Raw genomic sequence first — 110,413 nt, forward strand, 5'->3', positions numbered from 1 at the left:
ATATAGTGTATGTAAATTAACCGTATAATTTGCAATTAGCAGCTAATTAATCTAACAATATCCAAAATGACAACCTGCACTTTAAACTAAATAGTATGCAAATATAAGGACAAACGAGTTGAACAAAAAATAGACATATCATAGAAATTCAAAGGGCAATCTTAGCGCGCAACTGTTTTGCATATTAGATAAAAAACAATTTTTGTATTTTCAGCCAAGTTAATAATTGTAGTGGACATGGATTTTGTTCTAAACCAAATACATGTACATGTGCAGCAAGATATACCGGAAGTGATTGTAGTTTCTGTAAACCTAATTTTGGGGGACCATCTTGTCAGCCGTGTCCAGAGTGCAAACACGGGACTTGCAGTTCTCAAACGGGTATGCATTTATTTGTCAAAATGTTCCTAGATAATATTAATTTTAAACATTTATGTTAATGTATTATTTTTACCAACCGTTATCACTATGTTAAACTTATTTCATTTATAGTTTGCATAATATGTCCGTCATGACTGAGTTTGATTATGGAATCTGAACACAGTGTTTTGTTTTGTCTCGTCATCGGTTACAGATTAACCTAAGGTCAATTCCACAATATCAGAAAGACACACAGTGTTGGAGTTGCATCCAACGAGTGTTCGAATAAAAGTATCTAATGTTTATATACAGTTAAACTGTCTTTGAACCGTCGTCGTATTCAAAATGATAATGGTCTGACAGTCGACGTTGGTAAACTTCCGGATGTTGTAAAATCTATATTGACTGTTAAAATGATAATTCCAGCCATGACGTAGAGGGGCTAAGTACCGCGGCGGCCATTCTTACCTGAAAATAGAGAAAAAAATAACAGTAAGGCAAATGGGAAGGGCGGGTAGGCATATTTCCGTGTTGATTCAGGGCAGCTTCAGGGGCTCTGAGACTGGACCGAAAAGGAATTTGCAGAAGCGTGCTCGATTAATATACCTAGTCTACTAAGCATGCGCGAACCAGATTGAATGACTTAATAGGAGGAGGCGGAGCCCGATAATATTACAAAGGTCATTGCAAAATCACTGTGACGAATTGCGTAAAGATAAATAGTTTAAAAGCTCAAGCGCTTAAACTAAATATTATACGATAATCAGCATTGTATACATTTGTAAGGATGATCATATCAAATATTGTATCTATTACTTGTTTCTATGTATACAACTTTTCAGGACTATGTGAATGTGAAAACAGTAACTGGGCTGGTTACCTCTGTGATCGATGTAATGATACTTTCTATGGACCAGAGTGTTTACCTTTAATGAAAATTTTGGAAATAGTTCCTAGCAGAGGACAAGAAAAGGGTGGAACTGATGTTCACGTATGGGGGCATAACTTCCCTGGAACAGTGAACGGCTCTTACAACTGTCGTTTTGGAAAAACACAGAGCGTTGGGAAATGGTTAGCAAGAAATCACGTTGTGTGTATTGCTCCGAGGCTTCCAGAAGGGGAGGTTACTCTTGAAATATCTCCAAACGGGACTGAATTTACAAATGACCATGTGAGTGTTGTGTATTTATACTTTTTTGTTTTTATTGGAATCCATTTTAAAACTTGTATGTATTTGCTCACAAAAACTATTTCAAAAAATCTCAACATTGTTTTAATCCATTAGGAAAATAGTTTTGGCGAACAATCGTGGTTTTACATTAGCAATTTTTAGTTCAAATCACAAAGTGAATCGTAATACCGTTAAAATATAATCGGGTGATGATCGTTGTAAAGTCAACTTTGTTGAAAAGTCCGATATCAATATTCAAATTCCAGCTGACATATTTTTATTACTCGACTTGTCCTCCTGCGTTCTGTGGGCGAGACATAAACCCACCGCGTGGGCAGTGTGTATTTGGGTCTTGCTCATGCTACCTACCTTGGAAGGGAGACAACTGCACAGTCAAGATACTACCGTTGCTTATAAAAGACGTACCACATCTACAAACTGTCAACGAATCGCAACTTTACAGCCTGCAACTCGAAGTGGAACAGGTATAAAATACAATTATGTTGTCGAGTCATGTCTATATGTCTATTTTAATTTTTGTCAATATCAAGTCGTCCATTATCAGTTGCAGTCTAATCAATAACTTTTATGTTAGCGGAAGTAAGTAGCAGTTTTAACTTTAAAAAGTTAATTATCTTATTTAATTTCTTGCTATCTGCAATAACTTATTTTACAGTTTTAATCAATGATGTTATATTTTCGATCCTTGAAGATCGTTCAGCACGACATTATTGTTGCGTATACATGTTATGTGGTACTACTCGTATTAGTTTCTTCTATTTGGCCATTTTCAAATTGGGTGGTTCCAGTATTCCTACTTGATTACTGTACAGTCACCCCAAGGATATGTTGCCTGCTTTTTAAATTTGTCTTTTGACGTCTGATCTGTGATATGCAGGCTTCATAACCTCAGATCCCCTTTCAAAATTACATTTTATTTAGTTCCGCCCATTGTTTTCTGTTTCTAAAGGGCAAAAGCATTCTTTTACTTAGGGACAATACGCCGCTTTCCATGGAATGGCACTACTGTGTCACATTGAAGATTCCATGATAACCGCAGTATGAACACATCTGCGGATGTTTCTAAATTCAAAATGTCACCATTTTCGTGTTTAATGTTGAATACTGCTTAACCCTTTCCCCCATGAGAATATTGTGAAAAATGGCCGTTTTCACTGAAAAGCCTCCTCTTACAAGTTCAAACTGCTATGAAACTATGAAAAATAATTCAATACTAATCAAACTTGGCACGAATGTTGACTGGACCATTGATTGCCTTTGTAACGACATGCTCAGTCTTAAATTTCCTGTTACCATGGCAACGAGGGGACATCTCAAAATTGCCAAAAATCACTATTTTGCCTCGATTTTTCCATCAAAATGTATTTCAAAGTGCTGCAACTTCTAAAGGGATTGAGATAGAGTCAAAGGCTTTTCAGCGTTGGTTACACGTTACCTTATGATCGACCTTGGGTCATTTAAAGCCTCTCACAAGTCCAAAATTTTCTTGGCGATGAGGGGGACTCCGCCCCCCTTCAAACACCCCAAACAGAAGGGGGCACATCCCCCTTCTGGCAACACCCTGATGTATCTTTTGGATGGGGGCGGCGCCGAAAAAGTGCTGTGTTTGGGGCCCAAATAGGACAATTTTTCACTATTTCAGGCCTAAAAAAGGGGGGGGTCGAAAGTGCATTGTTTCGCGTATATATGAGGTAAAAGGTTAAGCCGGTGCTAGGGGGCGTGGACGGTAACTTGCACTTTCCAATACCGTCCATGAACAGGCTCAATCAAACCGATCCTGCAACATTTTCAATTGTGTTGTGTTGGACTTTCTTTAGGGATTTTGTTCTTCTCTATTTTAAGTGCTCAATACTACTTAAGCTAGTTCAGGATGTAGTATGTTGCACTATAAGTTATTCCAATGATCAGACTAATTAAAACAGAGTATACAAGTTTGACTGTTTATCTTTTTAATAATCTCTTTCCTGTTATGTTTTATTCATGATAGAAATACTGATAAAGTACCAAAGAAGTAAACGCCAGAAGTATGTGTGTGTGCTTACAACCTTTAAAGAAGAGAAACAAACTTGAATGTTAATATTGAAACATTAACATTTTAGGGAGACATTCCAGTGCGATGGTTTCTTTCCAAAGGTCCTCTCGGAATAAAAATAGACGAAAAGACAGGACTGCTACTATGGCCTGACACAAAAGCAAATATTCGCCCATATCACATTGAAGTCAAAGCCTCAAATATCATAAGTGAAGTTACTGTGGCATGGTCTCTTACGGTTCTTTTATCATACACTGTGACCGTTGAGTACATAGAGCCCAGTGCCGCAATCTTTCCAGTTCCTCGGACAGTCAGCATTGTTGGTAAAGTGGAATTTGTCCAGAAAAACTCTTCACGTACTGTTCCTGTTAAAGTAATGTAAGTTTTACTGATTTTGATACCTTGTGCTATGTTAAAGTAGAATAAGTGATTTTAGCGTATTGTATTTTGTATGAATAAGCGATATTTTCAATTAAAGATATGCTTTCTTTGTCTTCAAGTGTGTTCAGTCAGAAAACAAAACGTGAAACTGTGATTAATGTAGAATCCAGCAGTATCTCGCCAGACACATTTACAGCCATGTATTATCCTAGACCAGACGATGCAGGACTTTTTTCAGTGGTAACTAAACAAATCTCTCATATTTCTTTCAAAAATAACTTTTGACAAGTTTTTAAATCGTGCCATTAAACGTCAAATAATGATACATGTACTACATACATTTATGTTTTAAACATTTGTAATTGTAAATAAAGCTTTTTAGCACCACCACTGAACTCCTTCCTTGATCTAACTAGTACAACTGTCATCTAAGGAAACATGATCGTAGCCTAAGAAGGGCTCAGACCCACGATCTTCGTTTTGATATAAACATACATAAACACCGGAAACCCGCTCACCTCTGTGATAATTACAAATAACACCTTATTTTATAGAATCATTACATAGTTACTTGACAAGTTTGATTTAAAATATGCTGCAATTTATATTTGTTGTTCGTAAGATATTTTATCGTTTTCTATTGTACCGGAAAATGTAATTTTGAAATTTTCAGATTGCTAAACATCCCGGAAACACGTTAATGTCAATGATTCCTAATATCACGTGGTCTGTCCTCGGCATGAAGTGTGAACCGTCTTCGGTCGTTATTGATAAAATACTATCACCTGATGAAAATACAGTATCAATAATGAATATATCTTCACTGATAAATGTTGGCAACTCATACATTACTGATATAGCAGGGGAGGTAATGATATTTTACTCACTTCGTGTCCAGTATTTCGTAATAAATTCAGTCGCGCAAATAAATCACAGAATATAACTATGTCTGATCTGGATTGTGGATATTAATGCGTTCCCTTATAACTGTTGAAACTATGTAATGTAAATTACAGTGGATAAGCTAGCATCTTGTGATATTTCTATATAACTTCGTCAAAACATATTTATGTTAAAGAATGTCATGTATATATCTGAACAAATAGTACTACAGTAGTATGTCATCATAATATGTCATACACGTATTGCTAATTAGTTTTATTTTTGGTGTGATGCTGATTTTAACTGCTTCTTCATTACAGGTTGATGGGCTACCTGGAGCAATTTTAACGAAATCTGGTGACTTAAATAATACTAACAAATCCAAGTTCTTTATACGGAACTTTGGTGTAGATGAAAAGGTTTTGTTTGATTTGGTAATAACTAATGTGCAACCGCTTTATGGGTACATCTATATCTATTTCACTTCAAATGAGGGTACATATACTGGCATGAATGTACACATCAAACTATCTGTCCAAAAACCTATTCTATTATTAAAACCTAGTTTTCTTCGCGAGAGCATCGTGCGTGGTTCGTTAAAAATCATAGACATAAACATCACAAATATTGGAGATATTTCAGCAAAAAACGTATTTGTCAGTCTTCCTGGTGATTCTAGGATGTCGTTGGTATCATTTACAGGGGATAACTATTTGCTTACTAACTCGACACATACAAATGTAGATATATTACCAACAGGAAGTGCTCGGTTATCAATTTCTGTTATAATTGAAGAAAATGAAGCACTTGGTGAAATGAGAGGAACCATTTACATCAATTCTGCATCTGCTTCATATGATTTACCCTATACAATAGTCATAACATCCTCAAAGACAATGAATGTTACTTTTGTTGTAAAAGATGAATATACGTATTTCGCAGATGGATCTCCACTGGTTACAAACGCACGTATAAAACTTAAAAATCCTAGAAGGGCGTTTTCAGAGGAGAAGCTTACAGACAATGAAACAGGTGAATGAAATTATTTCCAGTTAAATGTAGATAGATAAGACATCAAATGAAATCGGTATTAAAGACATTCATTTGATAGTACATGTAAAATAAACACACAAAAAAAGATTATTTTTGTCATACGGTATGCCTTTTTATTCGAAATATAGTCTTCGGTTAGAATTTCTAAAGTAGAACTTCAACAGTTTAAATGATATCAATGTATCACAAATATTTTTCGTCGATTTTTTTATGTAACTTTGAGAAAAATCAGATATTTTGACTGGTAAATAAAATGTCACAAAATGACGGAAATATACCAGAGGACTAGAACCTTACTCCTGTGATGAACTGGATGTTTCTTAAAAACATTGAGCAATGTTTAAAAAAAAGCTGCGGCGAAAAAATGCCTGATAATACATAAAGATGACAAGTTTTAAGTACTTCTCATGTTCAGTACAATATATATACATGTATAAACATTTATACGTCGGTTATTATCTGAATTTGTCATTGGTGACAGTTCGCTCTAATTCGAAGCATGCATTTGGTGAATTGATATCAAGACTATATTTCAGGTGTCGTGGTATTTGAAGAAATATATGAAGACCGATATACGATACATGTCGAGGCGGAGAGTCACTCGTCATATGCGAATGTAATACTTATCTCCCCTGAAAAAGTTAAATACGATATATTCCTGCCACGCATAGCCGTTAAATACACCTGGACAGTTGAAACAACGACTATCAAAGACGTTTACATCATTGATTTGGAATCCACGTTTGAAACATACGTAAAATATTGTTCCAATAATCTAAAATATCGATTTACCTATCATTTAAAGAAATACCATTCATGCCAGACACAAGCATTTAGAGTTCATTTAGATTTACATTTTCAGTTTGATTATATTTCTTTTTACATCAAATACTTGAGTTAACGAATTTTGAGAGTTTACACATTTTACTACATAGGCGAATTATTTCTTACTTTTCATAAGTATACTAGATACAAAGAATAAACTCTCTTAAGATAACTTTGAACAAATAACGTTATTTATGTCAAATATATATTTTCTGTTTTTATAGGTTCCGATGCCAGTGGTGACAGTTAAACCATCATATATCGACACACAACCTTTAGTTATGTTAGAGACGAGCACAATTGAATTTACGTTAACAAATCACGGTTTGATTCGTGCTGATAATGTTAGATTTTCATTACCAACTTCCCATCCGTATCTTTCATTTACATCGGTATGTAACACAATTCACTAATAAATTAATTAATTTATCAATTAATTATATAATTAAAAATTTGTTAAAATGTCTGGTCATTTACTAATGATATATGCAATGTTATCACAACAGGCAAATTGATCAAAATAAATTATATTTTTATTATTTGTTCATATGTGTATCTTAAGCATATACTTATATCAAAATGTACTCACGCATAATATTGAAAATCATATGGTTGATTGTGTTTATACGACTTGATATTTTCTGTAACAAAACAATTGTATAACCAAGCTGATAGAAACTTTTATTAAACTGAAAGGTTAATATATCTTTAAAATTACATCACTAAATTTATGACTGTCAACTTTAACATTTCAGATGATTGATGTAATTGGAAGTATAGCTGCTAATTCATCAATTGTTGTTCCTGTGCAAACAATGCTTAAGCATAGAGAAAAACGTTCTTCGGGCTCATCTTGTGTCGATATATTGCTACTGTACAGTTTTCAATGCTCTGGAACTCAGACACGATCTGCTCTTGTAAGACTTTCACACGGAAATGCACCGCGATCGTGTTTGGGTCTGTTTTATTCTCATGGTCGTTTGAGTGGTCGTCATGGAAGCGGATTTGCGGTAGGATATGTTTCCGGAACGGCACTAACATGTGATTGCCTTACCACATTCTTCAAAAGTTGTGTTTTGGCGTTTATTCCTGGATATGGATGCTCGTTAGCAGTATTCAACTTTGCCACAGCAGATCATGTATGTGATTTTACTTTCTTTAATATATTGTTTATAATTCTGTGGAAGGTAAAAAAAACAGTTTAGGGCATTTCTTGTGAATTATAAAGAAAACTAAGATACATCTGTATTACTACTTTATAACATCACTTTTGTGTGGTAAACTATGTATATAAAATGAGCAAATATAATAGGTCAAATGTTTGTAAAGATTCCTGTAAATTATAATGTCAGCTGTTATTCTCTTTTTTTCATATTCAATATGTCTTCCAGCCAGGAACCGAACTACTTCAATATAACTGATTTATATGGGAAACGCACTTGTTATGATCAAATATAATAAAATTGTAAAATATTGTTAGGCTGAAGTGGTAGTGGTACTCCAAACGCTGTTATGTTACCTATGTTATTTCGTTATTAGACAAATACTTAAACAATTAACGAAAACAATTGTGTCATTATTATATACATGCCAATCATAATTATGTAGCCATAACATAAAAATAAAAATGTGAACCAAGATGTTGTTATAAAGCTACTTTCGGACTGCAAAAATCTTTCTGTACTCAAGTTAATGTTTTAAACTTTGTTTTAAACATACAACATGTTAATCTACATATGTTAATCTACATAGGACAAAATGAGATTTTGAAACTTAAGGTTTCTAATACCAAGAGGGGAACACAACCAATGTGCTTTAACACCGATAATTATTGACTTGTTTTTTAATTTCCTTTTGTGTAATAGTCTAGTTCCAGCTTTAAGGATGAGGTACTGGGTGTTATGGACATGGTGGTTGGATGTTTGCTTGAAGACGTTGTGGATGATATTAAAAAGGCATACCCGAAGAAGATACTTGCCGAGCTAGCAAAGAGGAATCTACCAGTTATTGAATATTTGTATACTGCAGTAAGGTAAAGAGCATTTTATATTATCATAACATAACATCAAAATCGAAAGGCAATGAGATAAAACAGTAGATAACACATGACATTTAATATCTAATGTAATACGTGAATACAATTAACTATAGACATTTTATATTTGGAACATTATTTATGCTCTTCGAATATGCCTCTATTTTTCCCAACTTTGAAATAGGCGGATATGAAAAGTGAAGTAATATACATTTCATACCGTTATTGATACACAAATAAATAAATTAAATAATATTTCATATGATGATATACATATTAGGATAGTGTTAGAGTTTTGGATAATTAAAGTCAGATCTCTATAATCAAAGTTTATGAATTTATGATAAGGGTAATAAAAATATTTTCATTACTATAAAGATGTGTTCAAGACGTGGAATCCAAATGTTCTGGTGGCCGCAAACGCCGGGAGATCAGTTCCGATATTTTGGCGGCTTTAACGAAGGTGTGTGGTCCTATCCTGAACTTCATCCACATGGGAAAAGAGATAATTGGGAACCAATCAATGTGGGTATATTTTCATTTATAGTTAGTATAGCCGGTAAAGTTATTTTACCCACGCATTATGTCTATCGTGCGTGTTATGCGTTGGCATTGAAAGTGTTTCAACTAAAAAAACATCAATATTTATATCTTAAAATCAAAGTATTCACTTCCTTAATAAGCATTGTTTTAACAGTGAAAATCTTGAACGTTTCTGAAGAAATTAACTAAAATATGTGCGTAAAAATTAATATAATTATCTAGATGATAAATTCAATGTATCAAGAACACACATAACCCCCATTTTACGATTAATGTATATATGTTTACCCACATTCGCATGTCCGTCATTTCGTCCATCGGAAGAAATCATGATTCTGTGATAACTCAAAATGTAGAATAGGAGGTCATATGGTAATTTGGCACGTCATGTTTTCATTACGGTTGCTATAGTACGAAATTGATGAAAACTGAACAAGTTTCTATTTTACAATACTCCTAAAAATGTACAAAATGGATATTATACACTTTGTTTTATTTTTTCATGGGGGTAAAAATGTGAACAAAAAACACAAAAGAATCTAAACACAAGTGCGATACTGAAATAGTTCGGTCTGGTTGTATTTGTACAGACTGTACAAACCTGAGCTGAGACACATTATTAAAAGTCAATTTTCACATTCTTATGGGTTGAATGTGAACAATAAGACACTGTTACACTTTTGGGGCTGCATAGTCTGTAACAAGCATTTGATGTTTATACATATATTTTTAGCATATCAATAAACAAAACATGTAAAATTGAAACTTTATTTTTAACCCTTTTATATTTCATAATAAAGTGCGCTAACAGAAACTTGGTATAGAGAATTTAAGAGAAGTGTCGGCGAAGAAACACAGCTTGGTGTTATGATATCTGAAAAAGAATCATCCGCAATCTTAGATACGCTAATGGCGGAAGAATATAAAAAGAACCTTAGCACGTTCATTGGACGCTACAACGATACAGGTATATAAACGAATATTTATACAGCTCATGTTTCAAGTACACGAAGCATTAATTTCACAATTAACGACAAAAATATTACTCTTAATGTAAATTTGTAATGAACTTTGTACATCAACCCATACAATGCTAATTATCTTCACGGCATTTAATCTGAACAGAACCATGCAGCATTTAAAGGGGAAATTTGAAAATTAGTTTTGACTGTGTAGCGCGGACAGTGCGTGCAGACCATGATCAGATGGCGTTGGTCATATGGGTAGGTTCAGTTGCCATCAAGCTTGAGTTTAAAGGAAAGGATGGATATTCTTAAACTTTATCATTCCCAAACGAAATTAATGGAAACATCAATGGGCATGGAGCATGCAAAAATGAAAATGTTGCGGTAACAGTATAACTCGGTAGGGGGTCTTGATTAATCAAAGTTCGAATTTATCTTTATGAACCCTGTTTCGAGTTTTTAGTCTATAACTCTGTGCACCCTCTAAACATCAGCGAGTTTTTCCAATTTTCGTCACATTATTTCTAAAAGGCATGCTTTCCTGCTTTTCTACAACTTACTTGACTCACATGACAAATAACGGTATTTTTAAACAAATATATACATTTAGCACATGTCCTTTCTAAATCATCCAACCGCTTATTATCAGTTGTTTGTAGTCAATGTGGTCTAAAAGTGTGTAGGGCACAACTTGTGGAAAAAGTGTTATACTATGTATGGAATACATTAACACGTTTGCTGCTATAAAAGGGGTGTTAACACGTCCTGAAGCATAAACAAAGACAGTTACACTCATATATTATTTGTTAATAGCAAAACATGCTTTTTGATTTGGTCTAGAACGTTTTATGGACATATATGTACTCAGTACCAGGCTGGTTTTAGAACTTTAGACAAACAGGAAGATATGCTGGTGTATTGATATTAAGAGTACTCGCCTTTGCCTTCCATAAGGAACTACATGTACACAGTATCTCACACTTAAGGTTTATAACCCCTATTTGACTTCGTAGTAGTGACATGCTGTTATTTACTGGCTGAAGCTGTAACAACTATATTACAGTTTTAATTGACTTAATTAATTATAATCTGACAGACTTATCACGTCTTTCAATCCTATAGCGCCTATCACATTTAGGAACGAGGACTATGAGAAATTTTACATGATGAAATCGGCGTTGGTCTAGGGATACTGTGTAGTCAAATGCAAACAGCCACTTTTTGTAGATGTTTCTTAATTAAACAAAAAAATCACCATTTTCATATTGAATGTTAAATGCTGCTGAAGCAGGTGTAAGGCGCGAGAACGTTAGCCTGCACTTACCACTTTTGTCCATAAACATGATCCAAGCCAAGCCTGCAACGTTTTCATTTTGCCGTTTTTGGGCGTTCTTTAATATTTCCGTTTTTCTTTATTTAACAAGAACTTTTAAAAGAAATTAAATCTTTAGTCATTATCATAATTCTACACTGACATTAACTATGTTCTAAATATATCGGGCATTTTAACGTGAATTGTTTTTTTTTAATTATATTACTTGTTGAAATTATAACATAGATTTAATGCATTTATGTACATAGATACTGTATTTCGATAGCGTATTTAATTGCAATTAATTTTATTGAAATCATTTTTAGCTATTCACAGTATACATGTATACGTACCAAAATATGTAAACTGCATACGTGACTGTTATATGTAGTGTTTTTTTCTTCTTTATGTGCTCATACAGCTGCCGCAATGGAAAATGGTACTCTTTCACAACTTGAGGCAAACGGTAATGTGATAAGTTTGAAACGTTTATACCACCATGTAAACATGTTCCTGAGTGATAATGAACAGTCAAAGGGGAGGGGATATAATTCGGTCTTTGGCGAATTTGAATACTTGGTGAAAGCCTACTACGATTCTGAAGAGAAAGAGGTAGCAGTTTCCTGTAACTTTTTGTCATTTGTATAGTTACATGTTAATTACATGATTTTAAGTCGGCAATTTTGAGGATATTTGTTCCGATGAAAGACCAAAACATAAATTGCTGAAAAACACTAGATGTGATATTTAAATGAGTGACGTACCTATGAGTGAAACATTGCGAAGAAAGAATTATAACTTGATCTTAATGATTATGAACTGTAAACAATTATGTTTTCTATCTATTACATTTTGTTTTCAATCATTTATTTGTTCATTGATTTTTCCGGCGTAACGTCATGCACTCTCATTCGTGAGGTTATATAACATCATCGTGGTAAAGATAACTGCACTGCAATGAAAATATGACGTTTGGTATTCTTTCGGTTTCAAATATATCGGTTGCCATAAAATTATATGAATGCAAGTGCAATTTTGAAATAACTAAATTTTATCATTTTTAACTGAAGAAATACATACGCTCGAGTTTTCTGTATCCCACAATTTCTATTGCTCGACTTGTTAGGTCACATTTTTTTTAATTTGCATTATAAAATATATATGCGTTTTCAAGGAAAATATATATCAGATATTTAGTATTTAAGAGAATATAATATACGGATACTTACATGAGTATTCTATTTTAGTGGTTTATATCGTTCCAAAATGATAGGAACGATAAAAACTGATTTGACACTGAATTCCTTATTTGCATGTTATTCTATAGAGCACTTTTAAAGTCAGGTTCTCATTATGTTATACAGTGCAGCAGTTTGAGTAGAAGAAAAGATGGTGTCTGTGCCAGAGTACGGATAAAGATTGAACAAGAACTTGTACTGACAAGAGACGCATTTAAAGCTAAACTAGAGATAGAAAATGGTGAAAACTCCGATCTTGAAAATATAAAAGTAGAAGTACAAATCAAACCAACATTTGGATCCGATGACATTGAGAACGATAAGTTTTCAATCGGTAATTTATATATATATTAAATACGTTGTATGTAAGAGATATAGCATAACACCGCTTATGTCTTCATCATCATGGTACATAACAACACACAAAAAAAATCTAAAATGACTGTGTTAACCCATAAAACTCATTACAATATCTGTCTCATATTATTTTTTCTGAAACATTTTCACGAACATAAATTCCTTTACTGGTTGGGGACCACCAAAACCGGACAACCATCAAACCCGGACGGCCCGTTAAATGTTTAATTTAGTATTTTCTTTGTTCATTGGTTGTCAGTCACTTTTTTATCAACAATAAATGCATGTTTCTTCTCAAATTAAGTAAATAATTACATTTTAACCTCCATAAATGGTAATATTTTAATGTCTATTTCAAGAATGTTGACGTTGAAATTTGGGGGTCAATAAAGCAATACCTGACCTCATATACCAGCTATAATCATTTGCAGAGTAAACAATAGAATATCCAAAACTTCAGCATTTGTTGCTGAAATATTGGACATATTTTGTTAAAAATCAAAAATCAAAACACGCAAGCTTTTATCTGAATTAAATCACGTCATGTACATATCTGTCCGGACACATGGTACTGTAGTGTAGACAATTTAGGTAATTTTGATACCCTCCTTGTCAAGCCTCAGATATAAGTGTCAATACATTCAGAAATAAACAACCTAGTTTGTTAGTTAGGAGAAGAACCTAGCTGAACTGTGTTAAATTTTTTTATCTCTAGGTTAAAAATTATGAAATCTGTACGGAAAAATGTACAAAAAGTGTCCGGTTGATGGTCCCCGACCAGTATAGGTATTAATTTTCAGTACAAGTTGTAGATTTATTTAACTTACTTCAAACGTTAATGTAATAATAGTAAATATTTTTTGTTGAATTGATTTCGAAACAAGCTTGATATAGCTGAAAACTGCATGATAAGATTTGTTAAAAAGTAAAAGGATGCAAACAGGTTTCTCTTTTGATTTATCATGCATTATTCCGTTTATTTATATTTATTTTTATTGTTTATTTTGGTTTGGCATTAAATGGCACCAATACAGTATAGGTTATATGGCGACCTTCCAGCTTTACTGGTAGAGAAAGACCCCGGGTATATCATGATATGCATTATGTCAGTCAAAAAGTGGCACCTGAGTAGAACCCCAGACGCTAGCTAGATCTCATTCTCACGTGAAAGAATCCTAAGAAGCTTGCGGGACTCGAACCTACAGCGATGAATTGCAAATGGTTTAAAGTCAAAAACCTTTGTGTGTATAAAGATATGTAAATCATATGACTTACAATTTAAACATAGGACGTACATATATGAACATAGGACACGAAACCTGATGGAGTGCCGCCTTGGAAAGAACAGTTGTCAGTTCACTTATATGGAGATGTTTAAGTAGATCTAATCTCTCTCTATCTAACGACGTACTCAAAATTAACGTTTACAATACTATCAAGCATATTTTAGGCAAAATAACAATCGGCAAAGTATAGAAATAAAAACCTATAATGAATATTTGTGAAAAAGTTATGATTTTTTTGTTAACAAATTAACGCGTAGAACATAAATTTTGCTTTAAAGGAAATGAAAACAGTTTGAAAAGCTGAGTATGTAAATATTACAATATATCTCTTATTCAGTTCTATATTTATAGGTAAACTGACATTGATAGGAATAAGCAGTGTAGACGGAAAAGGGTCTCTTGGGCGCGACTTATCCGGCTCTGCAGAATGGTTGATTATACCGTACAGTAACGCAGCTCCAAAGGACGACACTCAGTACGATGTTGGTGGACAGTTATCGTATAGTGTTGATGGAACTGAATTTTCTGTGCCTCTTCTACCTGACACAATAGTTGTCTCACCAAATCCAAGTCTTATTGTCCATTATTTTCATGAGAAATATGTACAAGGTGATGACGCACTTACACCAGAAATTGAGCCGGTTGTTCCTTTCACACTCGCTGTAATGGTTATGAATTCGGGATACGGTGTAGCTAGAGCTTTAAAGATTACTTCCGGTCAGCCAGAGATAATTGAGAACAAGAAAGGCCTTCTTGTTTCATTTAAGATAATTGGAGCTACACTTGGGAATAAAAACATAGCACCATCACTGACAGTCGACTTTGGAGATATCCCTTCATTTGAGACAAAAACGGCAAAATGGTTCTTGACGTCGACACTAATGGGGACATTCTTCAACTACAGTGCAACCTTTGAAAATATCAATCCTCTCGGAGATCCTCAGTTATCATTGATTGATAAATTAGAATACCATGAACTAATACATCTGGTAAGAATAGAATTACCGGGTATTAATGATGGCTTAGATGATTTTCTTGTGGATAGCTATCCGGACCAAGAGAGTTTTCCGGATAAAGTGTATGACAGTTCAAATGGTTCTTCTGTGTCACCCGTGTTCAAAGCAAACGTGACTGATATTCAATGGAAAACCTTTACAAGTTCTTCTATGAAAACTTATAAACAAGTTAATGTATCGTTAATTGCCAAAGTAAAGATGTGGTTTTATACACGGATAGAGAATACATTCACTAGGTCCATGAACTCGGAGGAAGAACATTTGGTTAATGTAGTTTCAAAGTCTGGGAAAGTTATATTACTTGACAAAAATGCCTGGCAGACAACTCATATATCTGACAAATTCTTTGTTCATCTGTTTGATTTTATGGAGTCGGGACATTCAGAAGTTGATAACGATGAAGTAGACGATATGTATATTCTAACATATGGTCCCAAAAATAAGTATTCTCCGACAATAATAGCATCCCTAAATTCCGAAAACGTGACAAAAGAAACAAAGGTAGGGTTTATCGTGGCAAATGTTACAGCCAAGGATAGTGATAAAGATAATGTTGTTTTTCAGTTAAGAAATGATAGCCAAAACCATTTTGATATTAAACAGATTAATCAGTCTACAGTTGCCGTAGTACTTAGAGCAAAGATTACCACTGCTGTAACATATGACATGGAGTTGGTCGTGTACGATGATGGTATACCATCTAAGTCATCATCTTTGTTAATACGTGTTGAAATTTCTGGCGGAAACACCGACATTGATACGGCTAATAACACCTCAACTACAACCAATCGTCCAAGATCTACAACTTCATATGATCCAAATATGTCAACAGATACACAAAAAATAAACACAACAAAGTCCAATGAAGATAACAATGACTCTGATAATAATCTATTATGGATCATACCGTTAACAATTGGATGTATTATCCTGCTTGTGCTGATAACTGTTTCAACTATGTATATCCTTAGAAATCGTGGGTGTATATTTAGAAGTGGCACTGATAATGCAATTGAACTTAAATAATATACATTTCTATCAGTCAAAATATGTATAATTACATTAGTTTTGTTTAAAGTGCTTGTACGCATCCATTTTATGTGGTAGAAGTATAAAATATTGCTGTAAATTGTTATTTATTAAGATAATTCATTGCACAATAATATGTTTCAATGTAAACTGAAGTGATATAAGTTTATAATGCAGATAGCCTGCAATTTTTATTCCATTGCTGACAAGGGATCTCTCCTAGTCAGAATTGTAATTCAAACTTGAGATATTCTACCTTGTATTAGCTTTCAAACTGATCATTTTTATTTAAGTGTTATTTCCTTAATAATATACATTTGTATCAGTCAAAATATGTATAATTACATTAGTTTTGTTTAAAGTGCTTGTACGCATCCATTTTATGTGGTAGAAGTATAAAATATTGCTGTAAATTGTTATTTATTAAGATAATTCATTGCACAATAATATGTTTCAATGTAAACTGAAGTGATATAAGTTTATAATGCAGATAGCCTGCAATTTTTATTCCATTGCTGACAAGGGATCTCTCCTAGTCAGAATTGTAATTTAAACTTGAGATATTCTACCTTGTATTAGCTTTCAAACTGATCATTTTTATTTAAGTGTTATTTCCTTTTCCATATTTCTTTATTTACCTACGACAGCATGGTTCAGTGGTGCGTAGCAATGGTAAAAACTCTTGCTCATCTTAAGGTCGTCTTTCCAATATTTTGTGTTGATGATTGAATAATGTGTAAGCCTGTTCTATGAGCGCGGGGCGTAAAAACACTGGTACCCATGACAAATCAAATGTTGAGGATTGAATAATTTATAAAATAGAGAAAAACAGAATCCCAAATGAAAGTCCAACACGACAAAATTGAAAATGGTGCAGGCTCGGTTTGATTGAGCCTGTTCATGGACGGTACTGGAAAGTGCAAGTTATCGTCCACGCCCGCTAGCACCGGCTTAAGCAGAATTCAACATTTAACACGAAAATGGTGAAATTTTGAATTTAGAAACACCCGCAGATGTGTTCATCCGTTCAGATGTAAGCCGGTTCTATGGGCGCGGGGCGTAAAAACACAGGTTCCCATGAGAAATCAAATGTTGAGGACTTAATAATGCGTAAGCCGGTTCTGCGGGCTCGGGAAGTAAAAACACTGGTTCCCATGACAAATCAAATGTTGAGGATTGAATAATGCGTAAGCCAGTTCTGTCGACGCGGGGCGTAAAACACTGGTTCCCATGACAAATCAAATGTTGAAGATCGAATAATGTGTTAGCCGGTTCTATGAGTGCGGGGCGTAAAAACACTGGTTCCCATGACAAATCAAATGTTGAGGATTGAATAATGTGTTAGCCGGTTTTGTGGGCGCGGGGCGTAAAAACACTGGTTCCAATGACAAATCAAATGTTGTGGATTGAATAATGTGTGCGACCATAGAACCGGCTTATTACTTATACTTATTAACTTGAATATAATTTCATATAAAGATCTGAAACAAAGTGATCCCTCGGAAGCGTTAATCACAACAAAATTACAAGAGAATTGCAGACTCGGTTTGATTGAGTCTGTACATCATGTACATGAGGGATAATGAAAATGTGCAACATCCCTCACGCCCCCTAGCACCGGCTTGAGCGGTACTCAATTCTCAACACTTTATAGTGCTGGCATCAATGATCCCGAAGGACCAGAAAAATATAACAACACTGAAGTGAAGTACGGGGCAACTTTTTTACAGCTGCCACCCAGCACTTGACACCTGCTGTTGTGAAGTAACAAAAAGATGCTGACATAACTGAACAGAACATGAATTTTCATCTTTTTCATCATATTGTCCTGTTTCAACCCTCAGGCAATGTGTGGATATCCTTAATCTGGTAATGAAAGATTTTACATGTGAAATCGCATAGTTACCTCCCGTAAATAATGTAAAATTAAGACCGTATCTAAATGCAAGTTAAATTGTCTTGGGTGTCTTGGGGTAGTCTTGGGATGTCTTTGCCAAGTCTTGGGGTAGTCATGGGATGTCTTAGGGTAGTCTTTGGGTATCTTGGGTAAATAGACCGACCGCGTGAACACTGAGCACTTGTTCTGTGTTGTGTTGTATATGTTTCTATGTGAGACTGGTTCTGGTGCATATTCTGTTCCGCTTTCTCTATACTTTCATCTCTTACGAGCCATACGTTTAGTTTACTAATTATTATTCTAATTTAAATCTACTACATTGATTTGCAAGTTTACTTTATTTCAATTTATATTGAAATTTTTTCGTACAGACGCTGTGGTAAAATGGCCATATTAAGATTAAGTAATTTATTGCATTATATTATTTCTGCGTCGATTGTGTACATATTATTGTTTATTTGTATTTTATTTTTGAATTGTAATTATATGATACATAATTATTTTATCTTTCTAGACTATTTTTATTTGGCTTTAATTAAAATATCATCGAACCTACGTCCAGATTTGGTTTCACTACGTCCCGAGTAACAGAAAAACTCGTGACAAAACTATAACAACACACCCGTAGAATTTATTTGTATATAAAATGTGTCATTTGCCAGCCCGCATGGCTCAATCAGTTAGAGCGCGAGACCTACCATCTCGACATTGTGGGTTCAATTCCCGGGATGGCCAAATAAATTTACTAAACAGACTTTCAGATGAGACTTTAAATCGAGGTCGAGGTCCTGTGAATAAGAGTTTACACACTTGTCATGATAGAAAGCCAGGAAGCTTCTGGGAGTAAGGAATTTTTAGGTGGCGAGTATATATAAATTCAAATACATACATTCGTCCTTTGTATGCAAATCATTTGATCTGGGTATGAACCTAGATTTACTTGAAAAAATGCTATTCCTAAATAACATGGCGAGTGTCACAGGGTGAAACTTGAACCCGGCGCCCTCGGAATACCGTACCGCGGCTCTATCGACTTATCTATCCGGAGCTTACACTTACACCAGATTAGTGAACAGTTAAATACCGTGACATATAATCCCAATATATTGAAATCCGTTCTCTGATTTATAATAGGTAAAGAAAACAAAGTGAAATTGAACTCATCACCGCACCAATGGCACTGGGTGAGAAAAATGTGCAGCCTGACCGGGAACCCGGCACCCTTAAAATACCGTACTGCGGCTCTACCGACTGAGCTTATACACACCATCTACCCTAATTAGTGGACAGTTTAACACCGTGACACGAGCTTAGATGGCACTTGATATACTATTAAATTATATTCTTATTGAAAGTCAATTTATAAGTAAAAGTATAGCACTCTTCAAATTTGGCATATCTTATGTAACAAAATGGTCATAATTTCAAAAGGCAATGTTGACTTAACAGCATTTGATGGCCATCATTGTAATAATGTGATATACACACATGATATTATGAGGAAACTTTTAACAAAGAGAAGACTGTTAGTCGATAGCAATTGAGCGGAATTTGGTGTAATTTTGTAACTCTGATTTACTTGTTCCCGAAGAGGACCAATCAGATCATGGATATGGATATTCAGTACACTTTTTGTTGTTTTCTTTTCTTAACGGAACCGAAAGTGATAAGCTTCTGTCATCAGTACAGAGCCAGACTAGACAGCATTACCATGTAGTCTAACTAGGCTGTATATCGTTGGTGGCTACATTTTTGTATTTGTGATATTGAAATCCCTTAGATTTTAAAAGGATTATTCCAGATATAAACCAGGGTAAGTTCATGTAAGAAATCCCACACTTTAAGGGTTTAACAGGGGGACATGGCCAAATTTATTGGTCAGACAGCCAGTTAGACGGATAACTTCTTTTAACATATTTTGATGTCATTAGCCGGTAGAGGTAAGAACTGAAATACAATATAGATTTGCTTCATACATCATTGTAATGTTTTAAACAAAACTTAATCGGCTTGACTTATGATAAATCCATGCCATTTGGTGTTTGGACACCTTTCGCGCGTTAATATCACTAGAACACCAGACAAGAGTATTGCTTTAAAATATTGGCATGGGTTAGAATGGTATAGGACACATCAGGGACGTGCTAGCGTAAATCGAACTTGATATGCTATACAGGTAATCATAATAATATGATGTTACTCAGTGATTACACTTTAATTCTGTAATAACAAGCATGAAACATGTTTCCTGTTATCAATAATAAAATAATTATCATATATATTTCTATAATGTATGTTATATCAATGGAATTTAATAATGTGTATTTATTTTTATTTATTGTGACACTCATTTATCTTCTCCTACACTTGACAAACTTTTTTGTAATATGTGGTACGAAATATATCGAAATATATGTTCATTTCCTCACACAGCCATTTATAATGGAAGTTTAACTGAAGCTCTAAGTGTAAGGCAATTTTAAAGAAATAAAAACAATCTATAACTTTGAATTAAACTATGTAAAATCAACATGTAACTTTTTCGAAATAGTTATTTTATCTTTTGTACGTAAAAACGTAGGCATTCACTTGTACTTTTGTACAACATTTCAACTACATTTTACAGTAGTAGATGTAAAAATATATTTGAATATGGTGTAGACCGTCCCAAATTGAAATCTAGGATGTGTGCAATTTCTAGCAGGTATCAAACTGTTTGTCCAATAACGATAATCTGAAATGGAAAAAAAAGAAATAACAGATTCTATTATATACAGGGATACCATAAGACTGTAAATAAGTGCCATATAAAATATACATGTGTAATGTTTTGGGTTTTTAGGAATTTTTTTTCAAAATAAGGAAATTGATTTTGTACTTTTATTCAATGAAGAAAATAGTATTTTTGAAACACGTGACTGTAATTGTTTATATAAAATTACCAGAACATATTTGAAGTTTTTAAGGCCACTTTTTAGTTATGATTTCTTCCTCATCCCCTTCTGAACCAGGTATAAACTGTTTATAAGGTGTAGGATAAAATCGAGGTAAGATCATCGACGGACTTGTAATCGCTGTACTTCCCTGAAACACCAATAAATGTTATCATTTTATACTGCTCTATGTATGGACCATGTTAAAAATGATACAATATTTGAGTAAGAATATACGTATCAACAACAACATTCCGCTAACAGTTAATTCATATTTAGCTCTATAACGTATTAAGTATATTTGTATTTATGATAATTTTCATCCTGGCATTATTACACTTTTATGAAATGAATGATTTATTACTTTGAAATACAATTTCACACATTAACTTTATACTTTGTGTAACTTACATTGCTTTGTGAAGATGATTCCCAAACGCTTCCTCCACCTTCCCGGGTGAAAGGGCGTAAATCGTCCCGGACGTAGCGTACGTTTTCACTAGTCCTAGGTACACGTACTTGTAAATAATGGGCATTATAATTCCCAGGAATATCTTCCGTCATGAATCTACCATTTTCGTAAGTTGTAGGCATTTCTTCTAATACATAGTGTGCACCTTGGTTCAATACTACATTTTCCTGCACGAATCCTGCATTTTCGTGGGCTGCATCTTCTAGCACATAGCGGGCACGTTCCTGGACAACTGGTACATCATGTACGACAGGAACAACAACTTCTTGTACCACGGGTACGATAGCCTCACGTACTACTGGTACAACGGCCTCCTCAACAACCTGCTTAACTGCGCGTTCTTTGACAATAGTTCTCTCTACGATAACAGGTTGTATCACCGGTCTGTCTACAACTAAATGTCTTACTTCTTCCGCCTCTGCACCTGCTATGAACTGCTTAAAGACAAACGGGTAATACCTTGGTAAAATAAGCGGTGGAGACTCTACCAATGATCTGAAAAATGTGAAAGTATTTTGAAATCAGTGTAGATAATATTGATACATATAATAAGTAATACAAATATTAATAGGTAATGTAATTTGAAATAATAGTAATGTTAGTAGTGGTCTGGTAAATCTTAATGTAAAATTGCACATTATACAACTGATTGCCTCTAATAACACAATCAAACATTGTCTGTAATATTCAGCTGTTAACTCTTGTTTTTATTTCAGTACAAGGATCATTTTCCAGAAATAAAACAGTATTAACTTAATTTATTCATCCAATAATATCTCATATATACTCTAATTTGCTTTTTATTTAATGACATTGTACTATCTTGTATGACCTGACTATAATGCTCAATAATTATTAATGTGTATCGGGACTACGACTGAAGCTTTATGTTTGTATTTTGAATTTGATGGGTTTTGTTTATAATCACACAAGAAGATCTTTTATTATATATTATATATGTTCAAATTTACTCAGTATATGACGAGGCCTCATCTTCTCCCTTATAGCACCTTCTACAGCATAAGAAGCAGCACGAGCACAATGCCGCCGCAACAGCTACGCCGGCCAATATCGGTACTAACACCGGTAAGATCTTTTCTTCCTCGCTCTCTGCTGCATAACGAACTTCCTCTTCACAAAATTCGCCGATATACTGCGTTGTACATCTATGAGAAACATCAAAACGTTAATTTGTAATATCAATTTGACATATTTTTAAAATAATGTTCACAGTCAGATATGTTTTTAAAAATATCTGAAATATTAATAGCTGATTTAATCACAATTAATAGCAGGTGTTTACTACCTGCCTTAAAGCACTAACAGTGACATGTTGTTTTTAATCTTCAATTGAATCAAGCAATGCAGTATCTTGGCGCAACATTCATTAAACAATGTGCAAAACTCAAATCATCATTTATTGAAGGAACTTTTAAACAAACCAGTTTTCACCAAATTTGCCATTTAATTATACTTATCCAATTATGCTGAGAACTATAACTTTAAAGAAATTCTTACTCGCACATTGGATTTCCGTTAATGACAACACATTTCCCTCTGTTTTCACCGTGGTCACAGGCTTGAAGTTGATTATATATATAACATGTGTTTTCCTTGTTCTCCGATCCCAGAGGAACTGAAACAGACATATACGTCCGTGTTAGTATTGAAGTAGAGACAACGCTAGTATATGAGCCGTGCCATGACAAAACCAACATAATGGGTTTGCGACCAGCATGGATCCAAACGCATCCGTTCAGTCTGGTCAGGATCCATGCTGTTCGCTTACCAACTCTATTACAAGTAGATAAACTGATAGCGAACAGCATGGATCCTGATCAGACTGCGCGGATGCGCAGGCTGGTCTGGATCCATTCTGGTCGCAAACCCACTATGTTAATTTTGTCGTGACATGGCTCAATTACTTGCTTTAAAATAGACATGCTACATTAATGAAGCTTTTCTACTTTTGTCTTCATATTTTCATCTTACTATATATTTGTTTAAACGTAACATCTTAAGTGCACACGTCATGTTCTGTGTCGTATAATCCATAATTAAACAGTTCTAGATAAACATGTTTCTGTTTTACCTTCTATGATATAACAAATCAACAAAGCTTAGAGATCCTAATCAAATATTGCTATATACAGAATCCTGTTTTAATTGCATGAGGAAGTTTCTAAAATATGATTTAAATTTATGAGATTGATCTAAGATACTGCATACACGTGCTAACAATTTGTTGACGACTTTGTGAAAGGTTTTTTTGTAAGTGCGATGAGCACATGAAATATTTTGTGACTCAGAAAGTGCCCTGAATGAGCACCATTCCCCAAACCATTATATGTTAGATACATTAGTTTGAAGCTCAGAAAGGGCATTCAAGAAACATATTAAATTTATGATATCAATATAATAAAATAATATTAACGGTATATTAAAATAACTTGTGACCTAATCATTGACCCAGTAAGCTGCAGGGGCGTCCAAATGAGCCCGTCAATTCTTTAACTGACTTTCTGTGGAGTTGACATATTGAATTATTAACTGTTTCTGCGCTTTTGAAAAAAAAAAGATAATTATTTATCCCGCTCGTGATATTTGGTAAGGAGATAAAAGGAGTGCTTCAATATTTAACCTTCATAAGTAGTTGATCAATATTGAAGAAGAAAGCCTGACATCGATACTTGTACCATTACTTATTTTTAACCAGAAATAATATGGAGACAAGACAATAAAAAAAACATACAAATACGTACTCGTTTCGACTTGTGAGTCTATTGTTGGTCGAATAAGGAATGAATCATTCTCCCCGAAAGTTACAGGCTGGTTGTCTATCAAGATTGGAAGTACACTTCCGACAATGTCATAAGTTTTGCTGGCCGACCTAGCGGCATCCTCAGCGTCCGTCGTGTCGTCGAAAAAAATAATGAACCTAAGTGATGTCTTATTTGTTTCAGGGTCATAACTGCAAGCATGAATGTACAGATCTTTATTACAATCTTCTCTATTAGTCAGGTCAATTTGTAACAAAATATGCCAAAATACTTCAGAAAATGGGAAAAGCATGAAACTTTGCACAGATGTTTATTAAGACAAAAGAAACATTTTGGGCATGGGACCCATTTGATATATGCCAAGATGGCATATGATAAAGGAAATAATATCAATGATAATTTATACCAGAGGCACAAAACATAAATCTGTTGAAATGTATATAAACATTAAAACCCAGTTTTATCATATATTGTTTATTGTTTTTTTGAAACAGCCATCTCTTCATACTTATCATTACCATAGGCCAATCATTGAAGTAAGTTTTAAAAAGGCAAGGGAAATTATCTCTAAGTTATGAAAAATGTGTAATAGACTCTATTTAAACATTGCATTATACAAGAAACATTTGAGCCGTGCCATGACAAAACCAACATCACGGGTTTGCGACCAGCATGGATCCAGACCAGCCTGCGCATCCGCGCAGTCTGATCAGGATCCATGCTGTTCGCTTACAAACTCTATAACAAGTAGAGAAACTGATAGCGAACAGCATGGATCCTGATCAGACTGCGCGGATGCGCAGGCTGGTCTGGATTTATGCTGGTCGCAAACCCATTATGTTGGTTTTGTCATGACACGGCTCAGATATTGTTTATTTCAAGGACAGAATTATGTATAAATTAACTGCTCTTTAAATAAGCAAACTTTTAAATTCAAACACAAGCTCTGTGATCCCCCTGTCCCAAATTTTGTCTTGTGCTTAAAATGTTTCTGTTATCATATTTTAAGATAATGCAAAGTTTAAATAAATTATATTATGCCGTTTACATTCTGCCTGCATGTATAATACTATAAAACTCGCCTTTAATGAACATCTTAATATCAGTATATATATATTTGAATAGTGTAAGTAATAGAAACGTATCACGTACATCATTGGTAACACAAAAACACGCTCAAAACCTTCTAATGTAGAGTAATGTTGCTCTAACTGAAAGAAAACAAATCACGTATGATGGTTATGCAACAAAATTGAATTATACTTACAAATCAGTTCACTATGTGCTGATAATAACATGTTTTAATCTCAATTAAACAATAAAACCTAACTTTTTTAAATGATAACAAATTGTAATGTTATATTATTCAATCAGAGGGGAAATAGCGTAGATTAAATTAAGAAATAACTTTTAGTCCAGTTCTACTGAATAATAACTTTAATTCATGTTCTAAAAAGTACATTTTAACACTACTAAGCTGATTATAACAAATGTGACTTTATTTAAGATAACAATACCAATAAGTTCAGAAGATACGTGCATTTTGTTATTAAATATGCTTTACTATAAACACATTTTTTTCTATGAAAATAGAAAGGAGGTTATAATTGCCAGAGTATTTCGAAAAAGAAAATCTGATTGCAAATGATGCATATATTTTTGGCAGTAGTGTGTATAGTAAATTACTTGTTCTTGAAAATGTTTTCTTTGTGTGTTATCAAATTCACCATCAGCCTGTGTATTGAACTGTAAAGATGCCGCAAGTCTGCTAGCCCTCTCCTCTTCTGTTAGCTCTATTGTGGTGAATGTAAAAATAGAACGGATAACGACAGTTTAGGTTTTTTTTCACTATTGTAATTGCAACTTACTGACTTAAATAAGTGACTTTATTTTTTTTTCTTGTAAGGATATTGTCAGCAAAATATCAAGTTATATCATAGATTACTTATTTTGATTTTTCGCCATTGTAATAATGCTTATGGAACACGTCAATATTTTTATTGTCAATTTTGTTATTCGGGTGTTTATTATCATAACAAACAGTGTCGTTCGGATAATTATTAGGGCAACAGTGTTATTCGGGTGTTTATTATTGTCATACACGTCGACTTGGTGTACCGTCAAGAGTGTCAATCAGATGATTATAATCGTCAACCTTGTCGATCAGTTTTTAATCTAGTCAAAAGTGTCAATCCGTTGTTAAATATCGTCAGTAATGTCGATCTTCTTTTCATAATCTTCAACTGTGTCGATCGGGTGTTTAATATCCTTATCAGTGTCCATCGTTTGTTTATTATAGTCAACAATGCCAAACATGTGTTTAATATCGTTAGCAGGGTCGATCCGATGTTAATTATCTTCATCATTGTCGATCGATTGTTAATTATTTTCATCATAGTCAACCGAATATTTATAGTCGTCAACATTCAAAATCAGGTGTTTATAATCATCAACAGTCAATTGATGGAAATTTACCTTCAGAACAAAATGGTCCTGTCATATTATAACCACATTCACAATCACCAGTTGGCCCGGTATAGTAGTCTTCCGAATCATCCGTGTAATTATCATAGCCTCCACATTTCGCTGTAAGGTAAACACTTGCAGTTACTGTAGTGTAATTAACATATTAGCAAGTTCCAGGTCTATCTTTATTCAATATGTTTATATCAAAGGACACCTGAATATAAATTGTAACTGTAAATTGTCAATCTGTCAAAATAATTAAGTTAACATATTAAAGGATTTTTTTATTATATACGTGATTTTATTTTAAAAATGTAATATTTTCTGTCACTTACGTGGTTTTACGGAAGTTGTTAGAGGATCAGGGGATGTCGGTGTGACTGTGGGGAAAGATGATAAATATTTATATAAATAATTATTCATAACATACAATGCTTTTTGTCTTATACACCTGTGTATTCTCAACGCATGGAAATATCTTATAATAAATAAACAAATAATTAAAATAAGATTTTTTACCGGTAGTATCTATTGTTTAGAACCTAAAATATTTTTTATTTAATTCCTCTTTCTCTCATTATAAATGTTTTGTTTTCGTTATTAAAGAATTGTATCATAGAAATATTTGAATATCTAGAAAAAAACGAAAATTACTTACAGCCAACTCCACGCCTGTGACGTATCAGCATTAAGGTTTCTGAAATAAGAGAACAATTAAATAACGAGGATAATACAGATAAATATTATATTTATAAAGTTATAATTATATAAGATTGGCGGGGATTCATGAAAATCAACTTTTTAGAAATAATCAACTAACACACGTAGCATGAAAATAACTGACATATACAACTAGTTACTTCATGTTAATATGGTAATTTTAATATGAAACGGTAATGTAATTCATGAATCTTGATAACGTGTTTATTTAAGAAATAGCTAGTACACAGAACTGAGGGCCTCCCAGTCAGCTCCAAACACGGTCCAAACACATTTTAATGTTTGCTGGCTGACTGCTAGAGGTCACTATAATACGATGAAGTTTGAAAAAATGTGTACTAGTTCTTATGTTATACCACATTATAAGAAAACGGATAAAAGTAAAAGAAAAAGAAAAAAACACAATATTTCAAGAAATTGTACTGAAAAAAGTTTGCAGTCTGCTTGTACAGTGCGCATTTTGGAAAAAAAACCACTTAATATTAGCTGTTCGATGGCGTCATGGTGAATATTATACTATTTTAAGATTTAAAGGCGCGCTTACAATTGCATGCTTAAAGAAGAAGCATATTTATGTAAGGTGTAATATTTTGTTACCATTTGGGTCAGCATCAGGGTCTGCCTCTGTTGTAACTTCTACTTCACCTGGTTCAGTGACACCTGGTGTGGTTATTGATTCTGTTGTTATAGGTGATGTTGGACTTTCAGTATACAGGGGGGTTGTTTCTGACTGTGTTGTTATTGGAGTGGTTGGGGCATCTGTAACCGAGGGTGTCGTGTCGTATGAAACAAATGAGGATTTAAAATCTATATCATAGTTGTCAGAGGAAGAATTCCATTTAACATCGTCATCTGATGTTTCATCCTCGTCGTTTGATTCACGGGAACTTTCACTCTGATCGTCAATATCGAAATGGCGAATGTTTTCTGTAGACTTCCATTGGTTCGGTATGTTAGGTTTCACAGTCCACATAGCATCTGCAAGTTTCTTTTTTCGGACATAATGGTTGAGCAAAGTGCGACGGGAGTCACGGATTTTAATATGTTGATATGAGTATATACTTGTATTCGTGTATCGGGTAATATCAGTAATTGTGTGTCTTTTCTTCCCTCGTAGATATATAAATGTTGTAACAATAACTGCAAAATAATACAAAACATTGTGGTAAGATGTTGGAGTTCTGAATTAAGTTAATATCTACTTAACTGCAGCGTTAATTATTAACAGTTAAATTTAATATGAATTACATTGATGACAGTAAACTGTTAATACATGCGTTATTTTATTTGTTTACATATAAAATAAGTTAGGTCAGAATGACACAAGTATGTATTTGATGTGTATAATCTATTCGTACCAACATTGATCATTCATGAATCTATCTTAATTTAAGATGCATAAATAAGACCATTCAATTTGAGAGTATATATAGATAACGCCCAACATAATATGGATATTTGGTGTGTAAATTACATTCGCCTTGCCCTTCCTTTTGACAGAACTCAGCATGTTCCAGTTGAATTAAACAACTTGTCCTCACTATGTAATTTACAAGTTTAAGGTAATCCTTATACGTCAACTATCATGATTTGTTTTGTTAACAATGTTTTATTAACTCAGTTTTATAATTCCTAGTTAAATCTGGGAACTAAGTACTAATAAATGCACAAAGTATACAGTATGTCTGACGGTAACTTGGTGGATATGGTGTCGTCATTCAACCCAGGGATAATATGTTCGAGCTATACTCGAACAATAATGTTTCTTCATATGGCTTGTTGAAGGAAGTCGACTCGGAAGTTGAAAAGCTTGTTTTTCAAACTAATTTGCCTAAATATGTTTAAATTTAACGACTTATTTAATAGCTTTGTTTCCGCGTTATTGATTATTATCATACTTTAATTCTCAGGAAGATTATTTCGACTAACACGTTTCTATCAAAGATGTTGTAATATTCTTACCTAAAGTTGTAACAAAAATAAGAATGCTCATCGCAGGAGAATGTTTCTTTTTTTTCCTCGCCATAGCACTCCATATGTGATACTTCTAATGTCTTCAAAATAATTTAAAAAAACAATCACATTATCAACATGAAAAAAATTCTTGAAAGGAATACCCTTTAAGAGCACTGGAAATAGAAACAAATACATCTTGTAGTAAACCAAGGTTTTATGCTGTTTGTTCATTGGTTTGGTTATTATATCAAGTGCGACATATCTCATGCCATTGAGCAGTGTTCTACTAATTCATTGTATAGTGTATGTTATTTGTATACCTTTCTGTCAGTGTATTATATGATAATTTAGTGTAGATTCTGTTACATGTTTACCTTTCTGTCACTATATAAAACGGGATAATTCATTGCATATTGTATGTTATTTGATTACCTTTCTGTCGCAGTAAAATGTCATTATTTATTTAATTGTAAGTTATTATACCTCTCTGTCATTGAATTTTGCGTGTATTACGTGTTATTTGTATATCTTTTTGTCACTGTATTATGTGATTATTAGTGCAGATTATATGCAATTTATAGGTTTTTCTTTCACTGTATTATTTGATATTTTATTGTATAAGGTATGCTAGCTATGTATACCGTTCTGTCGCTACAGTTATTTACTGTACTATTCGTATACCTTTCCTTCATATGTGACAATCTATAGTGTAGATTCTATAGATGTTATTTGTTAACATCGTTGTCGTTGCTTTATATGATAATTCAGTATACATTCTTTATGTTTGCCTTGCATCTGTATTTAGATTTAATCTGTCATATTTAAATGTAAATTGTAAGACATTTTTTGTCCATATCTCTGTCGAAGTTTCATGCGATTCTCGTTAAGAAGCAATATTGGAAACGTAGAATTATACACACGGTTCCAATATGGCTGCCACACTAGAAACTGCAGTTTTGATGAGATTATGTACCTGGGTTTGGGTTCATCCGACCTTTTACTAACGTATTGTTGTTGTTGATTCTTTTTCCTCCTCGTATATAAGACGACATGTTATTGGTTAATAAAGGAATGAAGACTGACAAAACGGAAGTAAGAATATATATTTGATGAAAAGTTTTTTTTATGTTAAACCATTCATTTACTAGGTATAGAAAACTCATATAGAGACATTTTCACTGCAGTATAATTATTTATTATAATAAATGCATATGGTATCGAAGTTACTATATACATTATTTCGTTTAATTTCTTTTTTTTTATTAGAAAAATTCCACTCCTCTAAAAACCGCACTAAGCGGCAGATTTAAGTCATTTTGTGTTCCGACAACTCCCTGTTCCATTTACTTTTCTTTACCTGAGTTGTATCTCCTGATGTTTTGATTTTTCATACGATTCCAAAGATCCGAACAGCTCTATGTACAACAGAATACATATTTGTGAATCTTACATGATGGTTATAGCTCTCATGTCACATTCATCTCCAACAAATGTGTAGCTCAATGTTGTTTATGTGTTTTAAAACACACATTTTCTCATTGGAAATCTGCTCTCTTACAAAATGGCCGGTCCATGTCCTTTAACCCATTACTGCAAGAGCATTTTGTGAAAATTGGCTGTTTTCATTGAAAAGTTCAAATTACTATGAAACTATAAAAAAGGCTTCAATACTGTTCAAACTTGGCACAAATATTGACTGGACCATAGCCTTTGTAACGGCATATTCAATTCTAAATTTCCTGTCAACATGGCTACGAGCGGACATCTCAAAATTGCCAAATATCACTATTTTGCGTTGATTTTGTCCATCAAAACGGATTTCAAAGTACTGCAACTTCTCAATGCATTGACTTAAAGCGGCACACCTCCAGATTCATGCTAATTTTCATGAAAATTTTGAAAATGTGTTTAAAAGTATTATTCAGTGAAATAACCAAAAGGAAGCAATTTACACAATATCAATGGCACTTACAACCCACGTAAATTACTAAAAAGAGGACAAAATATGCAAAAATAGCCCTTACTGCGTTAGTAACGCAGTAGAAATATAGTTATAAATACTGAAAAATCGGTCATTAATCGCACATAACATGTAAATTATTACTAGAACTTTGAATCTTTACACTTTTCTTAAAATCTTAGTACATTTTTCTCAGGTTTGATTTTATTGAAATATTTTCGCTCATCTGGAGACGTGCAGCTTTAAAGTCAAAGGCTTTTCAGTGTTGGTTACATGTTACAGTAAGGTCGACTTAAGGGAGGCAATTTTTAGCCTCGCACAAGTCCAAAGTTTTCTTGGAGATGAGGGGGTCTGCTGTCCCCTTCAAAGCCCCAAAGCATGGTTAATGATGTTTGATGTATACAGCCGTGTGATGACTTCAATGTTTTACATTTAGCACCATCATCCTTTTGTATGGGTATTTATAGTGAAATACAATGAATTTCCATTGTTGGATGTGTTTCCCTCTCAAGCTTTATAATATCACGGCTCATTTTATTGATATCAAGAATGATTCTCCTTGTTAATATGCTCTATATTTTTAAATAATACTCTTCAACGGTCTCCATGCCAAAGGAACAAACCAAATGTTGATTGTCAGTATCGACTTCATAGATATCTCACTCGCACTGGTTACAATATCATGCTCATCACAATCAGTTACTTTTATAGGCAGGAAGGACTTCAGGTAAAACGCACTTGCAGTTGTATGAACCATCTTTGCATCAAACGAAGATAAAAATGTCAAATCTAGGATGAGGCCATTTACATCTGTTTTGTAGAAAGCTGTTCCATCGGTTGTCGTCAAATATTTTAATATTAGTAGAATACCAATCTGACAAAAGATCAGATGTTCTTATTTTTTACATGTAATGAGAGGAATTATTTAGGAGCGCTTTTTAGTCAGATTGTGTTTAAGCAAGTTTAAATTATATGCATTAAATCCATGGTCCGGTTGAAAAAGGATTAAAAAAATAAATAATTAAAATTGTACTTAAAAATAATGAAGATGTCTTTTTGAGTTCTTTGAGATGTTTCGAAAATAAGACAAATCCATTGAAAATAAAAATAATTGTTTTTAATTTTTGTATGAAGAAAAAAATCTTAAGTAAGAAGGTTTTTGATGCAATTTAGGGTAAAACACATTAGTAAGTCAGTAATACTGGCAACGTCAGAGAGATTTATTTTTGCATTTTTTGGTGCATCCATGTATGTCATTTCAAATAGGCATGTTTTGTTAAATGTTCTTTAATATTTCAATTTACTTCTTGGCTTTAGCTTTGGTAATTGTAAAGTATAAAATGTTCATTTAGCAATCTGTAGAAATACTTTTATTTTTTTATATTTGAGTTGTGTTGACAGTGTACAAGAAGTCATAGATATGTTTACTCAAATAAATACGTTAACAGCTTACATAAAGAGGACTTCTGAAAAAATAATTGAGAGGATTACAAAGACCTAAATAGGTAGTGAATCTGTTCCTTGGTTTATTGCAGAAGAAGTCTCCTTCTGAGTTGCCATTTGTATGTTTTATACAAAATGTTTTACACATGAAAGTTGCAATCGATGACATTACTATGTAAAACAAACTTTTTTTTGAAATAGTCCAGCTTCTTAATATTTATCAACCTTATATTATGACTTGTTGTTTATGATCGAATGAGTCTATCATGATTTTACATACTGTCTGTATTACGACGGTTGATAACAATTTTACTTAATAATTCACCATATTTTTTTCATTAAATCTCTTGCCTTTTTATGAATTGCAACAAAACGTGGGAAAAAAGTGAATAAGACGGGAGGTAGACGCTATTGAAATCCGTGAAATCATTATATGCGAGCTTATAGTAAATACTCCCGATATATTTTTACCGGTAGATATATTTTGCGCGATTGATAAACCAGACATGTTCAGACTATTTCCAAAGTAGCCTCTCATACAATTCGATACGATTTTTTTTTGTCTTTTTTATCTTTTTTGTGTTGTTAAAGCAAAAAATCTGCTACTTAAAATCATAAACATGAAGAAGATGCAGCCTTCAAATGCATTGATTATTGATTCGTGAATTACGTTCTGCTTACTTTAAAAATAAGTGGAAGGGTTTATTGCTTTGTACAAACCAAAAAGTCAACAATTAAATTTAAAATTGAATGATATACATATATGTTTGTAAAAGATAAAAAGAAAATGCTGAGAACTTTTCAATAAGTGAATAAATATGTCAAACAACATTTACTTTTTTAATGTTTAAGATAATAAACATAAATGTTTTAATGTAGAAAGACATTCCACATAAATCAGCATTAAACAGATAATGAATGTATTTATTTAATATATTGTAAATATACATACCACGGTTTATGATATTTTATCTTTATAATCCATTTTTTAACATTCTGTTTATCAAATAATATAAACGAAACACTGAAACAAAAACTCGTTCTTAATCTATATCTTTGATAATAGTAAAGTACAAGTATATCTCTTCGTGTGAAAATTTAAAAATTTAAGAACTGGGCGTTACCCTAAAATTTACAAAAGCTCGCACTCCTTATGACATAGCTGAATATATCGAGCATTATATTCATTCACACCAATCACTGCATGAACGGCATTTATGCGTTAAAATCTTATTGAAAACTTAATTCAATATGAAATTTATTCAAGCACTGATGACTTACTGCTGTGACCAACCCAGATATAGATAAGTTAAAAATCATTTCATTTTAAATCCGTAAACTGTTTTCATAAAGCTTAAAATTGATTCACTTACATGATAAATTGTAATAAATCTCATTCTGAAATTATTTAGCTACTGTATAGTATTTTTTTAAATGTTTTAAAATAAGATTATTTTTATTATAATATACAAATATACAACTTTCATCTTGGTAAAATAAAAATCATAAAATTGATATTTTAACGTATTTGATAAGTCTGCCTCTCAAACCCAGGGATCATGGGTGGGTCACGACCATGTTTCTTCATATGACACCAATACTGGTTGGTTCCATGAATCTGACTCGAAAGTGATTAATATAAGTTGCAAGAACTTGTTTAGTAATCGAGCTTAAATTAATATGTTTAAACCAACGTATTTGTCAGTTTTTTATCTCTTTGAAATAAAGGCGTAACGAATTAGAAGATAAAATGACGTGATATTTTATGAGTACGTGAAAATGGGCGATATAAAAACGCTCCTTGTTTTTGTTGTCATAAAACTTTTACCTTCAATATTTCTCAATGTACAAAATTCATTTCAATCTAAATGAACTGGTATGTGTAAGAGACAATATTTAAATAAAACTGAATACATTGTATGCAGCGCTTTTGGAGATCGTGTTTTTAGCAAGAGCACATCACTGCGTTATAATGCTGATAAATTTCAAAAGTTACATTATATAATTAATGTAATATCACAATGTATGTAAGTCTGCAATAAATCTAAACATTACCGCATAATTATATGAATCATATTGAGATGACAAGATATCAATTATTATAACAAGAACAATTTTCAGTTAATAGATAATGCGGAATGTTTCGGATGTTTCAGATAGTTAATGCGATTATTATATGGTTAACTGTTGGCAGAAATATGTCATCATAGTATCTGATACTAGTAATATATTATTGAAACTTACTTTAAGCAAGTTCGCCAAGTAAACAGCTTTGCTTTCCTTAGACGTCTGTCTTGGTCTATTGTTGATCTATCAAACCATTATAACTAAACTTAACTTAAAATATTTGTATATGTAATATATCGTTCTAGTATACATAAAACTCATTAATGCTAAACACCATCTAAATAAGTCTACCAGCAAGTCACCAAAAGTTCTCTATTGTTTTGACTTACTTTGCTTTTTTGTATACAATTTATAAAAAAAACAACAACAGTAACTGCCGCCATCATGAAGGTGACTAGGTTCATTAACCCCTTGTAAAAGGTGATTTATCCAAGTTTAGGGTGGAGTAATATTTCTACATGTTATTTCAATACAACATCATTGATGCGCAAACGGTTATACTCTGTTGCTATTTCAATCACAAATACTCACAAGAAACGGATATTAAATATGGTGACATGGTAAATTATTGGTAATCTTTCAAAAGAGGTAAATGACCAGTGAGTTAATGCGGGCAGAGGAGGGAGCGATGGGGAATTTTAATTTAAAAGGGAAACGATCAAGTATACATAAATATTTACTCCGACTACTTAATTTTTTTGTAGTTCAGTGGCATACTTTTTAAATAATTAAAAAAAAACTTTTCATAAAAAACTTAAAGTCCTCGTAAATACATAACAACCTACGCTACGTATTCTTTGTCAACCATTATCATTCTGATGAGTGAAAGTGAACTTTAACAATAAAATAACACCATTAATTTTGCTCATGTATTTCTTTGATTTGTACATATATAGTACATAATCATATACAAAGCACATTTTTAGGAATAAGTGCATTTCAATGCAATCAGTCAATATGATAATATAAAAGGAAAAATAACTACACTGGCCTTTTTTTGCTTTATCTATCATGACTCTAAAACTGTTAATACAAGGAGATCAGTTGCTATCAAGCATTTGAGCCGCGTCACGACAAAACCAACATAGTGGGTTTGCGACCAGCATGGATCCAGACCAGCCTGCGCATCCGCGCAGTCTGATCAGGATCTATGCTGTTCGCTTACAAACCCTATAACAAGTATAGAGAAACTGATAGCGAACAGCATGGATCCTGATCAGACTGCGCGGATGCGCAGGCTGGTCTGGATCCATGCTGGTCGCAAACCAATTATGTTGGTTTTGTCATGACGCGGCTCATATATTTTATATGTTCACGTTTATGAACTTGTTATTTCATTGTTTTTTTTTTATAATTGAAAATAAATAGACCACACTTCTGAATGAACATTCCCAGTTTTTATTGGAACACCTTAAAACATTTTGATTTATCTTGTCTTCCATTAATTATGACTTAGTCTTGATGGCCAAATTATATGTTTGTGTAAGAATAATATTAATGTAAAATGGCCGTTGGTGCTTAAAATATTACAGTAAGGCCCATGTGTCTTTGTTGTTGGTGGTGGTTCATTTCCTTATTTATATTAGCTAAGATGGGTTATGTTGCGATCTGTCTTGTTTTAATATGTTTTGCATTTATTTTATAGATAAACTTTGTTTAATTACATCGTTTAAGAATTATTATCTAAAATTACAAAATGTCAATATACAATACAATACAATACAATACAATACAATACAATACAATACAATATCTTTATTGCTTCATAGGCCACCAGCCCAAAACAAAACATAGTTTACAAGTTTTTGTTTACATATGTACAAAACAGTGTTAAAGTATTATGGTAATAGTCAAATACAGTAATACATGTATATCATCAAAATTCACTGCTATTTTAATAGAAAAAAAAAATCTTGCTATAAAGTTTGTCTGAAATAGAAATTGTAATTGAGAATTAATTTTATACATTTTCAACAGTTTAACCTTATCCGAAACAAAATGTAAGGCAAAACATGCTAAAACGTAGTTTATCGCAAACTCAAATGTATACATTGAAAAATTTTGAATCAACAATAATAGACTTAATGTAGAATTAATCATAATGGCATTAATGATTTGCACACGTTTGCTAACAATGTATAAATAAAGCATAAATGTTCCTTCAAATGAAGAAACCGACACTTTAATTTGTATCTATTTTAGTATGTGTTATGTGAGTTTAACTTCATTACATTTAAAAGTAAAATGTCATATAAATATTGGTAGAAATTAATTTAACCAATATGTTCAGATCTATATTGTAGACCATAAAATATGAATTTAGCTAAATTTAACAACAGCGATTCTGAGTCAGTATTCATGAGTATGTTAAACTTGTTAATTGATGGTGAAACCCAATATTTTCTAGGAATATATAGCTTCCTTAGAGAGCTATATGAATTGCAAACAAGAACAAAGTGATATTCTGTTTCAATACATTGGTCTTCTTGACAAAGTTCGCACACTCTTTCTTCTCTATTAATGTTTCTATATCTTCCTTTTTCTATATTTAAGGCATGATTTGAAATTCTTACTTTGGCTAAGGCACTTCTAAATTTTCTTATTTTAACAATTTCCAAATATTTTTCGTGTCCAAAGTTTGTTTTAAAGTTAGCATAACACTGTAGTTTTGAACTAATGTGTATATTTGACGACCATTCTTGGAGAAATTGGTCTTTTAATCTTTGTGTGAACGTATGTATAAAAAAAATTTCATTTGAAACACACTGATTTTGCCATATGTATCCAAAGCCGTTTCTTAAAAGTAAGTTTTTAATTTCGGTGGCCCAGTTGTTTTGACCTTTTTCATCCAAATTCATAAGCATAAGATAACACTTTTTAACTAGCCGATTTTCTTTCATTTTAACAATCTTTAACCAGTACTTTATACATTTTTTAGCTGCTGCTATGTACAGAGGGTGCCTTCCACAATCACCTAGGACAGCCATATTGCTTGCTCTCTGTTTCACACACATATATCTTTTGCAGGCATAATTGTGCACAGTTTCAATTGATTCTTGGCGACGTGTTCCCCATATTTCTGCACCGTACAAAAGTACAGGGGTTATTTTGGTATCAAAAATATTGAAATAGACATGTCGTGTTAATTGACCATACTTATATAGTTTGTTTAGTATTGAAATTAAGATTCTTTTGGCTTTTAAAGATTGTTCCTTTGCCATATTACACATTGAGTTTCGTTGCGTAAAATTTAAACCGACGTATGAAAAGCAATTTACAACTTCGATTGGCTTACTATTGTACGTCCACTTTTCATGTTTAGTTAATTTTCCACCATTTTTGAATACTAGTATTTTAGTTTTTTTGGTATTACATTTTAAATCCTTTTCAGCACAAAATACTTCTAATAAGTTTAAAAGTTTTTGAAGTCCTAATACAGTGTCTGCTGTCAATGCCAGGTCATCTGCAAATAGTAATGATAATATTTGTGTCTGATCTGGGAAAAGTTGTATACCGGTATACCCTGAAGTGTTAATTCTGTCAATAAGCTCGTTGATGTAGAGGATGAATAGAGTTGTGCTGGCCAAGCACCCTTGCTTTAATCCATTCGGGCAATTGAAGTCTGTTGTTTGACCAGTATTTGTTATGACAGATGCTTTGACATTTTTGTAGATACTTTGTAGTGCATAAAAAAGTTTGCCACGTATACCATTCTTTCTAAGGACCGACCATAACTTTTGACTATTAATAGTGTCAAACGCCTTTTCAAAATCAACGAAAGCCACATAAAGTTTTCCTCCCTTTTTTGATAATTGTTTTTGTATAAGAGCATTTAATATGAAGCGTTGTCAATGGTGCTATATCCTTCTCGAAATCCTACTTGTTCTTCTGCAATTTTATCGTATACATTTATATAAAAATTTAGTCTTCTAGTAAGTAAACCTGTATATATCTTTCCAAGTATATCTAACAATGAGATTCCACGAAAATTATTCGGATCGTTTATATCTCCCTTTTTGTGAATCACTACAATGTTTGCTTTATTCCAGTTTGCTGGAAATTCACCGTTTTCGAACAGTCTATTATATAAACATGTTAACAATGGTAGAATTTTATCAATACTACTAATGAAAAATTCTGGTATGAGTTTGTCTTCACCACCGCTTTTCCCAGCTTTTAGCTTTTTAACAGATCGTAATACCTCTTCATCTGATATCTCGGAATTGAAAATGTATTGATCTAAGTCATCAAAGTTTTCATAAAGCTGGTTGTCTTGTAGGATAACATTTTCATCTGTGATTGTGCTTTCAAATAATCGTTCAAAGTGTGTCATTTCATTTCCGTATATTACACTGCAAAACAAAGACACAACAGTGTTTCTGAGTTGCTTCACGCCTGGGTCAACATTTTAGCAAGCAAAAGAGCTGTTTCAAACTGCAAAAATAAAGAAAAAGATAAGCGATGGCAACAATAGGCTCGAACCACAGACCTCTCTTATATTCAGCAATCACTTAACCGACTGTGCAGTTGCGGATGTAATGTCAACCTAAACATTAGTTAGGTAGTGTGAGTTTTCAAACTATTAGTAATATAATAATTCCTTATTAATTTTCGTAAGTTTTACTGGCAGAACCGAAGTGGGGTGAGTGCTAGAATGTATTCATAATTGACAGGCCAATAATATCAGACTATCTACAGAAAGCAACACCCGTGCTAGATAGTTTTCTTGTCTTTCCTTGAAAGCGAGATGATGCACTTATTAAATTATCTTATTAACATAATCAACCTAGTCTACAACTTTCATGTATTATGTTTTATTTGCTTCCGATGGATCACCTGTTTTCTAGATTTTGTTTTTTGGTTTAAGTAGTTTTTTATTTTATTTTATAGTGTGCTCATATATAGACTACCAACAAGGTATATTGAAAAAGTGAACACAATAATAATAATGACTATGATATCAGCTGTATATAAGATATTAAATATATCAAAACATATGTAATAATCTATCTACCCTACCTACCTACATTTCTCTGAATAATGCCAACCCATCTCACGATTGTTATAGGCATGAAATAAGTGCATGTTGTATTATTAGTGAAAGGTGAGAGAAAAATAAGTCCAGGCATTGTAAACATGTAAGGAAAGGGAAGAGTGGAAAACTATTCTAGTCATTGTTAAAAGAGAATATGTCAAATGATGAAATATCTAAAACCTTGGAAACAGGCCTCAAACACGCAACCCTACTACTGCCCGCTTGAACTGAACTAAATCGGACAGGGTGGCAATGTTGCCAGAAAGTTTTTACCATATATAGAACAATATGCCATTGTAATGAAGGACTATTAATGGAAGTCGGAAGAAAACCTGTACAGTTGACGTACATGTAGAGATACTGTTCCAAAAGGTCTTCAACACAAAGAGATTTGACTTTTTGAAATATTTCTAATCTTGGCATTTTAATGATTTTTTAAGCACAGTTCAGTTGGCAATCTTATACAAGGTGCAAATACGGGGCTTTTGTTTTCAGAGTACTTAACCATAACCCTAGACCTGTAGGGGATATTTCTGGGGAGATGATGGCATATGTAGTCTAATATCTCAGGTATGATTTAGACATTGTTAACATGTCTAGAGTGTGGTTTGAAATAAGAAATAAATCAAGGCTATTGTCATTTCGAGAACTTTTATTAATTAACCATTTGGACAAGGCCATGCTAGGATTTGGTTGTTTTATTAATAAATAATGTACAGTATGGTGTTTGGTAAGATAAGAAAAAATGTGATTATCAGTTACAATAAACATAATAACACTAGCTATAAAAGCTACTTATTACATATTAAGCAAAATTTTAACAAAATCAAAATCATAAAAACATATAGCAGGATGGTCACTTATCAGGTATAGTGTGGTTCTCACAACTGTTTCATATTATGCGCCGTGTAACCGGAAAAAGAATTTGTAAACACGCTAAAATAAATAAGAATTTTATTTTCTTTTTCATTCTTATTCACCATGACCTAAAAAAAAGTCTCCTGAAGTAACTATGCCAGCAAAACAAAGGAAAATAGCTCTTATGGGCTTCAGATCTGTTGGTAAGTTTGACGGGTTTGTCCGAAACGAAAATTTATATGTAAATTGAAGTGGGTGGGGTACACAAATATATTTAATAAGAATAAGGCAAAGCAAAGCCATCAAGCGAGGTGTTTGACAGATTATATAGAGAGCTCGAAAAGCTGGCCCGAAGGGCCTGCTCGCAAAGCCAGCTTTACGTTAACGCAGGGCTCACACTGGCTCAAATAAAATAATAGCCAATATTTTTAACTTAAAATAATAATAGCCAAAAGTTCAGCGGACTATTCACGATTTAGCGATTAACAACATAAGCAGTTGATTAAATAAACATTACATATAAACCTTTTTCAGTTTTATAAGGATTCTCAAATAAACTGATACATTTGTGTATATATTGATAACTACCTTTTTTTTAAATAGACCCACAACTTAAATTGTTATTATAGAACAGAATAAAAATGTTATATAGTATAATTACTGTATATCAATAATATTCAAGATTCATTATGAATTTACATAATGCTATTATCAGACAATTTCTTTTGTTTGTTCTAATCAAATTTTGTCAGCTATAACCCCTGTCAATTTCCACATTTCACACAGAACTGGAGTAGATCTAGGTCATATTAGCCTATAAAAATAACACTTGCAAACTCATTCACAGAATGCAGCCTTTTTTCTGAATAACTTACAGAAAAATGTCATCATCACCAATGTAATACAAATTTTCTGCCATAATAGTAAAGATTTTTAAACAGAACATAGCTTATTTTCACCTTTAAATAAATATCAAAATTATCGGTGTCGCGAAAACATGTGACAATCGGATTCTTTCCTGTTTTCTGAAGAAATACTCACAATTTTGGTTGTTGTGCAAATAGTTGTTGGGAAGTTAATACTTTTTAAATATTTTATCATTGTTTTCCACTGGCGATTTAGTCAAGTAGCTTAAAACAAAAAAAAATCAAAATTTGTCATTACTGCAATTTACGGTAAATTTCCCGTAAATTTTGGGTTGGTCAATATCCAGTTTATCAATTTTAAGACGATCTTTTTGGCTAATTGACAGATACTTAATGTCTATTATAATGCTGGACAATATCTTTAAAGTACTTATACAATTTTACATCTCGCATGTATTTTTATCACCTCGGGCAATATGGTAAGCAGCACGTGACCGATAAAAAGTTGACACTCAATTAAATCCACCCCGCTGGTGTTAATTGGGTCTACTGCATTCTTTATCGATTTTTACACCTTATATAAATACTGTTGGAAGTAAAAAATAATCGCCAGATTTTGTAGCCAAAATGCAAAAATAATCGCCAATCTTATAAAATAATCGCAAATGGCGACTATGGCGACCGACAGCGTGAGCCCTGGTTAACGTGAGTACCTGCTAGGTAATGATGGTTTTGAAAACTTTCATCCAAAGCACAGAACACAGACACTTGGGGTTTGGAGCTCAAAACGCCTTTAAAATCCAAATAAAATGCATATTTGTCAATCCCAGCACATGTACTGATCATATATATCAAAAAAACTTAATATAAGCCGTTTTGAAAAAAAATCATATTTCAACATCTATAATAAAACACAAGATAAAAATGTTCGCCGGAAAAAATCCGCACCCCTACCGTCATAATCACCATGTATTTTAATCCATTTCCAATATTTTCACATAATCCTTTGGTCCATCGACACAGAAGATATAATTCTTCACGATGATGGTCAATTTTAAACTTCAACGGTAATATAAACAACGCAACAGCCGAAATAAACATCAATATTCTCGCCGTTTTTTTTCAACGACAAAAACTTTCGATAAATTCAATGGACCAGATGGCTATGAACGAAGCTATCCGATTATGTGGCCCCAGCTTTGCCGTGTGCAAAATGCGCAGCGCTTTTAAGTTTGGGAACCACATAATAGGATAGCTTCGTTCATAGCCGTCTGGTCCATTGAATTTATCGAAAGTTTTTGTCGTTGAAAAAAAACGGCGAGAATATTGATGTTTATTTCGGCTGTTGCGTTGTTTATATTACCGTTGAAGTTTAAAATTGACCATCATCGTGAATAATTATATCTTCTGTGTCGATGGACCAAAGGATTATGTGAAAATATTGGAAATGGATTAAAATACATGGTGATTATGACGGTAGGGGTGCGGATTTTTTCCGGCGAACATTTTTATCTTGTGTATTATTATAGATGTTGAAATATGATTTTTTTTCAAAACGGCATATATTAAGATTTTTTGATATATATGATCAGTACATGTCCTGGGATTGACAAATATGCATTTTATTTGGATTTTAAAGGCGTTTTGAGCTCCAAACCCCAAGCGTCTGTGGTACAGAACTGACACATCTCAACTTTTCGAATTTCAAGATAATGATAATTACAGATAAAAACGGAGGTATTCTGATTGAAAACAGAAGTGTAGACTGGTGTCCTGCACTCTTATAATGGAACCATAAGAGGATAGGGAACCACAATAAATGGAAGCAGTGTATAAAATACTGAATTACAATTTTAAAAGGAAGTGGATAGCCGTACGTGCCCGTACGGCTAGCCAAATAGTTGCGATGTGTCAATTCAGTACTTCGGACAAAAGTTTTCAAAATCATCACTATCTAGCAGGTACTCTCGTTACCATAAAGCTGGCTTTGCTAGCAGGCCCTTAGGGCCAGCTCTTCGAGCTCGCTATTAAACCCTTAGTCGGACTCTACACATATTATATGAAATGTGCAACGGAAAGTGGTTCTATGTGACAAATCAGGGTCAGCTTGGCACAAAAACTTACTCAGCCACTGAGTCACTGTTCAACTCGGCCAACTTTTCAATTGTATATATTAGGCCTAGTATATATTAATATATTGGTTTGTTTTATCAGAGGCATAGATAACTTTTTATCTATGTCTCCGGTTTTATCACTCAATATTGTCGAATAATTAATATATGGACTTGTTCACAAACGTGGAAAGATGTTTTCTTAAATTATTAACATACGCTATTATAACCAATCAACCCATGTGTATGTTCAGGGAAGGGTACTGATTAATCAGGTGATAATTATGTTTGATGCAATCATTGAAATTTGATAAATAACCACCTGCAACAAATTAGAAGCTTATGATAATAAGTAAACACGTTTTTTATTTAATGTTTTATTGAATATAACTTAACAATCAAAAAGCATCAAAGGAAACACATAAGTATTAAATCAATTTTTAACGAATCTGCAAGAAAAACATTACGAATTTCTTCTAAATACACTTTAATTCTGCAGAAGTACAATGTACAATTATATAATAATAAACCAGATATCTCTTATTTTGACATTGATAACATTTTTTGGCCTTGACAACATGCAAGTAATCGGAAAAAAGTTACTATGTTTAATGTTTTTTAAAGAGGACCGAGTTGATCCATGCCGAGTTGACCCGTGCCGAGTTGACCTGTGCCGAGTTGGTTTAGAGCAGAGTTGACTATTTACCCTATGTGCCAATGTCACAATTAGAACCACTTTCGGTTGCATATTTCACTCAAAACAACAACACACTAATATTTACATTCGAAATAGATCTATAATTTGTCCATAAATTTTCATCCCTTTCAATGCTTTATATGTTACCTAAATTAAATCCACCCATCAAAAATTCACTTTAACTCAAATTTTAGTATTAATAATTCATTTTTATATGCCCGAAAGAATTTCGGACATATTATGTTATACCCCCTGGCGTCCGTCCGTCTGTCCGTCCGTCCGTCTGTCCGTCCGTCCGTTAGCAATTTGGTTTCCGGAGCATAACTTAAGTTCCATTTGGCCCACAATATTCAAACTTCATAGGATGATTGTCCATATTGGGTAGAAGACCCCTATTGATTTTGGGGTCATAAGGTCAAAGGTCAAGGTCACTATGACCTTAAAACTGAAAACGTTAGCAATTTGGTTTCCGGAGCATAACTTAAGTTCCATTTGGCCCACAATATTCAAACTTCATAGGATGATTGTCCATATTGGGTAGAAGACCCCTATTGATTTTGGGGTCATAAGGTCAAAGGTCAAGGTTATATGACCTTAAAACTGAAAACAGTTTCCGGAGCATAACTTAAGTTCCATTTGGCCCACAGTGTTCAAACTTCATAGGATGATTGTCCGTATTTGGTAGAAGACCCCTATTGATTTTGGGGTCACAAGGTCAAAGGTCAAGGTCACTATGACCTTAAAACTGAAAACAGTTTCCAGAGCATAACTTAAGTTCCATTTGTCCTACAGTGTTCAAACTTCATAGTATGATTGTCCATATTGGGTAGAAGACCCCTTTAGATTTTGGGGTCACAGGTCAAAGGTCAAGGTCACTATGACCTTAAAACTGAAAACAGTTTCCGGAGCATAACTTAAGTTCCATTTGGCACACAGTGTTCAAACTTCATAGGATGATTGACGATATTGGGTAGAAGACCCCTATTGATTTTGAGGTCAAAGGTCAAGGTCACTATTACCTTAGAACTGAAAACAGTTTCCGGAGAATAACTTAAGTTCTATTTGGCCCACAGTGTTCAAACTTCATAGGATGATTGTCCATATTGGGTAGAAGACCCCTATTGATTTTGGGGTCACAAGGTGAAAGGTCAAGGTCACTATTACTTAGAAATTGAAAACAGTTTCTTGAGCATAACTTTAGTTCCATTTAGCCCACAATATTCAAACTTCATAGGATGATTGTCCATATTGCGTAGAAGACCCCTATTGATTTTGGGGTCACAAGGTCAAGGTCACTATTACCTTAAAACTGAAAAGAGTTTTCGGAATATAACTTTAGTATCATTTGGCCTACTGTGTTTAAACTTCATAGTATGATTGTCCATATTGGGTAAAAGACCCCTAATGATTTTGGGGTCACAAGGTCAAAGGTCAAGGTCACTTTTACCTTAGAATTGAAAACAGTTTCTGGGACATAACTTAAAGTTCCATTTGGACCACAATATTGAAACTTCAAAGGAGGATTGTTATTTGAAGGAGGTAATACTTTATTTTAGTCCCATGTCTTACAAATGCTTCATCTTTACTAAAAAAAAAAAAAAACACTTTCGGGCATATAATGCTCCGCCTAGCGGTGCTCTTGTTGTGAAATGGATTACAGTATCTTTATCATGAATTGGGAAGCTACCAAAAGTTGATATTGACTTGACGTCATTTAGGACTAAGGTCACTGGTTTGCTAGGGTCTTGAGCTGCAATACTTGTAGTTATTTATGTCATTAAGATAATGCATTATTGTAATATCAATTAGGCAAAGTCTATGAATGGGGAAGTCGGTAAATAATCATTCATTTTTCCGTTTTAAAGACCTGTGTCAATCGGTATTTCATGTATCACTTCCATTTTCACTCAGAATACATGATGAGAATTATTAATTAGAAAAATTATTTAATTGGAACTGAAATGCTGAGGTCCCTTTTTAAGTCAACTTAATATATTTTATTGTCATTTATCTATCAAAATACCATTAAACTTTGTGTTAAGAAATTTTATGTAATCAAAAGTAATCAATTATTTTTTTTTAATAAGGTAGGGAGTGAACTGTCTTCAGGGTGTCTTTGTGTGAACCGTCTACTCTAGGGATTGAAACCTCTGTCTACCATAACTAATCATGTTTTTTAATGTTTACAGGTAAATCAAGTCTCACTATACAGTTTGTAGAAAATCAATTTGTTGATTCCTATGATCCAACTATTGAGAACAGTAAGTGTTTTATTACTGACTTATTAAAATTTCATGCTACAATATTGAACATATGTTTGAGGTAAGAACATAAGTGAAATATTTGAAATATGGACAGAAAATGTTATATTTGAGAAATGGACATAAGTGTTCTATTTGAGGTATGAACACAATCTTCAAAATAACCCACTTGCCTGCAGCCCGGGATGTGTTAAATGACTGACAGGCAAGTTAAAATTACAACCAGTCTGCCCGATCGGGCAAGTTAATTCATTTTTTGATAATTTTAATGAAACATGAAATAAAAAACCTGAGCATAAACTGTCTTTGCATATTTTGCAGTAGGTAGCTCTGCTATGGTCAAAGCTACTATGTAATTGACACATGATGGTTTACACAAAGTCAAGTCACTCTGACAAAGATTTATGGTAGGCAAATTCATGTAGATGGATCATTTTAACTGATAATTGCCATAAAGTGTTGTTCCTTGGTAATTAATCAATGGATTGTCTTCATACTTGGATAAAAAAAAACTTTTTGACAAGACCTGGCTTCTAAAATGTTGAAATAACATTGACCTTGAGATAATTGAATTTTGTTTAAGTTGTCATAATTTTGCTATTTATGTACTGATTTGATTTATATGTGGATAAAACTACAGACATGTGGAATAATTTAGATATGACTTTTACCTTTAAATAACCTTGACCTTGAAGGTTTTATGACTGAATTTTCTTAACTTTGTCATTTTTTTATGGAAATGATTCAAACTTAGACAAGTGTGACTAGATTTAAATAAAAAGGGAAACCGCAACTTGTTTTTCTTTCTTTTACTTTTTAAAGATTTGTTAAAACTGTTTATTTTTATATTTGCGGTTGCTTTTATTATTCATTTGCTTTTCCAAGAAAATTTTATTTAATTCTACAAAAGTGGATTTTATATCAGTGGTACACAATGTAAATAACCTGCAATTATTTCAAATGTTTCTTTCAATAGTTTTATCATAGCACCTTATTTCCAGTTAGATCTAAAACTAGATAAAAACTAAAATTATGTTAGGCTAGAGGCTTTTATGTCCAGTCAGTTGTAGATAGATTATGACCCATTTACTGTATGTTGCTTCACTTCTTGAAGTTCTTCCTAAACTCTTTGGGATTGTCATTAACTTCAAAGTCTATTTTGCTATTATCACTGTCTAAATTACCATTGCAGTTCAGTAGTGTGTAGGTTTTAAGTGCAATGAATAATGTACGTTCAGAAGTTTGTGGTCACTGTTTTTGAATCTGAACAAGACTTTGATATGGTGTTGGTGGTGTTGGTAGTTTTCACTCCAGATCACGGCTGAGTAAGCCACATTAAATTTACCAGAGCACAGTTCAGCCACCGCATCGTTCCTGGACAGGCTGTCAAGCAGTTTACCAGTACTAGTGCCATCACTTTCACAAGGAACTGAGACTTCTGTACATACCAGAGCAGAGGTACAACACAAAGACCGTAGAAAAGATTTCACGATCAATCGCAACAAATGTGACCTGTCGAACCCGGGTTGCCCAATTCACAGTGCAATGCTTTACCTATTGAGCTAACCGGATGACTGACTTTCACATGGTTGTAAATCTGTTGATTTACAGAAAAGAAATGCCTTTGTACTATTTTACAACATGATTTCTGCTTAAACAGTAACTGAGCACTGAATATATAGAGTTATAACTGAGCACGAGCTTTGATTTCTTTTGTTCCACTTGACCTGTTTCAGACATTTCCCCCTTCATATAGAGAATAATAGGTTGGTGCCGTGGATGGAGAAAGTTTATCTGGCGAGGCGGAGGAATTTATTGGGTGAGCCTCAGGCGAACCCAATAAATTCCGGAGCAGAGCCAGATAAACTTTCTCCATCCACGGCACCAATCTATTATTTTATTTATCCTGTCACCGTTTTTTTAAAGAATTTTATTAGGCAAACTACCTTTATTCACAGTATCGGAAATGTTTCTATATAAACAAAAAGGCCCGAAGTGTGCATTATTCTACAACAATGCACTTGCCGTTCTTATTATCTCCCTGCGTATTTTCACATTAAGGGCGCCATTTTGTTTGAAAAATGTGATAAATAAATACAATTTTTGTCGAATTATGTTGTGAAAACTATCTTAGAATGAAAGAAAATGGTCTAACTAAGAAAAATGAATTCAAACACCAATATCTTTTATTCAGTCGTTAACGCTGTACAGACGTTTAAAGTATTGTTTACGTGACGTCACAATGTTGCGCCAAACAGCAGGTGCAAAACAATCAGATCAAGTACGCTATTTTAATGTCGAAAACGAGTTAAGTTTTACATTTATTTCACTTTTAATAATTTTTATTTCGCTTGAAAAATTATAGAGTGAAATAAAATAAACAAACAAAGTTTTATCAACATTTCCAAAATTCGTTATTCTACACACAGAAGATTTAACGACAGTTTTTATATTTTTTCTTGAAAAGTAGTCCGGCAAACATGCATACCACGTGATCAAGTGCCGTAGATCAGTAAAAATATACGGCACCTTGTTATCGGGCCGAAATTGATACAAGTGACAGGATAAAGTATGTTCTGTCCCATTTTGCAGGAAGAAATGCTCATCTTTTTTCCTAGGCAAGGTAAATTGGATTCCAGCAAGTTAAAAGTCCATGTTTTCTTCCCGAAGGGGCAAGTTCTTGAAAAAAATATATTGTGAAGACAGTTAACAAAAGTGGTGTATTTGTTGTATGAACTAGATGGAGGTTTATATAGACTGGATCTAAAGTGAAATATTTTACATGTGATCTTACTAGTATTTGAGATTTGAAATTTATTTTCTTGAAGTATATCTGTTGTATGGTTATATTTTCAGCTTTTCAGAAAACAGTTATGATAAGTGGCCAAGAATATGCCTTACAACTAGTAGATACAGCTGGTCAGGTGAGATATATATTTATTTAGTTACATCCCTGTAATAAAACACAGTTTATCTTGTGAACTGGACAAATCAGGATGAGTACTAGGTTCCACCTGACATATACATAATGTGTTATTGTGTCGCCTTGAAAAGGTGACATATAGGGGTTACTTTTGTCGGCGGCGTCTGTGTCGTTGTCGGCGTCCCCTAAAGCTTGTCCGGAGCATAACTCAGTCACTATAAGTCTGATTGACTTCAAACTTGGTATGCATGCTTCTTTCAATAACCCGAAGTGCAGTGCACAAGGACCGGTACTCTGCAGTTCTTATTTTTTGAGTGATTGCCCTTTGTTTATTTTCATACTTTAATTTTGTCCGGGCCATTTCTCTTCAACTAAAAAAGCTATGGACTTAAAACTTCATAGGATGATAGATCTCATTAAGAAAAAGTGCAGTGCACAAGAACCTGTACTCTGCACTTCCTAATTTTTGAGTTATTGCCCTTTGTTAATTTTCATACTTTAATTTTGTCCGGGCCATTTCTCCTAATGTATAAAAGCCATTGACTTGAAACTTCATAGGATGATAGGTCTCATTAAGAAGAAGTGCAGTGCACAAGAACAGGTACTCTGCATTTCTTATTTTTTGAGTTATTGCCCTTTGTTTATTTTCATACTTTAATTTTGTCCGGGCCATTTTTCTTTAAGTATAAAAGCTATGGACTTGAAACTTCATAGGATGATAGATCTCATTAAGAAGAAGTGCAGTGCACAAGAATCGGTACTCTGCATTTTCTTAATTTATTAGTTATGGCCCTTTGTTTAATTTTCATACTTAGTTTTTTGTCCAGGCCATTTCTCCGAAAGTATAAAAAAGTTATGGACTTGAAACTTCATAGGATAATAGATCTCATTAAGAAAAAAGTGCAGTGCAAAGAACTGATACTGCTGCATTTCTTATTTTTTGAGTTATTGCCCTTTGTTGATTTTCTTACTTTATTTTTGTCCTGGTCATTTCTCCTCAAGTATGAAAGCTATGGACTTGAAACATCATAGAAATGATAGATCTTATTGATAAGAAGTGCAGTGCACAGAAACTGCTGCTCTGCACTTATTATTTTTTTAGTTATTGCCCTTTGTTATTTTTCATATTTCATTTTTGTCCTGGCCATTTCTCCTAAACTACATTGTGCACAAGGCGACACATCCGACTCGCGGAGTTCTAGTGTTTTCAGGACAAGTACTTTATTTACCTGACATTTACATAAAGTGTTATGTTTTCAGGACGAGTGCTTTATTTACCTGACATTTACATAAAGTGTTATGTTTTCAGGACGAGTGCTTTATTTACCTGACATTTACATAAAGTGTTATGTTTTCAGGACGAGTGCTTTATTTACCTGACATTTACATAAAGTGTTATGTTTTTCAGGACGAGTGCCTTTATTTACCTGACATTTACATTAAAGTGTATGTTTTCAGGACGAGTGCTTTTATTTACCTGAACATTTACATAAAGTGTTATGGTTTTCAAGGACGACGTTGCTTTATTTACCTGAACATTTACATAAAGTGTTATGGTTTTTTCAGGACGAGTGCTTTATTTACCTGACATTTTACACATAAAGTGTTATGTTTTCAGGACGAGTGCTTTATTTACCTGACATTTACATAAAGTGTTATGTTTTCAGGACGAGTGCTTTATTTACCTGACATTTACATAAAGTGTTATGTTTTCAGGACGAGTGCTTTATTTACCTGACATTTACATACAATGTTGTGTTTTCAGGACGAGTGCTTTATTTACCTGACATTTACATAAAGTGTTATGTTTTCAGGACGAGTGCTTTATTTACCTGACATTTACATACAATGTTGTGTTTTCAGGACGAGTACTTTATTTACCTGACATTTACATACAATGTTGTGTTTTCAGGACGAGTACTTTATTTTACCTGACATTTACATACAATTTTATGTTTTCAGGACGAGTATTCTATACTACCTCAGTCATATTTCATGAATATAGATGGGTACATTCTAGTTTACTCTGTCAACTCTCAGAAGAGGTGAGATGTTACTTAATATATTTAACCACTAGAATCTTTATATGTTATTATAAACAGAGAGTTTTGAATAGCTGTAAGTATTGGAGTAATGGATGTTAGGTGAATTATCAGAGTGCCCTTTTATCATGTATATACTAGTAATACAAATTACAGTTTTGCCAAAGTTTGTATGCCAATGTCAGAAATTGCTGTTTTTTTTTTAAATTTGCCAAAAATTTACCATACAAAATCTGTAATAAAAACCCGTTATAAAATTTTCTTAGAGGAAAGTTTAAAAAATGGGCTCCCAATGATCGCAATTTGAAGTTTTTAGGAAACAGAGTTAAAAAAAAATAAAATTTTCGTTACCCCTTTTTTTGTTAAAAAATTTTTTTTTAAATTGATAATTTTAATTTTAAAAAGAAAAATTAGACTGGAGTTTTTTAAAAAAATTTCAACATTGATTTGCTGTTGTTGTATTTCAGTTTTGAAGTGATACAGTTTGTGTATGACAAGTTATTAGATATGAAGGGAAATATTGGAAGTATACCTGTAGTGCTGGTAGGGAATAAATGTGATCTGGCTATGGAAAGGTACAAATACAGATTCTTATCTAAGAGTTTCACAAGTTTTTAATAAAGTTTTTGTATTAAATACATTCATACAAGTATGTTAAGCAAGTTTTACAAGCATAAAAGTTTATCACAACACTGTTTTGTTAGAATAATAATATTGTACCATTCTTTGTTTAAAGATCATTAATTAGAGCTCATCTATGAAGAAAGCTTGAAGCTTATTTTGACTACTATCATGTCATCTTTCTGGAACTATGATCAACAGGTCTGAAACCTATAGTACATTGTTTGAGAGGCAGACACCTTAACATGTTGGCCATTGCTCCTTGTTTCTAATCTTTAAACTTGCTGCTTGATGACTGTCAGTATGTGGATACATGAATTAAATACATGTGAATAGATATTGTTCTTTTCAAGAATTTTAAATGAAGTAATTGTCTGTATTTGTGTATTAGGGAAGTAACACAATGAAGTAATTGTCTATTTGTTTATTAGGGAAGTAACACAATGAAGTAATTGTCTATTTGTTTATTAGGGAAGTTTCACAAGAGGCAGGAAGAAGATGTGCTGAGAAATGGAAAATTCCTTTTCTGGAGGCTTCAGCAAAGGAAAATCAGGTAATAATTTTATAACATATACAAGGATGTCTGTGACCACATGTTTGTAAGATTGAGGACTTCAAACCACTTGCCCTTCACAGCTGTAAGTTCCAATACCAGAAGGGAGTTTGGATTCCATAACATGAAAAGCTATGTAGGTTGCTTATGGAATTTCGTAAGTTCTACTTACGTGCCTGTTTGTACCTGAAGTAATGCATTGAGGGGCATCTGAGGCCTTCCTAACTTCGACTGTGTTGGTGCGACATAAAACCCAACAGCAACAACAAAAACAAAAATCCCCCCAAAAAAAACAAACTAAAAATACCATTCACTTGAATTTTCAGTTTAACTCTTGTTTAATTAAGTTGTTTGCACCCTCTGCTTAACCACTGAGGGTTGACCCATATTGGCGGGTCCTCCAGGAGAGTATAAGTCATTTTACATTTTGGAGGATAGTGCTGCCCCAATTCCAGTTCTTTAACAAGCCAAGTGTTTACGCCCTCATACAGACTTCCCGAAAGTTGAAAAAAACTGTCAGACATTCGGTCTGACAAACCATGAAAATCTGACGGACCGAAAAGAAATCTGTCGGACCAAATAAAATTGATCAAAATCAAAGATTAACTTGTGTTTGTATTTCTAAGACACTTTTGTTTTTAATTTTTTCGCTGTAAAAATCGGCACATTCCTTACAGCGCATTTTCATCTCCTCCCTATCATACACCAACGATTCACTGTCTTGCTTCTATTTTTCATTAAATTTTGTCTCAGGTCTATTCTTTTTATCCTTTTACTGCTGTTCTGCGCGTTCCTCTGACGTAGATTTTTGATTTTTCCCAGGTTTGGCACCTTTAGCGACGCCATTTTGTATACATGCGGCTTGGATAAAAGCCGGACAGTCGGACCGATCCGGAATAAAAACTGGTCAGACCTGATCAAAATTTATCGGACATGTCCGTCGGACCGAAGTATTTCGGGAAGTCTGCTCATACACTGGGCCTCAAATAAATGTCTCTAAAAACTTATGGCCAGCCCGGGATTCAAACCCACAATGTTGAGATTACAAGTCTCATGCTCTAACAGATTGAGCTATGCAAGCTGGCAATCACTGAGTATATTCACTTGAAACTTCGTTTATAACTCTAAAATTATAATTGAATGTCATAGGTCATGGTTTTAACATGGATTTGACTTAATTGTGGCTCTTTGTGTACTTATAATATATGTATTATTTGAAATTCTGTTGTAGTTATAAAAAACAATTTCTTGATACTTTCTTGAAAAATAATTACATAACATTTTTTATGGATATTTTGCAGAGCGCCAAAAAAGTTTTTGAACAGATAGTGACTACAATAGAGAAAGCTTCTGGCAATGTGCCAGACCAGAAAGGATGTATATTGTCATAGAAACGTTAAACAAAGTTGACAGTGGAGTATATCAATACAGATTCTGTAATATAATGATGATTTTGAATATAATTTTGTTATGTTAAGCACAATGTTCGTTTATCATTTATGTGAACTTGTATAACTTTATTGCTGTGAATGTTAGCATTATAATTGCCCAGGTAGATTATCATCATTATATCATTAATTAAGTTTAAACATATTTTATTCCTTTCAATTTTTACAATATGTACAATGCAAATATATAGAATGAAAAATATATAAATACATTTTGAAAGAAGAAGGGTTGGACCACAAGTTCAAATAACAGTAGTAAATCGGTGTGTCCCTAACTAATTAATAAACTGATCTCCTAAATGATGTTAGGGAGTAGATATTTTAACAGTTATGCGGTTATATCTAGTAATAGGTATATTTAAGTACATATTAATTAAATAATTTTTGCTGTTATCACATAAGTAAATATGTAATCATGATTTTTTGTGTCGCCTCTACGGAGTAGTGGCGACATATAGGGATCACTTCTCCGTCGTCTGTCCGTCTGTCTGTCTGTCCATCCGTCCGTCACAAAACTTGTCCGGACTACCCCTCATAAACTACTGGTGCAATTTCATCCAAACTTTACAGGAATGATCAGTACCAAGTCTTGTTGTGCATATTGTCAGCATTTTCCGGTTCAATGATTTTTGTCAGAGTTATGGCCCTTTAATAATTTTTAATTTTAAAGTTTGTCCGGACTACTTCTCTCATACCACTAATGCAATTTCAATGAAACTTTACAGGATTGATCTGTAGCTCAAGTCCTTGCGCATATTGCACGGGTTTTCCGGTTGAATGATTTTTGGCCGAGTTATGGCCCTTTGATAAAAAGGTGTTTTTTCTGTGTGTTGCCAGATACACAAAAGCTTGTCCGGACTACTCCTCATAAACTACTGGTGCAATTTCATCCAAACTTTACAGGAATGATCAGTACCAAGTTTAGTTGCGCATATTGTCAGCTTTTTCCGGTTCAATGATTTTTGTCAGAGTTATGGCCCTTTAATAATTTTTATTTTTAAAGTTTGTTCGGACTACTTCTCTTATACCACTAATGCAATTTCAATGAAACTTTACAGGATTGATCTGTAGCTCAAGTCCTTACGCATATTGCACGGGTTTTCCGGTTGAATGATTTTTGGCCGAGTTATGGCCCTTTGATAAAAAGGTGTTTTTTTCTGTGTGTTGCCAGATACACAAAAGCTTGTCCGGACTACTCCTAATTAACTACTGGTGCAATTTTATCCAAACATTACATGAATGATCAGTACCAAGTCTAGTTGTGCACTGTCTGTCTGTCTGTCCGTCTGTCACAAAATTTGACCCAACATGAAATTGGCCAGCATGAGGCGACACATGTGATTACTGATCGCTCTTGTCTCATTATTGTTATTAAGCAAGATTGTAATAGTTACATATTAAACAGAAAGATTTAATATATTAACTAAAGAAAAGGTAAGTGTTTATTAGTAAGCATTTACAAAATTAAATTGGTCAGGTATGGCACAGTCTTTCGACCAATTTATTGTAGTAAATGCTTACAAATAAATACTAACCATGACTTGTAAGTATTTGAAATTATTTTTGTAAAACTGTTGATTTACTAGACTGATTAAAAATTAGTTGATTTACCAAAGTAAATGTGTTATGATTCATGGTAAATTCTACAATTCTATTGGACAGTAAATAATTTCAAAAACAAAGTCTTTATTTGCCTGAGCAATTATCTGTAAAGTTGGTTAAATCTAAGACAGTATGTAGATATTGTTGCTCATATTTTGGGATATTTGAGCCGTGTCACAACAAAACCAACATAATGGGTTTGCGACCAGCATGGATCCAGACCAGCCTGCGCATCGGCGCAGTCTGATCAGGATCCATGCTGTTCGCTTACCAACTCTATAACAAGTAGAGAAACTGATAGCGAACAGCATGGATCCTGATCAGACTGCGCGGATGCGCAGGCTGGTCTGGATCCATGCTGGTCGCAAACCCATTATGTTGGTTTTGTCATGACGCGGCTCATTTTTTCTTTCTCGTTTTTCATTTTCAACAATGTGATAGTCTGTTTTAAAGCACAGGTCATGGATCATATTGTCAAAACTTAGGTAAATCATTCTTTTATGTTTTCATGCAATTTCTGATATCACTTATAAGAAGGCATTGTATTTTCATTGATGATTGAATGAAATGTTAAGATTTTCCAAAGTTGATAATATAAGCATTGCAAAAAATTGTACACTGTAAAATGTATCAATGTCTGGTACTTAATCCCTAGTTTTTTCTGTCATTGTTTTTCACTATAGGTCCATCATATACATAGTTTGTGTATTTTCGTGTTCCAGTTTTGTCTTATTGTATATTGTTATTATTGTGAATGAAAGGTATATTTATTTATGAGGTTCCTAGTCTATAAAGGTAGATTATAGACCTGTACACAGATGTGGGAGTTTCGAACTGTTGACTTAACAGTTTCAGTGAATAGAGACATGTCTAAAATCTCAAAACTTGGGAACAAGTTTAGCAAGAACTAAATTAGGTTTGATTCAAGGATTGATTGTATGTTATACCTGTTGCTATACTTATGAAAATACAGGTTATATATGATGTACTGTTTGTAGATAATTTCTGTCTTAGATACACTGTTTATGATACATAAGTTTTAAGCATTTTAGCCAAATCTATACTTGTTAATTTCATATGTTTAGAATAGTGTATTATAATACTGCATGTTTGTAATGTCGCTTTTCATTGGGTAATCATGAAGTTTATATAAACTATATACATAGCTGCAATCAATTTATGAAGAATTTTCTTCTTTTTGTTTCTCTCTAATAAAGGAAATTTGCTGTATTAGAAGTTTGTTAATAAAATTGAGCTGCGTCATGACAAAACTAATCAGGACCCATGCTGTTCGCTTACAAACCCTATTACAAGTAGAGAAACTGATAGCGAACAGCATGGATCCTGATCAGACTGCGCGGAGGCGCAGGCTGGTCTGGATCCATGCTGGTCGCAAACCCACTACGTTGGTTTTGTCGTGACACGGCTCAAATGTTCTTGACAGGTTATACATGTATGGGTGTTAAAATAAATGGTTGTGTGTTATATAGCTCTTACCCAGCAGCTTGGGTAATATATGCAAACAACATTTTATATAGGGTCATATAACCTGTCAGAAATCTTATAACTAATTATAATTATACAAGTGCTTATTAAACATATCTTAGTAAGTCAGTATAAACTGTTTATACATAGTTTTAATTATTATAATTGAATATAAATGTTGAGAACTGTAGCAGTGACTAGAAATGACTGTTTTAGGTCACAACTGTCTGCCATGGTGCTAAAACAATATAACTTTGACTTGACAAACTCGCATCTTATACTCAGAAAATCCGCTGAAATACACTTGTTTAAATTGTAATGGAAAGGAAAATATAAGAAAATCTGTACATGACATAAGTTAATTTTAAAAATCAACATAAGAATCTGTTCAAAATGTAATGATTGACTTACCTTATAGAATAGTTTTACTGTCTATTGCTTGATGTATCTGTATCTGATATAGTTGCTTGAAGAGAGATAAATAATTGAGCCGCGTCACGACAAAACCAACATAATGGGTTTGCGACCAGCATGGATCAAGACCAGCCTGCGCATCCGCGCAGTTTGATCAGGATCCATGCTGTTAGCTATCAGTTTCTCTACTTGTGATAGGGTTTGAAAGCCAACAGCAAGGATCCTGACCAGACAGCGTGGATGCGCAGGCTAGTCTGGATCCATGCTGGTCGCAAACCCATTACGTTAGTTTTGTCGTGACGCGGCTCATATATTAGATAGAGATAGTTGATATTTAAGATATACAAGCTGGTATTATATTTGACTTTTCTATGTTTTCTTTCAATATGTTATAAGTTTCTTTTATCTTGCATAAATCCTAAATTTGAGAAGTACCAGAAAAGGACTTCTTGCTTTTGATGTTTTTGCAAGTTTTGCAGTTGACAATTGATCAGACGATGGGTGTTTTACTTATTTTATTTCTGGCTTACAAAATAAAATAAAAATCAATTGTACTTAATTATGTTCAATTTCAAATATTGTAAAAATGCATCACATATTCATTTGTTGTTATGATTTTAGTTTTGAATAAAAGCCTAACTCATGTTGTAATATTATTGTGAATTTATAGACTAATAAGTCACTATAGATGTTCTATGATTTTAATATACTTCTATCAGGTGTATCCAGGTGTACACGGTAAATGTCAATCATTTATAATTAACATCAGAAGATTTCAGCCATAGATCTTTGTATATCACTGTAAACTAGTGGTGAACTTCAATCTGTCATACCAACATCATAAATGATCTGATATATAATACAATTAGTTAGAAGAAAACAATTGTTGATGTAGGTTTAAAGAGACATTATGCACATACAAGTGTAAATGGTCAGTGAATGGGTAAAATGTAGGTTTAAGATGTTGATGGTGTTTGTACAACTTCTACACTTACTGATACATCAGCAAGTATAACACCGTATATTATATACAATGATCAAGTTTCGTAGCACTGCTAGTAATACATGCAATACCTGGTCACTTTATGTCTTATCATTAATTGTATGATCTGTCTTATGTATGTGTGCTGTATATTTTATCTTTGTTCATCAAATGCTATGACATGCTGTTAAATTCTTTGACACTTAAAAAAAATAAAATCTGGTCTTCTTGTACAATAAATACAATAAATTGATTGTTACATGAAATATGCATACATATATCAATTAAAGTGTGTGGTGTGAGAATACTTTTCTGTTTTGTCTTTCTCCATAGGTGGTCTTTTCTTACATTTTTATAATATCTTATAAGCATGTACATATTTGACTTGATGATGTAAATTAATTTAATATACCTGTTACTGTAAATATCAAAAAGTTGAACTATGATTTCAACCCATTAGGAGTGTGATTATACCCCACAAACAAAGTTTAGGGGAGCCAGCTTGTCCATCTGTCCGTCCACTTTATGGTTACCGGACGATAACTAGAGTTTGCAATGAAGTATTGTAATCAAAGTTGGTATATAGCAACCTTATGCGGAGACTACAGTTGCTATTGCATTTGGACCACCTTTGGTCAAAGAGTCAGTCATTGTTACTAAAAATAGAAAAATGTCGTCTGGACAATGACTAAAGTTAGGAATGAGATGTTGTAATCAAACTTGGTGTATAGCAAGCTTTTATTACCCTTCCAGATTTTTTCCGCCTTTTTGATTGGATATTGATCACCCGAAAGAAATTGATATAACCGAGCCAGACGGGTAATATACACACTAAATTTCCCCGTTGGGTACCCAACGTTGTAAACGACATGCGCTGAGGTGATGCGCGTACAGTTCAATTTTACGCGATGTAAATTCCGATTTACAGGCACTTTTTAACTGTCAAATGATAAATATTTACCAATGTAAAGTAATGATACAAATTCCCATCAGTATTGAAAACAAATATGACCTTGTGAAAGCTTGATATTAATTACAAAAAAGTGCTTTCAATAGACTACTCCTTTTCGCTTGTTTACATTCGTTAGGTACGGGAAAAATACGTCATGTATTTATGTGACGTCATGTTGTGATGAAGAGGTACCCTAAAGGGAATCTTATTTCGACGTTTCATTTGCAACAGCAATGATTTTTTAAAAAATCTTCTAAACTCGGCAGGGGGAGGGTAATAAAATTAATGGCTCAGGTGATATAAAATCTTAGCAGGTAATATATCCACATATATCACTCCAAAACCAAAATAACATATAATATGAAGACCTCAGTTTGTATTGCATTTAGACCCCATGGGGTCAAGGTAAAGGTCACAGTTACTAAAAATAGAAAATGGTTTCCGAACAATAGAGTTAGGAATGAGATATTGTTATCAAAATTTGTGTATAGCAAGTTTATATGAAGATTCTGGTTAGGATTGCAATTTATTGAAATAATTCTTTGTACACAGTTGATACTTCATTTACTATAAGTTGACTTTTAATTTTTCTTCAGACCACTTAATTTTACCAAAAACTCAAAGTTGCTGGTGGGGGTATTAATCACCTTTAGTGATAGGTCTAGTTTGACTATTTATAAGTTGTCATAGTAACAAGATTTCAACACAAGCTGTCACAAGCAGAGCTGCACAGTTAACTTCATCTTACAAACAAAGATACTCTATTAGGTGAAGATCATTAAAATTATACCAAGGTCATATTTTGAACCACCCAATATAATGGTTTAGCCCTAAATTATGTTTTGTCTAATTATTAAACAAAGCCAACAATTAATAACATAGTTTATTATTCTTGAATATTTGACTTATTTTGAAAATAAAACCTTGTTCTTCAAGGTCATTCAGTATTCAAGGACATATTCATTTGGTGATGTTGTTCAACATTAGATTAATCAAATCGGAGCATTAATATCAAGTCCTACAAAATTGAAAGAAAATGTTTTATTTGACCTTTGTATGTTAACATGCCAATGAAGATTATTAGCTAGTGTATGTGAACAGAAGACTATAAGTAGCTAGTGTATGTGCACTGTTGAGTAGACTATAAGTAGCTAGTGTATGTGAACAGAAGACTATAATTAGCTAGTGTATGTGCACAGTAGACTATAATTAGCTAGTGTATGTGCACAGTAGACTATAAGTAGCTAGTGTATGTGCACAGTAGACTATAATTAGCTAGTGTATGTGAACAGAAGACTATAATTAGCTAGTGTATGTGCACAGTAGACTATAAGTAGCTAGTGTATGTGAACAGAAGACTATAATTACCAGTGTATGAGGTGCTTATGTGCACAGAAGACTATAATTATTTTGTGTATGTGCACAGAATAAAATAATCAGCTAATGCATGTGCACTGAAGATTATAATTAGCTAGTGTATGTGAACAGAAGATTATAATTAGCTTGTGTATGTGCACTGAAGACTATAATTAGCTAGCGTATGTGTATAGTAGACTATAGTAGCTAGTGTATGTGAACAGTAGACTATAGTAGCTAGTGTATGTGAACAGTATACTATAAGATGCTTGTTTATGTGTACAGTAAACTAAAAGGAGCTTGTGTTTGTGTACAAAAGACTATAATTAGCTAGCAAATGACACAGGCAAGTGAAACATCACAGTGTTAAACTTTTGATATCTGGAACATGGCAAATATGGTAGTTATCCCATCTAATCTTGGTGTGCAAACAAACTTTTACCATTATAGCTGCTGTACACTAAGCCTTTTGTTTACAAAAATGTAATCATGTAGTAAATGAAGATCAAATTTGTATGAAAACATCCATTATATAAAATACATTATATAAGTATTTGGAATACTACTTATATATATAGCCATGAATGTTTTTTTTTCTTTTGATGTTTGGAGGCCTGAAGGCGGAGTTGAATAATTGCATTTCTTTAGACCGGGCCGTCAAGGATAACCTTTGAAAATGCAAGCATTTATTTCCAGTAGGGTCTTTACCTCAGCAGACTTCAGAGACAGATATGAGATACAAGGAAATCCGGGAACCAATCCCTAGCTCTTATTGAATAGACTCCTTGGTTCTATTTCATGCCAAATGAAATAGCACTGAAACATGTGATGATGACCTTGGTTTCATACCAGTATACCTCTAGGTAGGTGGGAAACACTGATAGTGTCTCTTACAAATCCCATGATTGAGCACGGAACCTCAGGAGTGGCAGTCAGTAGTTTAACCAACTGAGCTATTGTGCGACCTATCTTGTGCTAACAGTTATTGTACTTTTGATTTTGTCATAATGAGTTTGCAAACATGTACGACTATAAAACTTATTGGTTGTCTTGACACCAAAATAAAAACAAGAGTTGATATGAACCCAATTTTATTAATGAAATGTAGATATTACTGTTATAATCATGAAATTTCTAAAATGCAGCTTTAATGTATGGAAGGAAATAACAACAAACATTTTCATTTGTCTTTCTTTCAACACAAATGCTCAAACTTACAAATTATTATACAATCATGATTGTAATCAGAACTAAGTATGTCAAGTTACTAATGTATTATATATATTCTGCTGCCGTCTTTCAATTTATTCCTATATATAACACAGGGTACAATTTGATAAACTATAGTATTTTATCTTTATTACAATATAATGACATCATATTACACTACAGAATCCTTCATGTCATATAGAGGAGTAGTACCTGAAGCTGGGAGTTTAACAGCATTAGAACTAGTTATAGTATAACCTGGAGCTGGGAGGTTAACAGCATTAGAACTAGTTATAGTATAACCTGGAGCTGGGAGGTTAACAGCATTAGAACTAGTTATAGTATAACCTGGAGCTGGGAGGTTAACAGCATTAGAACTAGTTATAGTATAACCTGGAGCTGGGAGGTTAACAGCATTAGAACTAGTTATAGTATAACCTGAAGCTGGGAGTTTAACAGCATTAGAACTAGTTATAGTATAACCTGGAGCTGGGAGGTTAACAGCATTAGAACTAGTTATAGTATAACCTGGAGCTGGGAGGTTAACAGCATTAGAACTAGTTATAGTATAACCTGAAGCTGGGAGTTTAACAGCATTAGAACTAGTTATAGTATAACCTGAAGCTAGGAGGTTAACAGCATTAGAACTAGTTATAGTATAACCTGGAGCTGGGAGGTTAACAGCATTAGAACTAGTTATAGTATAACCTGAAGCTGGGAGTTTAACAGCATTAGAACTAGTTATAGTATAACCTGGAGCTGGGAGGTTAACAGCATTAGAACTAGTTATAGTATAACCTGGAGCTGGGAGGTTAACAGCATTAGAACTAGTTATAGTATAACCTGAAGCTAGGAGGTTAACAGCATTAGAACTAGTTATAGTATAACCTGGAGCTGGGAGGTTAACAGCATTAGAACTAGTTATAGTATAACCTGGAGCTGGGAGGTTAACAGCATTAGAACTAGTTATAGTATAACCTGAAGCTGGGAGGTTAACGGCATTAGAACTAGTTATAGTATAACCTGAAGCTGGGAGTTTAACAGCATTAGAACTAGTTATAGTATAAACCTGGAGCTGGGAGGTTAACAGCATTAGAACTAGTTATTGTATAACCTGGAGCTGGGAGGTTAACAGCATTAGAACTAGTTATTGTATAACCTGGAGCTAGGAGGTTAACAGCATTAGAACTAGTTATTGTATAACCTGGAGCTGGGAGCTTAACAGCATTAGAACCAGTTATTGTATAACCTGTAGCTGGGAGGTTAACGGCATTAGAACTAGTTATTGTATAACCTGGTGCTGGGAGGTTAACAGCATTAGAACTAGTTATTGTATAACCTGGAGCTGAGAGGTTAACAGCATTAGAACTAGTTATTGTATAACCTGTAGCTGGGAGGTTAACAGCATTAGAACTAGTTATTGTATAACCTGTAGCTAGGAGGTTAACAGCATTAGAACTAGTTATTGTATAACCTGTAGCTGGGAGGTTAACAGCATTAGAACTAGTTATTGTATAACCTGTAGCTGGGAGGTTAACAGCATTAGAACTAGTTATTGTATAACCTGTAGCTGGGAGCTTAACAGCATTAGAACTAGTTATTGTATAACCTGGAGCTGGGAGGTTAACAGCATTAGAACTAGTTATTGTATAACCTGGAGCTGGGAGGTTAACAGCATTAGAACTAGTTATTGTATAACCTGGAGCTAGGAGCTTAACAGCATTAGAACTAGTTATTGTATAACCTGTAGCTGGGAGGTTAACAGCATTAGAACTAGTTATTGTATAACCTGGAGCTGGGAGGTTAACGGCATTAGAACTAGTTATTGTATAACCTGTAGCTGGGAGGTTAACAGCATTAGAACTAGTTATTGTATAACCTGTAGCTAGGAGGTTAACAGCATTAGAACTAGTTATTGTATAACCTGGAGATGGGAGCTTAACGGCATTAGAACTAGTTATTGTATAACCTGTAGCTTGGAGGTTAACGGCATTAGAACTAAATTGTAGGAACACAGTACTGTAAAACTGGTGAATTAGACATCATCTTACTTTGCAACTAGGTATTATATAAAACGTGATAAAGTAACACATGATCTGTGTACAAGGTATCATCATTATTTTCAGGTTCAGGTTGAAGCATTGTATTTATCACAGTGAGTGCTTGCTTCATTTTTTCCAATGTAAAATATAAAAAGTAACATTACAAGTACAGTAATACAAATATACAATATAACAAAGCATCATTAACAAACTATAAAACTAACCACATGTTATATAATCGTTTCTACATAACATGTGTTGTCTACTTAACAGTTCATGAACAACATTTCTTATAGTGCCTTAATTGGTTAACAATAAAAAAGTAAATCACTATGCCTTTTTAGTTTAACATGAATAAAAAATTAACATGCCATCAGCATAATTTTGATATTTTATTACACTACAGTTTAGTGGCTTGTTTTAACAGTATACAAACACATGCATGTATGTTTCCCAAAAGTTAATATTAAGTTTCTACCAAAATAGTGACATAAGTTATGCAGAAAAATTTACAGCAAATATGTCATGAAGAAAAATAAACATAATTATGTCTTCAAATACAGTACTTTGGTAATAGCCATTGTCCAAATTTTATAGGAATTATTAGTTTTGGAATGTTTGTGTTACAGTAAAAGTTTATAAAATTTAATGTTAGCTATCTGTTACAAAGACAGAGATTCAGTTTTTTGAATCTTGAAACACATGTCCTGAAATTGTTCAGTACTGTACATAATTAAACATTAATATTCAATAAGTCAGTCTCACAGTTTGTACATATTGTCAAAGCTTATATACAAGTTACATCAAGTTCAGACAGTTGCACCTGTGCAAGCATTGCCCTACATAGTGTACATTATACATTAAAATATAAAGTAAAACTCCTACTAATGTAACACAAGTAAAATATAGATATAATCTCACAAACCAAGAATACATTTGAAAAAAATATACATCTTATAAAATGAACATTTCATAAAAGTTACAGATTTCATCTTGTTATGCACAGCAAATTCATCTAAGTAATATTTTCTAATATAAATAAACATATGCATAATAAGCATGGTATGTTTAGTGAAACAAACGAACTCATTATAAACATTGGACAGATTAATGGATTATTAAACAAAGCATAATTAACTTTTGATCATTTTTATTCAAACAATATACATGATATACTCAATGATAAACTCGTTGGAACAGTGCCAAAACTATATCTATTATTAGCAACAATACTTCTATTTATAGTAACAAAACACAAAAAAGTATCCCTAAATAACAGTACTTCAGTAGTTAGAATTTGATATTTTTTTAAGCCTGATGAAGAGTATTGTATTACTCGAAACTAGTAGCCAATAAAAACTTTTTAAAAATGACCTGGTGTTGTACGTGTGTTCCTCACCTACTTTATTCATTATTTAATATAAATAAAGTTATTTTTGTAAAATACTTCATTCTGGAATGAAATCTACAAAATCTTCACATAGAGCAAGTAGACTCTTATAACAACATGAAAACTTGTTATAATGATTGTAGATCTGTAGAAACATAGAAGGATTGTATCATTTATATCATTTATACCACTGATGGTTTCACTATCATCACGATAAAGAAATTTCAGGTTGGAGACATAACTGTGTATACAATGTTGTACAACAGATGATATTGTTGCTGTTTCTATTAACATCATATCCTGGTTACTTCACAGAAATTATATCATGTTTTACGGATGTTATCCCACTGAAATATGACAAAAAATAAAGTCAATGACATTATACTATTTTTTCTATTATAGCTACCTTGTCTGGTATACATGTATGTTGTTTTCAGTATAAGAATATATTAGCTGTATGAAGGTTATTATAAGATAAATCATTTATTCACATTTTATTCTTAATTACACAATTTTTAGTTTATGTAGGAAACACCCTATCTACCAGTATTTTTCTAACTTACATGATGATAAAAACAGTTCTACATTGGTTTTTAAGTCATATGACTGTAATAGGTTAACCCTAAGTAAAAAATCTGTAATTCTTTTACTGCTTATATTGTATACTGAAAATAAACAAGAGGGCCATGATGGCCCTGAAGTCGCTCACCTGTATATAGGCCCCCAGAGCGAGGCCAGTTTAAACCCCAGGGCTTTTATTTGAAAAAACTTGGTAGACACCCATTAGAAGATGTTTCATGCTAAACATCTAAGGTCTAGCTGGTAAAGTTTTTTCTTTACACATATAGTTAAAAACAATGACACACCTAGGGCAGGGCCAGTTTTGACCCAAGGGCTTTTATTTGAACAATCTTTGTAGACACTTACTAGAAAATGTTTCATGCTTAATATCTAAACTCTAGCTATTCGGGTTTTTCCAAAGAAGATTTTTAAGTTTTTGCTATACACATATAAGGAAAATCAATGTCACCGGGGCGGGTCCAATTTTGACCCAAGGCTTTTATTTGAACAAACTTTGTAGACACTCACTAGGAAATGCTTCGTGCTTATAATATCTAAACTCTAGCTATTTGAGTTTTTTTTAAAGAAGATTTTTTAAGTTTTTGTTATACACATATAAGGAAAATGAATGACCCCCGGAGCGGGGCCAATTTTGACCCCAGGGCTTTTATTACAACAAACTTGGTAGACACTCACTAGAAGATGTTTCAAACTTAGTATCTAAACTCTAGCTATTTGTTTTTTTCAAAGAAGATTTTTTAAGTTTTTGCTATACACATAAAAGAAAAATCAATGACCCCCGGGGCAGGGCCAATTTTGACCCCAGGGCTCTTATTTGAACAAACTTGGTAGACATCCATTAGAACATGTTTCATGCTAAATATCTTATCTCTAGCTCTTTGGGTTCTTTAAAAGAAGATTTTTTAAAGTTTTTACTATATGCATATAGGGAAAATCAAAGACCCCCTGGGGCAGGGCCAATTTTGACCCCAGGGCTTTTATTTGTACAAACTTGGTAGAAACCCATTAGAGGATGTTTCATGCTAAATATCTGAGCTCTAGGTCTTTGGGTTCTTTACAAGAAGATTTTTTAAGTTTTTACTATATGCATATAGGGAAAATCAATGACCCCCTGGGGCGGGGCCAATTTTGACCCCAGGGCTCTTATTTGAACAAACTTGGTAGACATCCATTAGAACATGTTTCATGCTAAATATCTAAGCTCTAGCTCTTTGGGTTCTTTAAAAGAAGATTTTTTAAGTTTTTACTATATGCATATAGGGAAAATCAATGACCCCCTGGGGCGGGGCCAATTTTGACCCCAGGGCTTTTATTTGAACAAACTTGGTAGACACCCATTAGAGGATGTTTCATGCTAAATATCTTAGCTATAGGTCTTTGGGTCCTTTTAAAGAAGATTTTTTAAGGTTTTACTATATGCATATTGGGAAAATCAATGACCCCCTGGGGCGGGGCCAATTTTGACCCCAGGGCTTTTATTTGAACAAACTTGGTAGACACTCACTAGAAGATGCTTCATGCCAACTATCTAAGCTCTAGCTCTTTGGATTTTTTAGAAGAAGATATTTAAAGTTTTTTCTTTTGGTTGCCATGGCAACCAGAGTTATGCATGGAATTAAATTCTTTGAACAATTTTCAAAGGTGACCACCAAAGGAACATTCATGTGAAGTTTGGATGAAATTGGCTTGATGGTTTATGAGGAGATGTCATTTAAACTAAAAGTTAACGGACGGACGGACGGACGACGGACGAAAAGCGATCACAAAAGCTCACCCTGTCACTTTGTGACAGGTGAGCTAATAAAAAATAAAAAATAAAAGATAAAAAAAAAATTGTATACTGAAGTTAAACTGATATATGTGACCGGCAAGAGTAATATAAAGCTTACCTCTTTTCTAGCAAAGTCTCTAGGTAGTTCTTTGACATTATTTGTAACATTTCCATTAGCTCCCTGTATAACAAGAAACCTAAGTAACCTTTCTTTATCCTGTGAGCTAATTCTTGATAATCCTGCAGCAATATGTAGGCATGTATCTCCTGAACGTGTCTGTTCTTGTAGAATTGCTCTACGTCTGTCAGCAGGGAACATGTTTAGGAATTCTTGCACTAAGTTGAGATCACGTGTTTCCAATGCCAACATAAATGGTGATTTACTGCTGGCCTGTTCCTATATGTAAAATACCCAAGTACAATACAAGTGAATTATGACATTATAATGACAAAAAGTCATAAAACATCAAAATTATTGATATTCTGATATGCTGACGGAATAGCTATATCAGTAAACAAGAGCTGTCACGCAAGTGACGAATGCCCCTGAAAAGGTTTCTAAAGCATGCACGTATTAAGAAAAGAAAAAAGAATGAAAGGAACTTATTGCTTTATATTGTTCTTGTGAAATGAAGTGCTATTTATAGCAAACTAACACCTTGGGAAAAAGAGTCTTGGATGTGACACATCGTCTTGATGTGGCTATTTAAAAAGCTTCTATGCATGACAATGTTACAGTTTGGAAACTAATGTGTACTTTCAAACTCTTCTTATGCGCATAAGTACCTTTAAAATTTTTGAAGTGACCTTTAGTTTGGAAGTATGAACATGGGTCTTACACACAGTACGTCATCTTGATGTGGTAGACATTTGTGCCAAGTTATTTTAAAACTCTTCAATGCATGACAAAGTTATAGTCTGGACACAAATGTGTGTTCCTATTTCCTCTAATTGTGATAGTGTGAACCTTTAAACTAAAAGTGTGACCTTGACCTTTGAGATAGGGACATGGGTCTTAGAAGCCACATGTCGACTTGATGTGGTAGACATTTATGCCTAGTTATTTTAAAATTCTGCGATGCATGACAAAGTTACAGTCCGGACACGAATGTGTGTACCTATAACTCTAATTGTGATAAAGTGAACTTCAAAATGGAAGTGTGACCTTGACCTTTGAGGTAGGGACATGATTCTTGCACACGACACATCGTCTTGATTGGTAGACATCTATGCCTAGTTAAAAAACCTTTGATATTGTCCTCAATTTAAAAATCCAAAGTCATGAACACTAAGCAGTCATCAAGTAAAATTTTGGTAAAATTTGTGCCCATCCTATTTTGCAGAACAATGTGGTATTTTAAGAGTGCAGTTATCTGTCAGTCACAGTTTTTACAATATGTAAACTGTAAATGCAGTAAGTTCTAATAAAGTTTATATTATTTTGTCATTTCTTCTGTAGATTAGACCTTAACCCAAACCTCATGTTGTGATATCATTAAATTATATTCCTTATAAAACAATAACTATCATATCATGAATTTGTCACCTTTAAAATATATATAAAGCATACTATATAGTAACAATAACAAGATTGTAAACATAACATAAACTATAGAAACATTTTTGCCATGTGACATGACCTTACCCTGACACTTATATCAGCTCCTTTATTGACCAACTCCAGTATTATATTTCTACAGCTTATGTTGTTACCATGACATTTCAAGGCCAAATGCAGGGCAGATAACTCTGTTAATACAAATGCAAAAAAAAATCTGAATAAAACTGTAATGTAACATTCCATTAGTTTATAGTTGAAATTTAATTTTGAAGCAGTACAGATAATTATAGATTTATGCTAATTTTCATGAAAATTTTGAGAATGAATCTTAAAGTAAAATACAGTGAAGTAACCAAACAGAAGCAATTAACACAGTACAAACAGCACTCACAACCCAAGTAAAAGGAGATCAATGTATTAAAAAATAGCTTTTACTGCATTAGAAATGCAGTAAAAATAAGGTTATAAAAGTGAAAAATCAATTATTATCAAATCACATATAAGTATTAACATGTAAATAATTACTTAAATCTTGAATCTTTTTACTTTCTTATCTTAAATCTTAATTACATTTTCAACTGCAGAATTTTATTGAAATACTTTATTGCTAAGAGCATGCTGTTTACGTATAATGATTCGAAATAGTAATACTTAATACTACTAGTCATAAGAACAGTAATCTTACAGAAAATTCAGTGAGATACATGTATATCACAACCAGGCTTAATAATTAGGCGAAGTACGTACCAGAAACAGACACAACTTAAAGCTTCTCAAGCAACAGTAGTATCATAAACTAGCTCTTCTTGTATTTATATGCCAAAATGTGATAAACTCTGTTCAAAACATGTTGAAATAAAATGTTTACATACTATCACCATAACTAAACAGGTTAATGTTGGTTAATGGAGATTTTAAGATCATCTGCAGGACACACAACCAATCATCCCCTTTCATTGCTGCCAGGTGAAGAGGAGATCTCCAGATATATTCATCACGATCTGTGTACAGCTGAAAATATATACAAATGTACTAATGTACAACTGAAATATATACAAATGTACTAATGTACAACTGAAATATATACAAATGTACTAATGCACAGCTGAAATATATACAAATGTACAACTGAAATATATACAAATGTACTAATGTACAGCTGAAATAAATACAAATGTACTAATGTACAGCTGAAATATATACAAATGTACTAATGTACAGCTGAAATATATACAAATGTACTAATGTATAGCTGAAATATATACAAATGTACTAATGTACAGCTGAAATATATACAAATATACTAATGTATAACTGAAATATATACAAATATACTAATGTATAGCTGAAATATATACTATACAAATGTACTAATGTAAAGCTGAAATATATACAAATGTACTAATGTAAAGTTGAAATATATACAAACATACTAATGTACAGCTGAAATATATACAAACGTACTAATGTACAGCTGAAATATATACAAATATACTAATGTATAACTGAAATATATACAAATATACTAATGTATAGCTGAAATATATACTATACAAATGTACTAATGTAAAGCTGAAATATATACAAATGTACTAATGTAAAGTTGAAATATATACAAATGTTCTCAACATGGTCTGCGTACAGCTGAAGTACATACAAATAGACTAATCATGGACTGCGTACAGGTGAAGTACATACAAATCGACTAATCATGGACTGAGTACAGCTGAAGTACATACAAATCGACTAATCATGGAGTGCGTAAAGCTGAAGTACATACAAATCGACTAATCATGGACTGTGTACAGCTGATGTACATACAAATCAACTAATCATGGAGTACCTACAGCTGAAGTACATACAAATCAACTAATCATGGAGTACGTACAGCTGAAGTACATACAAATCAACTAATCATGGACTGTGTACAGCTGATGTACATACAAATCAACTAATCATGGAGTGCGTACAGCTGAAGTACATACAAATCAACTAATCATGGACTACGTACAGCTGAAGTACATACAAATCAACTAATCATGGAGTAAGTACAGTTGAAGTACATACAAATCAACTAATCATGGAGTGTGACAGCTGAAGTACATACAAATCAACTAATCATGGAGTACGTACAGGTGAAGTACATACAAATCGACTTATCATGGAGTGCGTACAGGTGAAGTACATACAAATAGACTAATCATGGAGTGCGTACAGGTGAAGTACATACAAATCGACTTATCATGGAGTGCGTACAGGTGAAGTACATACAAATAGACTAATCATGGAGTGCGTACAGGTGAAGTACATACAAATAGACTAATCATGGACTGTGTACAGCTGATGTACATACAAATTGACTAATCATGGATTGTGTACAGCTGAAATGCATACAAATCGACTAATCATGGACTGCATACAGCTAAAGAACATACAAATCAACTACTCATGGACTGCGTACAGCTGAAATGCATACAAACATACTTATCATGGCCTGTGGGTAAACCGCATGCCCTCAAAACACCAACTTATTTAGGTTTACATTTATATGAGTACATGTATGTATGCGTTAATCTTTTATGAAAAAAACAATGATGTTGTTATAGCACCTGCATTATTAAACTATAGAAGTTAAGTATTACTATATTAAAGATAAAGCTTACAGTTCCCTGGATGTTTGGATCAGCTCCATTTTCCAGCAACCAGTTGATGAGTGCAGTGTTCTTTTGTAACACAGACAAAAATAATGGAGTCTGTAATGTAAACATCATGAACAACTTTTATAAAAGTATTCTGCAACAATGATACTTAGAAATCTATTTTTATAAACATAGTCTAGTCTGTCATGTTTTTTATTATACCATTTTATACATGTATAATGAGTGTAGTTTACAGTAGAACAAGACATGCTGGTCAACACAGGAGTCTACAGAATGAAATTATAAGGGGCACTCATGCAAATAATGAGGGACCAAAATAATATACAAAATTGTAGTATTTGTATATGAAAATATGAAATGAACATGGTAAGAAAATAGTACTGGGATTAAAATTTAGGAGACATTGCTTGAAATAGTTTCCATCTCACTATCCTGCACTGTAAAAACAGGCCTGTACATCTACAAGAAGATATCTATATTCCAAACTTAAGTCAGCTATAAGTCTTTAGACAACTCCAAAATTGTCTCAGATTCACAACAAATAGTTTTGATATTTGATATATAACATGCAGTAGTTAAATATTTAATACTGATTACCTGTTTCAGCTTATTTTGAAGGTTGATACACTGTTTGACAACATTACAAGTTTGAAGCATTTTTATCGATTCTCTTAATGTTAACTCATCCGAAACTGCTGACAATGTGTGTAAAGGCCTGAAGAATAAAATTATCTATACATAATACTAACCATAAGATACTCTGTAAACTAAACAAATAATTGAGCCGTGTCATGACAAAACCAACGTAATGCGTTTGCAACCAGCATGGATCCAAACCAGCCTGCGCATCTGCCCTGTCTGATCAGGATCCATGCTGTTCACTATCAGTTTCCCTACTTGTAACAGGGTTTGTAAGCGAACAGCATGGATCCTGATCAGACTGCGCGGATGCGCAGGCTGGTCTGGATCTATGCTGGTCGCAAACCCACTATGTTGGTTTTGTCATGACGCGGCTCATAAATAAATCACAAAATATTATATACTGTGAGTGAACTTTGCCAAACTTTTATTTGATGTGGCAATCAATTTCATGATAGAGTAATGTAAACATAAAAAATTTGAATTGATTACTTTTGTATAATCTACAATGCAATAACAAGTATAAATTATAATTTCTTTGTTATAATTCTAAATGCATTGACCAGCACATAAAGTTTTATTACTTTTATATAATCTACAATACAATGACAAGTATATAAACTGTAATTTTTTTGTTCGTGCAATTTTCACTCAGCCTTATATGCCTGACATCATTTTCCAGTTTTTATCTGTTTGGATCGTCAGACCAAACAAATAATGGTAGCGAAATTTCAGACCCTGATGCTGTTAATTGCAAATGCCGAAAGTAGTCGGCTTTTTTGAAGCAGTTACTTCCCTTTATATGTACACTAACGCCGAAAAATTCAGGGAAGATCACTGCGTAAAGATTGTCAAATGACAGGAGCATTTATTTTCAAGCAAAATAGTTCCCGAATGGTCGAAGATTTCTAATATTGTTTTATTCTTTATAGATATACATGCTTATAGTAAGCTCCATGATTATTTACATCTGTGTTAAACAACAGGTTTAGCGTCGAAATAAGAAGTATTACAAACCCTATTTTAAAATGATATGGTTTTCTTCAGGCTGTTAACATATAACTTCACCGTGGCCGAGGGGTTTGCACGCATGCTTAGGAATCGAGAGGTCTGGAGTTCAAATCCCAGTTAAGGCAAGTCAATTTTTTTTTAATTGTTTTAAGTCAAATAAACATTGAATAGAATATCAGTGTTGCAATTAGTCTTATAGCCATTTTACTCACAGTTAAAACACTGGAAAGCATAATAAATGATGGCACTTTAAAAAAAACAAATTGGTTTATAATCTCACAACCTTCACCTTTCTGACAATCTGAGACCCAAACAAATTCAGCGCCTTCTGTGCTTTGATTTAGTTATATGATTAATGCTTATAAAATATGTGTATTGTAATTTTCTCACTTCATTATGAGATATATATCATATCATAGTGAGATATATATCATATCTTAGTGTGATATGTATCATATCATTTCCACTAAAACAAACAAATATCCTCTATAAAAACAACAATCACAACAATATCTATAATTCTTCAATATCTATTTATGTATATATTTCAAACTTTTATTAAAAACTCATCAAAATAGGAACAAAATTGATAATTTTGTTTTTTATAAAGTATATGATTATATCTTTATTTATCTCTAACAACTTACCCTTCTCCAAACTCATCAAGTTCAAATGTATAAATCTCCTCAAAACCCCCAGTATCAGGTGTAACAGCTGCCTGTTGATGTTGAATGTTCTGCTGCCATAGCTGATGTTGTTGGTTTGTTGCATTTTCACTTTCATCACCAGCGTATCTACGTAAATTATTTTCATGCATATACTTCTTTTGATTGAAATCAGTATCTCCACGATAACCAAAATGTGAATCAATCCCAGCTTTTGTATATTCCTGTATGTTTGGTGGAGACATGACTTGACTAAATGGTGTCATTGATGGCTCTTTATCCATTTCAAGGTCAAATGAAGACATTGAATCATCATGTCTCCATGATCCAGGGTTTGAGGGAATTGCCCAAGGTACATTATTACTCTCTGGACGTACCAATGGAGAAACACCACTTGCATGCTGGGCGGAGCTTGTGTAGGCGGAGCTTGTGTAGCTACTGTTTGTTGGCATATTAAATCCAAAGCCTAGACCAATACCTTGGTGTCCAGCACACGGCTGGCCTTCATTTTCTTTCTTTATAACAAGATGTCCATCTGGTCCCCTTCTCACCATCAACTCTTGTTCCTCCATCTATCACACAATATAACCAAAGTAAATTACCATCATAAAATCACTTAAATACTGTGAGTATAATATCATAATATGTCAAAGAGACAGCAAGCTTGACTGAGTAATTACAGAATGATTTAAAGACAAAACTATGAAAAAATGAATAATAATCAATATAGTTTTACTTCAATATTAAGAATAATTTCAGAAGCTCCAACTTTTTTGCAACATATAACATGCATAACTATGACAGTTAAACAGAAAGTGTGATCAAAAATTTCTGTGCTGTATTATGTTAAAAATGACTGACAAAGTCTGAAATAAACCCAACAGATACAAATAAATTAATCACAATAAAATTTTTAAACCAAATTTCTAAATTTGAAGAAGAGATAACTCTTCAAGAAATAGTACACAGCATTATAGCATTATACTGACCAATGGGCCTTTCTCGTGTAACTACAGATTTATGTAAATTGGCTAACTTGTTATCCAATTGCTACACTGAGATATTGTCCAACAATATTGACCTGGCACTTCATTAATTTTCGGAAAGGTCATATGAATAAACATTGACCATTACCTATCGAATATATCGATATATTTGCTAACTTCACTCGTCATTGTGTGGTGTATTGGTTTAGATGTCGGACTACCGATCTGAATGTCTCTGGTTCGATACCTTACCAACACCATGTTATGATTTTAAAAAAAAATTTAATCGCAAGAATCAATTTGAAATCGTTTTACTACACCTTGTTTTAGAATACCTTTTAAGTGATGTCTTTATGCTAAATTATGTCTTTAATTTCATTACAGTGTCTTTCAATGGTTCTTTTTGTGACATTATGAAATCGTATATGCTTAAGCTCAAAATGCTATAAAGGCAGTTTTTTTTAAAATTATACATAGGTAGTACACACAATAAAAAGGTTTTAAATAGTTTCAAGAGAATGGCAATTTCAAAATTAAAGGGAGACACAGGCAAATTTTCCATTTCTTAGTTTTGAATTTTTTCATTCCTAATTCTGTAAATGCCCTCGAAATGAATATATTAGACAGTCAAAGGAACAAAACTTTTCTCCATATAAAGACTAAAATGGTGGTTTCCTAGCGCTAGGATTTCACAATAGTTGTCACAGTGAACTCTGGAAACGTTAAAGAACATGCCAAATGAATGATTTTGACTTGTTTCAATCATACAATATCCACAGTATCTGTTAATGTAACTTCAAGGATTTGTTCAGGTCACCTGACTTGTTTTAAAACTATTCGGTGATTCTATTGGCGTCTAAATTTTGTTCAACATAAATAGATATATTCATGTTTCAAATCCAAAATATATAGAATTTAAAGAGAAATTCATGCTGAAACTTTTAGAAATGTCATTTTAGTGCGAGTTGAGTACAAAAGATCATTTTAATATTTTTGTCATTATTTTGCCTAAATATCCCTTTAAATAAAAATTTGCTGAAATAGGATTCGAACCTACGAGTCTACGTTTACATTCTTCAATTGAAAACTCTTTACCAACTGTGCTAAGAGGGAATTTTAATTTACACCATTTTAACAATTTGATATTTACATTCATATTGATTTACAAGTAGATCGTGCAAAACTTTAGGGAAATTTTTTTACCAAAAACTACGGGGTCAAATGCAAAAGGTCCCGGGTAAATTTTTGTTGAACAAATACATAGTCACTGGGTTGACCTGGTTCCCCCAAAAAACACATGGTTTGTTTTTTGATATTTTTTTTGGGTGAGCATTTGACCTGAAAAATAAAGGAAAAAGGTTTTGGCAAATTTTCGCCAAAAACCAGAAAGGCCCTTTGGTAGCCCCAAACTTTTTAACAGTTTAAAAGTAAAAGTTGGTTATCGGTTAAATTTTGCAGCTGACGGGGATTTCATTTATGACGCTATGGGGGTCCGTTTTAAAAAAAAAAATAATATATAAAGCCCAAATGTCAATCGCTTAAAAAGAAAAAATTTTACTAGGAAAAAAAAAAATTAAAAGGAAAAAATTAAAAAGGGGGAATCAATCTTGATCTGATGAACATAACACATTGTGATGTATGTAATTTGGAACACAAATCACTTTTAAAGTTCAACACTGTACATGTTTTGACTAGGTATTGAAATAGATACTCAATGTACAACACAAAATGAGCCACGTCACGACAAGCCCGGGTGTAGATTTTCCAAGGTTTTTGGCTCAAAATCCTTGGAAAAAAACCTCGGAGTATTGGAACAAGAAAATGCAAAACTTTGCTATTAAAAAAACCTTGGAAAAATAGGGAGAGGGTGAAAAACCTTGTAAAAAATTTCCGAGTTTTTTTTAAAAAAAAACCTCGTAAAAAGTATGACCTCGGAGTATTGGAACGATTTCCAAGGATTTCAGAATAAAAACCTCGTAAAATAATTTCCGAGGATTTTGTTTAGAAAACCTTGGAAAATGAGTGACCTCGGAGTATTGGAACGATTTCCAAGGATTTTTAAAGTGTTTCCGTGTTTGTTTTCCAAGGTTTTTAAATGAAAACCTCGGAAAGTTTCTCACAACTGGGAATACTGTTATATTTTCGAGGATTCTTACTTAAGGGCATCAGAGAATTTTCCAAGGTTTATTTGAGCAAAAACCTTGTAAATTTCTAGAATATCCATGGAAAATCAGAAAATATAACATCCAATCAAATATTCTGAAAAGAGCAATTATATTGTCCTTTTAAGGAATTAAGAAACTTCTTTGTAATAATACAGAGCAAAAAATGATCACATGACTCACTGAAACATTTAATGTCAGTGTGAAGTAAAATAGTAATGCACTACAAATGAAAAGTTAAGTTAGAAGTCTTTAATGGTAAATATTACACTCAAATGTTCAGTTATAATATTTTGGTATCCGGTTAAATTTTAATGTATTCAAATATCTATCTTTTGAATTCCTGTTCACTCTTCATGATTTTTAAATGTCCCTTAGTTTTTCCCTCACCATCACAGGGGTCGCATGTGGAAAATGCTCCAGGATACAATTCCTGAAATAAATAAAGTAAACATTTAATAAAGTACAGCCATTGAAAGAAGTTAGAAAAACAATTATATAAAATCACCACTGGGCGCTTCCCTCTCCATTGGGCGCTTCCCTCTCCATGTGTCAGGATCAAAGACTTCAAACTACTTGCCTTACAACATTGTATTTTTGACTCCTGAAGCCAGGATGGGCTTCTTCCCTCTGAGGGAGCTATCCAGCCCAGGATTAAGGAACACCTGTGGTTATACTCAGGACAGTTCAGTATGTGTAGGCAATCAGAATTACATCATTTAATTTCTTTTTTATTAATCAATAAAAAAAATAATACATTCCTTAAACGTTTCCATAGACAAAAATATCAGTTCACTGTTGATATATATTGTTTTAAAAAATCAGCACTTTTGTGAAAAGAAAAACATCTTTTGAGTGATCCAAAACTACTTGAATTACAAGTTGTTCAAGACCATTGATTAAAATGAAGGCTTTAATATTTTCAAATGACCTTTTCTGTAGTTACTTTTAAATGTTTGTCTACTGTTTTGAAATACATGTAGTGAATTTAATTTTTTTCATGTTGATTTCTTATTTTTCTTCATCAGTACTTAGTGTCAGGATTTCAAGAAAACTTTGGTAAGCAGTGTGACAATTCTGCAATGTTAAGAAAAGAAACAATGTCTGTTACTATTATTTTAGATTATGTCCATGGGTGCAAGTTGAAAATTTGGAAAAACCTGAAAACCTTTATTAATAATCATTTTTCTACATAATCTAATAGTAAAACATGATAAAATTTGTCACAAAAAACCTGAACTTCAGGCATATGCCTGAAAACTTGCACCCATGTATGTCATACTGGATCTTACAAACTAAAGCACTCTAAAAATATTGCAAAAAATAACGCTTTTGAACATAAGGTGATTCCGATTGCCTACACTAATTGTATCTGTCTGCTCAAAGTGACATCTGCATCATTAAAGCTGGAGAGTCATCATGTAACATTAATAGCATTTCCAACAATAAAAAAATCAGTTCCAGAAACCTTCATTCATTCAAATTTCAAATTGAAACTTTCAAAACCTAGTTTTAAAACAAAACATACTGTAGTATATTCCTTGAAGCCTTTCCTGGTCTACAGTTGGCTTTCCTTAATCGATGCCTGGATGCCAATGATATACTATGATAAAACACAGCAAAGCTGGATTTGCCATCTTCTTGTAGTTTGGAACAGTCTTGCAAACTTGCTTACAAGCTGACTCTGTAATTAAAAATTTGTAGATTCAAATAATAGATGAAAGATGAAAGTTTATAAATAATGTCATCATAGTTTCATGCACTCATCTTGTTCAATACAATCATAGACAAAAATAATATTAATACTCATAGAATATCCTCTAAACAATTGTATTTAAACTAGCTTACATTTAGGTTAAAAAATATAGATCTAAAATAGTTTGTATTTAATACTTATTTGAAAATAAAAACAACAACAGATTTTATGCATAAATGTATCTAAAATTATTTACCTGAACCTTTTTACTATCATGTTTCTTTTGTTTATCTTCCTGTCCCAGGTCATTGATCTTTAGGTTCAATTACAACAGCCAACATTTCCTGAATCTTGTCACACTTAGATAAATGTTTTCTTTGAAAATTCCAAAATATGCTCCCTAACATTTAAAACAAGATATGTCCAAAATTGCTTAAAATAAATCCAGGTTTGCACTACTTCCAACTATAACCACTTGACCCATTAATGTCTGAGATTCAAATTTTTCAACAGTATAACTGAAGGGGCAATCATAATGTGAAACAGGGGTGATCCCAAAATATCAAAGCCATCATCATTTTATTTTTACATTAATTTTATTGAAGGTACAAATATATCAAATGATAAATAAAAGTAAAACTTGAAAATTATAAGAGAATCACAGTTGCAGTGTCATTTTAGACTGTTTTGGATTGTATAAAAACCCAGACTCCCCCCTGAATAATCACATGGAACAATCTGGTCTATCCCAGAATGCTCAATGAGAAGATTGATCATGCATAGATTATAAGAAGGAACCACCTGGGGTGCCATTAGTTTTATCTGATCAGTGTGTTATATTCTGTGTGTGAAAACTAATAGTGGATGCAGTATTTATTTATCTTAATTATAAGAAAGTATCAAGCATACATATTTTACACATTAATTGTACATCATTATATATTAAAAGGACAATTAATAACTATTTATGTTTATTGTACACATAATTAATGGCAGAGTAAATTGTAATCTGAATGTATGTCACAGACTTGCTTAGTAGAATATACTATTTTATATGGCATAAAAACATATATTAAAGATTAATAGCATTCTTATTTCAGTGTTGCTTACAGGCTGTCAAGAAACCCTAAGTTAAGTCTATATATAGAAAGAAACTGCAGGAAAAATACTGATGCATTTAGAAACTAATAGACATAAACACTGATTGTTTCTTTTAGTATAATTATAAGTTTTGCTTTTTTATCTTTTCTTAAAAATGGAGAAGATATCTAGTAACAATAATTATAAATAATAAAAAAAAAAATATGAAAATAAAAAAAATAAAATTTTCAAGTCTTTCTGATCATCAGTTATTTGAATAATCTTTATCTTATTATGATTAGTTACAATACCTTTATAGCCATTAATAAAAGGTATTTTATGGCAACAAGGAATTTACATTGTATTTAACTTTTCCATGTTTTCACACTTAAATTTTTTTAATTGATTCCTTCCACAAAAATGGCTTCAGAAGATTAAAGTACAAATTTATTGAAAAGGAAGTTGGCCATTGACAATGTCCATACTAAAAACTGATTCCCTGGACCAAATCTCTCCTTTCCATGCTGTTGGACAATTGTTTGCTCTGACCATTGATTAAGAAATATCCATTGGCAATCTACAGTTGGGTTGTTATCTTCGTTTGCTTTAACTGTTGATTATTGCTTTTGATGCCCATTATAAGTTAAATCATGATTATGTCTTAACATTTTCCGAGATGAAATTTTGTTAAGTTCAATTATCCGAGGTCATTTCCAAGCTAAATATTGGCAAAGTGTTTCCAACAAATTTTACGTAAATTTTCTAAGTTCTTTTCCGAGCAAAAAAATGACAAAGTTCTTATTTCCAAGCTTTTTCCGAGCTGATTTTTGGCAGAGTGTTTAATTCCGAGATAGTTTCCAAGGTTTTCTTTATTTCCAAGGATTTTTATACAAAAACCTTGGATAAAGTTTCCAAGGTTTTAAAAAAAAACTCGGAATTAAGAAAAAACCTTGTAAAACTGGTTTATTTCCAAGGTTTTTGAAGCAGTTTCCATGGTTTTTTTCATAAACCTCGGAAAATCTACACCCGGGAAACCAACATAGTGCGTTTGCGAGCAGCATGGATCCAGACCAGCCTGCGCATCCGCGCAGTCTGATCAGGATCCATGCTGTTCGCTATCAGTTTCTCTACTTGTAATAGGGTTGGTAAGCCTCTACTTGTAATAGGGTTGGTAAGCGAACAGCATGGATCCTGATCAGACTGCGCGGATGCGCAGGCTGGTCTGGATCCATGCTGGTCGCAAACCCATTATGTTGGTTTTGTCATGACGCGCGGCTCAAATATTTAATATGCTTACTGGTTCATCTTTGTTCAGTCTAAGATGTTTTTCTAGGTCACTAGAAAGTTGTCTGTCATCATCCATAACACCTGGCACATCACCTAAAATATATACAATATACATAACACCTGGCACATCACCTAAAATATATACAATATACATAACACCTGGCACATCACCTAAAATATATACAATATACATAACACCTGGCACATCACCTAAAATATATACAATATACATAACACCTGGCACATCACCTAAAATATATACAATATACATAACACCTGGCACATCACCTAAAATATATACAATATACATAACACCTGGCACATCACCTAAAATATATACAATTAGTATTTCCCGTAATGTTGATAAAAAATCTAATTTACAAAATATTAAATACAAAAAGTAAACCAGTAAGCAAGAGCACCGCTAGGCGGAGCATTATATGCCCGAAAGTATTTTTTTTTTTTAGTAAGGATGACCTTAACCGTTGACCTTTTGACCCCAAAATCAATAAGGGTCTTCTACCCAATATGGACAATCATCCTATGAAGTTTGAACATTGTGGGCCAAATGGAACTTAACATATGCTCCGGCAACTCTTTTCAGTATCAAGGTAATAGTGACCTTCACCTTTGACCTTTTGACCCCAAAATCAACAGGGGTCTTCTACCCAATATGGACAATCATCCTATGAAGTTTGAACATTGTGGGTCAAATGGAACTTAAGTTATGCGTGGAAACATATTTTTCAGTATCAATGTAATAGTGACCTTCACCTTTGACCTTGTGACCCCAAAATCAATAGGAATCTTCTACCCAATATGGACAATCATCCTATGAAGTTTGAACAGTGTGGGTCGAATGGAACTTAAGTTATGCTCTGGAAACTGTTTTCAGTTATAAGGTAATAGTGACCTTGACCTTTTGACCCCAAAATCAATAGGTGTCTTCTACCCAATATGGACAATCATCCTATGTAGTTTGATCATTGTGGGACAATTGGAACTTAAGTTATGCTCCGGAAACTGTTTTCAGTATCAAGGTCATAGTGACTTTGACCTTTGACCTGTGACCCCAAAATCAATAGGGGTCTTCTTCCCAATATGGACAATCATCCTATGAAGTTTGAACATTGTGGGTCAATTGGAACTTAAGTTATGCTCTGGAAACTGTTTTCAGTTATAAGGTAATAGTGACCTTGACCTTTGACCTTTCGACCCCAAAATCAATAGGGGTCTTCTACCCAATATGGACAATCATCCTATGAAGTTTGAACATTGTGGGCCAATTAGAACTTAAGTTATGCTCCGGAAACTGTTTTCAGTATCAAGGTCATAGTGACCTTGACCTTTGACTTTGTGACCCCAAAATCAATAGGGGTCTTCTTCCCAATATGGACAATCATCCTATGAAGTTTGAACATTGTGGGTCAAATGGAACTTAAGTTATGCTCCGGAAACAGTTTTCAGTTTTTAGGTAATAGTGACCTTGACCTTTGACCTTTTGACCCCAAAATCAATAGGGGTCTTCTACCCAATATGGACAATCATCCTATGAAGTTTGAACATTGTGGGCCAATTGGAACTTAAGTTATGCTCCGGAAACTGTTTTCAGTATCAAGGTCATAGTGACCTTGACCTTTGACCTTGTGACCCCAAAATCAATAGGGGTCTTCTGCCCAATATGGACAATCATCCTATGAAGTTTGAACATTGTGGGACGAATGGAACTTAAGTTATGCTCCGGAAACCGTTTTCAGTTTTAAGGTAATAGTGACCTTGACCTTTGACCTTTTGACCCCAAAATCAATAGGGGTCTTCTACCCAATATGGACAATCATCCTATGAAGTTTTAACATTGTGGGCCAAATGGAACTTAAGTTATGCTCCGGAAACCAAATTGCTAACGGACGGACGGACGGACGGACGGACGGACAGACAGACGGACGCCAGGGGGTATAACATAATATGCCCTTTCGGGCATATAAAAAGGAAACACAATAAAATATACAACAGATTTTTCACCAAATTCTGCAATAGATAGAAAGAAATTACTTTGTGAATTTTGTTCACATGTTATTACATTATACTTGTATATTGTAATCTGTGTCAAACAGTCATTCCAAATAAAGTATATGTTCTGTTCTGAATATTTCAATACACTGCTCAACTTATCTGCATTTCTTCTGCAACAGTGCATACTACAAGGAATATCTTCTAATACATACCGAGGGGTGAAAGCGAAAAGGTTCTAAGTGCATTTTCCAAAATTTTACAGGAGAAGCAAAAAACTGTCTCAAATGTTTGTAAAATAGCAAAATTCCACAACACTTTGATTTTACACATAAAAAAGTTAAAGAAACATGTCAATGGTAATAAAAATTCTAGGAAAGACTTGGCAAACAAGATATTTAATCAAATGTAACTTAGAACTGTTTCGCACTTAAAATTTCTCATATTTTGATTTTTATGTTCAAAGCGAAAAGGTTCCAAGTGACATTTTGATAGAACAAAAGCAAGTTTTTTTTCTTATTTAATTTAAGATAGATTAATATTTTGGCATTTCTAATTATTCAGTAAGAGATGGAGTATAAATTGCCAGATAGGACTGTTTCGCATTTACTTTTTATTTTGATTTCATATTTTAGGTATGAGACATTCTCTTACTGCACTTTCAAGTTCATGAAATTTTAAGTTTGACTGTGTAAACATAAATAAAGGTCATTATTGATAGTGTACAAAACTTTTAAAGAACATGATGGACATTAATTACACCTGAAAAACAAAAAACAAATGCCAATTAATTTGATAATCATTTTCAGGTGAACTATACAAAGTATATGGAGAGCTGTCCTCCTTGCCCCGGCATCCGCGTCCAGATTTCAGATTAAAGTTTTGGTGCAGTAAAATACTTAAAGTATCAGCTTCAAACTTCAAATATATGTTCTTTGGCCTTCGTGGTCAATTCCTATGCATCAAAACTCCAAACCGGTGTTAAATAGCTAATAAACACCGCTAAGATCGATATTATTTCTCTAGCGTTACTACTTCGAGAATTATTCCCCCTTGAACTTTGAATTTATGTTAACAAATGTTATTTTTTTTACTATGACTTCTTGTCATATGGATAAGAGTTATAAAATGCAAGCCCTTGTATTCCCAGAATTATCCCCATTTAATTTTTGAAATTCATTTGTAAATTGATTTTTTTAGTATTATCTTTGTTGTTATAAATGGTATCTGCTCTAGACTTAAGATAAATAATTGTTATTTGTCATTAGTCACATCATGCATGACAAGGTTCATAACTCTAATTTCTTTTTTCAAGAGTTGTTTCCACTTTGAACTTATAATTTACTTTAAATTCTCTTTGCTTTTATCATTTTTGTTTTTGAAGGGATGGACTTCAGATTTCAAATTGCTGTCTTTCCATTAAAGTAACATTAATTTTATTGACAAGATCAATATGTTGTGCAAAATATAGAACATTTGACTGCTTTCTTGATACTAATACAAATATATATTTTTATCAGAATTGATTTTTCTTTCATAGTTTCGGTTTCCTTACTGCATCCAGTATCTGATGAGTCGAGTCTCTGTCTTCTGTGACAGTTCTTGTTTTCTTGCATTTCCTATCATATTCTTTAATATTCAAAATAAGACAGTTACATTCATATTCTTTCATATTTAAAATGGTTACCTTCAATAAGATATTTATTCATGGAAATTAATGTCATTTCATCCACAACTATTTTCTAACAATAGTTTATGCATTTATTTTTAAACAACTTAAATATTATAAGCGGCTTAATGAGGTCATCCTTAGCCCATAGTTCCATTCTAAAATGCGCCAAAATGACACTTTAATGCTGTTCATAAATAAAATGCGCTCAAATGACGCAACTTATCTGGCATCCCCATGCTGTAGGGTTATTTAGGATATGAGTCTGATTCTAATTTAGATAGGGAAAATCCGATTCAGCCAGTGAATATGATTTTATAATTTTGTTCTGATTACCACTGTTTGAACCAATGAGATTACAGCTATTTTTAAATCATATAATAGTGAACAATATTCTCTGAAAAACTTTTTGGACTTGTCTGAAACTTCATTCAAAGTGCAAGAATATCTTTGCAATAAACAGTTTCACAAACAGTCCCAGAATATATTTGAACTGAAAATATATTTTACAAATTGTGCATTACATATAACTTGCACATTTTTTTATTATATGGGTAACACACTTTAGACACAACCCAATGTAGCAACAATACATAGAAGAGACGATATGTCTCAAGGCCAAGTCCCGAAGGCCACCTTCATTAGCATAAGTGTGACCCCATAAATATACTTTCTTTTTCTTTGTATATACCTCAGAGGCACACATAGCTCCACCTACATTAACATTTTTCAATATCTCAGAGGCACACATAGCTCCACTTTCATTCACGCTACTTAATATTTCAGTGTCACACATGGCACCAGCTATATTTACACAACTCAGTTTCTTGGACTCATACATAGCTCCAAGTTCATTTGCAATGCCCAATATATCAAAGTCACAATATCTTGTAATTTTGTCTATAACCTTTCCTACCTTATCATACCTAGATTTCTGATTATCATCAAAAAATCGCTTTTAACCATTCTAAATATCTCACTATCACATGTAGTCTCACTGTCAAGAACATCACCTGATATCGTATTGTCATCTAAAGTTGTGGTCTCATTTACTTACAGTAACTTACAGTAACTGGGATGATCCGGGGTGAAACTTTATGTTGCGGTGACACTTACCCCAGAGCCCCAGTCGATCCAGGCAGAACCCGGGACGATTTTGGCAGAGCCACGGTTATAAGAACCCAGTGGATTGAAAACGTGCAAAAATGATGATGTTGATTTATAATTTTCATTAATATAATTCTAAATGATATTTTCTCCTATTTAATAAGTAATTCATGATGACTTTCTGAATAATCCTTATGCAAGACTGGACAGAAGGGAAATGGGAAGGGTTTTATTGCAAACAAGTGCAATCATTGCAAATTGCAAATTGCCGTAATTCTTTTGAAATGAACTGGGCTTTGCCGGGACACTACAGGGATCAACGATAGCTCCATCGTCATCCTCCGGGGCTCTGCAGGCTTTCACAGGGGCTCTGCCGGCATTCATCGGGGCTCTGCCAGCATTCACCGGGGCTCTGCCGGCATTCACCGGGGCTCTGCCGGCATTCACCGGGGCTCTGCCGGCATTCACCGGGGCTCTGCCGGCATTCACCGGGGCTCTGCCGGCATTCACCGGGGCTCTGCTGGCATTCACCGGGGCTCTGCCGGCATTCACCGGGGCTCTGCCGGCTTTCACAGGGGCTCTGCCGGCATTCACCGGGGCTCTGCTGGCATTCCCCGGGCCTCTGCTGGCATTCACCAGGGCACTTCTGTAGCTCTACCGGCTATATCATACCCAAGATCATCCCGGTCGTTCGCGGCAGGGCTAAGGATGAAGCCGGTAAAGCTATACCTTCCCGGATCACCCCGGTGATATTAAATATTTTATTCCATTCGGGGTCGAATGCCGAATGTTCCAGATCATCCCGGACGTTGCAGGCAGAGTTATGAATGTATCCAGTTTGTTCCTGGATCATCCCCGGACGTCTACCAGGGCTCTGCCAGGATGTGAGACCACATCTTAAAGCTAAAATTTTCTTCAATTATGTCCCTGGATTAATTACAACCAGCTAAAGCATCACTTTCAGTAACATTATCAGATTTCTTACTGTCATCTATAAGCCCTACCTTTAATATCATCACACAATTTCTCACAGGCACTTAAAACCCTTTAAGATGGTGCATGATCATTACTGGCCATGTACACTTAGAACTGTTTCCCTTTTAAAAAATCGATAATTTCATGAGTGGAGTTAACTGCGAAACAGTTCTAAGTACTTGAGTTTTCTTCCAAAATCAAGACATCTACTCTGAAACTAATGAATTTCTTATGTGATATTATTTAATAATATACCAATGAAAGGTTTAGCTTTCAAACTTGCTTTGATTTCACTTATTTAATGCAGTTTGAGTTGTTTTTATTTAATCTTGTACATTTTATACTCAATGAAAGCGAAAAGGTTCTAACTGCCATTTGCAGTTAGAACCCTTTCGCTTTTTAAAAAAAAAGTTAATTTCACTTAGAACCTTTGGACAATTTTTCATTTCACCCTTTTATAAGTAAACTAAATCTTATATATTTTGACATAAGATGTATATGGGTGTTTATGTTACAAATATGTAAAAAAGTGAATTTTGTAAAAATAGTGAGTTAGAACCTTTTCGCTTTCACCCCTCGATACACAAATTTGCATTAATTTTGGGTTTTCACTGCTGTCAATTGTGCAAATCAAGTTATGGTTTTGTCCAAGTCTTGTAATATACGAAACATGATTAAATGCCACATATTTTCACGAGCCGGGACGGCGAGTGAAAATATGTGGCATTTTATCATGTTGAGTGAAAATATATACCATATTTCACGAAAAACGATAAAAATAACCTTTTTATTTAATTTCATTATCAAAGAAAAATGGTTACGAACCCTATTGCTTGCTACGCAACTGCAATTTTACAGCGCGCAGCAATATATTATTGCGTCTTGTTTTGCACGCGATATTTGGCGCTACATTATGACGTCACGTAAACAACTGTTTAAACGTCTGTACAGCGTTAATAACTGAATTAAAGATATTGGTGTTCGGATTTATTTTCTTAGTTAGAACATTTTCTATCATTCTAGATAGTTTTCAAAGCAAAATTCAACAAAAATTTGTTTTGTATTTATCAGATTTTTCAAACAAAATGGCGAAAGAAGTCCCTTAAAATAAATATGAGTTTTGACTCCGCCCACTTTCATATTTATATTTCATATTTATTTTTAAAAAATATGAAATATATTTGACTGATATAGCACCATATTTCATGGGTAAAATTAAATAATAATATATCTTTTTGAAGTTTTTTTTTTTTTAAATAATGTAATAACTGGAGGCAAAACACTATTCACGAGAAAATGTACCTTTTGTTATTTTCATTGCTAATAAGAAATACTCTGAAATTTATGATATAAAGTCTTCCTTTTGCACTTAAATGTTGATTTTTATGTTTTAGTATTATTTGACAATGTCTGGGTAGAATCTAATCTAATCTTATCAGTGTCAAGTTGTTTTTTGGCTGGTCAGTGATAAGGTGCTCGAATATATCCCTTATGGATTTTTGGAAAAGTCATAAATCACATAAAATACTAGCAAAATTGTTTAAGATGCAAACGGCTCATCAAATTTATTGAATTAAATGATTTCAAGAAAGAAACAAAATATTTTGTATTCTATCATTAACAAATATCTAATAATTATGTGTTTGTCAATCTCAGTTTCAGAATTAAGGGTTATTAAATAATATACAATTATTGATTAGTGAGCCATTGAATATGATGTGTCAGTGATATTCAACGGCAGATGACATATTGACCGAGGCGATAGCTTTATTATATGAATAGGATAAGAATTAAAAATCTAGAAGGACACATGTACAGATGCCCCCACTGACAACATATATATGGTATATAGTGAAAAAATCAACAAAGGGCCATAATTCTCTTAAATTTGGTTGCAGCAAAAATTCCTTCCTTTAATACCATCTACACATTAAGGTTGTTCATCCCAGGAAGTTTAAGCAAAATCTGCCAACAAGTTTAAGAGGAGTTGCGTTCACAAAATTTCTATATGGTATATAGTTAAAAAATCAACAAAGGGCCATAATTCTGTTAAATTTGGTCGCAGAAAAAATTCCTTCCTTTACTACCATCTACACATTAAGGTTGTTCATCCTTGGAAGTTTAAGCAAAATCTGCCATCCAGTTTAAGAGGAGTTGCATTCACAAAATTTCTATATGGTATATAGTGAAATAATCAACAAGCTAGGGCCATAATTCTGTTAAATTTGGTCGCAGCAAAAATTCCTTCCTTTACTACCATCTACACATTAAGGTTGTTCATCCCAGGAAGTTTAAGCGAAATCTGCCATCCGGTTTAAGAGGAGTTGCATTCACAAAATTTCTACATAGTAAATAGTGAAAAAATCAACAAAGGGCCATAATTCTGTTAAATTTGGTCGCAGCAAAAATTCCTTCCTTTACTACCATCTACACATTAAGGTTGTTCATCCCTGGAAGTTTAAGCAAAATCTGCCATTCAGTTTAAGAGGAGTTGCGTTCACAAGATTTCGGGACGTATGGACAGACGTACGGACAGACGGACGGATGAATGGACGGATGGACAAGTGCAACGCTATATGCTCCCACATTGTGGGGGCATAAAAAACACAAAAAGTACAACCTTATATACATGTACAAATTTTGCCTTGTTGAATGTTCAAGCACGGGAAAAAAGACACAGGTGTTAGGCGTGCAGCCACTACGTGAACACTGCACATACAAAAGTAATTCAAGTTTATACTCATCATTGCGATGTAGCCTTCAAGTATAGTAGTAAAGTAATGATATTTTAATCGAGAAATATGCCATAAAGAACAAAATGCAACAATTATTTTTTTAATTATCACGTGTAATTAACAGTCTATGGTGTATAATGGTCATTGAATATGAGTCTCAATCTATTTTTAGACTGGGAAATCCAATTCAGACAGTGATTATGATACTGCACCAAGTGTACATGATTTTATAAAAAGTTCTGTTGACTACTGTTTGGACCAATGAGATTGCAGCTATATTTAGATCATATAATAATGTACATTTAAAAGATAGAAGACCAATTATTAATTATCAGAACAAAACTTTCTTTTATTTGTACATAGTACATCATATATTCCATACAATTTCCAGGCACATAAGTATCATACTATTTGTCTCTAAAATTATCAGAGACTATTCATACTGTATCAGGTCTAAGGGACAAAACTCTTGCTTTACTGTTGAATTTTATAATTTTGCAAAGAGAGACAAATCTCCAGTCTTGTCTTTTACTTTTCAAGAGAAATTCTTATGTTTACATTGATTGGATCTGTGGTCAGTATTCTAAGAATTCAAATGATTGGTTCACCGATCGTTGATTTTAAGCTATTTTATATGTCATGTGATTTCTTGGTGGGAAAAGCCAATGTGTCTTTGTTATTATGAAGAAAAGATGTTAGAAAAAAAGTGTTTGTGGTCAAGTTATTTATTTCCTAAGTTGGTATGATTTTATCCTGACTGCTGCTAAATGCTTTATTGTAAATATGGAGAATTGCATTATTGTGATTCTTGTTTATTTTGGTCCAGTCCATTGATTGTGAAATTTTTAAATAAGTATGAGTTTCATAATGGCATGTATTGATCAAGTCATCTTTCATCTTTTATTCACTATTAATATTAATGAGCAGTGTCATGACAAAACCAACATAATTGGTTTGCGACCAGCATGGATCCAGACCAGCCTGCGCATCCGCGCAGTCTGATCAGGATCCATACTGTTCGCTATCAGTTTCTCTACTTGTAATAGGGTTTGTAAGCGAACAGCATGGATCCTGATTAGACTGCGCGAATGCGCAGGCTGGTCTGGATCCATGCTGGTCGCAAACGCACTATGTTGGTTTTGTCATGACACGGCTCATTTAACCTTGTAGTTAACAGTCACTGGTGCGATAGAGAGAATGTATCAGTAATAAGATTGATGTACTATACTCACCCCTTACATGGTAAGTTAGTTACATGTGATGTATTGTATATTAAATGTGTGTATAATTCCTTAATCTATACATATGATATTTAAGGATTGTTGCTAAGTTTAAAGGACTGATTGAACAATGATTATGTTCTAGATAACATAAGATATGATATTAATTAATGTAATGCATTGTTTCTTCTTTATTTTACTTTACATTTACATATTGTTATATACTTATTTCAGAGTGTTGTTTGTACCTTTACTTGATGTAACAACCTTACAGTAATTGAAGATTAGATTGGTGTATAAACATGATAGAATTTTAGAGCTGTTGTTGAAATGATTTAACAAACGCGAACTTACTTGACCCTCAGGGGCTCGGATAGCTACATTAAATTGCGCCAAACTACATGTACCCTGTTACAATACCTTATTATAAAAAGAGTACATCAGGTAATTTGTATAATCAGTTAAATTATTTACTACTGTCCATTTAGTATTTCAGTTAAATTACCTGGTTAAATTAATTTAATTTTATTAGTCAAAATTATTAATTTTTTAAAATGTGTATCAATTATTGATCGGCAGAAAACTTATAATCATACATTGCTTGATATTGTTTCTATCTATGACAGCTCTAGTTATTTTAATAATAAAATCAATAAAATATTTTTATTTCTACCATTTTAACCATAATTCTAATAATGAAATTACATGTATATTGACAGAAATTATTAATTTCATATATTTCATATATTGATAGAAATTATTAATTTCACAAAGTATAAAAAAGGGAAAATGATAAATCAATTATATTAATAAAATCTTATTTTAAACATTCCTTTAAAAAAACTATATTAATATATTATTATCAATAGAAACTATGTAACAGTAACAAAATCTGAAATATTACTTCTTATTCTTGGTGAATCTAGTGAATTTAGTGTGATTTCATGCAACTGTAATATTATCATTAATTTCAACACAGGCACTTTTTGAGCTTATTTCATAGCCAATTATTGGTCATATCCCAATTGAAAATAGTATATTATTTTCCCAATCCACAAGAACAAATTCCCAATTGAAAGTTAATGAAAATATTGAATATCAAATGCTAAAATCTTTAAAAATAAGGGCTTCTTCACTGTTAGGGTGCTTAAATGTTTGAAGATGCCATCCTAGACAGTAATTCTTTGCATTCATTTAATCAAAGCAAAATTTACATGACTTTATTGATGCCTTTATGTGTTATTTGATACTATTGAACTGTCTTGATGGGTGAAGTGTGTAATGCACTGTTCTAGGGGTGAAGTGTCTTGTTCCCCATTTTATTTAAGAGAAGTTTACAAGCAAGAGCATTTAAATTAAGAGGCACTGTTGTGACTTATGATAGACTCGATATTGAGTTTATCTTTTGACTGCACTATTTATATCACTTACATGTATGTAAAGAGACAGTTCATGCACTCCATTGCGCCAGTATTAATATAAACCGGAAGGTGTCTATACGAAGAAGTGGGGCGAATCGGTTTGGGGCGAATCGTTGTTATAATTCGTCAAAGAATAATAATCTTACTGAATTTAATCGCATGCCAAGCCAATGTTCCTCCATCTGATTCAACATCTTCGACTTTTGATAAAATTCTACCCTCCATATTACTGAGTACAGAGATTCATTTCAAAATTACTTCTTTTAGAGGAAATTACCGTAGGAGACTGGAAAATCCAAAATTACGTCAGATTATTTTTAGTAACACGGACTTTCCGAGAATCTGGTTCCTTGTCCTTATATGATTCCCGCACTTTATAGAATACCAGAGATGGGAACCAGATTTAAGTAAGTCGTAATCTGGTTTCCTGTCCTATTTAGGTTCGAATACTTTTTAGAAGTGCGCAGGGGACCAGACTAAGTAAGTCGTAACTATTCGGCTTTCATCGCAGATAACATTATAGGTCAGACTAGCCTATTGCTTTTTCGACTAACATTTACACTGTCATGTTTTCAGCATGCTACTCAAAGTTTTTTTCATTTGTGTTTAACTGAAAAGCAATCGTAACCGCAAAAAGTCGCTGTCGCTTGTCCAATTATAGCTTGAAAAAAGAATCCATTTTAATGTTTTCCAATATGTTTTGCCTGAAATCAATCGAGTATTGATTAAGAATTACATCAGAATTTCGAGAAAGAGACTCTTTTTGTGCACGATTTTTTAATTCTGCATTCTCCGAAATGCGACTATGGTACGAACATAGGACTCTTACAATATTGAGATGTTTTATATTCTTTTAAATTTGTACTCATAACAATATCAATTAAAAGACTACATTTGTATATTTAGGAAATAGATATCAATTCTGAGTGCATTGTTTAAGAAATAATATATCCCAAACTGTGATTTTATCGCTCAATAACATCACTGTTTGGATTTCGGATGCGAGGAATTATATCACGAGGGAGTAGCCCCAGTGATATAATGATGCGCATCCGAACGACAAACAGTGATGTTATCCAGAGATAAAATCACCGATTTGGATATATTATTTCGATTCTAACACGACATAAATAAATAAATGCTGCCGTACCTGCTATTAAACAAAATTGCGCCTGATTTGTTTCCGTACTTATTGTCAGCGCGTCGGATTTTATAGTGGTTACGTCACATGTATAATGATTACGTCACATGTCTAAATATAGAACGTCAAACAGTGACTCTATTGCATAATAACACACACTTTCGGTTCTTCTTTGTTCAATAGGGAAAAATGCGGGTCGTGTTAGAATTAGGAAATAGATATCAATTCTGAGTGCATTGTTGTAGAATAATGCACGGTTTGAGTTCAAATGCGTAGTAATATAATCACGAAGGCCGATAGGCCTGAGTGATTAATTACAAAGCATTTGAACGAAAAACGTGCATTATACAATAATGCACGAAGAATTAATATCTATTTCCATTCTAACACGTCAAGAAAAAATATAATTATTATTATAAAGTTGGACTTTATGTTTGGCGGTTGAATTTGTTTTCGCCTCAGAGTTTCCAATAGAAACGTTCTTTAAAGGCCGTTCCAGTGGGTTGAAAAAAACACTGTCGTTAAATCTACCGTGTGTAGAAACATTTTGAAAATAACGAATTTTGAAAACGTTGATAAAACTTTGTTTGTTTATTTTATTTCAGTCTATAATTTTCCAAGCGAAATACAAATTATTAAAAGTGAAATAAATGTAAAACTTAACTCGTCTGCGACGTTAAAATAGCGAACTTGATTTTGATTGTTTTTCACGTTCTGTTTGGCGCATCATTGTGACATCACGTAAACAACACTTTAAACGTCTGTACAGCGTTAATGACTGAATTAAAGATATTGGTGTTCGGATTAATTTTCTTAGTTAAACCTTTTTCTTTCATTCTAGATAGTTTTCACAACAAAATTCGACAAAAAATTGTTGTTATTTATCAGATTTTTCAAACAAAATGGCGCCCTCAATGTGAAAATACACAGGGAGATAATAAGAACGGCGAGTGCATTGTTGCAGAATAATGCACGCTTCGGGCCTTCTTTGTTTATATAGAAAAATTTCCGATAGTGTTAGAATGTAGAATAATGCACGGTTTGAGTTCAAATGCGTAGTAATATAATCACGAAGGCCGATAGGCCTGAGTGATTAATTACAAAGCATTTGAACGAAAAACGTGCATTATTATACAATAATGCACGAAGAATTAATATCTATTTCCATTCTAACACGTCAAGAAAAAATATAATTATTATTATAAAGTTGGACTTTATGTTTGGTGGTTGAATTTGTTTTACCAATAGAAACGTTCTTTAAAGGCTGTTCCAGTGGGTTGAAACAAAACTGTCGTTAAATCTACCGTGTGTAGAAACATTTTCAGAATAACGAATTTTGAAAACTTTGATAAAACCTTGTTTGTTTATTTTATTTCACCCTATAACTTTTCAAGCGAAATACAAATTATTAAAAGTGAAATAAATGTAAAACGTAACTCGTTTGCGACATTAAAATAGCGTACTTGATTTGATTGTTTTGCACGTGATGTTTGGCGCTACATTGTGACGTCACGTAAACAGCACTTTAAACGTCTGTACAGCGTTAACGACTGAATTAAAGCTATAAGTGTTCGGATTCATTTTCTTAGTTAGACCTTTTCCTTTCATCCTAGATAGTTTTCACAGCAAAATTCGACAAAAAATTGTTTTTATTGAACACATTTTTCAAACAAAATGGCGCCCTCAATGTGAAAATACACGGGGAGATAATAAGAACGGCGAGTGCATTGCTGTAGAATAATGCACGCTTCGGGCCTTCTTTGTTTATATAGAAAAAATTCCGATAGTGTTAGAATTGGAATTAGACTCCTGCGGTACACAATTAACCTGCAAATGTAGCGTTTAAAATGTTATGCCTCCGTAACGGGCGTATTCTTTTAAATAAACATTATACCAATCAAATAAAGATTTTGAAATATTGTTTTGTATTTCTTAAAATGAAAAAGAACAAAATGTATTTGCACAAACAATGGAGCACTGTGACCTGCAGAAGTCTTATTTTACTATGTTTTCATAACGACTATTTTCCGGTACAGTATATACTACGGTGACACAAAGGAGACATGTGTGTGTTTATTTATCTCGTGCGCACGAGATACTATGTCGTGGCCACGAGTTACTAAGTCGTGACCACGAGATAAATAAGTCGTAGGAACGAGATTGCTCCTGATTAGTAGATGACACCTAATAATTTCGAGGTCATTGGGTCAAAAATCGGGTCACAATGACGCTAAATGACAAATCAATAACGTGTATAAATGGCACTTTTACATGCAGGTGAAGTAGGGGCATGCTTGTACAATACCACATGTCTAGTTAATTGGGAAAATTCATATACATGGTGTACATAATCTGATTGGTTATTTATCTCGTGGCCACGACTTAGTAACTCGTGGCCACGACTTAGTAACTCGTAGCCACGTCATAGTATCTCGTTCCCACGACTTAACTATCTCATGGCCAAAACATAGTAACTCGTGGCCACGACATAGCATCTCGTTCCCACGACTTACCTATCTCGTGGCCACGACATAGTATCTCATGCGCACGAGATAAATAAAAACGCACACATGTCACCTTTGTGCCACCGTACCTTAATTTGTGCCACCGTAGTTGTTTATTAAAGTGAGATTATTTGTTGTTTTTTTGTGAACCGAAAATGCTTCATTTATGGAAGAATGGCTGTTTAACGAGAGTTCGCGTCGTGCACCGACAAATAGCGCATGTGTTGTACATTAATGTGATTAAATGCCCGATAATTAATATGCTGTGGTAGTTGCAGTTATTTGCTGAAATAAAAAAAAACTTTTAAGGCGGCAAATACTAAAAATTATTAATATATATCATTACATTCCTAGGACGACTTTTTTGTGATTTTGTAAAGGATATACAATTTAAATAATCTAAAGAATTTATGAAGAAATGTAATTATAAGAGAAGTCGATTTTCATACTTTTTAAAGCAGCTTTGAAAAGAACCAACTCATATATGTTCCATGTTTTGCTTCAACACAAACAAGTTTTTACTACAATCATGTATACTTGTTCATATTTCCCAGAAAGAATAAACCGAACTTTAAATTGCCTAGTTTGGGACGGTCCAAAACCTAAGCCTCGGGATAGCTTAGAGTTTTGCCTTGAATGAAGACATGATTTTCTGTGATGACATTGATCATAGATACTATCCAAAAAACAGATCAACATGTGCTAAAATCACATAATGTTTGTTCAGTTCCTTAAAATTTGGGTATATCATATTAAGATATTGAACAAACCGGTCCTGGAACAAAACAGCAAAGCAAAATACAGTCAAACTTGAATGTGTTTGACCACCTCTGCATATAGAAAACCCTGCAAATAAAAGCAACTTTTGAAAAACCTTCACTGATAAAATGGAATAAATAGGATATTTGTTTGTTTTGTATGTAAGATTGAAATTTATTTCATGCTTTCCAGTGTTTTATTGAAATTTCTCACTAACCAGATAGAAAAATCCGTAAATGTTACTAAAAATAGCGGTGTTGGAAAATCTTATCTCATATGGGCTTATCTCACACTCAACGTGCAGCATCTCTAAAAACGTATTCCTACTTATACGCGATTCACTCCTATTTTAACAAAAATGAAACGTCAAAAGGTCAAAATGAATTAAAAATATGTGAGCTAATCTATTAAATTGTCAACGGAATCAAAATAAATTGATATTAACTTTCACACTGCAATGAGTCCTACTCTACCTAGGTTCGCCCTTTTCAATATCGATCTGTTACTAAAAATAGCACACTTTAAAATATCGAAAATTCTTCGTAAATTCGGATATTATATGACACTTTGCCTGTAAAAAACATCCATTTTTTCTGTTATGAAAACGATCTTTTTTGGTGAGATTTATTTGTTTTTTTTTTGTTTTGAAAAAATGTTGGCGGAAACGGGCCCTTGGGTCCGTAAACGTTAGGGTAGGTATCCTTTTGTGAACCTGTTTTTTTTTTCTTGCTTTCAATTAATGATATTAGAAAAAATTAGAAACTCATACTTTCTTTTTAGAATTTTATTTAATAGCGTAAAATTTAATTCATTCTTTTAAGGCGTAATGAGTCATCCAAAGAAAAGAATTCATTATAAAATAATAAAAAAGAATCCCTTAAAAAAAGCCAAACCAAAATTAAAAAGGTTTTTTGCGGGCTCGGTTTGGTTGACTGTTAGGACGGTTGGAAAGAAGTTACCGTACCCCTACAGGGGTTTTAAGGGAATTCAACTTTAAACTGAACTGGTAAATTTAGAATTTTGAAACATCCGCAGATGTGTTCATGCATATGGCGGTTATCATGGAACCTTCAATGTGACACGGTAGTGCCATTCCATGAAAAGCGGCATATGGTCCCCAAGTAAAAAAATGCGTGTGCCCTAAACGAGAAAACAATGGGCGGAACTAAATATAAAATGGAATTTTGAAAGGGGATCTGAGGTTATGAAGCCTGCGTATCACAGATAGGACGTCAAAAGACAAATTTAAAAAGCAGGCAACATATCCTAAGGGTAATTCAACATTATTCAAGTAGGAATATTGGAACCACCCAACTAGAAAGTACCACAAGCACAACAATAATGTCGTGCTGAACGATCTTCAAGGATCGAAAATATAACATCATTGATTAAATGTACGGGGAGACTTTTTACAGCCGCCACACGGCACAAATAACACGGATAAAAGGCGCGTGGGAATGACGTCATTTAAAACAGGTTTTTCTATGAGCACCGGTGTGAACGGTAGATTATAAGAATCTTACACCGGCTGTCAGTACAGACCGGAATATCTAGCTCGAGGGTAACTGTTTACAGCGGTAACGAGGCTCTGCCGAGTTTCCGCTAAACAGTTACCCGAGAGCTAGATATTCCCGTCTGTACCGACAGCCGGTGTTTGATTCTTTTTCTTGCATATTACATGTCAATTATTTTCGGAACAGAAATTATGAAAACTGATATTCTCATTACGCACTTTTTTCTTAAAGTAGCGTATGAACATACAATTTCATTCATAACTGAAAAATGACGTCATCTTAAGAAAGCGATTCATTCATAAAAGGCGCACGTCAATGAGTCATTTAAAGCACGCGACTTGTCTTACATGGGGGTGTAAGACAGAGTTTTCTAGCACCGGTGTAAACGGTAGATAATCCTGTTCAGATGCAAGAAAATCCTTTCTGATATGTAAGAAATCAACTTTCTTTTCCTAAAGAAGCGAAATTTACGTATGGCGGCATTTATTTTTGCCCTTTATTCCATTTATTTATGACATACTTTTCATCCGCATTCAGATATAGTCCGGCTACAGTGAAAATTATATTTTATAAATTTTACTGGTGGTTTATCTGAATATAATCATTTGATATTTTACAGTAAAACACTGGAAAGCATGAAATAAAGTAACCTCCAAATAAAGATCACATGTCAACATAAACACCATTCTTTTCTTCTCTTTGGAGACCTTTATTCATAGAGTTGACTGTATACTTATGCACAAATACCTGTACAATGTTTTTCGATTCAAAGTTTCATTCAAGAAGCGTAATGATTAATTTCATTATCAATTTCAACATTGTCGTTGTCCTTACTTGTTTCCTAGCAGTTTCCGTCCCCTAGCAGTTTTCGGCCGTTTATCATTTTCGTTCAGTACAGTCTATTTTTACCAGTAAGGCATCCACATTACTTCATCAATCAGAGAGACATTTGTGTTCTATGCTAAACAGCATTTAAAATAGTAGATTCTACAACGATTTATATGTTTTGAAGTTTTGCCTGTTATTAAAAGTTACATAAGAGAACTTGGGACATTCAAAAATAAGCAACACCTGGGGAATTCTAGTTTGAATATCCATGCGCAATAACTACATATATAAGACCTAATTTTAGGTAAATCTATACTTCGGAAAATATTTTTGCAGACGACACAGACAAGGTTGGGAAGTTCTGTTTGTCTCATAAAATCATCTTAATATTGCTTTACAGTACTGAATTATATTCAAAATAAAAAAGGTCCGGAAAACTGCTATGAATTTTTTAATATAGGTGAAAAAAGGCGTTACATTTCAGGCCTATATTCAAATTAAAAAGTAAAATGAAAGTGCAACATTAAACACATGGCAATGCTGGACAGGTAACTAACTACATGTATGTCTTGTCGAAGTTTTGTACCCCTCCGTAGACTGATTTTTATTTTATTTGTTAAAAAGTGAGATTTATGGCCGGAAACTGCAAGGAAACTAGTATATGTATGGTTTTCCTGCACGTTACATGGAATTTGCTAAAACTTATACATAATGTATTACACCGAAAATAATGAAGCAAGAGTAATGAATCTTGTCATGTGTGCAAACATTATTTAAGCTCAGTGTAGCTAACTGGAATCATTTTGGAGGTGTTATAATGAGGTAGTATACATTGAAACATGGATGTAGCTCCAATAACGGCTCGATTCTACGATCATTGGATCATTGTTATGTTGCTGATGATAAGGAATAACTGTCAAAAGATTTAAGTAATATTACTCTGTCCATATATAAAGATCCACGTTGCTATAGGCACGGCCCGTATCGTTATTCACATTGGCTTCCAGGTACACGAAATGTATAGGTATGAGGGAATAAAGTACTGGTGAATGTTTGTTTGCAATATATACGATATATATATATACAAAAAATTAAAACAAGTGCCGGAAAAAAGTCACATATAAATAAAACAAAAAACACAGTCCATGAGTTAACTTATTTAATTATTTATATATATCGCACGAAAAACCTGTATCTATATATATTGCAATGCTAAAAGAAATAGCGGTGGTATTGTTGTGTACCTCAGGTGGTACTTAAATAGTAAAAAATATACATGACACAATTATTTGGTTAAAATTTGATAAATATTTCTTTAATAATGCTTCAGACATTTACCTAGCTGCAGTTTATCTATGAGGAGAAAATGTAGCCATTGAAAATTTTATAGATATAGATTTGTTCGACTGTTTGCAAAATGATATCGACTCCGAACATGTATCACATATTTTAAACCTTCTAGAAAATTTTCTTTCGGAGGAATCTGCGCAGTCACCGTTTCTAGATGATATCATGCAAAACATTTCAATTATTTTTGGAAACTCCGCCAAGAGCACATTTCATACTAGTAATGTACAATCTCAAATGCGTAAAAAACAAACACAAAACAAATTACGAATTAAAAACAAAGCCTGGTTCGGGCCTCACTGCAGAAGTAAAAATCCCAATATAACCGTGCACGTAAAGCATACAAAGAAAATAATAACCCGCAAAACCGAAACTTACTCAACCGCGCAAGCAAGGAGTATAAACGCACGATGAAGTATTACATAAATAAACATAATTTTATCAATGAATCGAAATTGCGTAAATTGAATAAAAGTGACCCTAAAGGTTATTGGACGTTTTTAAATTCCACAAATCGTAATAAAGACATAAAACCCCAAATTTACAAGAATTTCGTGATTATTTTGAAAAAGTAAATAAACCATCTGAAAATAGCAGCTATATGGCCGATGAAACCGATATGAATTACGAAAATGAAATATTAAATTCACAAATTACGCATTCCGAAATAAGCAAAGCTATTATAAAATGTAAAAATGGTAAAGCATATAGTAGATCCGATTCCATATCAAACGAATGTATTAAAAGCACTAAGAATATTATGCTACCAATCTATGCAAAACTTTTCAACAAGATATTGGATACTGGTATTATCCCTAGTACTTGGTCAGAGGGCTACATTATTCCAATCTATAAAGGAAAAGGTTCGAAACTTAAATTTCCCCGGAAAACTATAGACCCATTACGATTTTATCCTGTCTCTCAAAAATATTCACTAGTGTCCTAAATGATAGACTGACAAGGTTTGTCGAAACAAATAACCTGATCCATGGAAATCAAACTGCCTTTAGAAAATATATGTCAACTCTTGATCATGTGTTTACATTGAATTTTCTCATAGAATTTAAAAAAAAAACAAAAACAAAAACTATATGTCGGATTCATTGATTTCTCTCGTGCATTTGATAATTTACCACGTGCGCAACTTTTCCAAAAAATAATCGATACTGAAATAAACTTAAAATTCCTGAGACTTATCCGCAATATGTATATAGGGGTTAAATCTTGTATTCAGTTAAATGGCAATATTTCAGCAATGTTCTCGTGCGATATTGGGGTCCGCCAAGGGGAAAATTTGTCCCCACTTTTATTTTCCCTGTATCTTAATGACCTTTTAGCTTACTTGACATCAAAAGGCAATTCTGGGATTACATTAGACTACGCATCCGACGATAACATAGACACTCTGACTATCCTAGCTCTTCTCTTTGCGGACGATACTATTATTCTGGCGCGAAACCCTCAAGATTTTCAAAAATGCTTAAATGATTTCTACTCGTACTGCAACGAATGGAAACTGCAAATAAATACAGAAAAAACGAAAGTTATTGTTTTCGGCTCAATTAAATAAATAAATGCGGTACTCGTAACCTAACATTTTACATAAATAATCATCCTATTGAGATAACAGAAAAATATAAGTACCTGGGAGTTGTTTTTAGTCAGACTGGCAAATTTAACAAAGCACGTGACCATATTATAACCCAAGCAAAAAAGGCGATGCATTTGTTATACAAACGTATTTTTAACCTAAATCTACCTTTAGATCTTCAGCTTAAATTATTTGATAACACAATCTTGTATCATAGTTTGGGGACCTTTCTGTTGAAAAAGTGTCAGAGTTAAATCGTATACATATACATGCACAGTGCGGTAACTGGAGTGCAGGTATCAGTTACCCGCACTCCAGATAATGCCCGTGGATTGGTTCATTTTTACCGGGGTTTACATATTTTGACGGCAGAGAAAGGGAAAGGGGCAGAACTATCATATTCAAATGCTCGTTTATTGGTTATTTTTTTCCGGGGTTTAATATTATGACAACAGGGAACGTGCTGTCATGTTTGACTATGATACAAAATAGAAAGAACACCAAAACACTCGGCAATCTGATTTATACTCGGGGGCTACGCCCCCTCGTACAAATCAGATAGCCTCGTGTTTCGGTGCTCTTTCTATTACTTACCCATACTCACATTTTCAAGCGAAATATGGGGTATAGAAAATAACAACGACATAGAAAAGGTTCATTTAGATTTTCTAAGAAAAATTACAAATACAAGGAAAAGTACCCCCGCTTATATGTTATATGGGGAATTGGGGCGTTATCCGTTGCAAATAAATATCAATACGAAAATAATTCGGTTTTGGAATATTTTAAAAACAATTGATTCGAATAAATATTCAAATATTATTTACAAAATAATGATTCAAAGTGATAATTCCTACAGATGGCTAAATTCAGTAAAAGATATTTTAAACAATACAGGTTTCCCCCATCTATTCTTGAATCAAGAAGATATCACTATAAAAAATATCCATTTACTAATAAAGCAAGTGCTAGTAGATCAATTTATAACAGATTGGAATGGAAAATTACAAGCCTCAAACAAAGGAAAATTATATTATTTGTATAAACAAGAACATAAAAGAGAAGACTATTTAACAATATTACCGAAAAACTTGTACATACCGCTTCTTAAATTTCGTACAGCTAATCACCGTCTTCCGGTAGAAATTCTAAGATATAACAATACCCCATACAACGAGCGTATCTGCGAAGAGTGCCGAACACTCGAAGACGAATTTCACGCAATTATGTCCTGTAAACGTTTTTCCGTCATACGGAAAAAATAAATCCCAGAATATTATTATAATTTATAAACATCCAAATGTAATCAAGTATAATGAATTGTTAAATAGTACCGACTATGCTACCTTGAAATCTTTAAGTATGTTTGTTTCATATATTTTGAAACAATAAGTTGCTTTCTTCTTATAAATAAAATTAAACAACTCGCCAGGTAAAATTTACTCTGATTGGTCAACGCTACCACACTTTTATGAATGAAATTCCTAGACTGACATGATTACTACAAAATAATCGTGCAACACAATAGTAAATCGTGTCTTTGTATTTATACAGTTATTTGAGATTATTACGAGCGTATAGATACTGTTAGTTTTATTCTAATGTCTCCAATTTTTTATAGTATGAAAACTGCTAGATATAAAGTACTAGTTGGGAGAAATTGACTTGTATAATTATTCTAAATATAACTTATTTATGTGCATGCAAAAATGCCCGGTTTTTACACTGTTTCCCTGGTAAAAGCTATTTAATCAAAACTTTCATAACATTAGACACGTTATTCTTATAAACTGTTGTTTTCGAAATATTTTTTGCATGTCTCGTTCTATATAAATTGTTAAATACACCCACATATGTTATAATACTGATATTATTTGTAAATTGTCTGTTGTTACATTATATGTAATCTTGACAAAATAAAGAAATATTGTATTGTATTGTATTGTATTGATACACCAGTGCCAAGATTTTCAACGGACAGGGGGAGTAACTCATATGGTAATAGAATAATAGATATGTGTAAAGCTACCTCCCTTAGAATAGCAGGTGACGATTTCGGAAACGGTGTTTTTACATGCGATAATTACAATGGTGCTAGCTTGATGGATTATTTATTATTGTGTGAAAAAGATTTTGAAATGATAAACAATTTTCATGTATGTAATTTTAATGAGACCATGCTGCCTTAAATTTTGACATTTTGTGTAACTCGGTTAACGCAAATGGTTCCAAAGTATTTAATAACGAGTATATCAAATGGAGTGATCATGATAAAGAATTTTATCGTTCTGGGATAATAGCAAAATTTCCTGTTTTAAATGATATATTATTGAAATGTAATGTAAATGATGTAAATAGTGTAAATAATACGGTGAATTTATTCACAAGTGTTGTGAGGGAAGTTGCAGATCCTCTTTTTTTAAAAACATTTTTTTACATTTCCAAGATTTGATTTTCTGAAATTGATGATTCCTGTAAATGGTTTGATTTAGATTGTAGGGAAGCAAAACAATTGTAGCAAAATGCACTAAAACAGTTTAATATGTCACATACAGAAACTGATCGATTAGAATTAGTTCAACTTAAATCAAGGTATAACTATGTTGTTAAGAAAAGACGTCGTACTTTTAAATAGCAACAAACTAAAAAATTTGAAAATTTAAGAAAGAGTAAGCCACGTGATTTTTGGCGCTATTTTAAAAAGGAGCAGAGAAGTAATAATTGTGAAATACCTTTGCACGATTTCAAAACATATTTTGAAACTATGTTCTCTGAAGTAAATTTTTCCTTGAATGAAAGAGCAGAAGATTTTAACAATGTCCATGATTTTAATGATTTAAACCCTGTTTTTTTCTGAATTAGATGAAGATATTACCTAACAGGAAGTACTTAAGGCAATTTCTATGCTTAAAAGAAAAAAAGGGGCAGGGATGGATAATCTTTTAAACGAATATTTTATAGAAGCAAGCGATATCATGTCTGGTCATTTAACAGAGATATCTAACAATATTTTAGAATCTGGCATTTTCCCCGAAATCTGGACAAGAGGTTGTATAATACCATTACATAAAAAATGAAATAAAGAAGATGTACAAAATAACAGAGGAATAACTTTATTAAGTCATCTTGGTAAATTGTTAACTAGTATTTCAAATCAAAGAATAACTAAATGGTGTAATGAAAATAACATTATTTCTGATGCGCAGTTTGGTTTTAAAAAAGGAAGTTCGACTACAGAAGCTGTTTTTATATTGCATTCTATAATTGAAAAACATTTGAACCAGAATAAAAGATTGTATTGTGCTTTTATTGATTTAAAACGTTGTTTTAATTCTATATACAGGAATGCACTTTGGTTTAAGATGTATTATGCTGGTTTGAATGATAAATTATTAAGAATAATAGGAAGTATGTATAACTCTGTTAAATCTTGTGTAAAGTCCTGTGGTAACTATTCTGATTTTTTTGATATTTCGATTGGATTACGATAATTTCCCCAATTATGTTTTCCTTTTTTATTGAAGATCTATAACTTTATTTGCAAAATAATTTAAATTCTGGTATAGATCTGCAAGACATTTGCCTCATTTTACTTATGTTTGCTGATGATATGGTATAAATTGGTGAAAACCCTTTAGATCTCCCTCCAGGGTTCATTAAATAAGCTTCATGAATATTGTGATAAATGGGGATTAGAAGTTAATGTAAATAATAGCAAAATAGTAGTTTTTCGTTAAGAGCAGGAGAAATCTGGTTGTATGATGAAGATAATATAGAAATTGTAAATGATTTTAATTATCTAGGTGTCACATTGAATTATACAGGAAATTTTAACTTAAATACTCAAACTTTATACGGTAAATATTTAAAAGCCCTAAATAATTTAGTGGCAAATTTGACAAAATATGAAACACAACCAAAAATAGCCCTACAGTTGTTTGGCTCTTTTATTGGTTCTATGTTAATGTATGCAAGTGAAGTATGGGGTTTTGCAAGTAAAAAAAGTTAGAAAATATTCATTTCAAATTTTGAAAAACTATTCTTGGTGTTAGAAAAATCTACTAGTAAGGTAGCTGTGTATGGTGAACTTGGAAGATAGCCGTTGTATATAAACAGATATGTCCGAATTGTAAAATTCTGGTTTAAGATAATAAGTTAAAGTAATATTACTATAAATACAATTTTCAGTTTAAGCTTAAACTATTTATTTTTACACATTATGTCACAGTATTTTTGCAATGACCTGTACATCTGGCTCCTCCTCCAGTATGTCAGTCAGCATCATTCGCGCATGCTCAGTAGACTGGGTATATAAACCGAGCACGCTCCTGCAAATTCCTTTCTGATCCAGTCGCTGTCCCGAAGTAACACGGGATAAAAACCCAACCACCCTTCCCATTTTGCCCTGCTGTTGTCTCTTTTTCTGTTTTCAGGTATAACTGGCCGCCGCGGTACTTTAAGCACTTCTTCGTCATGACTGGCATTGTCATGGGAACAGTCGACATGGCTACATAAACATCCCCAGAAATTACCATCGAATAATAACAATACAAGGCTTGTGTGTAAGCATAACAACCCTGCATTCTGGACACCTGTGGGATGAGCTCTAACTTCATCATGTCGCGACTTTTTATTATCAGAAGATTGACTTATAACTAATTGTAACCGATGACGGTACAATGATCTCTATAAAAAATCTCTTGTATATACATGCTCCAACTTCAGCAAGTTGCGATTTTTGAAGATCGACTTTTAACTTTTGTAACCGAACTTGTATAACTTAATCTTTCGTATATATATATATATATATATATATATATATATATATATATATATATATATATATATATATATATATATATATATATATATATATGTGACAGGTCGGAAATTTAGTGACATAGTATGGTATTGGTTTTTTACCGTATAGTACGGTATCTAGAGTTTAGCGCAGTTTCATTCTGAGCGCTCTTTATCAGTTGTTGGCGGAGGTAGATGCGTGAAGCCTTTGTCACCTTTTGCTTCTGTAAATTCATGGTTATATTTTGTTGGAAGAAGGTTTTAGTATTGTAAGTTTGTTTATCTCTGTATTGGCCATTGAATTGTAAACGGTTTTGTTTATTTGTTTATTTCTCGGTTGAATTTATTGTTCAGTCGGTTCTGAAGAATTTCCCGCCAAACCCCGCGTCTTTGACCCCTTTGTCCTTTGACTGTCAGATGATCTATTCTATTTGTCACTATTGCTAACAATAATTTTACATTCACAGCATGCAGTTACAAACACCAGAATGGGGAGTGTGTGATGTATGTTTAAGTGGAAATACCAAGGATCCCATTGATCCTGGTGATATGTATATACTCCTGTATACACATGAATAATTAATTGGAAAAATGTAAATATAAACAGTATGAGTGATCAATAAGTATGTTAGAGTTATCCTGAAAAGAAAATAAAGACTATCTGAACTCTGATGAAATTTATTGTCTTTATCATAATCATGAAAAGATTATTAAGAACCAGGGTTACAGAATTGGCGACCACGACGAGACAGAAATTTTTTTCAAGCAAGATTATTTAAATCAGGATACATAAAACATTTAAAGACTTGTGTTATTTCAAGTGTATTAATTTATTACATACATCAGAGAAAATATTCATCTTTAATTTAAAGAACAGAACTGATATATGTTTAAAACAATTTCATCATTTGAGAATAATTTTTACTTGTAATATTAAAGCGTAGAAGCTTCAGGATACCTATACAAGTGTTTAAATGTCTATACGTGTACACATCTACGTCAAACCATTGGAGAATTATTGATCTTCCTGATGTTACAGTATTTGTCCATGGATCGACTACCAGAACGTTATATCAACTCAACAACCAACATTTTAGATCAACCCAACAACTAACAGAAGAGGATAACCGACAGGATAGTGGAAACTGACACTGACATTATTTAGTTACTTCCAGAAATTTTGAGTACTTGTGGTTCAAATTGGTAGTAATGGTACTTTGATGTTACTGCAAAAAAAGGTTTAACAGTTGGTGAGTCGACATGAAATGTAATTTTTTCTCTTGATCAGCATTTATTTAGAAATTTTATAAATTTTCATTTTCTTGGGTAAAGAATTTAATTGACAAGTATCTGCAAAAAAATTTATTTTTGTAATTAAAAAAAAAAATTAAAAATATAAATTGGTAAATACTGATTATTACTGATCAAGAAGAAATTTTATTTGTATATTTATAAACCAAGTGTGATATTGTAAGTGCGAGTCTGAGGCAATGTAAGTACAGCACTTGTCACTGGTTGCGGGTATATAACATATTAATTTTCACAAGAAAGCATTTGGCACAATTAATAGATCTATTCTTTCTTCTTTGCATTGTAATGTAACAATCACAAAGATCATTTTGACAGTCTACCCTTTCCCAACCTTCCATTTGTCCAAATTTCCTTGTTGAATTGTCTGAATTTGGGTGCCTTGTCTAAAAAAAAGGTTATTTTTCTCTTGTAAAAAAAAAAGCTTGTCTGTGAGTGTTTTAATAACAATTTAATTGGCAGGATCTCTCTCATTGATTGGAATTGTTGCTGGTTATCTTGTGTTTCCTGCTTGATTCCATTGTTTACACTTGACAATTGTTTACATTCTGTGGTTGTTTACATTTGGGAGTTCATACATGTATGTTCACTGACGCATTCCTCCAGCAATGGTAGATGAAGTTCGTAAACATATTGAACAACTTTTATCCAATGGCATCATTAGAAAATCCAAATCACCTTGGGCGTCCAACATAGTTCTTGTCAGAAAGAAGAATGGAAAACTTCGCATTTGTATTGATTATAGGATGTTAAACAACAAAACAGTAAAAGATTCCTATGCTCTCCCAAGAATTGATGACGTCTTTGATTGTTTATATGGAGCAAAGTGGTTTTCAACAGTTGACATGAAAAGTGGTTACCATCAGGTTGAAGTCGAAGAATGCCATAAAGAAAGGACAGCTTTTACAGTCGGCCCGTTAGGATTTTACGAATACGAAAAAATGCCTTTCGGTTTATGCAACAGTCCTGCTACTTTTCAACGTCTTATGGAAGAATGCCTAGGAGAACTAAATATGAAGATTTGTGTGATCTACTTAGACGACTTAATCATTTTTAGCAACTCATTTGAACAACATCTTGAAAGACTTAACATCATTTTATCAAGATTACAAGAATGTGGAATCAAGTTATCACCAGAGAAATGCTACTTCATGAAGAAAAGAGTAAATTTTTTAGGACACGTGGTTAGTGAAAATGGTATTGAGACGGATCCCGAGAAAATAGAAAAGATTATCAACTACCCAAGACCAAACAATCCAGATGAACTTCGATCTTTC

The 110,413-nt window shown here is 33.1% G+C and overlaps 5 protein-coding genes and 1 long non-coding RNA gene across 7 annotated transcripts; 3 read left to right on the forward strand and 3 right to left on the reverse strand.

Annotated features, from left to right (window-relative positions):
• Window positions 1–214: 214 nt before the first annotated feature.
• On the forward strand, window positions 215–18,958 carry LOC132732756 (uncharacterized; the record flags this gene model as incomplete). Its single annotated transcript, XM_060719256.1, has 16 exons — window positions 215–381; window positions 1,203–1,531; window positions 1,798–2,016; window positions 3,652–3,962; window positions 4,085–4,205; window positions 4,639–4,833; window positions 5,168–5,879; window positions 6,437–6,654; window positions 6,950–7,117; window positions 7,481–7,864; window positions 8,591–8,757; window positions 9,139–9,285; window positions 10,104–10,270; window positions 12,002–12,192; window positions 12,945–13,152; window positions 14,813–18,958. Coding segments are annotated over 16 exons (5,395 nt in total), but the record flags the coding sequence as incomplete, so codon positions are not given.
• Window positions 18,959–20,603: 1,645 nt separating this feature from the next.
• On the reverse strand, window positions 20,604–34,306 carry LOC132732759 (uncharacterized). Its single transcript, XM_060719258.1, has 14 exons — window positions 34,086–34,306; window positions 29,737–29,828; window positions 28,372–28,914; window positions 27,713–27,751; window positions 27,390–27,434; window positions 27,064–27,174; window positions 26,275–26,381; window positions 25,741–25,799; window positions 24,571–24,779; window positions 23,327–23,444; window positions 22,780–22,974; window positions 21,748–22,303; window positions 21,346–21,487; window positions 20,604–21,137 (listed from the first exon to the last, which is right to left on the reverse strand). The coding sequence occupies exons 2-13, from the start codon at window positions 29,798–29,800 to the stop codon at window positions 21,365–21,367; spliced, it is 2,169 nt and encodes a 722-aa protein (XP_060575241.1). The 5' UTR covers window positions 29,801–29,828; window positions 34,086–34,306; the 3' UTR covers window positions 20,604–21,137; window positions 21,346–21,364.
• Window positions 34,307–41,182: 6,876 nt separating this feature from the next.
• On the forward strand, window positions 41,183–59,463 carry LOC132732758 (GTP-binding protein Rheb-like). The gene is made up of 7 exons (XM_060719257.1): window positions 41,183–41,356; window positions 47,017–47,088; window positions 49,945–50,012; window positions 51,974–52,056; window positions 52,521–52,628; window positions 53,146–53,227; window positions 54,529–59,463. Exons 1-7 carry the CDS (start codon window positions 41,308–41,310, stop codon window positions 54,616–54,618), a joined length of 552 nt encoding a protein of 183 aa, XP_060575240.1. The 5' UTR covers window positions 41,183–41,307; the 3' UTR covers window positions 54,619–59,463.
• A 3,077-nt stretch (window positions 59,464–62,540) lies between these two features.
• On the reverse strand, window positions 62,541–65,298 carry LOC132732762 (mucin-3B-like). Its single transcript, XM_060719261.1, has 4 exons — window positions 65,284–65,298; window positions 63,809–64,702; window positions 62,934–63,750; window positions 62,541–62,888 (listed from the first exon to the last, which is right to left on the reverse strand). Exons 1-4 carry the CDS (start codon window positions 65,296–65,298, stop codon window positions 62,848–62,850), a joined length of 1,767 nt encoding a protein of 588 aa, XP_060575244.1. The 3' UTR covers window positions 62,541–62,847.
• LOC132732760 (uncharacterized) lies at window positions 65,091–93,686 on the reverse strand. Of its 2 annotated transcripts, none has more exons than XM_060719259.1 (9): window positions 93,491–93,686; window positions 82,218–82,300; window positions 74,979–75,568; window positions 73,279–73,396; window positions 72,685–72,774; window positions 70,894–71,032; window positions 70,106–70,209; window positions 68,579–68,857; window positions 65,091–66,454 (listed from the first exon to the last, which is right to left on the reverse strand). In XM_060719259.1, the coding sequence occupies exons 1-9, from the start codon at window positions 93,567–93,569 to the stop codon at window positions 66,431–66,433; spliced, it is 1,506 nt and encodes a 501-aa protein (XP_060575242.1). In that variant the 5' UTR covers window positions 93,570–93,686; the 3' UTR covers window positions 65,091–66,430. The 2 variants fall into 2 exon arrangements, with proteins under 2 accessions (XP_060575242.1, XP_060575243.1); XM_060719260.1 differs by having other exon boundaries at window positions 93,622–93,665.
• Window positions 93,687–107,997: 14,311 nt separating this feature from the next.
• Window positions 107,998–108,505, forward strand: LOC132732757 (uncharacterized). The gene is made up of 2 exons (XR_009626090.1): window positions 107,998–108,097; window positions 108,296–108,505. It is a non-coding gene; the product is annotated as an uncharacterized LOC132732757 (long non-coding RNA).
• The last annotated feature ends 1,908 nt before the right edge of the window (window positions 108,506–110,413 follow it).

The sequence above is a fragment of the Ruditapes philippinarum genome, unplaced genomic scaffold, assembly GCF_026571515.1.
Source record: "Ruditapes philippinarum isolate M1 unplaced genomic scaffold, ASM2657151v2 ctg3776_1_1_1_1, whole genome shotgun sequence".
Classification (NCBI taxonomy): Eukaryota; Metazoa; Mollusca; class Bivalvia; order Venerida; family Veneridae; genus Ruditapes; species Ruditapes philippinarum.

Excerpts from the sequence above, each read along its gene's own strand:
- LOC132732758 (XM_060719257.1), top strand. The coding sequence starts at position 41,308 with ATGCCAGCAAAACAAAGGAAAATAGCTCTTATGGGCTTCAGATCTGTT. Across the intron at positions 52,629-53,145 it reads TGTGATCTGGCTATGGAAAG|GGAAGTTTCACAAGAGGCAG; the intron begins GTACAAATACAG and ends TTTGTTTATTAG. Across the intron at positions 53,228-54,528 it reads CTTCAGCAAAGGAAAATCAG|AGCGCCAAAAAAGTTTTTGA; the intron begins GTAATAATTTTA and ends GATATTTTGCAG.
- LOC132732760 (XM_060719259.1), bottom strand. The coding sequence starts at position 93,569 with ATGGAGGGTAGAATTTTATCAAAAGTCGAAGATGTTGAATCAGATGGA. Across the intron at positions 82,301-93,490 it reads TTGGCATGCGATTAAATTCA|GTGATGTGCCAGGTGTTATG; the intron begins GTAAGATTATTA and ends TATATATTTTAG. Across the intron at positions 66,455-68,578 it reads GAGACTTTGCTAGAAAAGAG|TGGGATAACATCCGTAAAAC; the intron begins GTAAGCTTTATA and ends GTCATATTTCAG.
- LOC132732759 (XM_060719258.1), bottom strand. The coding sequence starts at position 29,800 with ATGGCGAGGAAAAAAAAGAAACATTCTCCTGCGATGAGCATTCTTATT. Across the intron at positions 27,752-28,371 it reads CCCTGATGCTGACCCAAATG|AAACCTTAATGCTGATACGT; the intron begins GTAACAAAATAT and ends CTCTTATTTCAG. Across the intron at positions 24,780-25,740 it reads GTTTTTGTGTTACCAATGAT|TTATGACCCTGAAACAAATA; the intron begins GTACGTGATACG and ends TCATGCTTGCAG.
- LOC132732762 (XM_060719261.1), bottom strand. Across the intron at positions 63,751-63,808 it reads CAATAACTAGTTCTAATGCT|CTCCAGGTTTATACTATAAC; the intron begins GTTAACCTCCCA and ends TTAACCTCCCAG. Across the intron at positions 62,889-62,933 it reads TGTTAACCTCCCAGCTCCAG|GTACTACTCCTCTATATGAC; the intron begins GTTATACTATAA and ends TCCCAGCTTCAG.